General features: G+C 37.1%; 3 protein-coding genes and 2 long non-coding RNA genes across 6 annotated transcripts; 2 read left to right on the plus strand and 3 right to left on the minus strand.

Annotated features, from left to right (window-relative positions):
• Nucleotides 1-826: 826 nt before the first annotated feature.
• LOC136248350 (uncharacterized) lies at nt 827-3,705 on the minus strand. Its single transcript, XR_010697752.1, has 3 exons — nt 3,568-3,705; nt 1,619-1,699; nt 827-1,127 (listed from the first exon to the last, which is right to left on the minus strand). It is a non-coding gene; the product is annotated as an uncharacterized lncRNA (long non-coding RNA).
• A 16,491-nt stretch (nt 3,706-20,196) lies between these two features.
• On the plus strand, nt 20,197-42,446 carry LOC136248358 (gamma-aminobutyric acid type B receptor subunit 2-like). Its single transcript, XM_066040145.1, has 15 exons — nt 20,197-20,451; nt 20,509-20,652; nt 26,743-26,913; nt 26,972-27,079; nt 30,504-30,569; nt 31,252-31,452; nt 31,513-31,776; nt 33,248-33,311; nt 33,366-33,461; nt 33,845-33,977; nt 34,022-34,265; nt 34,317-34,448; nt 40,690-41,007; nt 41,061-41,219; nt 42,185-42,446. The coding sequence occupies exons 1-15, from the start codon at nt 20,209-20,211 to the stop codon at nt 42,209-42,211; spliced, it is 2,370 nt and encodes a 789-aa protein (XP_065896217.1). The 5' UTR covers nt 20,197-20,208; the 3' UTR covers nt 42,212-42,446.
• Nucleotides 42,447-44,872: 2,426 nt separating this feature from the next.
• On the minus strand, nt 44,873-71,094 carry LOC136251062 (gamma-aminobutyric acid type B receptor subunit 2-like). The gene is made up of 15 exons (XM_066043439.1): nt 70,351-71,094; nt 70,157-70,300; nt 60,652-60,822; nt 60,101-60,208; nt 59,219-59,284; nt 53,632-53,829; nt 51,745-52,005; nt 49,243-49,306; nt 49,094-49,195; nt 46,448-46,580; nt 46,151-46,394; nt 45,969-46,100; nt 45,598-45,915; nt 45,385-45,543; nt 44,873-45,056 (listed from the first exon to the last, which is right to left on the minus strand). The coding sequence occupies exons 1-15, from the start codon at nt 70,612-70,614 to the stop codon at nt 44,955-44,957; spliced, it is 2,466 nt and encodes an 821-aa protein (XP_065899511.1). The 5' UTR covers nt 70,615-71,094; the 3' UTR covers nt 44,873-44,954.
• Nucleotides 71,095-73,939: 2,845 nt separating this feature from the next.
• LOC136251063 (uncharacterized) lies at nt 73,940-123,061 on the minus strand. 2 transcript variants are annotated; one of them, XM_066043442.1, is made up of 8 exons: nt 122,816-123,061; nt 87,786-87,852; nt 85,160-85,257; nt 77,586-77,829; nt 76,286-76,521; nt 74,416-74,659; nt 74,155-74,357; nt 73,940-74,106 (listed from the first exon to the last, which is right to left on the minus strand). In XM_066043442.1, the coding sequence occupies exons 1-8, from the start codon at nt 122,887-122,889 to the stop codon at nt 74,085-74,087; spliced, it is 1,188 nt and encodes a 395-aa protein (XP_065899514.1). In that variant the 5' UTR covers nt 122,890-123,061; the 3' UTR covers nt 73,940-74,084. The 2 variants fall into 2 exon arrangements, with proteins under 2 accessions (XP_065899514.1, XP_065899513.1); XM_066043441.1 differs by lacking the exon at nt 122,816-123,061 and adding an exon at nt 92,571-93,545.
• LOC136251065 (uncharacterized) lies at nt 122,172-126,591 on the plus strand. The gene is made up of 2 exons (XR_010698897.1): nt 122,172-122,329; nt 123,927-126,591. It is a non-coding gene; the product is annotated as an uncharacterized lncRNA (long non-coding RNA).
• The last annotated feature ends 17,588 nt before the right edge of the window (nt 126,592-144,179 follow it).

Genomic DNA, 144,179 nt, shown 5'->3' on the forward strand with positions numbered 1-144,179 from the left:
CCTTTTTTTTTTTTTTTTTTTTTTTTTGGTCTTCACTACCAAAAATCCTGGAGCTGCACTTGAGTCTGGTCCACATTGCTGGTAGTGTTTGAGGTCTCACTCCTAAAATTGTTCAGAAGTTGGCATCTCTGTTTCGTTTTTTTTTTTTTCGCATGCGGTTAGACACAACCGCAGGTGCATGCATTGCGTTCCTTTGTGCATTCCGAACATTGATTGCCCTGCTATCGCTTCAGTACTATCTCGATCGCCTCAAGATTCACATCATTGATTTCACCAGACATCATTACCCTACAGTTGTAATTTCAGCACCAAACGAGGTTTCAGTCGTCCTCAGTCGACCTAGAGGCCAAATACAAGTCCCATATTGTTGTTTTCCGCAATACTCGCTTGGCATGTAGGACAATGTGTCTTTAAACTGTTCTAAAAATTTCGTTGAGATTGAAACATATGTTTTCGAGAATGGCTAGTTTGAAATTTGAATTTAGTCGCCCCCACGTAATCTGCTCTCTGTAAGAATTTAACTCGGAATTTAAAGAATGACGTAGAGCACAACTGCGGTCACTGGTTATTGATGAACTGGCGCTGTGTGTAGTTAATCAGTACATGTAGCCAGAAAGAGAAGTGTGCTGCCATAGATTATAGTCTATAACCTATGGTGCTGCATACCATCATTCGATTTTGAAATTAGTGGCCCCCACGTAATTTGCTCTCTAAGGGCGCGGCTTAAAGAATGGCACAGAGCACAACTGCGGTTACCAGTTGTTGACACAAGCTGTAAGTAATTAGCACATGTAGCTGAAGGAAGTATGCAAAACCACCTGAAAAATTTACAATTGTCACCATGCATTTTATAGCACCCCCACACAAAATTACACATGAAATTACAACATACAGAGGACACATGAATACCAAATAGTTTTCACAACAATAATGTAAGAATTGTACAACAATGACTGTGATATAACTGCTATGAAACTCTTCTCCAGTGGCCCACCATGGTAGCAAGTCTCACACGACGGCATGTATATTCATCCAAACACAGTGGGAGTAACGAGTAATAAGTGCAGTCACAAGTTGGTATGACTCCATTTGTAGAATCCAAATGCGTGGGTGTGGCTCCAGTATGTCTAAACAGTTAACAAACATTCCTGTTATAAATAAGTGCTATAGAGTTGCAATATAATAGTATAGTTTACAACAATACATAGTCTCCATTGTATCACTATCAAACGACACTAAGTGGAGGATACTGTTGCATCTCTAGTATGTCGCATCAGTACAACCTGTCTTAATGGGCCACCAGTATAGAAATACAACCTCTCTTGAAAAGCCAATTCCAAATTGAGAATTTATACACTGCTACCTGCTTATTGAGTGAAGGTGGTAATAAACAAGTTCCACCGTAATTTATGCAGTGATCTGATCTTGTATGGATGAGATCCACTTGGCCAGGACAAAATGTGACCCAAATGTCCTGGATGATCCATACTCAACCCATTTATGACCCAGTGGCACAATGGAACTGAGTATTTATAGAGAATACAGTTATAATTATTTCTAAGATGTGTGGACACATTACAACACATTACAACATGTGCATACAAGACATGCTACGTACCATTTTAGCATTTTAAGTCACCACATTAATGACATTATGTATGGACCAGTCAACAATGCTTCATAGTGCCCATCAGTAAACCTGAAGAAAAGTTACAAAAAATAAAAAAATGCACATATATACTGTGAAACCTCATTTATAGGGCCAGCTCTGGGACCAAAAAATTTGGCCTGAATAATAAGGTGGCCTTATTAATGAGGTCATAAACTACTGTTTATCTATATTTTGAACCTTCCATAGGTGGCCAATATAATGAGGTGGTCTTATTGAAGAGGTGGACACTAAGTGAGGTTTCACTATACATAATATGGTTAACAATGGTGAACAATATTAATGGTTAACAATAATACGCTGAAACCTTACTCAGGTCACTTCTTGTGGCAGATCACTCTGTACACAAAATGACACATTCAGGGATAGTATTTAGATGGATGATAAAGTAACGTATTATGACTTAAATACTCATGATGTGTCACTGCTAGGCAGTATCTGATATGGCTACCATATACACGGCACTGCCAAAGCACAACATCGCACTCGCTTGCACGCACAATTTTGCTCAAAATTTAAAAAATTTATAATTAAGGGTATGGAAACTGTTTCGCTCGCAAGACTGTGTGGCAGCTGTTCCTCTTCTGTACAGGTGGCCACCAAGACAGGTCCAATGTGGATGAAAGCCAGGCATTAGATAGTTGGTATTTCATGTGTTCAAGGCATTCCAGGGCTTCTGGTAGTCTCAAATCTCACCAGTTTAACTCAGGCAGTGTTGTGGTCACCACTAAACCACTGGAATGCTGTGTTATGTTCATCTTATGCTTGGCTACTATATAGTAGAACTGAAGGGATACTCTGAAAAATATAATATAATATCCTATGGATAATGACTTCATCACTTTCATTTATAAGGACCAAAAGTGAAAATTTTTACACGTTGGGCTGACAGCCAACTGCCTATGTCTGAAGCAGTGCCTTTGGTGCTCTAACAGATTGGCTGCCCCCTTGCTGCCGGTACTCACTGTCTCATACACTGTTCGCACTAAATCCATCTCTATAACCAGTTAGAACAGCATGCTTAAGGCTTCTTACCATTTTAAGGCCGCAAAATGCAGCCACCTCCTTAATAAGCTAGGTCAGAAAATTTTGTCTGTACCTGAATAATGACCAGTTTTCACTGTACTATTAGTGATTAGTGATCATGGAGGATTATTTATTAAGATACTAAGATATACAAAATGTTACAACCTCTAAATATAGCAGTAAAATTTTTACCCTGGTCCAATAGGGTGATAACTTTTACGTCACAAAATTACGTTAAAATGTGTAACCGCAACTTCCACAGGGCAAATTCAATGGCGGAGCACCTTCAAGAGGCTGCAACTTGGCTTCTGGTGCTCCATTCGGCATGAAACTTACTCAGGACATAGATGAGAAGTTGGGAAACATGATGAAAAACATCACTTGGGCATCAGGGTGGTTTAAAAGGTAGCTAGTAGCTTTGATAATAATATAAATCAATAATAAATGCTCACAGTGGGCACAGAGACAAACTCTGCCCAATCTTGTTGTTTTACCCAGGCTCGGGTTAAAAGGATAAAACGGCTTCCCACACAATTATCAGCCATAACTCGCCCAGCACGGATCAAACTAACCTGCACTACTTAAATATCTGTTATACTACTCTCTTCTTTGTTCCTGACAACGTGGTTTCATTTAGAAAGACACCCTCAACAAACCTCAGGCAAAGTAAACTCGTGCCCCAATGGTATGCGTACATTTTCTGCCCCGGGGAAGTGATTATGTAACGACTGTGACGTCAGGTGTTACTACTCTATCTCTAATAATCGTGAGAGACTCTACTGTACAAACACATGTTTTATCATGCCGGTATGCGCTAATCGCCTTTTTACAATTAAGTTTTACAACACAAATACATGTATAGTTAGACTCACCAATTGTGTCTCAGTAGCACTAGCTAAATTCCTTCCACACGAAAAGGCAAGCAATGAGACAACAGCCTCTCAAAGATCACAGCCTATTCTGGTCGCTTGTTTAGTAGTAATATAAATTTTAACAGCGTTTATTTACAACAGGACATAATTACGCGCCCCTCTATTAGTCTCGCGTGGCCAGACCGCTTTTTTCCGTGTATTGACCACCCAATACACGGAAAAAAAGCGGTCTGGCCACGCGAGACTACCCCTCTATTGTCTCTGTACATACTTGCCATTTCTCTACTATTCTTATTTCATTTCACAAGAGTTCCTATTGCAAAGGCGTGGTTTCTCCGCTTGAATTAGTCAATGCCTGACACATTCAATGAAAAACAGTAATAATAATCTAAAGACATTGTTTTTATACTCAAATTTGTGAGTTTTACAATCATAAATATATATATATATATATATATCTAATCCAAAACAGCCAAGCTGTAAAAAAAGAGTGCGGCCCTGAGAAAGGCTATGGTGAAAAAAGATGTGAAATCCAAGGTGGCGGCCAAGAAATGGCTGTGATGGTAGGTTAATGGTAAAAATTTTAATAACGACAATTCAGGTGAATTTTGTGCCAAGACCAAGCGGCACCAAATTTACCTGAATTGTTGTTATTAAAATTTTTACCATTAACCTACCATCACAGCCATTTCTTGGCCGCCACCTTGGATTTCACATCTTTTTTCACCATAGCCTTTCTCAGGGCCGCACTCTTTTTTTACAGCTTGGCTGTTTTGGATTAGATTTCACTTCTTTTTGTATTTGTATACCCAAAAGCCGGCCTATGGCCGGCTTTAGGGCTTTTAACCTGTCATTTTTTCTTTACTACAGGAAGAAGAAAAGATGAAGCAGGGTGATTTCTTTGTAGCTGACCTCTCTGCAAGGTGACCCTTCTAGCTGATCTCTCTACCGGATGACTTGTTTGTAGCTGAACTCTCTACAGGGTGGTTTGTTTGTAGCTGAACTCTCTACAAGGTAACTTCTTCTAGCTGATCTTTCTACAGGGTGATTTGTTTGTAGCTGAATTCTCTACAGGGCGATTTGTTTACAGCTAAACTGCTGAACTCTCTACAATGTAACTTCTTCTAGCTGAACTCTCTACGGGTGGCTTGTTTCTAGCTGATCTCTCTACAGGGTGACTTGTTTCTAGCTGAACTCTCTACAGGGTGATTTGTTTGTAGCTGAACTCTCTACAAGGTAACTTCTTCTAGCTGATCTTTCTACAGGGTAATTTGTTTGTAGCTGAATTCTCTACAGGGAAATTTGTTTGCAGCTGAACTCTGTACATGGTAGTTTCTTTGTAGCTGAACTTTCTACAATGTAATTTCTTCTAGCTGAACTCTCTACAGGGTGACTTGTTTCTAGCTGATCTCTCTACAGGGTGATTTCTTTGTAGCCGAACTCTCTACAATGTAACTTCTTCTAGCTGAACTCTCTACAGGGTGACTTGTTTCTAGCTGAACTCTCTACAGGGTGATTTGTTTGTAGCTGAACTCTCTACAAGGTAACTTCTTCTAGCTGATCTTTACACAAGGTGATTTGTCTGTAGCTGAATTCTCTACAGGGCAATTTGTTTGCTGCTGAACTCTCTACATGGTAGTTTCGTGTAGATGAACTGTCTACAATGTAACTTCTTCTAGCTGAACTCTCTACAGGGTGACTTGTTTGTAGCTGAACCCTCTACAGGGTGATTTGTTTGTAGCTGAACTCTCTACAAGGTAACTTCTTCTAGCTGATCTTTCTACAGGGTGATTTGTTTGTAGCTGAATTCTCTACAGGGCGATTTGTTTGCTGCTGAACTCTCTACATGGTAGTTTCTTTGTAGCTGAACTCTCTACAATGTAACTTCTTCTAGCTGAACTCTCTACGGGTGACTTGTTTCTAGCTGATCTCTGTACAGGGTGACTTGTTTCTAGCTGAACTATCTACAGGGTGATTTGTTTGTAGCTGAACTCTCTACAATGTAACTTCTTCTAGCTGAACTCTCTACAGGGTGACTTGTTTGTAGTTGCACCCTCTACAGGGTGATTTGTTTGTAGCTGAACTCTCTACAAGGCAACTTCTTCTAGCTGATCTTTCTACAGGATGATTTGTTTGTCTCTACTGGGCAATTTGTTTGCAGCTGAACTCTCTACATGGTAGTTTCTTTGTAGCTGAACTCTCTACAACGTAATTTCTTCTAGCTGAACTCTCTACAGGGTGACTTGTTTCTAACTAAACTCTCTACAGGGTGATTTGTTTGTAGCTGAACTCTCTACAAGATAACTACTTCTAGCTGATCTTTCTACAGGGTGATTTGTTTGTAGCTGAATTCTCTACAGGGAAATTTGTTTGCAGCTGAACTCTGTACATGGTAGTTTCTTTGTAGCTGAACTCTCTACAATGTAACTTCTTCTAGCTGAACTCTCTACAGGGTGACTTGCTTCTAGCTGATCTCTCTACAGGGTGACTTGTTTCTAGTTGAACTCTCTACAGGGTGATTTGTTTGTAGCTGAACTCTCTACAAGGTAACTTCTTCTAGCTGATCTTTCTACAGGGTGATTTGTTTGTAGCTGAATCCTCTACAGGGCGATTTGTTTGCTGCTGAACTCTCTACATGGTAGTTTCTTTGTAGCTGAACTCTCAACAATGTAACTTTTTCTAGCTGAACTCTCTACGGGTGACTGGTTTCTAGCTGATCTCTCTACAGGGTGACTTGTTTCTAGCTGAATTATCTACAGGGTGATTTGTTTGTAGCTGAACTCTCTACAATGTAACTTCTTCTAGCTGAACTCTCTACAGGATGACTTGTTTCTAGCTGATCTCTGTACAGGGTGACTTGTTCCTAGCTGAACTCTCTACAGGTGATTTGTTTGCAGCTGAACTCTCTTACATGGTGGTTTCTTTGTAGCTGAACTCTCTACAAAGTGACTTCTTCTAGCTGATCTATCTACAGGATGACTTGTTTCTAACTCAACTCTCTACAGTGTGATCTGTTCATAGCGGAATTTTTTACTGGGTGATTTGTTTGCAGCTAAACTCTTTGCATGATTGTTTCTTTGTAACTGAACTCTCTACAAGGTAACTTCTTTTAGCTGATCTCTCTACAAGATGACTTGTTTCTAACTGAACTCTCTACAGTGTGATCTGTTCATAGCGGAACTTTTTACTGGGTGATTTGTTTGCAGCTAAACTCTTTGCATGATTGTCTCTTTGTAACTGAACGCTCTACAATGTGACTTCTTCTAGCTGATCTCTCTACAAGATGACTTGTTTCTAACTGAACTCTCTATAGTGTGATCTGTTCATAGCGGAACTTCCTGAGTACTGGGTGATTTGTTTGCATCTAAACTCTGCATGATTGTTTCTTTGTAACTGAACTCTCTACAAGGTAACTTCTTCTAGTTGATCTCTCTACAGGGCAATATTTTTGTAGCTGAATTCTCTACAGGGTGATTTATTTCAGCTGAACTCTCTACATGATGGCTTCTTTGTAGCTGAACTCTCTATTAGGTACCTTCTTCTAGCTGATCTGACTACAGGGTGACTTGTTTGTAGCTGAATTCCCTACAGAATAACTTGCAATGTAATATAACTGAGTAAATTATACATGCAGCTGAATGCTTTATTAGGGTGACTGTTCTATTAGAGTATCTTGATCTCACATTTGCTGCACATAGTTGCCTTTCGAATCATAACTCAGTGATTTGTAATCCGATTCTTCTGTACTACTGCAAGAACTTTCCATGATGATTATTCCAGCTACATACTGATTTTCAGCTCGTTGCTCTAAGCGGTTTGCCTGGTAGACACGAAAACTAATAGTTTTTTTATTCATAAAAATCGATCGCGTAATTTTGACACAGGTTGGGTTTTGTGTCATATCTTCATGGTCTTTATTCCGATTCCTTTCAAACCACAAAAAGGCACTCCTACGATGGTTGCTCCATCTACATATCAATTTTCAACTGATTCCTCCAAGGGGTTTACCCTGTAGGCGTGACAGACCTTCGACCTTATTTTACGCAAATAATCGGTCATAACTCCGTGAATGTTCATCGGATTCCTACCAAAGTTGGTACAGAGATCCGCCTTAATGAGCCCTTTAAGTGTGCCAAATTTCAGCCTGATCCGAGCACGCATTCGTGTTTTATGGCGGATTTTGCGAAGTGTGCGAAATGAAGAAGAAGTAGAAGAAGAAGAAGAAAAAAACGAAGAAATTAAAACGAAATTTTGTTCGCTCGTATCTCGGAAATGGCTGGAGCGATTTTTCTTCAAATTTGGTATGTAGACTCCCCTAACTGGGCGGCACGTCTCTAGCAAATTTGGTTCCAATCGGATAAGGGATCACAGAGCTGCATAGGTGTGAAAATTGCGTTTTCTTTCTTCCTGTTAATATACTCACGGTGTGGCGCGCCGGCTTCTTGGGCCGCACGACACACTATCGTGTGTCTTGATACATAGATCGAGATACTCTAATAGAGCAGTCAATGACTCTAACAGAACAGTCACGTTTCTACAAGTGCTGTATTTTTATATTGTAAAGTCTGTAAGTAGCTAGTGATTTAAACTATACAATCCAGTGTTAGGCAGAAGTTGTAAATATGCTGTAATATTGATTGCTGTGTTACAGCTGTTTTGTGACTGCTCTATTAGAGTATCTTGATGCAGTACAAGATGAAAGGCAAAGTGTTACTAAGGGTTTACTAGTGTTAGTTGACTGCAGTTACATGCCACTAAAATTACAGTTGTATTTTAATATTCTATCACTGTAATCTGGAGTTTCTGTCAAAACCATGGAAACTCACCTATTGTTTTCAACAGTATATGCTTACTCTAACAAAAAGTATTGAAATCCCATCCAAAAACAGCTTGTAGCTGTAAAAAAGTGCGCGTCCAAGTAAAGCAGAGTTAACTGCGACAAAAAGTAATGATATCATAATGCGGCCATGTGTGAGGTGTGAAAGTTGTAAAATTAATATTAGCTAATCAGATAATACAATATTGTTGTTAAAGTGTTAATGAGAACTATGTGATGCTGCTAGTTTTTAAGTGTGTGAGCATCTTCATAAATGCCACATAAATTTGATTCTCAATAAAGCAATGTGTATAGATTCTCTGATAGCAATAAATAGTTTGAGTTTGGCCGCCTTTCCTGTGTACGGCAATGCTATATGAACAAAGGAAAGGCGGCCAAACTCAAACAATTTATTGCTATCAGAGAATCTATACACATTGCTTCATTGAGAATCAAATTTATGTGGCATTTATGAAGATGCTCACACACTTAAAAACTAGCAGCATCACATAGTTCTCATTAACACTTTAACAATAATATTGTATTATCTGATTAGCTAATATTAATTTTACAACTTTCACACCTCACACATGGCCGCATTATGATATCATTACTTTTTGTCGCAGTTAACTCTGCTTTACTTGGACGCGCACTTTTTTACAGCTACAAGCTGTTTTTGGATGGTTTATATATATATATTTAGCTATGATTGTAAAACTCACAAATTTGAGTATAAAAACAATGTCTTAATTACTGTTTTTCATTGAATGTGTCAGTGTTGATTGAAGAACACTATCAAAATCATTTAGGGAAAAAAATATCATTGATTGGTAGTCACGGTTGATTCCATAGGGTAATTGATCTTGGATAAAAACTAAATTTGTATGTATCAACAGTAGCAGATGGTTTGATGAACTTATCCTGGTTGACAATCTTGTAGAACATCAAGATACGAAGCCTTGTAAGGTGGTACACTATGGATTTTAACTTTAATGAATTTAGGATATGTGACATACTACTTAATCTGCAGTAATCTGACACAATAAAACGATCGGCACGTTTCTGAACAGCTTCTAGTTTATTGATGTAGTAGTATTGTGTGCGAGGGGACCAAACTGTTGCAGCATAGTTTAAAATTGGTAGAACAAATATCTTGTAGGTATCTAGCTTAACACTTGGTGACAGTGTTTCAGATTTCTTCATAAGAATGCTAAAGTGTTATTAGCTTTTAGCAAACAGTGTCCACATGATGGCTGAATGTAAGCTTGCTATCAAAATTGATACCCAAGTAGCTATTTAGCATTTGCAACAGGATTCAGTTTTTTGCCATGGAGGGTGTATTCCGCAATGTAAGGATAATGTGATTGTTAATATCATGGAAGCTTTTGTGGATTGCCACCATCCAAGATTTTGAGGGATGGAATTTTTACTTCTTCACCGGGATTTATTTATATTTAAATGTTTTTCAACACACAGAAATTACAACAGTATGTAGCATTACGTGATTATTATATAGGTTGCACTATTTACAGTGTGTTGAAGGTCCACCAGTATCCTGCACTGGTGGCCAAGTTAATTATAGTGTATAATAATAATTTATTATTGATTAGCTAAACTACAAATAATCAAAATTTGGTATATACATTGGGTGATTTGTTGCATCTGCTACATGGGCATAGGCCGAAAGAATACAGTACGTACATGGATTATTAGATATAAAATTTTGCTCAAAGTGCGAGTTATAAAAATAATTCTGAAGTTTATATTTGATTGTAGCAGGGCGTAACAGTTCATGATTTATAATTGGTAATGTATTCCAGAGGCGTGGTAGTCTATAAAAATAAAAATTGCGGCTGTGACTATCTGATTTTCTTATATGCTGTAATTTATTGCTAGTTGCTTGACAGGTGGATCCCATTGTGAAATGTACATAGTCTTTAATATTGAAAGAGCTGGTAGGAAATTTCAAGCTGGCAATAAAGAACATGATATCATTGATGTCAAGCTAGGATGTACATGAAGGGAAGTAACTTTAATTTTATTAGATGGGTTCTATAATCGCTAGTATAATCATTCAAGATGTACTTCGTTGCTCACCGTTGGATGTATTCTAATAATTGAATATGCTTGATTAGGTAAGGTTTCCATAAAAAGGATGAAATTGTGACCAGACAAGAGAAATATAAAGTTGCTTTTTACAGTAGATGTTAATGTTGTTACAAAAGGTACGATGAAGTGAACCTAGTATTTTATATGCTTTACCAAGACTATGATGATAATGTGGTTCCCATTATAAATTAGATGATATTATAACACCTAGATCTCGATGAATTTTTGTTTTAGGTATGCTGGTATTTCCAATAGAATGGTGGATTTAAATGACATGAATAGTAATTGTAATGGTGGTGGATCTTTTATTTATTTAAGTTATTTATTTTGGGATCAACGATAAAACACGATCCTGTCGGATTAAGTTAGGTGAGTTAGGTTAAGAGTTAGGAAATTGGGTTAGTAGGATTAGAATTAGGGTTAGGGTGTGGGCTAGGACTACTTTAAAACTCCCATGATTGTGTTTTATCGATGATCCTTATTTTGTTGATTAGCAAAACCCTTGATAACCTTTAAAGGAATCTAAATCACAATTACTGAAGTCCTGCAATGTTCAAGTTGTTACAGTCCAGGATTGTCCTTGGCAAAAAGAATAAAGGTATTGGTTTGTTCTGGCGAACAGTTGTATGAGCTTTTGATTGTGGTCTGCCCCGGTAGTTGTTAAGGGGGATGGCGCTGACAAATACTGGGTGGTTGTTTATGTGTTCAGACCACTCCAAATATAAATTCTGTTTCCGTCCACTGCACGCATTAGTCGTGTTTCATTATTCCATATTTCTCCATTATTTTCAGGTTATTCTTGCACACTGACCTACCTTAAATGGCCTACACTTCAAAAAGAACAATTGCTAGACTCACCTTACTTTACAAGATTGTCAAGAACTTAGCTACTAGTAATACCTGATCGCTGCCTACCATTACCAACTCCAGTGTTGTATACAGTATTCGTGCTCAACATCCCCTCAAGCTCACTCAATTACAATCAAGGGTTGACGTGTACAAGTATTCCTTTTTACCTAGAACAATTATTCAGTGTAACTCTCTACAAATTCCTGACATTGACACAATTGATCTTGAAACATTTAAGAAAACTGTAACCAATATAATATGTGATTATAATGCTCATTAGCGTGTTTCCCCTGGTGAACTTTGCTAATTAACAATAATGATAATAATTGTATCAGTTCACCGGCATCAGGGGCAGTTTTAAGGGGGTTTCTGGAAACCCTATTGGTTCAGCTTACTTCTATTTATTTGTTTATTTTTATTGGTTTGACCACAAGGTAATATATGGTGGGTACAGGAGGCAACAAAGCCTATAGGGGTAGCTACCACCTACAAAACAACAATACAAACACAATAGCTAAACATTACAATAGCACATTGGATACATAAATTAGTAATCTACTCTACATACAAGAAAAAAGTTAAGTAGAACAAAGAAAATTATACAAAAGCAGTTTAAAAGTGGCACGGCAGGAGATGGACAAAATGTTGAATGGAAAACTAAATAGAGTTCCACATAAAGATACAATTTACAAAAAAGGAATACCTAGCTATATGGGTTTATGGAGGATTGCTTACACAAGAGAGATACAGAGTGTGATCTTGTTGGAGCAGTGGAGAAGGTAAAGTGATCACTAAATGGTACAGAGATATGTTGATGGAACATATCATATACTGTTGCCAATGTCAAGTATTTCGTCGGGTAGATACATGTAGCAATGGCCAGGACAGCTATCCACAACATTCCTCAGAGGATTTAGACCATTGGTAGGTATGTGAACAAAATCTGCTTTCACAAACCCAGCGGGCACCACAATTTTGTATTTTCTCCAGTGCAGAAATGTTCTTTTGAGTATGGGAATTCCATACAATGCTTGCATAATCCAGAAGTGCTCTATAGGCCCTGCATTTTGATGGAGAATGGCAGGTGAACATATGAAAGTGTAAAAGGTTTAATACTTTGGTGGCTTTAGCTGAAACATGTGATATATGATTGTTCCATGAAAGCTTACAGTAGTGTCTACAACAACATCTATAGATGTAGCCCATTGGAGATTATGATTATTAAGGAAGTAAAAGGTTTAATGGAGGAGAGTTTATTTGAAATGCACAAAAATTCACATTTGGAAGGATTTAAATGTATTTTCCATTTGGAGCATCAAGCAGAAATCAGGTCTAGATCATGTTGGAAAGAGTTACAATCAGAGACAGATTTTACTGAGCAATACATAGCAACATCATCAGCAAAAATTTTCATAGTAGAGCAAACAGCAGATGGCAAATCATTGATGTAGAGAATGAAAAGCAAAGGTCCCAGGATGGAACCTTGTGGGACCCCTGATGGTACTGGGGACCAATCAGATGAACAACCATTAACCACAACTTGCTGTCTCCATGTAGTGAGAAATAAGTAAAACCATTTAAGCATGGATCCATTAATACCATATGTTTGAGCTTCAACAGTAAACATTGGTGAGCACAGAATCGAAGGCCTTAGCAAAGTCTATGAACACACAGTGAGTACTGAGTCGGTTATTTAGATTTGATGCCCAGTCATTTACAGCTAACTAAAGCAAAGATATCGTAGAGCGTTTTTTCCTAAAACCAAATTGAGAATCATTTATAACCTGGTGAGACTCCAACAGTGAATATAATTTGTTGAAAATATTTCTCTCCAAAACTTTAACAAGGATGCAGGTCAGGCTAATAGGACGATAATTACAGACACAATGTTTGTTACCCTTCTTAAATACGGGCGTAACATAGCACTAACCCAGTCAAGGAGAAGTGCACCATCTTTAAATGATTTATTAAATAGGGTTGCCAGAGATTCAGCCAATTGTTCCACAACTTCCTCCAGGAGTCAAGGACATATACCGTTGGGTCCATGCCACAAGCCTTGCTAGTCTTTAAATTACAAAGTTCAATAAACACTTCAGAAGGGGTATCAGACATTTCATCCAAACTATTTTAAGTTAGGACAGTAAGAAAGAATATCAGGTATTTTTGTGAGAGATCTTCATCAGTAAAAACAGACACAAAATAGTTGTTAAATAAATTGGCCTTGGTGGAATCATCTATAACAACCTTACTATCATGATGAATGGGATTATGACATGATCGAATCTTATTAATCCAAATCCAAAAAAAACAACTTTTTGTCCACTATGAAGATTTTTAGTTACCGAGTCTACATATGCCTTGAAGTCAAATCTAGAAGCAGATCAAACTTTGTTAAGTAGATGATTGTACTTTGCTTGATGAGAGGGTGTAAACAACCCTTTTAATTTCTTATAACACAAATGTTTTAATCTTATCAACTTAATGGTGGTAGATGACAACCAGCTCTTCATCTTCTATCTATGCCATTAACCGTAGAAACAGTATCATGTACAGCAGCAAAAAAGAGGTCTTTCCAATGTGACCACCACATATCAATGCCATCAGCTTCAGCAAGATCTCAGGGTACCAATTCAAGAGCCCTCCTATATGATTCAAAGTCAGGATTCTTATAATTATAGAGTGTATGATGTGTAGTAACTTGTTTTGGTGGAAGAATGTCTAGAATAATCATGATCAGCATTAGGCAAATTATCAGTTACTTCAACAGAGGGAACCATCTCATATCTATTGGTGAAAACTAAACCAAGTAGATTTGATCCTCTAGTAGGAGTAGACGCACACTGTTCTAAGGATAAATGGGATAAATCATCTATCACAGAAATAAAGTTGAAGTTTTGTCTGAACAGTTAACAGATGGTGTTCCCCAGTCAATTCCAGGTAAGTTGAAATCTCCACAAAGCAAAATCAGAGCTGTGGAAGGGAGTGAAGAAAGAGAATATTGAAGTTTGAGAAGGTGAGAGTAAGAGGAATTAGGTGGTCTACAGTACACTCTGAACGTTATGGGCTTGCCACTAATCATTAGATGAATCCATAACAACTCGATATCAGCCTTGTTGTATTCTGGATAGACAACAGAGGGAAAGGTATCCAATACAGCAATAAGGACACCACCACCATGATGATTCCTATCCAGTCTATACACAGTGTAATTTGGTGGAAATTTTCACTGCTAGCTATTGTGCTATCAAGATAAGTTTCAGTAATCATAACAACACCAGGAGTTAGTGTAGATAACTTGGGAAATAAATCAAGTCTCTTGTGTTAACAATACTATGAGCATTAAAACACCAGCAGGTAAGTGAGTGAACTTTCCCAGCTGGAAGTGGATTGGAGCTACAAGCTGAACTCATGTTTGTCAAGTGGAGTCTCTGAATATGAGCTGGAAACATTTACACAACACGTGGCTCGCCTCAAACTCACCCAAAAACTTACCTTCATACAGACAGTGAAAGTTGTGATTACGTTTAACAGGCAAACGTCAGGTTAGCATTAGGGTTAGGGTCGGGTTCAGCTTTGGTATCTTCTTCACTGGTATGGGTTAGACTATATAGTATTTTATATTGTAACATTTAAATAGTACAAAAACAAGAGGAGTAGCCAGCAAGCACCAGTGGTACAGTGGCAGAGTGTTGGTACTCCAAACCTGGATGTTAAGCTAACCATATAGCAAGAATTCAGTAGATAAATTGACCTATTTATAATCTATTCTAGACTAGCTGGCTGCAATTTATTTGTAGATTCAGTGAGTAGCTACAAGGGTAGCAAATGACTTCCATCAGTTATTTTATTGGAAGAAGGCTTTGACTCAGACGAAAAGAAGTTTTGAGCACTAAATTAAGTCCCATTGTATTTTACCTAGTGTTTTAAAGTTATATAGAATATGGAGGGAATTGATCTTTTAACTGAACATGGTTTAATGAGTGTGAATGGATTGCTTAAGTATTGTACCCTTTCTAAGATTCTGGTAGTATTGATTAGCTATATAGACCCTATAGTCAAGATACCATTGTAGTTCTGTATTGCAGAAGTTCCAAGAAACACTGACAAAGTGATGGCATGAGATGATAGTAGTGAAGATCAGTATATAGACCAAAACCAATGTGTATAGTAGTTTAAATGTCAAGCATTATAAAATTAAAACCTTGCTAGACCCCAGCATCCGAGTCCTACTACTCCTGTTAGAAATCCTAGATCCGCCCCTGACCTCGCATGCATGTTAGCGTGCAATCAGCAATCCTATTTTACTTTTGTGTTATTCCTACAATTGTTTAGTACAAGCTTTTATGTAGTTTTCCGTGATCATTCCAGACAAATAATGGCTTGAAAAGCTGCCAATCTCATAATGGAATAATAGTGGAAATGGACTGTTTGCTAGCATCATGGTTGCAGGATGGGAAACAGACTTATAATACTCAAACAATTGATTGAGTTAGCTAGTAGAGATGGTGCTATATGGTAGAGAGGAGCTAGATCACATCGGGCTGTCAGGTGGCTCTAGTTCATTGATTTATAAATTGATTCTTGTCTAGCATTATTATACCTAGGGGTGGTGGTACGTATACAAACCCCAGGAATAAAAATATCAATGAACGTTAAACCAAAAAAAGATTGAGCTACAAATTTCAGTTGGGGGGTTGATATTTTTATGAATATCTGTTAATCCATGAAAATTGTGAAAACTTCTCTCTAAAAACCTGTATGCACTCTATGCTAGGAAAATTTAACATGCTATAAGCCTAATGCGAAGAAATCATACTAGAAGATAAAGTAATGTTATGGTAAAGTAAGTTACTAGGTAGAAATAAACAAAATGTACTTGTGCCATAGTGACACCATGATTACTCTGCTTGGAGATGGCTTTTGCAATAGAATGATCAATACTTATTAGCTCAATAGCCAAAAAATTGAACGCTCAATACTTTTGCCTTCACTTTCCCCATAAAACATTGTGAAATCTGAAGCCATGGCAACTTTTTGTGGGGCCATGCCAAGATCACACATGGTCTATACAGGAACATTGCATACTTTTTCTATTGACTAAATCACATCAGACAATCAAGTCAAAACATAGTGCCATCATTTTTGATTCAAACCAATTAGCAAAACAATTAAAGAACTAAAGCCTCTACGACCTACAGCCCAGTGGCCAGGAAATTCCAGCAGACTGGACTGCAAACTAATTACATAATGTTCTGCTCATTGCACATCCCTACACTGTACGTACACATATGGTCACACACAGCCAGACCACTTTTTCTTCTTTTGTCATTAGATTCTTCCAAACCAGCTGACCCAATTAGCCAACCCAATGAAAAACGAAGAACAGTGGTCTAACTGTGCAAGACTACTAGAGCCATTCATGCATGAAGCTGTAGCTTGTACCCTTTCAACCAACTCGCTTGATGGATGCATGGCTCAAATTATTAACTTGAAGCCACAATTACTTGAATTGAAACCTTGCATTGTCAACAAAAAGAATGGTACACAAAGGCCAATAGGTCCATGATGCATGCTACTGCAGTGCCAAAAGGCATCTGTCAATGTCTAGATCTAACATTTAAAAAAAGAAGCCTGTAGTTATATAGCCTTAGCTGTTGTTTACAGTGTCTGAAGGCAATAGTTTAGACAGTCAATCAGTCAGCAGAAAGTTCCAATTAAAAACCATTAAAAACTTTGTAGCAACTTAGTGGAAGCGTTTTAGGTCACATTGAAGACACTTTATTTTCATTGTAAAAGGATGATGCAAAATTTATCTTTACGAAAATATGATAATGAAGCATTTCAGTACTGAAATGAAATGAATATTTTAGGAAGTGGTTACTTAACTGAAAGAATAAAGCTATGGGACTTTTAACCAGATGATGTAATTATTTCAAAAATAACTGGGCTGCTTTGTAATGTGATTCACTTTGTGCATGCATGCTCAGGCCTGGTAAGTCATATTACAGGTGTAAGGGCTTTGCCTGATATGTATGCCCAACAACCTGGCCCAATCAAGAGCATGCACATATATCAGGCAAAAGCTTGAATGCCCGTGTTACAACTAATACGTAACACTTCTGATCTGTAGCAGGCTAATAGCCCACGCCTGGTGATCAATCACCCAAGCCAATATGAGTGCAACCGCTGAATAATATTATATATACATGCCTGAAAGATTCGATCGTGGGTTAGCAGCTGGTATGTTCTGGCTATGATGAACAGACAAATCCTAGAGATATCAAGGAGAATTTCAGTTACACGAGTGTAATGTTTTAATCAGTGCTATTGAATTGTTCCTATGGCATAATTACTGAGTTTACTAAAGGTCTAGATGGGTAAGCTTACTTGTAGAGTGCTGATTTTGTGTAGAGGGGTAATTTTGTGTTATCGGTAGGAATGTGGGTATTCGAAAAACATGTGGAGATGATTGCTATAACAGCAGTTATCACCTTAGCCCGATGTTTTTCAACTCATAGGATATAGCATTGAGGATAACATAACGCTTTTCATCTGAGTGGTTTTTATGGTCAAATCCAAGTCATGCATACTAGAACTGTTTAAATATCATTCAAGATTAAACTGTAGATCATAATACTTTTTTAGGTTAATTAATGATTGGAACACTTTTGTCTGCATTTGTATCAGCACATAACAGTACAAATTAACTATAATTACTTACTTGATTCTAGATTTACTTTGTTATATAATTTTGTGCTGTTATGTGCTGATCTGGTATGCAGGCTGTGCCTTTACAGGTACTTTAATCATAATCATAATAATCATAATCACATGAGATTTAACCAATCCCCACAACTGATTTTGCCTTAATGTCTACAATTGCCACTTCTGGCCCAGGATGTAGCCCAGGCGCATGTACAGTCACCAACTGGACTACATTGCAAATGTAGCCCACTCCTTTGATCCAAGGTACAAAAGTGTTATACATTCTATAGGTATTTGTCTTGTTTCACTTAAAGATTTTTGCTTAGGTTCCTTGGCTAGTGGTAAGTACCTTGTACAGGCTTTGCCTCCATTGTTTCCCTGGTAAACAAAAACAAAACAAAGACTGTTTGATAAATTTGAGGCTCCTTCCTTTAATGTACATAGCTATTTGAATTACAGGACTGTTTGTATCAAATCTATCAAGTTACAAACTAATCAATTCAACGTATCAATAACCATATCACTTTCAACTCTGCTAATACTAGATCAGGTGCCAACAACATGTTACTTCAACATCTTAACAAATCATGACGTTCTTATTTTCACCATTTGCCATCCCTGTGGAATGCAATACCAATTCTAGACTTAAACATGTCAGTTTGTTGAAATCTAAACTGAAATTGTATTTGTCCTGAGAAACTTTGATGAGAATATAATAACTGCGCTCTACATTACTTAGCTAGCTATGTCCATGTTCTAGATGTTAGCAAGCAAAACATCAATGCAACTACCTATTTGAAACACTTAGCTATAATTTAACTGTGTAGCTAACTTCTTTATACAGTTATGGTTGTTGGTTGCTACCAACAGACCTTCGGTATTATCTTTCACACCTATGGCCCAAATATTTATTTATTTATTATCATTATGCACTTGTCAATTTCATGCCCCACCCCCCACCCCCGGGGGTGGTGGGGGAATACAGGGGATTTGACAAATCGTGGTTTCAAATTCCCCACTACTGGGGCAAAATCGGCTGTCGAATCCCCACTATGTCCCCACCCCCTAGTAAGGGATTTGACAACACCTCAAGGATAAACGCATATTTCATGCATGCGACTAATAACTAACCTGGTATACACCTGTAGCTAGTAAAATTATAGTGAGTACGATTTTATTTATTTATTTTATTTATTTATTTAATTCTTTATGGTGAAAAGTGACACCAAAGGTCTGATGGTAACTTGCACCATCAGCCTGCCTAAGTACAAAATTATCTACAATTATACAATGTTATGTTGATTAATTATAAATGTTTGAAGTTTGTGACTGGAGGTCTGGATTGATGACAGGTTCTGCAAGGACAAAGGAAGTGAAAGGTACAGTTGTTGCTCTCGTCAAAATTCGTTAGAAAGTGATTCCATAAGAATGATTTAAGCTTAGATTTGAGAGTAAAATATGATGTGTTTATATCCATTATCGGCATGGCATTCCACAAAGATGGTAACCGATGGAAATAAGAATGTCGAGCTGTGTTGTTAAGGTGATGAGGCATCAAGAGTTTATTGCTTGCTCCAGCCCTAGTAGTAGAAGAGTTAATTGTTTAGAAATGCAACTACTGAAAATCGGTCAGTGAATTGGAGAACTGTTAATTGCCCCAGGGGTGGGGACAAGAAGCAATGTCAAATCCCCACTTGGGGTGTGGGGAAGTCCGGGGGTGGGGCATGAAATTGACAAGTGCATTATGCACCTATCAATGTCACGCCCCACCTACCCCAGGTTGGGCAGCAGGTGGGGATTTGTCACCCAAACTCGTCCCCAGGGTAGGGGAATTTGCAACACGAATATCCGTACTTTTCCATAGTGTTGTGATTCGCGGGATAATTAGTAGGGATTCGTAACTCAAAGTTGTCCCCAGGGGTGGGGAATTTGCATTCTCGCATTTGCAAATCCCCAACAGTACCCACCTCTGCCCGACCTGGGGTAGGTGGGGCTTGACATTGATAGGTGCATTACTGTACAAGCTCAAAATTGTCGTATAATTGTACAAAAAGAAGAAGGGAAATACCAAACATTGAATAACTATAAATTAGCGCGGGCCCTATGGTTATATTATAAACTAAAAGAGAGTAGCAGCAGTAGTAGTAACTTGTAGCGGAGAGATGGCAACAACACGGATCATACCCGCCATGATTTATCTTGGCGTTAGTCTAATATTTTCAGTGTCAACTGTGCCGAGACACGCCAACGCTGTAAGAGAAACGCTTCGTCTTGGAGCAATGATCCCTCAAAAGGGCGAGGTAGATTACTCAGGACAGCTGCTTTCTTTTAATCTAGCGTTACGGACAGTCAACCGGGATCCATCCCTTCAGTTTTCCTTTGAACAGTCACTCAACGACTCGATGGTTAGTATAGCTACTTCGTAATCCAATTCAGTTGAGTACATCATTGTGTGATTTCAGTGCCTACCAGCAACTAGCTTGCGTAGTTTCATCGACCAAATCTTTCTATCATCTGCTCAAAACCACATAATGTTGATCGGACCAAGCTGCTCGATAGCTACGGAGCCCGTTGCAGAGCTTGCTCCAAACTGGAATCTCGTGCAGGTCAGAAGTGTTTAGCTATGGCTATATCAGTTCTGAGTCAGAACATAGATATAGCTATACAGCTATGTGCATAGATAAGCAAGCAACTTAATGTACAGTTAATTAGCTAATAAGTGTTGCACAACTATAGACGTTTACAAGTACAGTTTCTTTCCTGCTACAATTCGATTATGGAACAATTTAGCTACCTAGTCACATTATAAGCTAGATACTTTTAAGGACTATTTAAATCTGATTACTCCTACTTTTCAAACATACTTAGTGCAGTTAATATAAACATCTTAGGCCTTCTGGTATACAGGCCGGCTCTGCCTTTACCAGGTACTTTAATCATCATAATAACATATATAAACCCCTCTCCCATTGTAACATACTCACTGATGTGAGTTGTACAATTATAACATTATTAATAATGGTGTAGTCTTGTGTGGCATGTCATGTGAAAACTTGACCCCCTACTTTTGTTTTCCCCAGTCCGACTATTTCAAAATATCTGGACCCCTGGATAAATCATCTCAAATTGTTGAAATATTTGGACCCTCTAGTTAATATTTATTTATTTTATTTATTCATGCTTTGTAGTACACACACACACACAAGCATGAGCTCAGGTACACGCACAGATACAAGAATGACAATGCATATGGTGTATACTAAAGGTCTGTAGGCTTGTGCCTAAAAAAAAGATCATAGAATAAATTGTCTAAAACAGTGTGTAGTTAGTCGAGAAATAATCAGTAACACACCGACTACAGGGACAGAGGTAGTGCAGTGTATGAGAATTGAGGGGTCAAAGTTATGAATGAAATGATATTTGGACCCTTTCTGAAATATTTGGATCTATGGAGGAACTGATGTGTTTCCTGAGGCTATGTTTCTGAATCATTCGGATGCCTCCTGAACCATGAGAAGAACTGATATTTTATGCAGAATCTATAGCTAGCTACGAACTAGCTATACTGAAATATTTGGACCGAAATTTTATCCTACGTACCATACATTCAGGGGAATCATATCTCAGAGTATTATCAAGAGTTATTTACTCTTGGTACAATTTTATTTTTTACACCAGTCCCTTCTGAAATATTTAGACCTCTTCTAAATAATTATGGAACCATAATTTCAGAGTATTATACTAAAATATTTGCACCCCAGTACAGAAATAGCTAAATTTTATTTTACCATGTATGCATAAATATGTCTAGTGCAATCCCTATACTAATCCTTTAGCCATCACAAAAGAAAACTTTTTGAATCAAAGGAAATATTTGGACCCCATTCAGCTTACATGGTGGATTTTAACCCTGGTTTTGTCACATGAGAATTGTACCATAAACATCATGAGGCTCCTCCAGACCTTTGGTGACTGATTCCAAATTTCCTGCTGCTTGCAGAATAGCTAAATGTAGAACATGCTCTCCCAGGAACTGTTTGAAGTCTGCATTTGAACCAATTTTCACAAAAACGTCTTTAAGGCCACCTATTGTAGATTCCTTTTTTCCTGTCACCCGCCCACACGACAATTTTAGAGCTGCATGCAAATTTATGAATGCATTTTATAGTCATGTGATCTAATGTATATTTTTTGTTTATACGTAAGTACTAGTGTGAGCGCATGGTGTATTATTGGATAGGCAGTGAGTTGCTGATGTTGTTTTATAAAATAGTGCCAAAAAGCATGGATAGCTACGTAGTTTGAATCCATTCCAACCTCGGGCCGGATTACAAGCAGCGGATCTCTTCAAGTCGCTTCAAGTAGCCATTGATGAATGAGATACATTAATGAACAGGAGTCCCACTCATCTGACAATGAATCTGTTATTAACATGCGTGGAACATAATAAATTCGTAAGATGGCTAAATTAGTGTTATGACCACAAGCATGAGACACCCAGCCAGCAAACTCTATAAAAGCCTTCAAGATTTGGTGGCATGCATGCTCAGAGAAAATGAGGGGTCTGCAACACTTCGAATCTAACAGAAATTTGAATCTTGTGAAATCACAACAAATCTTACATCTCTGCTAAATCAGGCAATTAGGAGTTAATGGGTTCCCTTTAATATCCTTGATATTAAATAACAGATTTTAACAATATAATACATAATAACCGCCCGCCTGCATGGTATCTTTTGTCTGACTGGGATGGGAAACAAGCAACTTACAACTGTTGGCCTAAAAGCTGTCTTTTTCTCAGTATCATAGTATTCTGTTATAGGAACGGGCTACTGTATTTGTCTGGCTCCATATGTAATAAAAATACTTGGACAAAAAATGGAGAGAAAAAAACATAACTTCTGGGACTTGAACCAGCATTAAGTGCCAGTGTGGAACCAGCTGTGCTTTTGCTACTAGCTACCCCTCTCACTTTTCTATCTTATATATGTGTGATTCAATAAGTAGCCTATATACGTATAGTAAGAAGACTGGGTGAAGAAGAAACCAAGGCTGAACCCGACCTTAACCCTAATGTTAACCGTAAGTTTGCCTGTTAAGCATAATAATGTCCTTCACAGTCTGTAAGTTTTTGGTGAGTTCAAGGTAAGTTAGGGTTGGTCCAGGATGCTCACTTCACTTGTTCCAACCCTAGCTCGTCTCGCATTCACCAAAAACTTACCTTTATGCAACTAGTGTACTTGATACTAGAGTTATGATGGGTGAGTGCTGGATGAATAGACTGTATAAGTTGGTGTTCGGAACCGGATGAATAGCCACTATGTATGCTATTGACAGTTCTACTACTGACCAGGGGCAATTAGTGGAGCAGGCAATAGAGTAAGAGGTGGAATGGTATGAATTTAAAGTTTGCAAAAAATTATCAGATTTTAAGCACTCTTATATCTAGACAAGTACATCAACTAGAATAGGGACCATAGCACATCAATAAAAAGTACTGAAACAAGCTGGAGTAGTGCACGATATTACATCACGGTAAAACAATATGTATATCCCTACTGTGCTCAAGATACTATAATGGAAATGCACAGTAGGGATATAGCACTTCTTATTGTTTACTGTGGTTTAATATTGTGCACTACTCCAGCTTGTTTCAGTACTTTTTATCAATGTGCTATGGTCCCTACTCTAGTTGAAAATTCCAAAATTTCTGTACTTGTTTGTTAGTAAAGTAAAATTATTATAACCCACACATATACCACATCAAAAGAAAGAAATTGTGTTGCGCACCCCAACTACTAATTATAATCTGAAAAGTGAAGTATCCATTATGCTTCGATGTCAACTATCGTTACACAGCATTGCAAATCAAGTACTGTTCAAAAAACACCTCTGCAATCAAAACAGCCACTATGAAAAATATGGATGATTTGTGTTACGAATCATGCACTACCGACACCTTTTGCTGTCAGTGAAGATGAATGGGACACAAAGGAGGACACTGGTAAGTCCATGAAGAATGCATTGTATGTTGTATGTATTGCAGTATGCCAAAAGGCACATGTCTGGCAATGTCAAATAGTGAAAAATTCAAGCCCATAGCCTTAGCCATTATAGAGGATTACACAGCATTAGTCAGTCAGTCAGTCAGCCAGTCAGTCAGTCAGTCAGTCACTAGAAAATTCCGTTTAATAATTTCTGTAGCAACTTGTTGAAAGCATTTTGGGTCGATCTGAACGCTTGTTTGGGGTTAGTTTTACCTAACCAACACTGCCTCATCATTGTCAGGAACGGTGAGGCTGGTTTTGGGTGATGTTTTTTTCATAGGCATGCCCAAACCTTTGTGCATGGTCCCTACTATACAGTGCTATGGTACCATATGATAAAATTTAGACTATTTAGTTTCACTGGGTTGTTAGAGGTAACTATACTTACTTGTAGGCACTAGATTTATGATAAAATATTATGTCTGTTGTGCTGTAGCTATAGCTCCCTTTTGAATCAAATCACCTCCACCTTGCCTTCAAATCACCTTCAACCTGCTCTTTCAACTTACAACTTTCTACTTTTGTTTCCTAACAAACAAGTACCTGCATCGCTAATGAACTACTGCCATACTCAGTTCTTTTACAACAAATTGCTGTTCGTATAACCAGCTTACAAGCAACCAACTCTATCACTATCAGAATGCACATAACAATTCTCATAAGGAAGCCGCATATGTAGAGACAACATGCATGTGATTGCACACAATTAATGGTGCATGAATTAGCTAGTTATTGTGTGTCAGTATGATTGCATTAATTAACCGGCCACATGCACACATGGGAAGATGTCTGGTTATTTGGTATAAGCCATTCTATACTTATTCACTACTTGGTTAGGAGGGAAAATTTTATGTGACAAAACACATACAGTACTTAATTATTACAATAAACATGCATGCCATCCTCTAAGTTGACAGTTGTTTAAAACCACAACTGTTTCATATTTCAAATTTTAAAGTACATAGTCAATAGTGTACATGAAGAAGCAACAATACCACAGTGTATACCATATCATAGTTATTTGCACCAGGGACAATCCATCTGATTGCAGTTATAGTGAAATTTGATAGCCTATTAACTTCATACCAACCAAATTGCAGAAGACAACAATGTACACATCAATTCATATGGTGTAACCTGACACACATTTTTTTCTTACTCAAATGCAGAACTGTCATGTTTTCCCCTACATGTATAACTGCTATGTTGTGTAACTGCTATTTTTGAGGTTGTATGTGAGACCACTGGAAACTGTTATCAAATGTATACCTACAATGCAGTACCCTTTGTAGTTATACCATCACTATAATTATGAAATGTGTTCAAAGTCAACTAGTAGAAAATCATGGTATCCTCTTAGTCATTGTCACTGGAAGCAAAACAACTTTGTTTAATTTCCACCCACAAACGTGTAGCTAATGCATGACATATTAAGAGCTTTTGGGATAGAAATAATTGTGTCCTTGATGTCCATCTAACACTATATGCTTGTGTTATCATGTTTCAACACACCACTAGCTGCTATCCCAAAGCCACAGAACTGTATCAACTATGGTATATTGTAAACAAATACACAAGAAAAATACTTATGTTAAAGATTTGTGGATATGTAGCAATCTATAGTTATCACCATCTAATTACTTGTTTACACTCATCTTGTGATATTAACAATGGAAACAAAAACATTGAGTGTTTTGACTATGAAAAGTCTCCTTTGCAAAACCAGAAAGCATTAAGAGACCAGCATTGGGATATCAGTTGGTATTTATTTTTATAATAACACATAGTTTGGATATTCTTTTAAAACTGATATTCAGCTAGAGTATTTCTCAAGCAAAATGCAAAACTTTCAGATGAGCAGTGAGACTTTTTCATGTGTTAAGAAATAGTGTTGCACCGATAATCGGATTATTGGAAAAACCATATATCGGCTGTGTTTTTTGTATTCGGTATCGGATTGGCACCACAATGGAAAAAGCAGCAGATACAGATATATGTATGTATTTAGAAATACATACTCATGTGCTCCAAATGATGTTTACAAATGCATCAGGTTGAATTTTTCTGTGTTATTACCACTTCAGTGTACTGTCAGCTGTTGTAGCAATGCTACCACTATAAACAACTAAATTGATCCTTCACAATCAAATTTCTAGTAAAAATTGCTACAAAATAGGCATGTTGTGCTATATTGGATTGGCTATGTTTATCAGCTTGAAAATGTTATTCAATATCAGTTATCAGAATATCGGCAAAATCTCATATTGGTGCAACACTATTAAGAAATATCAGTCATGCCTAGGACATAAGGCAATCAATGCCTATGACTGCTTATATACACACTGTAAATTTGAAACTATGAAGCTCATACTGAATTATGGTATGACTCCTGTGGTCACTTTGTGTAATGTACATGCTTAGAGCATATTAAGGAGGGATACCTATATTCAGTATGAACTTCATATTTCCAGTATATGCTTACAAGCTTTGAAGCAATGTTGAGAACTGTAGACTATGATATGCACAACCCATTCTGCTGACTTGATTGCTAATTTCACACTAGATTTAACCTAAGAGATTGCTAGGATGACAAATTTATTATTCAGATATTGCAATGTGCTCTATTAATATACTTTTGTTTTTCTCTAGATTTCACCAGCATCTACCTCACCCCGTCTTTCCAATAATAAAACATTTCCATTGTTCCTCAGATCAATACCAAATGAAGCTGAAATTGCTGTAGCAATGGAAAAAGCAATGAAGAGATTCGGATGGTCCAGAATTGCCATGATAACACAATCAGAAAACCTTTTCACTTTTGTAAGTTTTCCCATATAAACTCATAATATTAACTTATCATATTTTTGTTGTTCCTCAGTTATCAGCATTTCTAAGACTCCATTTCTCAAGTACCAACATACAGATATTAAAAGAGTACACACTTAACAGAAGAAAGAATGCACCTAGCATAATCAGAGAACTAAAAGTAAGTGCCAAAAAACACAAACCAATAACTTGCTAGTTATTTATTTATTTATTTATTAGTTTTACAACCACACCATACATGTACAAATATAGTTGATTACAAGACTGACAGTGATGATTGGTGATTAGAGTAGGGTGGCTGATAGCTAAAGGCACGAACTGCCAGTAGCTAATCACAAATACTAACTACCTAATTAAAATATACTACTTAGTTACATATAGAGTAAAAAGGGGTGCTGTGTGTGTTGTTGGTACAGAAAGAACAGGGACAGCAAAAATGAAATGTACAAGTATTATGGAGTTAAAATTGTTTTAAAAGTGATGCCATAAAAATTTGGTGAGTTGCTTTTTAAACCAGGCGCACGCCCACAGCCGGCCAAAGGCCGGCTGTGGGCGTAAAATTGTGTGTGTGTACCTATCTACCTATCTATGTTTGTCCGTACGCACCCACGTGAGCAAAATCGTTTAATAACGGAAAAGCAGCTTTTACGTAAGAAGTAAAAGTGAAATGAAGTCTGTATTAAACTTCTGCACAGGTGAACTTTGCTCTGAGGTGGTTTCTTTTCAGCGGACTGAAATACGGGTGTGGTGACTTTCCTCAGACTACCTTCCCCTTGAGGTTTTCAGGCATTTAGTAACTGAAAAACAACAGTGCAGGCCTCGTACACTGCTAGGAATAGCCTATCGCTTCGAGTTGAAAGGGGGAGTATCCCTTACGTACGCAAACGAAAATGAAGAGCAGCTTTGAGGCTTTGTCGAGAGAATTTATTTATTTATTTTATTAGTTTAACTATATGAGTACCACCTACAAAAACAATACAATACAAAACCAAACAACTATAAAACAATTTGTGGGAAAAAACACGTTAGTCACACTATAAAACAGTTTAGAAGATGATTTTGTGCGTAATATGTTGGTAAAAGCGGTTTGTTTAACAGACGCTTCCTTAGCAGTGCATAGCAACGTAATTGAACGAATTACGAATATTTCATAAATTACAAAATACGAGAATTAGCTAATATTATTATTGCACAACCCAAAACTACCCTATTGTAAAGTAGTAATACATAGTTGGTTAATTCATAGTAGTATATACTGTCTATAGTTAATTCCAGATGAGTTAGCTAGATGCATGGCGCCTGGTTTTTAGAAGTAGCACAACATCAACTTGTTTATTGTTACATAAGGTAGATTCAGATCAATTGAGGGTAGAGAGTTCCATAATCTTGGTAGCCGGCAAAAATAAAAATGACGGTTCAAATTGGTTGTGGAAATACGATGGACTAACCTGCCTGATGATCTTGTGGATACTGATGCTTTCATTGATATGTAGTTGTTAATGTCAAAGTGGGGGTAGGGAGTTTTGTAGGATTTTATGAAAAAAAGTAAATCACTCAGTTCGTATTGGTACATTAAAGGGAGTAAATCGAGTTGCATTAGTCTAGTTTTATAGGGTGAGTGGTAGTCATTTAATATGTACTTCATTGCCCTCCTTTGAACTCTTTCTTTTAGTTAGCTAGATATAGTAGCAGTATTAGAAAATAACATTGCGGCTATGTAGATAATTATGCCTATATGCACTGAAAATTTGCACACATATGTACATAAGTCTTAAATGAAGTCCAAAGGCAAGATTCAGTACCAATCGTTGTGCTAATCCGGTAAATATTGATGGAGTTATTCTTCATAAAAGACTGATTTCTGTCATGCCTATAGGTAGCTGTATATCACTGAAAGGAACAAGTCAAAAATCAGTCTGTATATACATGGAGTGACAATGCAAACCTCTTCTGGTTTGAAATAAATTGGGATAATGACCATTGAGTTGTAACGTGATAACTAAACATGTGCAACAGGCATTTTACAAATAATATATAAAACAATTAAGTATTGTTGTCACACCTATCAAGTTACCATATTTCCTCATATAAAAGCCACATTTGATTAAACTCCTGTCTTGATTATAAGCCAGGGGATTTTCAGCACCTTTGGAAAACAAATACCTGGTCTCAAATAGAGGCCAGGGCTATTACTTGAGTGGCTTTAATTGTTCCTCTTGTTGCTGTTGCTTCTTTGTACTTGAGTTTAGAGCCTTCTGAGGGATGAAGGTACTACAAGTAATCACGTAAGTAGTCTGGGCGAGTCCATGTGCATACAGATATGTATGATACAACTATTGTTAAGCCTTGGTTACACTTGTTTATATAGTCAGCACACTGTACCTATGCTTACCATCACAGTAATCCCATTCTACCAATTAAATGCTGGGCGTTGGTCGTACCAATCCAAAATAAATTCCCGGTCTCAAATAAAGGCCATATTCATTTACAGGCCAGGTCAAAAATGCTGGGAAGGGCATAAAAGCCTGGGCTTACTATGAGGAAATACGGTAACCACTTATGAGGAAGAGTTGAAAATTGGATTTTAGTTGGTTTGGCAATCATAGAGTAGCTAAATAGTTGCTGAGAAGACCAAACATGTGTATAACGTAAGTGATAAAGATCTTCTAATACCATAGACTCTGGTTATTAGGCGCATGCGCTTATAATTTTCGGAGGGATTATTGTGAAATTTACTATGCTTGCTAAACGCATGCGCTTATAAGGAATTTCTGCTAGGAGGGCATTAGTTGTGCCCACTACAGTTTTCAAGCAATATGAACACCAGTTAATAGTTTGCTTCAGTCGTGAAATTTAAATTCTTAGAAGTCAGGTAGCTATAGCTATCGTTATTACAGATGGCAGTATCTGCTAGATACGGGCCTGGCAAGGCGTCGAGTGTGCTGTGACATGTCTGAATCGTTCTGACAATTTCTGCTGCAGTACGAGGTTGCAGAGGCAATTTCAACCATATATGCTTAACAAACAGGTGTCTAGCACAAGTCTACCATATGCGCTTAACAGACAATATGCGCTTAATAACCATGTGCGCCTAATAACCGGATTCTACGGTAGTGCAGGCATCCTAATAGGGCTATGCAATCACAGTGCAATCATCAGTAACAAATGAATGTGATGAATACAAACATATTGATGATCTTTCTGTTCTTCCTATAGAAAAACAGGTAAAGGCAAACCTGATAGCCAGCCATATAGGCTGACTTTGGGGAAATGTAAATATACAAGAAGTGATATCTATACACAACTGCTACAAAACTGTAAAAATAGGATATGACTCTCTTAAAAAGCCAAGCAAAAAGTGAAATCAAAGGTGGCAACCAAGAAGTCACTGCAACAACGTCAATGTCAATGGATTTTAACAATGACATGGTAATGCTGTCATTATTAAAACTGAACATCATTGCAGCCATTTCCTGGTAGCCACTTTGATTTTGCAACGTTTTTCACTCTGGCTCTTTAGAGGGCTGCATCCTTTTTCACAGCTGTTTTGGTATAGATTTTAATTAGAAAATTCTCCATTATAGAAATCTCCAGCTCGAATAATTTACGTAAACATGTATGAGCATAATGGAGCAGAACTAGTATGTGAGGTAAGCAAGTGTTTGTTGCATCACTTTTGCTTAGGGAAAATTTTGATACATCAATGGATTCATCATTTGAGTTCAGTATACTAACATACCAAATAAATACAGTCATTAAAAATAACTCTCATAAATAAAATTGTAACAGAAAGTTTCAGAAAGTGCTTGTATCATTTTTGAAAGTGTCTTAACATGTTTTTATACTGATACAGTAGTCTCTCACTTATCCATGCAAACACCTTTGTTGCTATAGTTAGACAAACGTTTTCAGTGGTGTTGTTTTAGAATTGAAGATTAATTTTAGTTTTAGCTTTTTAAATTCAAAATATTTTTAGTTAATAAAAGTAAATATGCTGAACCGCTACTGTAAAAGTATTTTAGTTAGCTATATAGTACTCAGTATGGAAATGACTTTAGTTTTAATTTTGATTAGTTTCTTAAATTTACAAAGCTGAACTAAAAGTATTTTATATACAGTGTTTAGATAAGTGAATTTGGTGGAGCAGAGCCCCATTTAATCACTCTCAAACACCAAACATCTACTCTAATAGAACACACACCATTGATGAAAATTCTCTAATAAAACAGTCTCTTTTTGTGTTCAGATAATCAAGGTGTTTGAAGGTTTGGATAACTGAAGGTGTACTGTATGGTGTCATATGCTTAGAGTGTAGCATGTGTTTTACTTTAGGCAGCTAAAAATGGATTAACCCATCCTGAGTATCAGTGGATGTTTCCTAATTGGTATACTGATAGTTTTTGGATGGCAAACAACACCAATTGTTCAGTTGGTGATGTAGCTTTACAAAATGTAGTACAAAATTCACTACTCTTTGACTATTTTCCTCAACTTACTGAAGAAGAAAAAGCTCGACCAAATGTGGGAAACATAGTATGTGACCTGTGATCCATGTTTGCATTTTAAAACTTAATTTTGTTTTGTTTCCCTTAGACTTGGAATTTCTTCAGTTCCTATTATGATGAAAACATTGAGCAATATAGAATAAGTAGTACATCTCGACTGGCAAATAAAGAAGATGTCGTTTTTATGTTTGATGCAGTCTGGACTGCTGCACTGGCTATTAACAGTGTTGCATCTAAGCTACCCAATGGTGTGACGTTACTGAGGAATTTCACTTACAATGGTGAGAAATCTAAAAATATCTCCAGACTCATATATGAAGAAGCACTGAAAGTGAAGTTTTTTGGACTAAGCGTAAGTGAAAATTGCACTATATTTGTAATATACCACTTTTTGTTTGGAATGCTCTTGTATACCATGTTTTTACCTTGTGGTAATAGTATTGAATAGTGCTGGTAAAATCTCCATGTATTTACATCCTTGCATAAACAGCCAAGCTGTGAAAAAGGGTGCGGCCTTCATGCATTATTAGCATTAACATCATTGCAGCCATTTCTTGGCTGCCACTTTTAATTTCACAACTTTTTTCACCCAGTCTATAGGAGGTTATTGAAGGTCACACCTTTTTTCACAGCTTGGCTGTTTTGAGTGGATATTATTTGTTTTTGTTCTCTGTATGGCCTCTTTATTGTTAATTGTTTTTACCCACATTTCTTATCTACAGACACAATGATTATTGAAGACAGAAGAAGTTATAATTGTATTGTATTACATCTTTTTGGTAATATTTTTGTAAGACTCTAATAGAGCACACTTTCTTGAGGAATTCTAATAGAGCACTCATAGAATGTTCTGGAATTTCCAATGGTAGATCTACGAAATTATAAATCTTAAAGTAGATTTTAGCTAGAACTTTTATTTATAAAGTAGAAAATAAGTGAGGTGAACAGCTGTGATGGAAGTGGCTCAGTGGCTAAGGATTTAGGTGTTTAGTATGAAGGTACCTGGCTCAAATTATGGAACTTTTTTGACATTTTTCATGCTTTACCCAACAGTGACTGTTCTATTAGAGTATTTCAACTTACAGTTGTTTAGATTTCACTTTGTAACTCTGGAGCTGAGTAAATAGCTTTTACATTTCAAACCATCTATAGGCATGCACACTGCTACAATGATTATAGCTTATGTACACACCAAACTTCAAGTTATTCCCTTAAGTGTTTACCCTCCTATTATATATAGCCATGACAAAAGTTTATTCTTTTTTTACATAAACATTCATACATACTACAATAGATTTTTATCAGATTCCTTGCAAACTTAGTACATGATTTCATCCCTATATATGCTCTTTATCTGTACCAAGTTTCAAGGTTATATAACAATTTTTGCTAAGTGTGCAAAAAGAATAATCTAGGCCCCTGTAGGCACTATAAGTAGAAACAAATGGAGAAAATATTAAAACTTTGGTTGCTGACATCTCAAGAGTGGCCTGAGCGAATTTAATCAAATTTGCTGTGTCGCCAACCCTACCTGGCAGACATGTACAGCTATAATGCAAAAATGGTGTGGGACCATCAAGTTATGCAGGTGTGAAAATTGCAGTTTCTTTTCTCCTATCAATATACATATGGTGTGACAAGCCGGCATTCTTGGCCACACGATACACTACCATGTGTCTTGAACCTTGCAATAGCACAATTGCATGTGCATTGAAAATTGAAATATTCTTTTAGAGCATCAAATATTTAGACTTGCTGGTTTGATGAATCAATATTGGTAGGAATAAGTTTTACATTGTGTCACAGTTGTTGTATGCTTACAGGGAGACGTTAGTTACCATGAAAATGGTGATAGGCCGGGTGAATTAACATTTCTCCAATTCAGACGTTAGTTCTTAAAAGTTTACAATGTAATAAGAAGTCATGTTACTAATATAACAGGTAATGGTAATGGCTTGACTAGAGTGAGATATGCATCACTAATAAATGACAGTATTATGTACAATAATGGAGAGAATGATGGTACAGTCTTTCGAGGTACTATACATGAATGTTGGAATACTATTGTTGTATATATGTAGAATGAATGATGACAAATGGTAACCACATGCGTGCTCATGCACACGTGGATCAAGCTAAAACTTTGATAATCCCTATGCGACTAAGTGATTCTTCTATTAGAATGGTTATTTTCTGGCTGTGTTATTAGGTGTTTTAACTATTTTTGTGCTTAGATCTTCTGTCTAACTATGTATCATAGTAGAACATATAGCCCGAAATGAAGTCTTAAAATATGCATCCATTTTTTCATTGATGCATCTAGGCATAAAGTTTCAATTGTTCAACCAATGTGTGGGTATTGTTTTCAGAAATTAATTACCATTAAGAAAGTTGTGATTTTCTCTTTTGATCTTGTATAGATGGTAGAACAGAGGATGAAGAATTTATTCACATTGCTCTGGCATTGTTTATCATTTATACCATACTTTCTGTTCTTGGAATATGCTTTGCGATCATCTGTTTGGTGGTCAACTTATGGTTCAGAGATCAAAAGTAAGAGAATTATATCATTTGATTTGTAGATTGTATTTTTTTAGGCTAATGAAACGTACCAGTCCATATGTCAATGTGATGATTGTAGCTGGAGCAGTTATATTTTACATAACAGTGATTTTGTTTGGAGTGGATGAAAATGTGGCATCATTTTCAACAGTAGATCATCTATGTCAGACAAGAATTTGGTTGGTAGCAATTGGATTTAGTTTATTGTATGGCACAATATTTGCTAAAACTTGGAGAGTGTATTATATCTTCAATATTGTTAAACCCAATCCTAAATTTGTGAGTTATCAATGCAATATCTGCCAAAAATGAGTTTGTATATATTTGTAGGCAGCCAAAGACAGATACTTATTTGCAATTGTCACAATACTTGTTGTAGCAGATGTTGTTTTAATGATTCCACCAACACTGATCCCAGGTGCTATTTTAAGAAGGGAAGAAGATGAAATTGAAGGAAATGAAGTGTGTATACATTATGTGATGTAAATTATATCTAATCAAAAACAGCCAAGCTGTAAAAAAAGGTGCGGCCCCCAAAAAGGCCATGGTGAAAAAAGATGTGAAATCCAAGGTGGCGGCCAAGAAATGGCTGTGATGGTAGGTTAATGGTAAAAATTTTAATAACGACAATTCAGGTGAATTTGATGCCAAGACCAAGTGGCACAAAATTCACCTGTATTGTCGTTATTAAAATTTTTACCATTAACCTACCATCACAGCCATTTCTTGGCCGCCACCTTGGATTTCACATCTTTTTTCACCATGGCCTTTTTGGGGGCCGCACCTTTTTTTACAGCTTGGCTGTTTTTGATTAGATATCACTTCTTTTTGTATTTGTATACTGCAAAGCCAGCCTATGGCTGGCTTTGGGGCTTTTTTAACCCATGTGTTTTTTTATTTACCACAGGAAGAAGAAAAGAACTTATAGAAGATTTTTAATACTTCAGTTATTTTTGATTTTATTAGTAATTATACAAATTATATACATATATTTATTACATGCCCATTATTCCCCACAGGATATTTTTTAGCAGCTGATTTCTCTACTGGGTGACTTAAAATATAGCTGAACTATATACAGGATGGTTTCTTTGTAGCTGAACTCTCTACAAGATAAATTCTTCTAGCTGATTTCTCTACTGGGTGATTTGTTTCTAGCTGAACTCTCTACAGGTTATTTGTTTGCAGCTAAACTCTCTACATCCATGGTGGTTTCTTTGTAGCTGAACTCTCTACATGATGGTTTCTTTGTAGCTGAACTCTCTACAAGGTGACTTCTTCTAGCTAAACTCTCTACAGGGTGATTTCTTTGTAGCTGAACTCTCCACATGATGGTTTCTTTGTAGCTGAACTCTCTACAAGGTGACCTCTTCTAGCTGATCTCTCTACAGGGTGATTTGTTTCTAGCTGAACTCTCTACAGGTGATTTGTTTGCAGCTAAACTCTCTACATGGTGCTTTCTTTGTAGCTGAACTCTCTACATGATGGTTTATTTGTAGCTGAACTCTCTACAAAGTGACTTCTTCTAGCTGAACTCTCTACAGGTGATTTGTTTGCAGCTGAACTCTCTACATGATGGTTTCTTTGTAGCTGAACTCTCTACATGACGGTTTCTTTGTAGCTGAACTCTCTACAAAAGGTGACTTCTTCTAGCTGAACTCTTTACAGGGTGATTTCTTTGTAGCTGAACTCTCTACATGATGGTTCTTTGTAGCTGAACTCTCTACAACGTGACTTCTTTTAGCTGATCCCTCTACAGAGTGATTTGTTTGCAGCTGAACTCTTTAGGTGGTGATTTCTTTGTAGCTGAACTCTCTACAAGGTTACCTCTTCTAACTGATCTCTCTACAGGGTGATTTGTTTCTAGCTGAACTCTCTACAGGTGATTTGTTTGCAGCTAAACTCTCTACATGGTGCTTTCTTTGTAGCTGAACTCTCTACACGATGGTTTCTTTGTAGCTGAACTCTCTACAAGGTAACTTCTTCTAGCTGATCCCTCTACAGGGTGATTTGTTTGTTGTTGAATTCTCTACATGGTAATTTGTTTGAGGCTGAACTCTCTACATGGCGGTTTCTTTGTAGCTGAACTCTCTACAAGGTGACTTTTTCTGGCTGAACTCTATACAGAGTGATTAGTTTGCAGCTGAACTCTCTACATGATGGTTTCTTTGTAGCTGAATTCTCTACAAGGTGACTTCTTCTAGCTGAACTCTCTACAGGGTGATTTCTTTGTAGCTGAACTCTTTTGGTGGTGATTTCTTTGTAGCTGAACTCTCTCCAAGGTGACCTCTTCTAGCTGATCTCTCTACAGGGTGATTTGTTTCTAGCTGAACTCTCTACAGGTGATTTGTTTGTAGCTAAACTCTCTACATGGTGCTTTCTTTGTAGCTGAACTCTCTACATGATGGTTTCTTTGTAGCTGAATTCTCTACAAGGTAACTTCTTCTAGCTGATCCCTCTACAGGGCGATTTGTTTGTTGTTGAATTCTCTACATGGTAATTTGTTTGATGCTGAACTCTCTACATGGCAGTTTCTTTGTAGCTGAACTCTCTACAAGGTGACTTTTTCTAGCTGAACTCTATACAGAGTGATTTGTTTGCAGCTGAACTCTCTACATGATGGTTTCTTTGTAGCTGAATTCTCTATAAGGTGACCTCTTCTATAGCTGAACTCTTTACATGGTGTCTAGTTTCTAGCTGATCTCTCTACAGGGTGATTTGTTTGCAGCTGAAATTTCTACAGGGTGATTTGCTTGTAGCTGAACTCCTTACATTGTGTCTAGTTTCTAGCTGATCTCCACAGTGTGATTTGTTTGTAGCTGATCTCTCTACAAGTTGATTTGTGTGTAGCTGATCTCTCTGCAGGTTGATTTGTTTGTAACTGATCTCTCTACAGGGCAATTTGTTTGTAGCTGAACTCTCTATAAGGTGATTTGATCTCTCTGCAGGTTGATTTGTTTGTAGCTGAACTCTCTAAAGGGTGATTTGCTTGTAGCTGAACTCCTTACATTGTGTCTAGTCTCTAGCTGATCTCTCTGCAGGTTGATTTATTTGTAGCTGAAGTCTCTACAGGGTGATTTGTTTCTAGCTGATCTCTCTACAGGGTGATATTTTGTATCTGATCTCTCTGCAAGTTGATTTGTTTGTAGTCGATCTCTCTACAGGGTAATCTGTTTGTAGCTGAACTGTCTATCAGGTGATTTGTTTGTAGCTGATCTCTCTGCAGGTTGATTTGTTTTAGCTGAACTCTCTACAGGGTGATTTGTTTGTAGCTGATCTCTCTACAGGTTGATTTGTTTGTAGCTGAAGTCTCTACAGGGTGATTTGTTTCTAGCTGATCTCTCTACAGGGTGATTTTTTGTAGCTGACCTCTCTTCAGGGTGATTTGTTTCTAGCTGATCACTCTACAGGTTGATTTGTTTGTAGCTGAAATCTCAACAGGGTGATTTGTTTCTAGCTGATCACTCTACAGGTTGATTTGTTTGTAGCTGAAATCTCAACAGGGTGTATTGCTTGTAGCTGAACTCCTTACATTGTGTCTAGTTCCTAGATGATCTCTCTACAGGGTGATTTGTTTGTAGTTTATCTCTCTGCACATTGATTTGTTTGTAGCTGAACTCTCTACAGGGTGATTTGTTTCTAGCTGATCTCTCTACAAGTTGATTTGTGTGTAGCTGATCTCTCTGCAAGTTGGTTTGTTTGTAGTCGATCTCTCTACAGGGTAATTTGTTTGTAGCTGAACTGTCTATAAGGTGATATGTTTGTAGCTGATCTCTCTGCAGGTTGATTTGTTTTAACTGAACTCTCTACAGGGTGATTTGCTTCTAGCTTATCTCTCTACAGGTTGATTTGTGTGTAACTGATCTCTCTACAAGCTGATTTGTTTGTAGCTGATCTCTCTGCAGGTTGATTTGTTTCTAGCTGATCTCTCTACAAGTTGATTTGTTTGTTGTTGATCACTCTAAAGATTGATTTGTTTGTAGCTGAACTCTCTGCAAAGTGTTTTGTTTGTAGCTGATCTCTCTACAGGATAATTTGTTTGTAGCTGAACTCTCTGCACAGTGATTTGTGTGTAGCTGAATTCTCTAGAGAGTGATTTAATTGTAGGTGAACTCTCTACAGGGTGCATGACTTGTTTATAGCTGAACTCTCTTCAGTGTGACTTGTAATGTTCTGAATCTCTACAGTGATATAATTGTAGCTTAATTCTCCACAGGGTGACTTGCTTCTTGCTGAACTGTCTATAAGATTAACTGTTTGCAGCTGAAGTCCCTACAGAATAACTTGTAATGTAATAGAATTCTATAATGGAGTAAATAAATTAGCTGAATGCTCTATTAGGGTGACTGTTCTATTAGAGTATCTCGATCTCGCATTTGCTACACAGAGTTGGCTTTCGAATCATAACTCAGTGGTTTGTAATCCAATTCTTCTATACTACTGCAAGGACTTTCTATGAAGATTATTCCAGCTATACACCGATTTTCAGCTCATTGCTCTGAGCGGTTTGCCTAGTAGGCGTAAAAACTAATACTTTTTTTATTACTAAAAATCGATCGCGTAATTGTGACACTGGTTGGGTTTTGTGTCATATCTCCGTGGTCTTAATCTCGATTCCTTTCAAACTACCAAAAGGCACTCCTACGATGGTTACTCCATCTACATAGCAATTTTCAGCTCATTCCATGAAGCGGTTTACCCTGTAGGCGTGACAACAAATCGATCTTGTTTTACGCGAATAATCGGTCATAACGCCTGAACCATTCATCGGATTTGCACCAAATTTGATGCTAGGATGCGCCTTTGGACTCCCTTTCTGTGTGCCAAATTTCAAGGCGATCGGAGTACGCGTTTGCGTTTTATAGCAATTTTTGCAAGTGTGCGAAAAGACGAAGAAGAAGAAAAAAAAAACGAAACTTTGGCCGCTCATATCTCGGAAATGGCTTGAGTGATTTCCTTCAAATTTGGAATGTAGACTCCCCTAGCTGGCGGGCAACTCTGCAGCAAATTTGGTTTCAAGTGGATTAGCTATCACCGAGATACAAAAGTGTGAAAATGACGTTTTCTGTCTTCCTGTCAATATACTCACGGTGAGGCGCGCCGGATTCTTGGGCCGCACAACACACTATCGTGTGTCTTGATCTGCAAAAAACAGCCAAGCTGTAAAAATAATGGTGTGGCCTTAAACCTTGGTGAAAAAAAGTTGTGAAATCAAAAGTGGCGGCCAAGAAATGGCCGCAATGATGTTAATGTTAACAAGTTTGTGCGGATTTCACTTCTTTTTGTACTTTGGTCCCAAAACCAGCCTATGGCTGGAATTTATTGTTACTCACATTTCTTCTTACTTATTTATGCAGATACAATAATGATCAATGAAGACAGACTTATAAATGTATTGCATTGCATGATTTACTTTATGATTATTGTAATACTCTAATAGAACACACACTTTTTGAGGACTTCCAATAGAACATACATAGAATGTTCTAGAACAATCTAGAACTACCATTGGTAGATCTATTGCATGGTATATTTGATTTTACTCTACTACTCTAATAGAGTGCACATTTTTTGAGAGAACACACATTGAATGTTCTAGTACTTCTGTTGGTAGGTCTATGAAACTTTAGTGGGATTTTCATTTATAAAGCAGAAATTAAGTGAGGTGATCATCCAAGACAGCAGTGGTTCAGTGGTTAAGGATATGGGTGTTAGGTATGGAGGTCCCTGGTTCAATCTCTGTTAAGTTTTGTGACATTTTTGTGCACCATTTTAACCCCCGTGGTGACTGTTCTATTCGAGGCTCTATTAGAGTATCTCGATCCTGAGATTATGCAGTTATTTGGTTTTTGCTTTATAACTTTGTAGCTGTAACTCTTGCTTTTCAAGCATTCAAAAGGCACTGCTAGCTGTGACAGATGTTTGATCTTTTTAGTGTGAATAAATGCTCATAACTCCTTGGATATTCATCAGATTCATAGCAAACTTCATACACGAATTCACCTTTATACACTCTTCATATGTGCCAAAGATCGAGGCAATCGAGTTATACATTTGAATTTTATAGCAATTTTTGCAAAGTGTGCAAAAGCCCCTGTAGCACCCCTACACTTGAAAAGAAGACAAAAAAATGAAGATATTAAATGAAAACTTTGAGTGCCAATATCTCACAAATGGCTGGTGCAATTTGCTGTGTGACCTACCCTACCTGGCGGACAGCTATTATGCAAAAATGGTGTGCTTAAGAGAAGGGGCCATGGAGCTATGCACGTGTGAAAATACTGTTTATTTCTACCTGTCAATATTCTCATGGTGGCTTTATTGTCCGCACGACACACTACGTATACCATGTGTCTTGATGTATAACTGTATACATTAAGAGCAGGTTCATGTAGTGTTTGTTTAATCAGTTGTGTATGATATGCAACCTCTGGTGTAGCATATGAAAAAGACTTTAGACTCCTGTAAGCGTTAGAGCATTAATCGGATGGCTTCAGGTTTGAGGCTGCCTAGGCCCAGTCATGGGTTTTTCTCCTTTCTCCACCTTTTCAAATACACTTTCTGTAACAACTTTAAAAAGGCTGTAGGATCAGGTGTCACCTGGTCCTACAGACCGTCAGCACTTGTGCTGTAAAGCCTTAATAAAAAAATTATATTAGCTGTCCTGTGTATATGTATGCTATTGAGACATTTTTCTCTACAGGATAACGATGTACCTCAAATAATTGGTGTATGTAAATCTGATGACTCACTGATCTGGTTGTCCATTCTATTTAGCTACAAAGCATTTGTCTTGATGGCTGGGGTATTTCTAGCCTTTGAGACGCGTAAAGTGAAGCATACAGCATTGAATGAATCTCGCTTTGTTGGAATGTTAGTTTATGGAACAGTGATAGTATCTGCGGCTCTTTCTCCAATTGGATTATTACTACACAACCATCCAAGTCTGCAGTATGGAATATTGGGAATGATGATACTGTTAAATATAACTTTAATATTGGCACTGGTGTTTGTGTCAAAGGTAACCCATTTTGTTTGTGATAACAGATGATACTTTGACATGAACACTTGTAGATGTACAGAGTTTATCATGATCCAGAAGGAACAGAACTGGAAAAGAACAGTGAAAGTACCGGCACAAAACGCAAGGAGAGTGCCACTAATTTTGTTGAGGAAGATTACAAAAAGAAAATACAAAGTCTTAATGTAGAAATCAAAGATCTTAGTGACACAGTAAGAACATTAACAATACTCACTTCTGTGAAACAGTTTATCTTATAAATTGCAATTGGCTCTTATTTTTATGAAAGTAATATTAATCTTATTTTTGAAATAGTGCTAGAAGTAGTTTAATGTGGCTGCCTGGCTGAAGCTCATGTCAATCAGTAGAGCCTCTATACCGTGTATGTACAAATTTTCAAGGGACGTCATTTTCACAGATTTCATGGTTGCTTGGCTGTCCATGAAATTTTCATCCTTGAAAATTAACAATTATCAGGGTTAGCTCTATGCTTTCTAATAGATAACCTCAGTGAAAAATGAGCGATCCTAAACAAAACCACAAAACTCCTGAAATTTGTCAATCCACAAAAACTACATCCCTCGAAAATTTGTACACATATGGTACTTAGTTTACAAATACACAATATTTTATTTTGTCTTAGCTCTAGGTATATATTTCAGCTAGTACTGCTTTTTGTAAAGGATTCTGCACTTTAACTAATTATTGCTACATACATTTCTAGTCTATACATGATTTACCTTTATTTATAAGCCAACTTACCGACCCTATGCTATCACAGTTTTCGCCCATGAAACAACTAATCAAGTGTAAGTGGCATAATTACTACTAATTACTACAGTACTACTAATATCAAGGATACATGTGACATTTAGCTAGTAGATAGACTGCTTATCATGTGAATGCTAAATCTAGTATCCGTAATTTATGATTTACTCCTAATGTTTATAATATATTTGACATACCATACGCAAGGAAATTTGACATAAATGAATTAGGTTTAATTAATTAATTCATCAAATTTAAATGTCAAATGTTCACAAGCGCCTTTAAAAGTACAGGTTTTCTCTATATACATTTGTTATTTTGTTCTTGATACATACTTTACTTGTGTATCTAATGTACTGTTGTTGCAGTTATGGTATTGTCACATTCAGAAGCATATTTTTCCTTGCAGTTGAGAAGTCATCTGAAACAGCACTGATAGCTTGGAACATCAGACAATCACAAATTAAACAAACTACATAATTATTGTACTTACCCTACCATTTTTGATGTGAACTGCAAAACATAGTGAGTATGCGATACTTCGTGTAGTTTATAAACTTGTAATTGATGTGTCCAAATTACATTGTCTTTACTTTTGTTGTTATAAAAGTTTTGCTTTCAGTAACATTTGTTTAATCTGCTTGACATATTTTGGCTGGACCAGATGACATGTAGAGTCAATTTTTAAATTTACTTCCAGATGGCGAACAACTCTGTTTCTTGCTGTACATGAATCAACAGGTAGAACAAAGTATTCTATGAATGATTTCTACTTGACTTACATTGTAACACTAAATTGATTAGTCACTTTAACCAACTGACTTCATCGGAAGTATGTTCAACTATGAGTGCATATTAAATTAGTTTTTATCTTACAAAAATAAAAAGCAAATTTTATGATTTCTCACAGTAAATTTGTATAAGAAATTAAAATTCTTGGAATCTGGAAACCAACTCTCTCCAAACAGTATTGCTTGAGCAACTAATGCTTCCCCATCAGATTGTCCAACATACTATGTAAGACCAACCATAATTTTAAAGTTTTAGGCTTCTTTTGGTGCATTTCACAAAAACTGCAACTGCTATGAAATGCAAAGGCATCAGGCACAAGTTGATCACCTTGAAATTTGATGCAGTAAATGGGCTACTAAGTACCAAAAATTGGTTCAATGGGGTAACCATTCAGAGTTATGAAACACAAAAGTCCAATTGTTTGTCATCCTTACGTTTGTCATGCAGGGATAGATCACTTATGGCAATAAGTTGAAAAGCAGTCTGCAGATGGGATCCATTACAGGGGTGGATCTAGACTGTTTAAAAAGGGGTTCCATTCTGGAACATGGTATAAATTGCAACTTCAGTCAAGCTACCTAGCAGTAATATTTCATAGCAAATAACTATTTTCCAGCAACGTTTCACCGTTACATATTACCGTTACTAAAATACTCTTAATAGTCACTAAAATACTCTAATACAACAGTCACTCAAATGCTCTAATAAAACAATCACTCAATACTCTAATCATGCATGGTTAAAGCTTTCAAACAAGATTGAAGAAATCAAGTTGAACCTCTTCAACTCTTCAATAGCTATTTATTTATAATGCTTATCTGAGCACTGTGCTATGCCTATTGTTCAGATATGTAGTCTGCTAAGATCATGAGATTACTATACATACTATTAGTAAAGTGTAGACAATCCAAATATTAATCTGTGACTCCTTGTACTGCATGGTGTAGCTGAAGAGGTCTGTCTTTTATATAACTGCTAGGCAACAAATAGTAAGGCAGACAGGTATTGATTATATAGTATACTTGAGAAATGCTTTGTCTAATGCTCTTGATGTTTAGTTAAATGTCTAGTTATTGGGCTAGTGCTGGCCATCTAACTATATATCAAGGAAGTTCACAATAAAAAACTTTCTGCATGAGTATATTTGCAAACTCCTAGCTCTTTCACTGGTGCACAGGGGTGTATATGGGCAGGCTTCCTGGGGTTCTGGAAACTACTCCCCTTTGAAAATTCAAGCTAAAAAAGCTGTAATCCTAGATAGTTCATGACACTTAAGTGTGACACAAAGGAATAATAGCTATTTATTGAGTAGAGGAGTACTGAGCAAAACACTGATAAGTATAGATAATAAATGGATAACTGTGTTGATTATTTCAATGTATTTCAATGTGTCTATAGCTACTAAAATTAACCTATGCAGTTGCTGCACATACTGAAGTTGCAAATTATGTGTTAACTTTCAAGGGATTAGTCAGAATTATACACTTACAGCTGCTCTTTGGTGTCATTAGTGTGTACTATCAATTTTAGGCCAGTTAGGAGAAGTGAAATATTAAGGTGTTGTCAGCGGCTGGGGGCTGTGCCTCAAGACCCCCACTGCCATCATCACCTTTTGTGTCAAAGTTGAACCCTCCTTTCAGAAATCCTGGTTACAGGCCTGCTGTAAGCTACAGTTGTTTTTGTAAGCACCTGTAATTTATTTTCCTAATACTTGCTGTACAAATCGATCTTTCTGTTGCTGCTACTTTGTAGGGCTGTAACTCCAAAAGCTGTTGGCATACAAGGCTGAAACTTAGCCAGAGCATGCACTCAGCTAAGTAGACTCTAAATATTCAATAATAAAGAATTTGAAAAATGCACAGGTTTTTGCAGATCTGGTCACATATAGTAAAGAAAAAGCACGCATGTAACTCTAAGCAGACCTTTGGCCAGCTTTTGGGCTTGCAGACACAAAAGGATATTCATGCCAAACAGTGAAGCTATGGCATGGGTGTAACTTTCAAAGGCGTACCCAGGGGGTTTGATTGTACACACTGTTTGAGACATTAAGAAATTGAAACTTCAGGTTTCTAGACTCTGGAATCTATCATGAACAGGACACATTTTAAGCCTTTATCTTAGTTAAGTAATAGTTTCTCACACAATTGCAACACTTATCGCATTGATATGAATAATAATTTTGTTGAAAAGATCGAGATACTCTAATAAAGCAGGCAGGCTATATAAACTACTACTCTAATATAATTAGCTGTAGTGGAAACCCCTTTTCAAAATTCCTGCTGGGTATCTTGAAGTGTAGTACACATTTTCTTAAATGGGCTGAATGATTTATTTAAAAACCAAACATTTAAACACAGTCTGTGTTTTGATTAACTTTGCACAATACATCATGCTGTTTTGTCCTTTGATAAGATCTCATCCATCTCTATCATATCTTCAGATGTTATCAAGTGACTTGTACTTTTCAGCATACAACTGCCATTCTTTAACTGCAATTAAGAAAACAGACCAAAATAATATATTTTGAGCAAAATGAGTACATAACAAAACAGATAATCATGCGCATAGCATATGCATTGACGAGTTTTCTTGCAACAAGTTCATGCATAAATAAGACAGGCAAATTGCATATAAAATTGCATGAGAATTCAGTAGTGAGAAATATATTCCTAACAGCATATACAAAAGGTGTTCTTTTGTCAATAGGTTTAGATGAGCAGACCACTTGTCATCATGAAGTTGATGCAGCACTGCATGTTAATCAGTAGGGTTCATAATTATAAGGGAATGTAGTTATAGTTAGCTTGTTACCCATACCTTTTTTAATTCTACATTAAGATCATTGATTTCCAAATTCAGACTCTCAATTTTTTTCTTATTTTCATCATCAGAATAAGCAACATTAGTTCTTTTAGGAATGCTATCAGTAGCGTGCAAGCTGTGTTCACCATTGGGATCAATGTAGACTTGATACACCTGAGTACAAATGCATGACAAATAATGTACATGCAGTCAATGGGTGATATATACCTTTGACATAAAGACCAATACCAATATTAAAGTTATACTTAACAGTATCATCATTCCCACTATACCATACTGTATGCTTGGAAAAGTTTGCAACAGAAATCCAATTGGAGTTAGAGCTATAGATACAATTACTGCTCCATAAACAGACATTGCAATAAACTGAGACTCGTTCAATGCTGAGTACTTCACTTTACTTGTCCCAATAGCCAGAAATAGCCCACCCAGTAAGACACATCCTTTGTAGCCAAATAGAATAAGTAACCACACTATGGAGTGATCAGATGAACACACTCTAATAATTTGAGGCAAGTCATCATCCTAGAATGAGAAAGAAATTATTAATAGATATAAAGATTAATTGTGGCACCAACATTGTCTCCTTCCATTTCTTCATCTTCCCTTCTCAACACAGCACTTGAGATTGCTGTCGATGGTATCATTATTGTAGTGTCTATTAGAATGAGCACTGCAACAATTGCAAACAGGTATATGTCTTTGACTGCCTATAAGTATTAAATTATGTAAACAGCTATAGGTATTATACCACACTTACAAATTTAGAATTTGGTTTAGCCACATTGAAGATATAATATATTCTCCACGTCTTGGCAAAAATCGATCCAAACAATAAACTAAATCCAATTGCCACCAACCAAATTTTTGTCTGACACAGATGATCTACTGTCGAAAATGACGCCACATTTTCATCCACTCCAAACAAAATCACTGTTATGTAAAATATAACTGCTCCAGCTATAATCATCACATTGACATATGGACTGGTAAGCTTCACTAGCCTAAATGTGTGCAGATGATTACAGCATGTATACCTGCAGTATAAGTAACGTACTTTTGATTTCTGAACCACAAGTTGAATATTAAACATACTACTGCAAAACATATTCCAAGAAAAGACAATACAGTATAAATGATGAATAATGCTAAAACAATATGAACAAACTCTTCATCCTCTGCAGCACCACCTGAACACCATCAGAAACACATGTAATATTTATATGTTTTATTGTTTCACAACACAAGAAGGTTTCTGCCTACACTGTATGGCAGTGTCCAAAATATGATGAAAGTATAGCTATGTGTAATTATTCTAGTTATCACTTGATTGGCATGCACATAACACGCAGTTACAGGTGAACTACATATTGATGGTGTAGCATATTGCAATAATTTAACAACTGTGACCATGAAAATACGCTTAACACCCTTACAAGAGAGATTTGTATGATTGAAAATGCACAATACCCAAGGGCGCACAGCGCCTAAAGTTAGAGTATGCTATATATTTCAGTCACATTCCAGTAATTGTAATATAGCTACACAATACACATGTAGATACATCAATAAAACTGTTAGTGCAGCGCCTATGACCCTCTAATTGAGATAATCATTCAAATTTTGATAAAAGCACCAAATTTCTTATGGAGTTTGTAGCACATGTACTAAGTGATTTTAGAAGGGGAGGCATGTAAAAAGTTCTTTGGAACATTTTGGATCTTAACAATAAAGCTATTTGTTTATATGGAAAACAACCAATATTCTATTAGTTTACAGGCTAGATCTAGTATTAGACTGGTACAAAGCCTGCAGCTGCAACATGATGGCCCATTAAAATGCCACATGAAACAAATTGTTTTCTCAGCCTGGCAGTAAACAAAATGACTGAAAATGCTATTTTCAAGGGGTTTTATTAAAGTTTTGCATTTCCAGTGCACACAGTTTTGTAGCGTAGTGTACAAGAATCATCCTGATGTGTATCGTTTAATATTGAAGGTGCATAATAAAAGTTATCAAATAATGAAGTTTTAATTTGTTACAGGTGGATATAAAATCATTGGAATATCAGAGTATTATGCCAAACAACAAGGTATCTCACAATAATAATTTGATTTGATCAAGATTGTAAGGATAATTACTTGATTTATGTATATGTGACCTAATTTTAGAAAACCGTCGATATACACACATTTATCAAAATTCGTTTTATTGGTTCTTTGTTGTCTACAGGGACAGAGGAATGGACTGGCTAAGTTTCAGCTTCATAAGTTAAGCAGTGTGGGAAAAGCAGCAGTAGACAGCCGGATGAGTGAATAAATCAATATGTACAGAAGACACCAAGAAACTAATTTACAGGTGCTTACATAAACCATCATAATTTACTGATACAATGGTGTACGGAGTTGAAGCTTTGCTCATTGTATTTGCCATGAATTTGTGAATCCACCAAGGTATACATTTTGCTAAAGGTATTCTTCTGTGATCTAGAAGAAGGTAAATTCATTGAAGAAAGATCGTTGTAAATTCTTTTGTCACTGCAACATAAACAATCGTCTGTGACTCAGAAACCCACCTGTGTATCAAGATGAAACAAGGATTTTTGAACTCCCTATGAATAGGGGAACATGATGATGCCTAGGATTTATCCACTGGAGTGTCATTCACCGACCAGCAAGGTGATAAAAACTTATGTAATTTTTCTGGAGCTTGTATTTTTTACTTATTGTTTTTAAGTGCGTTTTATTACAAAAGTACTATTGTGCATAGATTGATTGATTTCTAAAATTGAGTCGCATATACAGAGGGATTTCAAAAATTTTATGCCCACCTGTAACCAATTAAAACTTCATCATTCAATAGCTGTTATTATACACCTTCAATATAAAACAATACACATCACCTTCAATATAAAACGATACACATCGATCCTTGTATATGATACTACAGAACTGTATACATTGGAAATGTAAAACTTTAATAAAACCCCTTTGAAAATAGCATTTTCAGTCAATTTGAGGCTGAGAAAACAATTTCCATTTTTAAATGGGCCATCATGTTTGTTAACACTGACAGTATTAGCTAACTACTTAACATCTAATGTAGAAGATGACTGACTTGATACTGAGTAATATCCAGCATCATCAGCACCTCTTATTATCATGTTAGCTATCCATAAATGGATTTATAAAAGTAAACAAACTAGTGTAAAAGTAATATAAAAATTTAAAACATGGGAATAGAGGTCGCTGAAAAAAGTAAAGAAACAAGAGTCAAACAAGCCAGCATGTTAAACACACAGAGATCTCTATTTAGACTCAATGGATGGTAGTTAGAGACTTAGGAAAAAGCAGTAGCTTTAAGGGCAGATAAGTACTGAAAATGCTTCTGTATAAATGTTTATTCGAGATCTCTGTATGTTTAACATGCTGGCTTGTTTGGCTCTTGTTTCTTTACTTTTTTCAGCGACCTCTATTTCCATGTTTTAATTTTTTTAAATTACTTTTATACTATAAATGTATGGGCTCCATTTATCTTAACTTTTCCATTATCTGAGCACACCTAGGGCCCAAAAAGTTTGGATAATGGAGGGACTACTGTAGCTGCTTTTTTTGGCAATCTGTAATTCTCATAATTCAAATATGTCCGTAGAATTGTACCGAATAGTAAAACTTGTCTATACACAAACACGTGGGCAAAGAACCTGGAAACACTGTACTACTGCTTTCTCCATCTTCAAATACAAAGCTGTCATTTATTACTCTTCCACAGCATACTTTAATCAAATTTCCAGTGGTTTTATCACCTGTGATAATAATAAATATAATACATTCAAAATTTGATTTTACATACGCCTGTATTGAAGCAGTGTTACTCTTCCTGGCCTATCACCATTTTCATCAAACGAAACATCTCCCTGTACAGGTAATACACATACACTCCAGCTATATCCATATTAATTAAACTAGTGCAAAAGCAAACATTGAAAAATAGGATCAAATGTTTCCATATTCCTTTGAAGAATTGACCTAACCTATATAGCTATGTGCTATTAACAGTTTGCTATATATTTGTAATTGTTACAACCTATAGTTACCTTACTTTAACCCATGTAAATATCAATATATATATATATAAACCAGCATAACTAAAGTAAGGATTAAATATGCACATCAGGTACTGATCTCCCTTGTTTCATGCTATGTGTATTATTCTAATTCTCAACAGCTATTACTTGATTGGCATGTAACTAGTTACAGGTAAAATTACATATTGACTGCAGTAGATAACTGGATCAATCATTAGTACAAGCACTTGTAGAGGAGTATCAAGATAACGTTCCAATATCATCACATCTACCAATTTGATATTCAGCACTTCTGGGCTCACCGTTTTCCTGTTCAGAGCTCTATACTATAAACTGCCATTATTTCCTTTTCACATTGCAATAGCATTCCAGGAAAGTGCATGTGTATTCTACAATAAGTTGCTAGGTCAACTCACATGTGACTTCCAGCTATGATTTATATATGTTGTCATGGTTGTAATTTTAGCTATGATACTGTTCCTTAACAGGCTTGGAATGAAGTAAATCTTATGCAGCTTTGTGTATCATACAGTACAGCAGTACTGTATATTAGGGATCACAGAGGTTTGGGTTTTTCTGGCCAAAAAAATCATCCTAAAACTAGCTTCACAATACCATTCTGGTGTCTTGGCAGTATTGCTTAGGCCCAAAAGTGCCTTCAGTATGACCCTAAATGCTTCCAATAGATTGTTATGAAATTTTAAAAACTTTTTATTCACTGCAATTTTCTACTGCCTACCTGCCTGCCTGCCTGCAATGTAACTTGATAATGGCTAAGGATACGGGCTTGATTTTTTCACTGTTCAACGTTGCTTCGTCCCGAGACGTGCCTTTTGGCATACCACAGTACATACAACGCACACATCATGGACTTACCTTTGTGTCGCATTTCTTTATGCTGACAACCCAAGGTGTTGATTTGTGGTAGTGCGATGCATGGCTTCCGTACATTTGTAAATTGGAATTGTCTGTATTTTCTGTGGTGACTGGATTGATTGCAGAGGCGCTCACTGTTTTTCATTTGCAATGCTGTGTGACGGGCTGAAAGTGAAGTGTAATGGCCATCACTTTTGAGTCAGTAATTGATAGTTGGGAGAACGCGAATCGTCCGTATTCTTCTCTGGTGACTGGATTGGTTGCAGAGGCGCTTCTCCTATTGTTCTTCAGTTGTAGTGCTGTGTAATGGGCTGAACATAGCTGAAAGCAAAGCATAACGGCCACTTCACCTTCAAGTCAGTAATTGAAAGTTGGGGCGCGTGTTCAGATGAAAACATTAACTCTGGTGCCATCCTTTCTTTGATACGGTATGCATGGGTTCACCAGTCATAATAATTAATGTTACAAAAAAGTAAACAAACAAGTATGAAGAAAAAAGAAAAATTAGGAATTTTAAGGTCAATAGTAGGGAACAAGGGAGGTCGCCTACACCTGCAAATATACTAGTGAACATTTAATCCCTAATTCAGTCATGGGTATGGACTGAAGTAGGAAATAAATGTTCACTGTAGGTGTGGGTGACCTCCCTTGTTTCCCTACTTTATTTCTATGATCCCAAATCGAACTTAAAATTCCTAATTTTTCCTCATACTTGTATAGATACAGTTAAGTAGTTGGAGTTATTAGTAAATGAATTGGGTATTATGTCTCATACAGCAGTAAATCATGATAATATAGCAGAGCTTTGAAGAAGACATTGATGCTCAGTTCATAAAACGACTGCGACCATGAAAATTTTGTATTAAATTATTTGATTGTTCTATTAGAGTGTTTGCTTGACTGTTCTACTAAAGTATATCGATCTATTGTCAGATCTTAAGTGCTTAGGAGACTAGGAGTGAGGCTTAAGTTAGCCAAACAAGGGTATCCTTTAGCACCCTACCTTTCTAAAAATGAGTGTGGCCAAGATGAGTCCACACTTTGCCTAATCTTTCATCTTTTGTATCTTTTAAACTTTTGTACTCAAGTGGTAAAGAGGGGGTAGTTCAAACCCTTGAACCTCCTGGGTATGGGCCTAGTATTGCATTGGTCAATAAAAAGTGTATCACTATAGTAAGAAACACATGTATTAATCAAGCAACTGTACAGATTGATAGACAAAACACATTCAAAATCTGAATCTGTCTTGGAAACTTATTATCACAAAATATAAAGCTTAGAATTTCTCTTTATCTGCCAAAATTTACCAAAGCATTGTTCGTAAAATAGGATAACTATTTATGTGATGATTTGGTTCACAGAGATACATTGACTACAATAAATTCACTCACAGTTAAACCAAAAAAATTAACTTTTAGTGCTTCCTCATATAATGTCCTTGAGATGTTTCTAGAATATTGACCATCATAAGTAAAATTTTCCAATGCTATACCACTACTGGATAGTCTTGATGCAGTTCTGTTAATAGCCAGTGCTGCAGTCCAAGCTGCATCAAACATGAAGGAACTATCTCTTATGCCTACCAGATTATTCTGATTTCTGGCAAGTAGCTTTGGATTACTTTCATAATGTGCTTCAAATTGTCTCCAAGTCTATGATATGAAAATAGAAAGTTCAGTTGATTAACATGCATAACTACATTATTATATACACATGTAGATACAACAAATATGAATAAAAAGGTTAATGGCTAACATGTTGACTTTGGCAGTCAGAGATACACGCTTGATTTCTTCAACTAATTTGCATATATGAATGTCTGTACAAACGTATGTGTGTATGGGCATCCTGTTGTTTCCTTTTTTTGTTCAAAGCTTCCAAGCATTGCCTGCTTTTAATACTATAGCTATTAACTTTCAACTAAGACACATCAACAAGCTTAGCATCAAAGAACATGGTGAAACATATTGAAAAAGAATGACATTCTCTAATAGGGTAGTCACATGCTATAGCTACCCTATGCCTCACCTACATACGTATATACTGTTTTAAGGTTTGCTCTACGTATAGAAATTTATTGTTAAATCAGCTTATATAATTATTTTCTATCTTTTGCTGTCACGATAATAGTGATGCAAAAATAAGCATGTGGCCAGCAAGTGCTAAAATGTTCAATGTAATTACATTATATGAAAATATTCTTACACTAAAAATTAATCCTGAAAAGTTGGTGTGTGTCGCGTGCGCACGTACATCAGCTTGTCTGCTAGTAACAAAGTTGTTTGTTCAAGTTTCATATCTCTACTGGAAATCTGACCTAATTAAAAAGGGAAGTAGGGATCCAAGCAATAAAAATTAGTGAAACAAGAGATAAATGATGGTATTACAGTATACCTCTGTGAGAATTGGCATATCATAACAATTATTTTGTTGAATGCCAAAGTAGGGATTTTCTCCCGTAATACCATCATCACCCATCCCTTGTTTAACTTTTTATCACTTGGACCCCTACCTCATTTTAAAATTTAGTTTGCTCAGCTTTTTTTTGAGGTGTGACTGTTCTATTAGGGTAACTGCATCTCAAGTCAGCCTCTAGCCTACCAGGTCACTATTCCTTTTTTCACTGTGCCAGGTGTGGTCATCATGTTCACATAAATAGATTGTTAAGAGGTGTGGTCTTTGAGCTCAATTGTTATTGATCAACCAAGATCTCTAATGGGTAAGGTCTCAAACCTATGGTAAAGTTACTGGCATCTACCAGGTGTCCAGTATCTTTTACAGTGTGAGCACTTTAAATAATTTGTGGCATGTAAATATGCTGCTCAAGGAAAGTGTTAATACAGAAAATTAATGCCTCGACATGGTTTTGTTGCATGAAGTAAACAACGACCAGCCTGATTGAATAACAGGGTGCAGAAAACACACACTTATCGGAACCCCTTGGTGAGTTTGTTATTGTGGTATAAAATGGTGGCCATACACTGTTTCATTTGGCCTCCAGCCTTGTGACCGTGGTCAGGCATACAGGTGAAAATTCAAGTTTGGCATTTTTTTGTAAAAATAAAAAATCTATATCTAAGTGTTTTTTTGTTTTTAATGTTGTATTTGATGGTTTCTAGGATGAATTTTATAGGCAGAATTTTATAGGCAGAATTTTAGGTGGCATGCATCATTTTGGGGGGGGGGGATCCCTACTTAAGCAGTACTACCGCACTGTTTGATACCATGCACACATAGTAAATTTAATGAAATGATGTTATTACACAATTTTAACATACTATGTTTCCCACATTCAACACATCTTCTTGTTCTTCAGAAACTACAGGAAAATGGCTATATGTAAATGAGCCCAGCACAAAGTTTTGCAAATCTGGTTCATCAATTGTACAACTTTCACTAGCATTCCACCAGCGTTGTATGTACCAGTCAGGAAACATCCACTGATAAGTTGGATATCTCAACCCATATTTAAATGCCTGAAACATACAATACAGTGTAAAACATACAACAGGTTATTGTTAGAGATTATCTTTACAAACACAAGTATAAGATAAGCTTGAATGATACAATTTGATTACAATCTGTGCAAATGCAATCACAATATATGATTCATTAACAGGACAGGCAAACTAAATCCCTTGTCTCTCATTCAGCCAATTCCTAAATTTTATGTAGGTGGCAGTCATTATGTGGTGATGAGGAACAAGGGATCAAGCTCACTAGTACAGTTGCTATGAAAATCAATTTTTGTTGTCCCTTGTGTCTATAGTGCTATAATATCAAGAGTACCAAGCACATTGAAATGTTGCCAATTCACCTCTTTATTGCTCTACATAACAGATAAATTCAAGAAAGGTGGGAACATGGTGATATTTTGCTCAGCTAGACACATGATGATGAACATATTCCACAGATAGCTTATTACATACACATATACAAATGCAAATATACACTGTGTGTGTGTATATAATTATTTGTATATGCATGTGTGTGTGTGTATGTGTGTGTGCGTGCATGGATGCAGAGACGGAAGAGACATCTCTGTTTAAGGGGGCTGAGAGTCTAGCTTGGTGATGAAGCTTGGTGATGATGTGGCCTAGCTATAAGTTGAAGCCCCGCCAAAAAAAGTAACTACCTGCTGACAATCACTACCCTCCACCAACCAACTATATCTCCTTATTTATAACTACATATGTAGTTTGCTACACTGCTTCTCTGAAGAATACTGTGACTGCTCTATTAGAGTATCTCGATCTTGACTGCTCTATTAGAGTATCTCGAATTAGTGATGCTATTGAGCTAGGCTCTCAATGACAACTACAGATAATTTTAAGGGAGATTAACCCCTCCATTATCTTTTTCACAGGGGCTACAGCTCCACTTGCCCCCCTTTTCCACCGCCCCTGCATGGATGTATGTGTGTGTGTGTGTGTGTGTGTGTGTGTGTGTGTGTGTGTGTGTGTGTGTGTGTGTGTGTGTGTGTGTGTGTGTGTGTGTGTGTGTGTGTGTGCAGTGTTGGGAGTAACGCGTTACATAAGTAACGCGTTACGTAATATTATTACTTTTGTGGTAACAAAGTAATATAACGAAATACGCCATGAAAACAGGTAATATAACGCAAGATACTTTACTTACAAACGTAACGCGTTACCTAATTACTGTAACGAGTCTAATATGACATAATATTATTACTAAAAGTAACGAAGTTACTAATCTCGTTAGTAATCCTCTGAGTAACGCCTAACCACAATGGAGTAACGAGGCCTATTGAATGAAGTTTATTCACTAGCTTCTTACTTATAACCAAGATTTGTACATTGTCCAACAACGCAATCATGTCACGTGATAAGGTGGTAGTTTCACACGTGACAGCTTAAGGCTGTGGACACAAAGTAATATAATGTGTGACTGGATCTACGAAAACCGTTCTTATCGCCCAAGACAGGAAGCTTGATTTTTTTTACACAAACACAAAGCTTAATGAATGCACTATCAAGTTTCACTGCCACAGTCCACCAGAGTAAAGTGGTCTGCTTTTGCTGGCTGCTTTTCTAGAGCACAGTGGCGAGCCGTACGAGTGGTCTGGGGTCTTGATGGAGCCCTGGCCAACCAGGAGATGGCTGTGTGTGGCTGTACAGCTCTGTGGTGTTGGACAATGACCTGTACTGTAAATTTCCTTTCATTTTAGCCAGTTCTGAGCCCTGAATGGCCTATAACTTGGCCTAATTCATCCCAGCACGTCTCTTTTCAATTTTTGAACACCATCTTGCCCGCCTTCCAGGGCCCCCGCCTCCCACCCTTCTGGAGCTCGCCTACCCTTCTGGAGCTCGCCTGATACAGACAACCTCGGTTTAAAAACTATCTAAAATGGCGGGAAACTTAGCTGTTGGCTACTTCTTCAGTGGATGATCAGGAAGGTAAGAAATTGTTGTGAAACGTGTGAAAATTTGGTATGCGTAGCTACCACCATTGGCCAGCTACAACACACAGAATATTTAAAACCGACGTTTCTCGATACTTTTAAATGGGCGATAAGACCGGTTTTCCCAGAGACAGTCACATATGTAATATTATTACAGTTACTTTATTTTATGGGTAATATGTAACTGTAACTAAATAGTTCTGTTGCAAGTAATATGTAATATGTAACTAGTTACTTTTACAAAGTAACTTGTCCAACACTGTGTGTGTGTGTGTGTTGGACAGTTAACAAATGCCAACTGTCCATGTCTCACACAGTGAGTGAAGGTGCAGGTGGGACTTTGAGTACCCACAATTTCAACTGTGGGGCATGGTACAGCAGGTTACTAGTACTGCACCAAGAGGACTTAACTGTGCCAACTCATAGCACCTGAGTAGCACACAGGTGTCCCAGTGCATGATTGTTCACTGACCATGCCAGCACACAGGGGCGGATCCAGGGGGGGGGGGGGCTTTGGGGGCTGAAGCCACCCCCCTTCATATTTAGGCTTTACTTGATCAATATGCTGAGTATTATAATGAAATTTTGTCTTAGCATAATTATATGATCACTAATAATACAAATACTCATAAAACCACCTTATAAACATCTTTCCAAGGTATTATCAGTGGATTTATGCTAAAGTTTATGCAAAAAGGACCTGGGTCAGCATTGGAGGTGTACAAGATCGAGATACTCTAATAGAGCAATCTGCTAACTACTCTAATAGAACATTCACTGGAAACATGTAGTTGGTTCTGTTATGGAATTTTTCCAAATCTGCCTGCACCTATATATACAATGAAGTGCGTTGGTCTGTTTAAAGGGCTCCATTCATCTACTTGTGTAGTTAATATGTATGGCAATACTTAATTTAGGTACACAATTTCCATTGAAAATGCTCTCAGATTCAATCTTGTATTGTTCAAATTTCAAAATTTTCCACTTTCAACATTATTATTCTAACATGTACCTATTCAGTGTTGTGCAATTGTGAGAGGGATGCATCGTGTACTTGGTTGTCTGTACCTACCCAAACTTTTTCATTAACAAAATGCTTCAGAGAGCCATACCTATACAGTATATAAAATATTTACAGGCAGAAAATATTATGAATTTTATGTGGAAATGTCTCCAAATTGCAGTATTTTAGCATCTATTTTTCAAAATTTTCCTGGGGGGGGGGGGCATGCCTCCAGACCCCCCTAGTTCCAGCATGCTTCGCATACTGGGAAGTGTGCTTCACACACCGCTACCCAAGAGATTAGTACCTTGAGTTAGCCCCCCCCTTTTATAAATCCTAGATCCGCCCCTGGCGCATTGCTTTTGCTTGTGTGTGTGTGTGTGTATGTTATGTGTGTGTGTGTGTACAATAGCGAATCCAGCATCCCCCCCCCCCCTCCTTTATCTGCCCTTTCCTTTTAGGTACAGCTATATCTTGTAAGACTGCCAGTAAGGGAAAAATCAGTTTACTACTTCAGTAATAACATCTCAAGTAATATAACACATTAAATACTTAAAAGCACCTCCTTTTACTGCAGATTCACCTGAAACCAAACTCAAACTATCATCAGCACCTCCGTGCATACTAAGTTCCTCTAAAAATAATTATTATCGTGTGGCAGATGTTTAAGCCATTAATAGTTTTCGTAACAGTTTTTAAGACTTTACAATCTTCTGCAATGGCCTAAATGGTAAAATTAAACAGTATTATTTGCTGCTCTGTGTATGCACCAACTGCTAGCTATACACTAGCTGCTCAGAGTGAATCCCCTTTATAATGGTGTGGATCTGAACTTGTTTGTACCCCTCCCCTTGCCAGCTCCTAGATCTGCCCCTGGTGTATGTAGCAGTGGTGGAGACAGTAGTTGAAGTGGGAAGGGGGCTGACTAAAGTATAAAATCTCTGGCAACAGGAGGTTTGGGATGTTGTGTAGCCATTTTAGCTTTCATGATATCTCAAAGTTCACCAGAATTAATTTATAGATACAATTTGAAATATTCAACTAAAACACAAACTTGTTTAGTCATAAGTATTTAAAACAGGCTATTTACAGTTGATAAAAAGTAAAATTTCTAAGGCCAGTATTATCAACTACCCTAATAGAACAGTCACTACTATAATAGAGTAGTCATTTCCGTAGTTCAGTTAACCGAGAATCTGGATAAGTGGGGTCCAGATAACTGAGGTTCCACTGTAGTTACCCCCAACTCTGACTACATCTCTCTTATAAAGTAGAAATCCCTGATTCGAACCTTGGTAAATCTTTTTTCAACAGTTATTGTGCACTTTAAACCTCATGGTGACTGCTCTATTAGAGTATGCAATTTTACATTTATTTAGTTTTTCCTTTATAACTCTGCAGATATGACTCCATTGTTTTTCAAACCACCAAACACTGCCACGATGATTAGCCTATGTACACACTGATTTTCAAGTTATTCTCATGTTCAGTTTACGTGACTTCATGGATATTTATCAGATTCATAGGAAACTTGGAACATTAATTCATCTTGATACACTCTTCATTTTCTCATGGCAATTGAGCTGCTTGTTTGATTTTATAACAAAGCTTTGAAGCTTCAGTAACATTTTCAAAAAAAGCTTTGGAGCAACATTTGTTCCAGCTCTAACACACATATACGTGCACGCACACACGCACGCACACACACAGACATACACACAAACACATATGCGCACATGCACACAGACACATACATCAAGACACACGGTAGTGTGTTGTGTGGCCAAGAAAGCCAGCACGCCACACTGTGGGTATTGACAGCAAGAAAGAAAACAGCATTTTCATGCATGCATAGCTCCATGGCTCCTTCTCCAAAGCACACCATTTTTACATTATGACTATCTTCCAGGTAGTGTAGGATGCACAGATTAAATTTGCACCAACCATTTGTGAGATATGGACATGCAAAATGTATACATTATTATCTTCTTAAGCTGTAGGGGATCTACGGGGGCTTTGATTTCTTTTCGCACACTTTTCAATAATTGTGATGTCAACAATTATGAGCACAATTGATGGCTATTAGGGTGTACACTGTAGTACAAACTCTTACACTTTGTTATAGCTCCAGCCTCCAGTATAACCATTGTTTAAACTATAACCATACCAAAAAATACGTAAGTGGCAGCTTCCACAAGGAGTGACAATACTACTTGTTAGTATCTATGGTAATGAAGCTTTGGTGGGATAAAGCAGCATCCGAATGTTATGAAACTGAACAAAGCTTTGAAGCTTCAAAATATTTTTCACAACCCTAGTTTGTGTGTGTGGCACATACATGAACACAATCCAGTAACTACAAACATTACATAATGGGTCAAATTTAAGCAATATCTACTTATGTACATTCTGTGACTTGAACAATATAGTATTTGCTTACTTTACATATTACTGCTGCTGCATTTCTTTCATACATGTTTACAAAAATTATTCGAGCAGGAGAGTTCTGAAACAAAAATACAATCAACATATGTCTGTACAATAAATACAATGATAACAATGGCTATTCTGATTAGAAAAATTGTTGCTTAAATTACAAAGTAAAAACCTAAAAAGAAAACAAAGTTTGTCTATATTTCGCTGTTAGGGTGAGACTGTTGTATTGGTTTATAGTTGCTCTTCCTATAACAGGAACAACCTATTATGCCCCAAGTTATTTGGTGACAACTGGTGCAACCTTACTGAACAATTTGCAACTAACACTCTGACACAAATAATATATATATATATCTGGCTGAATAATTTATCCACTAATAGAGTATCCTTTAGCTTAAAACAAGTGCAACTATTCCATGACAGGAAAGAAATGGCTATAGTGATGTTAATGTCATTTTATTAACGAGTTCTAATAAATTTCCTTATTTCCTTTGATTGACATCAACATTATCTTCAGAAAATGTCAATTCTTTGCCATCACCTTAAGTTGTAAATCCTAGATGAAGATTAGATAGATCGATATAATCATGTTTTACCTCTAAACTATCTTGCATCCTACGAGTACTTTGCTACTGACTAATACTCTGACAATGTTCCTTCATGTCAGATAACAATCCTTGTAACATTGATTGGCTTATACTACAGTTATATTACAAATAACTTAAGTTTGGATAGTGTGAACAGTGAAGACATGTACAAGTAATGCCTGAACTACATGATAGATGCATGTTTTAACCAATAGACCTATCAGACCTTATGATTAACTGACGAATCAGAACATCCCAATTACACATCAGTATATATCACGTTAACAATACATACTCACTCTCAACTCCATAACTATGTTACGTGCATCACGACCACTGTTTAGGGTAAACTCCTTTATTATCCTCAAGTTGGCTTGAGAGAGTTCATTTCTAATTTGTGTGGTAGTCTATAAAAAACCAAAAGTATAAAAGATGTTAAAAACAGAACATTATGAAGACACATGAATGGTCTAATGTTAATAATATTTATTCCACACTGTAATACAATACATGAAACAGACACAGAGAAATGACTATACAACAATTTATACATGTTGCAATCATCTACATTTTCAAACCACTTGCAAATTCAATGAATTTGACTGTCATTACACAAAAAAATTCATCTTAATTTTGTCTCCATTTCTTCCCAATATATTAGTAAGGTCAAGACAAACATTAAAAAATTATTCAATTCAGCATTTAAAATGCTTCACAGTACTACAAAATGATTTAGATACTAACAAGAGATAATAGAGGAACAAGTGCTAAGGTGAATGAAAACAGACTATATATATTCTGTGCTCATAAAACATACATACTTATAATTTGAGACACTACAGAAGCTTACAAAAGTAAAAAGATTTTCTGATTGTGTTATAGTTGCAATTCTGGACCATCCAAATTCCTTCATGGCCGCCTTTATGCCAACAGCAACTTCTCCTTCACTGGACACTGTTCTCAGAAAGAGTGGAAAAGTGGCAACATCAGATAGATAGGGTGAAGAAGCTGATGCTGAAATCTGTAACAATACCATAATTGTGTTTTACAGTACAATTAATTATAATCTACATATGCAGCACTATGTATATCAACGTTGAAACTGGGTCACTACTGCTGACCCGGATGACCCACTGACCCGGATTTGACCCGGATGTGACCCGGATTAATTAAAGCCGAGACGTGTTTCGGCTAGTCTCGAGCGAGCGAACGATCCTACATTTTGAGCGTTCGATTCGTGTTGAGTAAATATTGCAACTTCAGCCTAGCTGTAGGTTGAAGACCAAAAAAAAAAAGGTCTTCACCTACTGATAATAGCTACCCCTCACCATAGATACCCTCAGTTTCGTGCTACATACTGCACTTACTAACAAATGGGCGTGGCTGAGCGTATGTTGGTAATGCGACAAGTGGGCGTGGCTCACGAAAGAGCTACGCGATAGCGTTTATAAGTTTCCACGTCGTCAAACTAACAATTTCGTTTCTCACGTGATTCAATCCGAGTCAGACCAAGATAAATTGTAAACCGGGTCAGACCTGGATGACCTGGAGAAAATGTGACCCGGATGACCCGACCCGGTTTCAACGCTGATGTATATATACTCAATCCTAGCCTCAATCACTTAGTATGGAAGTACTACTAAGGCTTGCATTTTAGGTACAGACAAAAGGGGGTCCACTCTGAGGCATACTAATGGCCATAGTATACAGTATATATGTGGTAACAAAAAATTCACTCCTTATATAGCATTATGTCTTATGGTTAGAAAGCAAATACAAACCTTTAAAATCAACAAATGATTTATCCCTTTTCTTTCTCCACTACCATGCATGAGGTGTTGATTCATGGTGACACATGACACATGGCTTAAGTCTTTTATTTTCCAAAATGTGGCTTGATTGATTGTAGAAGCGCTTTCTCGTATTGTTCTTTGTTTGTAACACTGTGTAATGAGTGGAACTAAAGATGAATGGCCACATCATCTTTCAGTAATAATTGATGGTTGGGGGTATGACCAGTTACATAGTGATAGTGACTGGATTGATAGCAGAGGTGCTTCTTGTACTGTTTATTATTAGGCAGTGGTTACTAAACCGAAAGTCAGTTCAATAAGGCATACTGGCTATTGAACCGACAGTAAAACTTAGACAAAAAAGGTTACTAAATGAAAAAAAAATTGTAGCATCCAGAGTTCAAACGTTGGACCATCGGTGTGATAGCTCTGTGTACTACCGGCTGTGCTACTGCTGCTAGCTCCCCAACTCCCTTACTTTCTATCTTATAAATGTGACTCAAGAAGTGTATAGTAAGAAGAACGTAACTTAAAGGTGAAGAAGGAACCAAAGCTGAACCCGACCGTATCCCTAATGCTGATACTACTTGCCACATGCCCTAAAGTTGAATACTTGGGGAAAAACTACTGGACACGTGCCCTAAAGTTGAAGATGGGTGCCACAAGTTGCCAATGTTTAGATTGTATATAAAAATGAAGATGTGTAGCTAAAGGCAGTTACTTTTAAAAAGTGATATTGCTCAATACTGCCACTATTGCAATTGGTGGATTTTTATAATTAAGTGTATTTAGTAATTGTGACTGGATCTGCGAAAACCCAACATGATGGCACAAGCCTAAATTTTCAGTATAAGCCATTGATTACAATGGGTAAAATATTTGCGTAATTGAAATTTTTTTTGTAAACATTTAAATGCTTTGTTCTTTGTGAAGAAAGGGTCCAGTGATAAAAATCTGGATATCATCTTATTCGCCTACTAAATCTTTGGTTCGTTGCAGTAGACTAAAGTATACGTGAGTTATGGGCATTTGCTTACATTATGTCAAAGTGATTGTACATGATTGATCTTTGTATTCCCTAAATAAATCGAAAAAATTGATCTTTCTTCACTGATTTCGTCTCTGTATGTAGTGAAGAAAGGTGATAGAATGAAAAACATACCCAAGTAATGGACTCCCCTATTCATGGCGAACACAATAGTGCAAGTTGAAACTCTGTACTGCATTGTGTTTGTAAGTTACAGCAGTTTTTGTAAGTGCCTGTAATTTAACTTCCCAATACTTGCTGTACAAATCGATCTTTCTGTTGTTGCTACTTTGTAGGGCTGTAACTCCAAAAGTTGTTGGCATACAAGTGAATAAAATTTGGCCAGAGCATACACTTGGCTAAGTAGATTATAAATATTCAATAACAAAGAATTTGAAAAATGTGCCATTACGTCGGGTTTTCGCTAGAGCTCGGCGGTACTGAAATTTGAATACACGGTATTAGTAACAGGAAAATATCATGGTATATCGGTATATGGTTGCTTGTTATTGTAACTATTGCATCATTTCTTGGGCCTAGTATGCATCCCCAAAACCAAAAATATATAGTTCAGTACAAGTAGGCAAGTGTTGTAATGTGACTACCTCAAGTTTTTATTTAGGACGTGTCTGCTAAACCATCAACAAATTGGATAATTAAACACCAAAGGCTGGGTTAAAAGCAATCCTATACCGGTATTCATCGATATACCGGTATTTCGACATATTGGTTATCAAAGGCAGTCACGGTATGATAATCAGTTATAATAATTTATCACGATAAACAGTATCTAATCCAAAACAGCCAAGCCGTAAAAAAAGAGTGCGGCCCTCAAAAAGGCTATTGTGAAAAAAGATGTGAAATCCAAGGTGGCGGCCAAGTAATGGCTGTGATGATAGGTTAATGGTAAAAATTTTAATTACGACAATTCAGATGAATTTGGTGCCAAATCCTAGTGGAGGAGGCAACACAAATTCACCTGAATTGTCGTTATTAAAATTTTTACCATTAACCTACCATCACAGCCATTTCTTTGGATTTCACATCTTTTTTCACCATAACCTTTTCAAGGGCCGCACTCCTTTTTTACAGCTTGGCTGTTTTTGATTAGATTTCACTTCTTTTTGTATTTGTATACCCCAAAGCCGGCCTATGGCCAGCTTTGGGGCTTTTTAACATACATTTTTTTCTTTACCACAGGAAAAAGATGAAGCAGATTTTATAAATACTTTAACTCATTTTGATTTTATGAGTAAATGTACAAATTATATATATAATGCATATATTTATTACATGTCAATTAATTCCCACAGGATAATTTGCAGCTGATCTCTCTACTGGATGACTTGAAATGTAGTTGAACTCTCTACAGGGTGATTTGCTTGTATGTAGATGAACTCTTTACAGGATTCTCTCTACAGGGTGACTTGACTCTACCTGAACTCTCTACAGGGTTATCTGTTTGTAGTTGAACTCTTTACAGGGTGATTTGTTTGCAGTTGAACTCTCTACATGATGATTTCTTTGTAGCTGAACTCTCTACAGGGTGAATTGCTTGTAGCTGAACTCTCTATAGGGTGATCTATTCATAGCTGAACTCTCTACAGAGTAATTTGTTTGTAGCTGAACTTTCTACAAGGTACAGTATCTTCTTCTAGCTGATCTCTCTACAGCGTGAATTGTTTATATCTGAACTCTCTACAGGGTGATCTGTCCGTAGCTGACCTCTCTACAGGGTGATTTGTTTACAGCTGAACTCTCTACATGATGGTTTCTTTGTAGCTGAATTCTCTACATGGTAACTTCTTCTAGCTGATCTCTCTACAGGATGACTTGTTTGTAGCTGAACTATTTGCAGGGTGATTCTTTGTAGCTGAACTCTCTACAAGATGATCCTTCTAGCTAATCTCTCTACAGGATGACTTGTTTCTAGCTGAACTCTCTAAAGGGTGATTTATTTGCAGCTGAACTCTCTACATGATGGTTTCTTTGTAGCTGAACTCTCTACAAGGTAACTTCTTCTAGCTGATCTCTGTACAGGGTGACTTGTTTCTAACTGAACTCTCTACAGGGTGATCTGTTCGTAGCTGCACTCTCTACAGGGTGATTTGTTTGCAGCTGAATTCTCTACATGATGGTTTCTTTGTAGCTGGACTCTCTACAAGGTAACTTCTTCTAGCTGATCTGTCTACAGGGTGACTTGTTTCTAGCTGATCTCTCTCCAGGGTGATTTGTTTGTAGCTGAACTCTATACATGGTGGTTTCTTTGTAGCTGAATTCTCTACAAGGTGACTTCTTCTAGCTGAACTCTCTACAGGGTAATCTTTTCGTAGCTGAACTCTCTGCAGCTGAACTCTCTACATTTGTAGCTGAACTCTATACAAGGTGACTTCTTCTAGCTGATCTCTCTACAGGGTGACTTGTTTCTAGCTGAATTGTCTATAAGATTAACTGTTTCTAGCTGAACTTCATACAGAATAACTTGCAATGTAATATAATTCTTTAATGGAGTAAGTTATAAACGTAGCCGAATGCTCTATTAGAGTGACTGTTCTATTAGAGTATCTCAATGTCGCATTTGCTACACGTAGTTGGGTTTCGAATCATAACTCAGTGGTTTGTAATCTGATTCTTCTGTACTACTGCAAGGGCTTTCTATGATGATTACTCCAGCTACACACCGATTTTCAGCTCATTGCTCTGAGCGGTTTTCCTGGAAGGCGTGAAAACTAATAGTTATTTTATTCGTAAAAATCGATTGCGTAATTGTGACACAGGTTGGGTTTTGTGTCATATCTCCATGGTTTTTATCCCGATTCCTTTCAAACCACAAAAAGGCACTCCTACGATGGTTACTCCATCTACATTGCAATTTTCAGCTCATTCCTTCGAGGAGTTTACCCTGTAGGTGTGACAGACCTTCGACCTTATTTTACGCGAATAATCGATCATAACTCCGTGAATGTTCATCGGATTCCTACCAAAGTTGGTACTGAGATCTGCCTTAATGAGACCTTCAAGTGTGCCACAGTTCATCCCGATTGGAGCACGCATTCGTGTTTTATGGCGGATTTTGCGAAATGAAGAACTAGAAGAAAAAAACGAAGAAATTAAAACAAACTTTTGTTCACTCGTATCTCAGAAATGGCTGGAGCGATTGTCTTCCAATTTGGTATGTAGACTCCCCTAACTGGCCGGCACTTCTTTAGCAACTTTGGTTCCAATCGGATTAGGGATCACAGAGCTACATAGGTGTGAAAATTGCATTTTCTTTCTTCCTGCTAATATACTCACGGTGTGGCGCGCCGGCTTCTTGGGCCGCACGACACACTATCATGTGTCTTGATTACCGATATATCGCAGAGTACTAGTTTTTGCAGATCCGGTCACTTATTTTGCGACTTATCAATTGCTTCGTTGCTAAGGAAGCGTGTGACCATAAACTATGTACCAAAGCATCTTCTCTACTGTTCTTTGTTTGTCTACCCTGTTTTATCTCAACAAAGCCTTCTTCATATTTGTATGCGTACATAATTTTCGTATGCGTATAAGCTGGACACACTTCTTTAAGCTAAAAGGGATACAAAATTTATGAGGCCCACTCTGTAGTTTTTCAGTTGTTATCTAATGTAAAATTCCCACAGAGCGTAATAGGAAAGGAGTGCACAATGTGCCAAAAATTGTATTTTAAAAACTAACTACCTTAGAGGAAAATTTACCTCTCTAAAGTTTAATACAGCGCTTATGCAGCCTTCATTTCAGCTGTTTTTAATATAAAACTGTGTGTACAAACAGACACAGACACAGACACACACACAATTAACAGTGCATACCCCACAGGGTGAGTGCCTAGCAAAACTTGCGGCGTTGACCATCGTCAGTCTAGAAGTAGTTGCAGCAGCAGAGATAAGTGCTATGATGTTTTCTTAGTGAACCAGGCTGCTGATTTCTGAATTTCAGCATACTATAAACATCCAATCCATAAGTATGGAACAGCGTTGAAACCGGGTCGGGTCATCTGAGTCACATTTTCTCTGGGTCATCTGGGTCCAACCCGGTTTACAGATTATCCGGGTCTGATCTGGATTGGATCACGCGAGAAATGAAATTGTTAGTTTGATGATGAGGAAACTTATTAACGCTAGTCGCGCAGCTCTTTCGTGAGCCACGCCCACTTATCGCATTACAAACATACGCTCAGCCACAACCATTTATTAGTAAGTGCAGTCTGTAGCACAAAACCGTGTCCATTGCTGTCTACAAGCTTATGTGGAGCCACGCCCACTAATCAATTATTGAACGGGTTGTAGATAGTCTAGTCTTGCAGCATGATAAGTACTTTTGTGAGCCACACCCACTTTAATATATTGGGAAATTGTAATGCTAGGTGTGCACAAAGCCACATCCAATAGCTGTCTGTAAACTCACAGTAGCTACGTGGAACCAAACTCACCAACTGATTTTAAATTATAAACCATATATTATTGAGAGAGTCTATGTATAAACTTACCGGCTTAGTTATTATATAACTACTCGGTTAGTCAACACGAATCGAACCATAGGATCGAACGCTCAAAATGTAGTCTCGCTCGCTCGAGACTACCCGAAATATAGCTCTTATCGCATGCCTCGGCTTTAAATAATCCGGGTCACATCCGGGTCAGTGGGTCATCCGGGTCAGCAGTAGTGACCCAGGTTTCAACAATGAGCTGGTATGGAACTGTACGAGTGTGAACGTTTTAAATGCAATTTTGTACTTACAAGCTGCTGGTGTTTGTAAGCGTTTAAACGTGGAACTGTTTTATTAAATGTCAAGCTTTAGAACAGTGTTGTGGCCTTTCAGGTTCACATTTCATACACTAGCCTGTATTGTACAAAGTAGGTGTTTGCCTCTGCCCATTTCATAACAAGAGACATTTGGCTGACTGCTTCATGCATGCTAATGCTTATAAGCATGCAGGTGATTAATCCCTACTTCAGTCTACTGCTATGACTGAATTAGGGATCAAATCTCCTCTAGTATATCAGCAGGTATAGGCAACCCACTTGTTTAACTATTTTTTCTATGTTCCTAATATTTCCTTCTATTTATTTGTTTACTTTTTGTAACGCTATTATGAATGGTGAACCCACGCATACTACATCAAAAAGAAAGAATGGCACCAGCCTTAATATTTTCATCTAAATGTGTGATTACGTAAAGTGCCATTACGCTTATTTTCAGCTATGCTCAGCCTGCTACACAGCATTACAAATGAAGAGCAATACAAGAAGTGACTCTGTAATCAATTCAGTTCAACATGGAAAATTTCCATTGCAAACATAGGGAAGCCATCACGTGCTACTGTGAATCAACACCTTGGGTTGTCAGCAAAGGTAAATGGAGCACAAAGGAGGACAAAAGTAAGTCCATAATGTATGCATTGTATGTACTGCAGTATGTCAAAAGGCACCTTTCAGGCTGAAGTGATGTCTAACAGTGAAAAAATCAAGTCCATGGCCTTGGCCATTATTGGGTTATGCTTATCTGAATGTATTGGTAAATAAGTCAGTAGTCAGTTACCAGAAAATTCCAATGAATAAATAAATTTCTTTTACAATTTCATAGCAGCCTATTGGAAGTGTTTTGGGTTGTAGTGAAGGCACTTTTGGGCTTGGTTATACCTAACCAATATGCCAAGGTGCCATGAAGGTATTGCTAGAAAGTGCAAACCTCCACGATCCCTAATATACAGTACTACTGTACTTTATGCGTGATAACTACCAAAGGTATGCCTACAACCATATAAGTAATACATACCAATATCATTGTAATAGGGAAGGCCAAACTAGGGAATCAGAATCATTACAATTTGAATGTAAACTTCCCCTGCATTCTACCTAAACTAAACAACATTGATTTCATGCCACAGAAGGACGTGCTAAGGATGATGTGGCCACTACAATGCACACACTGTGGGGCTTTAATTTAACTTAATATGGAAAGTGAAATAAATTCAATCTCCCATGCAGTTTGGTCAGTGGGGGGTACCATAAGCATTATTAGTCACAACTTTTAACAACATGACATTTACTGACACAATTGTTAAGTCTATCATAAAGTTTTGCTTATTTGTTGAAAAATATGTTTAGTATAATGCACCTATTAACCCCATCCGGAGTTGAAAACAGGTCAGGTAATTCAGGCCAAGTCAACCTGCTTTATAGAATACCCTGGTGTAATTCAAAATGGATCACACATGTGAATGAATAAATAATGGGGAAGTGTACGTACGCATCATAGTGCAGCTTTTTGTGTGGGCCACTCCCATTTATTAGGAATGTGCATAGGTATACATGAAGCTATGCCCAAGTATTGGTAAGTTTGTTGCTGTCCGTGTCCACGTCTACTAATTGATTTAGATTATAAAACTTTGTGTAAGTGTTTGGTTATTATCCGTTTACTTAAGAAAAAAAAAGTCATAATATACAGACGTAGTACATGATGCAAGCCTTATAAATATCATATCCAGGTCTGACTCAGTGGGTTCTGTGTCAGCAGTACTGACCCAGTTTCAACACTGTCCCCATCTCTCATCCAAGGTTAACTAGCTAGCTATACAAGACAATTGACAAACTCTGGTGTAAAATTTTCCTGCATATCTTCCCACTATGTCACCACCTCCAAATACGGGATTCTATAAGGGATTTAATCAACCAATAATCTTAGCAATTGTAGTGGTCAATAGCCCAAGAGGTAACATAGGGTAAGATGTGAATTTCTAGTCTCGCGTGGCCAGACCGCTTTTTCTCCACACGGCACTTATTGATTGGAAATGATAATCGCCTGCTCCGAGAAAGGGTCTGGAACAGTTGGCATAGACAACTCATTTCTAATACCCCCAACCACCATGGAGGGTGTTAATGAATTCCAACAAGCCTTCTCCCACAACTTGGCCCACAAACATTGAATATTCGAGTTCTAAGAGTTTTCAACAAAAAGATTTTGTACTGTGAGACTAGTAGCTTTACTGCAAACACTGTGAGAAGATTTGACTGTGCTGTAGAAGAAACCGGTACGGTTTACAACACGAGATATACATTGTATTTACCGGTTAAATTAGGAATAGTGTCAGTCGCTTTTGTCCCAAATCCACGCCTCTGACTTTGAGTGACCGGCACACAAAGCAAGTGCTGAAAAAGATTTAAAACTTGAATATTGAATGTTTGTGGGCCGAGTTGTGGGCGAAGGCTTGTTGGAATACATTAACATCCTTCATGGTGGTTGGGGTGTTAGAAAGGAGTTGCCTATGCTAACCATTCCAGACCCTTTTTCGGAGCAGGTGCTTATCATTTCCAATTGATAAGCGCCATGCGGAGAAAAAGTGGTCTGGCCACGCGCGACTAGTGAATTTCAAATCCCATTTATACAATAGAGGAGCCAGAGTGTGGAACATGGCATGGATATGTAGCAGATGTAAGTGCATAACCTAGCTAAGTACTGCATGGGACAAGCTTTCAACTTTTACTAATTAGAATTATGTTAGTGTACTGACCTGCACAAGGTTCCAGTTAGGAGCAATTTCAGCAACTGGCTCTGCAGCAACAGAACAGCCTGGTCCAAGTAACATTATTTGATTTTCAGCAGATGACAAAAATATTTGGTCGATAAAGCTGCGTAAAGTAGGAGCGGGTTGACACTGCATCAGAGAACCATACATTATGTCGCCTTTCAGTTATAGACACTTACCATGGAGTCATTCAAATTATAGGAGAGGTAGTATTGAAGCGAAGAGTCATTATTGATTGTGTCTAGGGCTAGGTCTAAGGCAACTCCAAACCCTGTAAAATCTGACTGGCCTTCTTGAGCAATAAACGCTCCAAGACGAAGTGTTTCTTTCCCATTAGTCATAACAATCGCAGACAAACATATTAAAACAAAGGCAGGATGTATAACGCTTGTCGCTGTCATCCCTGAAGGTCTTATGAGTATATATCCATTCTCCATTCGCATCGATCAGTCTGCATTGCCTATCAAGATGTGGGTGACGTGATGAAGTCACATGACAGTAGTTTGGGCGTCTCAATCATCTCCTTAATTACATTCAAGCAGGGGAATATCCCCTAAACGCCACAGGCAAGTACAGGCACTGATCCAGAAATAAATCAAGGTGGGTGCCAAGTAGTCTCGCGTGGCCAGACCGCTTTTTTCCGTATATTGGGTGGGGAAAAAGGGTCTGGTGCAACTCCAATAGCTGTTTACTTCTGAGCCGTCCCCACATTCCGGGGACGCTAATTGAATAACATTGGTCACAAAGGAGGTGCCATGACGTCAGTAAAACTATGAAGTATTCCTACACTCCTGCTCCGGTTGTGAGTCTTGTTACACGATGAGGATTAACTTTCAAGACGCTATAAAAGAGACATCGGAGCAAATTAAGATTCGTTTAAAGGATAAACAGATCTCTAGTTAACTTACTGACGTCATGGCACCTCCTTTGTGACCAATGTTATTCAATTAGCGTCCCCGGAATGTGGGGACGGCTCAGAAGTAAACAGCTATTGGAGTTGCACCAGACCCTTTTTTCCCCACCCAATATACGGAAAAAAGCGGTCTGGCCACGCGAGACTAGGTGCCAAGTGGCTGACCCAGATTTTAAGTTGAGAGTCCTGAATGTCTTAATATTTACATCAGGGAAGAGCTGACACTGTTATTGTTTAGCTTGTACAGTGAAACACACAGTAGCATGAAATAGCGCTTGTACATATATAATGTATGCATGATCATGAGTTAACACCAGTGGTTAGAACAATACGCCTGTAACACCTGCATGTACACATACTGCACATTCTTCTCTTTTGTATGTGATATGTTGGAGATGATAGCTAGTAGGTTTGCTCCATTAAATTATAAATTAAATGTGAACTATCATCTCCTACTGATCGCATGTATGTCCCCACAGGAAAATAAACATTGCCTTAAAGGTTATAGCTATAATCCCTGTATGCTTTTCACTACTTAACCAACTTTAAAACTTTACTAATTTCCACCTGTGCACATACTACACATTCCTCTCTGCTCTTTGTGATGTGTACGAGATGATAGTTTAGGTTTGCTCCATTACATAAGTAAAATCTACTGATCACATGCCCCACAGGAATTAACATTACCTAAAAGGTTATAGCTATAATTCCCTGTATGTCTACTTAGCCAACTTAAAATTTACAAAGTTTTATGTGGTCACATTAATCTTATGCCACAGCCCTATGGGGGGTGACTTGCCAGCAATTATGAAAGATGCAAATGTAAACGTGAAGCAGACCCCATTTGAGAATTACTCTGCCTGGTGATAGCTAACACTGCTCATTATCTTAGATAAATTCATCATTGCATGCTGTAAGGTGATAGACTGGTATAGTATTGGAATCTGATTGGCATGAAATGCAGGGACTTAGTTCATATTGACATATGCAAATAATTTGGTAATAACAAAAGAGTGTTCATGATTCAGTAGTATTAGTATTTTAGTAAATATTGCATGTCTGTGTGGCTGCAAGGCCATGCATGGTGGGTGGCTAGCCACCCCATCCACCCCCCTCTGGATCAGTCTCTAAAGTAGACGGCTAATTAATAATTATCCGCACGGTGTATGCAATGTATAAAGTGTATGCATAGTGAGGCTGTGTTGTTGGGTTGCAAAGCCAACAACTCCATGGCACCCGACCCTGCCTAGTCTCCACCAGGACACACACACACACACACACACACACACACACACACACACACACACACACACACACACACACACACACACACACACACACTTCTTCAAATGCCACTTGCATCAAGATAGAACAAGTTAAGAAGCTGAGACTAGGCTTGCAATGAGGCCCACCCACCTCATCCACCCACCTAGACTTCGCCATGAGGCCCACGTTCAAGGCTTGCAATACTAGTTTACTCAGAGTCCCTTAACTAGATGGGATGGGAGCCAGGATGAAGAGGATCCTGGGACAGGTAGTGAAGAAGTGTGTGTGTGTGTGTGTGTGTGTGTGTGTGTGTGTGTGTGTGTGTGTGTGTGTGTGTGTGTGTGTGTGTGTGTGTGTGTGTGTGTGTGTGAATTTACAATAGGTGTAACGTACGTATATAGCTAGCTATAATTTCTTATAATGAGGATGGAGTTAATGATAACTGATGAGATGGGACTAGTGGGAAGACCATACAATGTTGATGAATGCTCTCCAGGCCGCTGCATGGTCCATCAGACAATGTTACTGGCTAAGAAATAATCCATGCTTTCCAGTCTGTGGACATTGACATCACTCCAAGGACTAAACTCTGGTAATGGCAGCTATATAGCCTAGTCTCAGCTTGTCCACAGTCATGCATTCAACTGTGACACCACTGATAACCCACTGAATTTTTACTGGCTAGCTACAACATAGCAAATTATTAACTCTGTAGCACAACAAATAACTATAGGCATAAATAGTCATTTATAAACTTCAGTAGGAATTGTATTAATGGATCCATGCAAAGGAAGTGTAAATTATCAGGGATTGTGCTTACACTGACAATGTGAACTCACAAATAATTCTTATGGTTTTGACACTATAACTAGCGAGTGATCGTCAATTCGTGCAAATTTCTGTATTTCACTAGGGGCAGTGCTTTTAATAGCTAGTAAATGCGGGGAGTCATCTTGATGATGTAACCCTTGTTAATTTTAATTTCACTGATCTCCTTCTTGTCTCATAGCAATCCCTATAGCTATATATATAAATTTTTAAACTCTTTTGTTGTACTGTGATTTGCTTGTAATACTACTAATGATGAAAATACACACAAGACACTAGCTATAGCTACCTTTCACTACAGATATGCAGTGAGTGATCATAAAATGTCATGATCAAGCAGGCAGTGGTGGTGCATGGTGATTGTGTGTATCTCAGTTAATTTACTAATGCTACACTGACTAACTATATAAGCGTAAGTAATATTTATCATCCCAGAAAGGACTTTACACTCTATAAAGGATTACTAGTTCTGCCACAGTTGGGGAAAGAGGTGGAGTAGTCAGGCCTAAGAGTAACATATGTTATATATGTTTTAGACAATGTTTGGTTCACATGTGTACAATAGTGATAAAATATAAAATAATGTCATGATTTGGTGGTCAATTTTGATGTTTTATACTAAAGCACCTGTGATATCACACTAAATTAAAGAAATCTATGCTGCACATGGTCATTAGCTGATAGTGTGACTCCAGGAAATGTCTAAAAAGATAATGTGGCACCTGCTGATATTCAATGCATGCATAGCCCATATAGACAACTGTCTTTAGATCCAACTTGTATAAATACACTTATATATACCTGGCCTAGAATTTCAAAATCAAACACTACATACACCCTATATATGTGTGTGTGTGTGTGTGTGTGTGTTAGTTACAGTATAGCTTGTCAATATGCCCGTCAACTTTATTCGTTATCAGACAGCATCCTGCATGCAGTATTATGACAAAATGATAATGTCACATTTCCAACTTACTTGTAGTGCATAAAGTGTGCATCAGAGCTATCAGAATCTAAAGCATGTTTTTGACGTGTGTGGAAGTAGTGTTGATAGATGTGTAGGGTAGCCAACTCTTTGAACACTTGCTTGGGAGTGTACTGTTTTCCCTTTTCCAACAATCCTTGACTTTCCAGCTTAGCTTTATTGTGATGCTTGCTATACTGTGATATTTCACTTGCCTGTACAAACATGCATATATAAATTAATATATCAATGGTACTGTAATATATCATGTACCTCTGTCATGTCTTGATAAGAATCTGGAAAACGAGAACAGTTAGGATCACCACTTAATTCAGCTTTTTGTGTAATCAACTTGTACTTTTTGAAATAACTATGCTTGTATCCAATACCAGCCATGATGTAAAACATTTCAGTGCCAATAAGGTGGGGCCATGAAAACCAAGCAACCGCCACTGATGTGAATGGAAAGCAAGCAAGAGCTAAGACCTTCCAACAACATGCTTTTGCACCTTTTTGTCTGCAAAAAATAACACAAATAAGCAGGATTGACACTTTGGCATCATGTATGTGCACAGTTTTTTCAGTATAGTTAAAATCATATGTGACTGGGCCTGCAAAACTAGGGTATGTGGGCACACAAAATGTGTCTACTTTTTCAAACTTTCATGATTTAGAACCTTTTACATGATTATTTTATGGCCATGTAATTTTGAGCACTTTTTAAACATTTAGTTGGCTATTTAATACAAGCTCTAGAATGCAAAGATATGACCTGCCCACATGCATGCCCAGTTTCATAGGACTGGTCGCATGTGCAGATTTCATGACTATTATTATTTGCTTAGGTATAGAAGCATGTTTGTTCTTATTATATGAAACTATTTTCAATCCTTTACAGTAAGATAAATTTTCACTAGCAAAAATTTTCTAGTGTGTCTACTAATGAGATTCTATATGGTGGTGGACAGCATGCAGGGGATTCACATATAGCTAACAATATAGTCTGGCACCTAAGCCATAGAATCAGTAACTCTTTGATAAAAGTGCCAAATTTCTTATGCTGTTGGTAGGATGTGTTCTGAATGTTTTGAGAAGGGCAAACACATAAAGAACCCTTGAGAACTGAGGTTATTTGATCTTGTAAGCAAAGATATTTACCTTTTTTGCACAAAGCCTATACAGCTGCATCTAACACATATCACAATGATACTTACACATGTTACTACAGAACTGTGACTGTGCATTTGATAACCAAAACTTATCAGAATCCCTTGAACTTTCTAAAATGGTTTTGTCAAGCTGAGCCGGTAAGCAGTAAATAGTTTTATGTATACCTGGAGCTTTGTAATGGGCCATTATGTCGCAGCTGTATAGGAATTATAGCATGTTAAAATTTAAATACTAGATCCAGATGTACTTAAACTAATAGGTTGTTGATAAGCATGCACCCTGTGGTGCTTATAGGCCGCTGGTTCTACCAGTATTAACTTCATAAATATTCATGTTAGTGCTCTTATCAAAGTGAACAATTATACGGTTTGCACAAAGAGAATTGTGCAGCTTTTTGATTTTAATAATGACAATTATATAATCATTGCCATCATGTTGCTTGTTAAACTGTCACCTGCATAGTTAAGAGTCGGACAGTTAGTAGAATCACTATTAGTATTTGATTAATTGTGCATAGCTCGCCAAGCTTACTGAAATAGCCGCCAAATTTCATCACATGTAATTGTGTTCTTATTCACATTATGTATATGTTACAACTTGTGGAATATCTATTGCTATAATATGGGGCGAAAAATTAGTGGTTATATTAACATAATGCTAAATTAGACCGGTCTATGTGCACTTTTAAAACTGATGTGCTGTGGTAGCACCTCATTTTGACTGCTGAAGTCAAAAATAGCACCTTTAACTGCTACAATAGCACTTGTGCTTAACAGTGTATAAACAGTTATCAACTACACAGAACCTCTATTATCTCATTATCATGAATTGGTGCATGAATTAGTAAGGATGTTGAATTGTAAAGGTGATGGAATTACAAAGTGATATATAGTCTGATTGGTGCAGCAAACACTGTCAGACTATAGAGGGGTTGGATTATATAGAGGTCACGGACTAGATGAGTTCACTGTACCTGCAAAGAAACACAGACACAGCTTCCCAGTGAGTTACTCCAGTGATGAAAGGTGGTAGTTGAGGTACAAGCATGTGAGATGATGCTTGCATAAAAGAAATAATGTATGACCACATTATTGGGTTGTATGGAGTAAGAACTGGATTGTACCACTTTGGACCAGTATCTAGTTCACTGCTGTTATGATCATAGCACTCCTTTGTCTCATAGCTGAATTTTGTGTACATGCAATTTCCCTGCAAAAATCACAAAGCAAAGGAATTATTTCAATTACACACTTCAAAAAATGCTTTGTTAATCCATACAAACCAACAAGAAGACTGTGAAAGGAAAATATTTAATGAAATTCTACTATTCTATTTAGCTACCAACTGCCAAAATTCCTTTTACGTAGTTAGCTAATTAATCAGCTTTTAGTATTTCTAAAAGTACAAGATAAGCACAGCTTAGTTTGCACTATACTGAGCCTCAAATTACAAAGGTATAATTGTAATAGACAAGCAACAGCAGTATTTGCCATAAGTTTTGTTGCAATAATTGGCAAAGGCAGTTGGCATAATATTTTTATACAAAGATTCCCATCATTCCAAATCTCTTATATACACAGATTATAACCAGCTTTGGGGCTAAAAAAATAGTGGTGAAAATGACAATTTTACTATCCATGCAGATATCCTGAAAAAATCCTTCCACGGATAATGACATCATCACATGCTATAAAAATGCTGTATAATATATTTTATTGTGAACATGCTTGTTTTACTAGTATTTTAGAATAAAAACAAAAAAAACATTCATATGATTAAGTTTGTAATAATATTAATGTGAAAGTTATGTATCAAGGAAATTTACCAAATTTACCTTTTAAATTATTGGAAACTATCCTAATGGCTTCAATTACTATCCGGATAATATGGATATTTGTTTCAGCCATAGTGAAAATACCAGCTTAAACAACTGACACTTTATTAAAGAGGTTATAAAATAGTAATGGTGACCTTGCAGAACATGGCAATAATGGTTCTGCAGTATGTACATACTCACATGTATACAAATGATGCCGGTGGCTGCATCACAGGCCCAAATATTATTGCTTACTCTTGATTTAAATTAACAGTATGTGGTGGTTTAAAGCCTTAAGGTGACACCTGTTTCAATAAGATGTGGCCCCATGACAAACCATGTGGAAATGTATATTGTTGATGGCCCTGGCCACCACTGTACATTACTTTAACCCATCATTCATTTTCCAAGTCCCACTTTCTATGTATCAGTTGTTTTGGTCCAGATGTTAACTTACAGCTCCCCATAGAAGAAATACAAAAAGTGATGTAGCAAGTCCCCAAACTGCACATTTGCGAATCAGCCCCATGGTGGTATATAACAGCACAAGAATCAACATCAAAATAAGACTTGCATTGATATCAAACACAAACTCTGAAGCATATGTCACGCTTTCATCCAAACCCAATTTAAACTGAGCCAGGAACATCATTGAAAGAGCAACATTTATTGGGATTGCAAAGAAGTGGACAAGCTTACATCTAAAATATAAGACAACAATATAACCATACAATACATTGTTAGGAATTATTCACAACTACATCGAGACAAATGGTAGCATGTCATGTGACCAAGAAAACTGGCATATCACACCAGTGCATTATTGACAGCATTATTTTTGTGAATAAATAGTTCTGGAAATTCTCCAAAATTGGACCTTTTTGCAGTAGAGTTACCTGTCAGGTAGGACAAGCCATATGCCTGAAATCACCACAGTCATCCTTGCTGGCTCATGAGAAATGTGTAGTTTTCTGTCATATATCATCATAATGAATGAATAAAAATTCCCAACCTAACTTGATATACAGTGTAACCAGCTATGATTTAAATCAGGTTGTTGCTAAAGCAGTATCAATTCAGTTTTAGTTACACTTACAGGGTAAAGTGCTTGTCAAGAATTAGTCTTTAGACTACAACAAGTTTGATACTGAAATTTGATTGGCTGAAAACGTGGTCTCTAAATCTCGTAGAGCCACGGTCATGTCCAATAGAGACCACGCTCTGAGGCGATACGAAACACGATAATTACGCGCCTGTAACATTGGCAACGCATGGGCGTTTAAATGGCTAGTAACAGCCCTACTGAATTAGAGGGAGGTATTATGGGCTTGTTTGTACTAATCAACACTACATTACTTGCTTACAAGCAGCTGTCGGGGCACAACAACAGCAACAATGAGTTGTAGTCCAGTCGCTGAGTCCAGTACTTCGATACATAGCACGCGCCTGTAACATTGGCAACGCATGGGCGTTTAAACGGGTAGCAACAGCCACGCTGAGGTCCCGCCATGTAGGGTGTAGAGGGCTTGTTTCTAGTAATTAGCCATACATTTCCCATTTACAAGCAGCTGTCAATTCAAGGTACAATAACGAGTTGTAGTCTAAATAAGTTAGACGTCAAGAACCACTGTGTTCTACGGGATTTAGAAAACCCTCAGGCCCTTAGTAGCGCCCTCGCTGCGCTCGGGCGCTACAGCCCAGGGCCTTCGAGTTTTCTAAATCCCGTAGAACCCTGGTTCTTGACGTCTAACTATTATATAGACACATTCATTACTGTAGGAGTTCCTTTTGGCAGTTTAAAACAAATTGGAGCAAAGAATGTTAAAAAGTTGTTCTGAGTTTCAACCAGGGATGTCCACCTAAATACCCCAAGCATTAACCACTGAGCTACTGCTTCACTTCTTGTTTTCTATATATCTAATAAATTTTCAATCCATATATGTATGTTATAAACAAAAGACAACAATGGTAGTTTGAAAAACGATATTTCTATAATAAAAAAATTCTATGTGATTGTGTTGCATTATAGAACGCATATTAACCATTCTGTTAAAGTGTTACCAAATTATCAAATAAAATAGCCTACGGTACAATATAGCTGCAACTGTACATTCTCCATTAATTCAATAATCGCTATTGAAGAAATTAAGCAAGTCTACATGTAAATACAAAAAAAAGTGATATTCCATTTCAAAACAGCCAAGCTGTGATAAGGGTGTGACCATGGCTTTAAAATGTTGATTAGGTAATGGCCAATAAATGGCTTTAAAAAAATGAAGAAAAAACATACGCATTATATTGTTGTACAAAATCGTCAATGACACAAGCACAGTTTATACCAAGTAGTACTACAACTGGAGGACACCAGTACAGATTCTTACAGTTACCAACAAAAATTGATGCGTATAAAACTCCTTAGCTTCTTTCCGTTCACAATTAGATTATGGAACCAACTTGATGAGTGATCACATTGTTCAAACATCATCTCTTGACTTACTTAAGGATAATTTTTAAATTTGTAATTAAGTAAATAATCTATGTACGATTATACTCACTATACTCACTAATTGAGGGGGTTTTGTACATTAAACAATATAATTACACAACCAAGTACTAAGAATAATAAGAAACGCGGTTAAATTATGTCATAAATAATGAATAAATAATTAATTGGTGTTCTCGAAAACTACGAGGCCTACAGACATGTACCTACTAACTGGGGATAGATTCACCTGTGAACAAAATCTTTATAGCAATGGGGTACTACAATGGACATTCCACAGTTGTATACATAGGGGAATCGATTTGTAAAAGTTGATTTTTCGGATTGTGGACTCTAGCTAAGTCTCAAGTTGCTATGCCAGCTGCCAGTGGATGCACTCCATAAAAAAACAACAACAAAAAACAAGATTAAGGGTATGTTATCATGGTAACAATATTGTTTCAGTGTTTGTTTATTTGCATAATTTGTTTGTTCTGTATTAATGCTTCATCCTTCACCTGGCATGCTATATAGCTGAATTACCATTGCCAATAATGCCTTGCTTCATACACTAGCACTACTAACTACAATAATGTGAAGCTGTCTGTTGCAATTCTGTTTTTTTTCCTGGGAATTGACACCAGCTGTGCTGTTTTCCCAAATAAATAAACATCTCCCGTATGTTGCGAATTAGTCTCAAACCCAGATCACAAGTCTGGGTTCGAGACTAGTTGTGAATACATAATTACAGACCTTATTGCCACTGGTAGCCAAGACTGGTACATCAGTGGAGTGGCACTGATGGCATTAATGGAGTTTCTGATACACTTGTTGCTGATCTATGCATTTGTGGAGTTTGGCAGCCACAAACCAAGGCATTGTTTGGCATAAGAGTGGTAGACACTGATGAATATCAACCAGACGATTTCCGGGAAAATAATAACCTTTTCCATAAACATGTACATGTGTAATGAACCAGCAGAAGCAGCTGTGTAAAGTTAGTCGAAGTTTAAGAGGAGTATGGGCAAAAAAAAGCTTAAGGACTAGTAGTTTTTGTTCTTGTTTCAATGATAAAGTTGATATTTTGTGTGTTAAACTGGTCACAAATTGTATATATTATTCTTGCAAATAATATGGATCTTGGTGGGTGTGGTCTTTATTACACACATTACATCCTCCATGGCAGAATGAGGCAGAGTTATCTGGTAGCCGGATATCGATATTATTAGTATTTGTACAATGTACATGTGGTCGATAACACATGTCAGTGGTCGATAATACGTGTTTTGTATGGTTTCAGTCAAACGCGCAGAGTGTTTAAACAAACTAGTCTATGAAAATCACACCATCGCCATTGAATTTTAATTTCAATTCAATAAAAATTCGTTAGAAAGTGATAGGTCAACAATGGATCAGTTTGTTGCCACAAATATTTTAACTTAGCACTTCAAGAAGTCAAGCAAGACACAATAAAGCATGGGAGAGAGAATTTTATTTACATTGTGGTAGACTTTGCTAAAGTCACAGTACACAAGGGATACTTTTATTTTTGTGCAATACGATAATTGGTTTATAGTATCTGTCTGTCCACATGTCCATGTAACAGCTATTTTAATTACTTCTATCTTTTTTAGTGTTGATCATGATATGCAAGCCACAGTTACTAATTCATTGAAGCCACAGAGTTAGTCATTTTGTTGACTTCTGTTATCAACACTAAAGAGATCAGGTAAATTTTGATTTGAAATGCAAACTTGAAGTGTATTATTTACAGTACGATCAGTCAATCACTATGACTTTTACATAAACTGATATGTGACCATCTTACGTAGCAAAAACCCACTTAGTTCATACAGCTCATATCACACACTTGTTCCCACCATCCCCTCATGCTTATTCACCTACAAACAAGAATCGATGTTTACAAGTATATACTCTTACTTACCACAAACAGATTATTCAATGGAATCAACTACATACCTATTCCTGACATTGACAAGATTGACATTGATACTTTAAGAATAATTGGATTACAACCATGTGTAATTGTAATGTATATTAGTATGTTTCCCCTCATGGACTTTGCTAAAAATGGATGTGGCGACTATTCGAATTTCATCACTGCTTAGTGCTTGAAAACAATGTTGCAGCCTTTATTTTCAAAAACAATCATTGCACAGCTACTATTAAAGGTGCAACATTTAACTGAGTAAGCATGGTATACTGAGATTACATTATAGGTGCTTACATTCGCAGCCATAACTTCATTCGCAGCCATAACTTCATTCGCAGCCATAACTTCATTCGCAGCCATAACTTCATTCGCAGTGCTGGAATTTTGCTTAAAATGCTCACTATGTATGGCAAATGAACCAAAGTATACTTTTAACCCTGTAGTCACTTGTGGATGTACATATGAAGGTAGTTTTATTGAAGAAATGACAACAATCTTGTTTACATCTACTGCATCTAAATAAACATATACTATTGGGGCTACAGAAACGAAGCAAAGATTTTGAGCTCTCTGTGAGCAAGCAGATAAGATGGTATATACTTTTAATTCAATTCAAATAGGCAATAAGACCAGTTTTCTCAGACAGGATCACAATTGACAATTATATATTTCTCTTAGGACATTAAATTTGTTGCTAACACGATACAGGGAATTAAAGAATCATATGGCAATGCTTTTGTAGCATATCATTCAAATGACTTTAGATCTTGGTGCAAGACCAATTTGAATATATAGAGACATGATCAAGTGTAGAAAGACTGAATATTATTTGACGCCAAGCTTTACTATATGTACACAAACTATGTTCAAAAATTATTTGGTAGAACTTATCATACAGTAAAGCAGATTAAGGATCACAGAGGTTTGGGTCTTTCTGGCCAAAAAAATCACCCAAAAACCAGCTTCACAATACCATCCTGGTAGCTTGGCAGTATTGGTTAGGTATAACCAACCCCAAAAGTGCCTTCAGTATGACCCTAAATGCTTCTAATAGATTGTTATGAATTGTTTTAAAAATTTATTCAATGGAATTTTCTGCCTGCCCTGCCCTGTCTGTCTGCCTGCTTGTCTTCAGGCATGCGTAACTTGATAATAGCTAAGGCTAAGGGCTTAATTTTTTCCTGTTCAATGTCACTTCGTCCTGCATGAGACATGCCTTTTGGAATATCCGCAGTACGTACAATGCATGCATCATGGACTTACCTTTGTCCTCCTTTGTGTCCCATTTCTTTTTGCTAACTTCCCAAGATGTCAATTCAAGGTAGCACGATGCATGGCTTCCCAACGTTTGTAAATGGGAATTGTCCATATTTTCTGAAGTGACTGGATTGATTGCAGAGGCGCTTCTGATGCTGCGTAATGGGCTAAAAATAAATGAAAGCGAGTCAGTAATTGATAGTTGAAATCATCCATATTTTTCGTGGTGACTAGATTGATTGCATAGGTGCTTCTCCTACTGTTCTTTGTTTGTAGCACTGTGTAACAGGCTGTACATAGCTGAAAGTGTAGCATAATGACCACTTCATTTTCGAGTCAATAATTGATAGCTGGGGCACACATTCAGACAAAAATGTTAACTCTGGTGCCATCCTTTTCTTTGATGCAGTATGCGTGGGTTCACCAGTCATAATAATGTTACAAAAGAGTAAACTGGCAAACAAGCATAAGGAAAAATTAGGAATTTCAAATATTCGATTAGGGATCATAGAAAAAAGTAGGGAAACAAGGGAGCTTGCCTACACCTGCAGATATACTAGTGGACATTTAATTAATCTCTACTTCAGTCTACCCGTTAGTAATACATGTAGTTGTAACATGGGCACGAGTAGTTTGCTTTATACATATGCAAAAACACGAGGGCTGCAGCTGAGTCTGCATGTGTATATGCTGTATTAGGCAAATCACAAGTGCCTATATTCCACTTGGGTAACTCACCTGCAAATGTGGGAAACTGCAGGCTGCTATGCAAGTGTATTTATATTGGAACATGTGAATTTTGATTGTGGATAAACAATGACCATGCTTTGCTGAGGCCAAACATAATTGTATTTACATGGGCATGCAGGTAGCTTCAATTGTGGATACATAATTAAGCACAGAAAGCTGAAATGCAAGCTCATGTTGATGATTTAAGTACACTAAAGTACTTACTTTACTAGCCACGAATAAGTGAATATGTTTACAATGCTAATGGCCAAATCAATTAAGCACCATGCCCAGTGGCCAGTGCTATATGGCACATCAAGCCAGGTGTTTATTATAAAGCTGAAACACAAACTCCTATAGTCCTAGCAATGTTTTAAGTGCACTATTATTACTAGCCATGAAACTAAAGTAGTGAACGATAATGGCCAAATCAATTTAAAAGCCATGCCCAATGCTATACATATCATCAATCAAAACAGCAATGTAAACTAACCCTACCTTCTTCATGCAAGTCCACAGGTTTCAACTATACAAAACTAAAAGCCACAATCAACCCTGTCATCAAAGAAATCTGAAACTTCCTGGAATGCATTAATAAGAAATGGACGTAGTATATCAAAAATATACTCTCCTAGGAGGACTATGTGATACGTAGTTATACCACAGCTGTGAGGGATTTTGCTGATACAAAAGCCCAATAGGCTGCAGGCCTGAGGACAATAGCTATATCAGCAAAACCCAACACAGACATGATATATATCACTCTATAAGCGCACTCATCTGATAGGTGAAAGAACTAACACTCTGTTTCTTTTATACCAGATGATCGATAGTGGTTTTAATAGTGTGGGCTAATCAGAACATTATTAATACATCATTTGTTTCTACACACAATGCCAGAAAAATGTTTTTTTCTTTCCATTTCGTACTACATTAAGTCTACCAACTTTGCTAATGGGACGGTAAGTTAATACATTTAAGTTAAGTGCATAGGACTATAAGTTACTTAAATCCAGTTGTACCCTTTGTGCTGTTCCATGGTCTACTTAGTGGCTGACATGTGGTGGGTAGAAATACATATGCTTCCATGCATTGCCCAAATAACTATATTGCTGCTTATTAGTAACTATCAACTAGTCAAAACATAGCAACTAGCCTAACCTGTAACTAAACCAACAACTTAACACTCAATGTCGCTCAATATAACGAATCAAAGCATATCATATCTTTAAACTGGTTGGGCATCAAAGCCATGAGCAAACCACGTTCCATGATATTGGCCAGGCAACATGTGAGTTAAACCCTGAATGGCACCTTTGAATGTCCATGTTAAAGTGGTATATATTTTTGATATACTACCTTCATTTCTCGTTAGTGCATCCCTGAGCACTGATAGCAGTGCTATAATTTACACACCCAATTTTCCCTTTGAAGTGAGGTATGAAAGTGGTCTATCATAAATTGTTCTAGTTGCTTCTCTTATCTGTAAGCATGTGCACCCCAATTTATGGCAGTGTATGAAGCATGACGTCAACACATTTTGAGTGAGGCATACAATGTACATCTACATGTATATACACATAACACTGATTGTGGTATGACAACTTACATAAATCCCTGGTGACAAATATCAAAAGCATACATCTGATAGAGTAGGGCAAAAAAGTCCCATTGTACTCGTGGAACAATAAGCCACCAATTGATACACTGTAAAAGAACAAAGCAAATCATGCCACTGCATTGATATCTATCATACATTTCTGAAATGTTAATTCAGTTTGACTGTTTGGCTATAGACTGTAATAAGCTAGAAAGAATGGCAGTATGCACTTTTCCAAAAGGCACAGCCAAGAAACCAGGATGTAAAAAGAGATAATAAAATCAAAGAGGGCAGCCAAAAAAATGGCTGAAGTAATGTTAATGACATTATACTTAATGCTGTTCAGTGCCACTTTGTAACATTGTAGCTTCGAAAGTTCTTGGATTCAAAGAGCTGAAACTTTGATTGGCCATTCTTTTGGTTATCTGGATAAAGAAAATGTAATAAAATGGAATTCGAAAAATGTGTTAACACATGGGGTCCTTGCAGATCCAGTCATCATTATTAATTTTATTGTCTATCGATCAAAAAAAGACAAAAGACTTACAAAAACCAATCACACCTATATATGCATAACCAAAGCAGAGGTTATACTTTTAAAATAAGTACGTATGTTAGCAGCATATATAACAACATCGTGGAGTAACAATTCCCTTTGTGATCATAAATTTTAGCAGTGAAATAATTCTTGTAAAGTTTTAGTCCATTTCTTGTAGGATTTGTGTTAATTGTAAAAGAATGCTCCATGTCTAATCCCTGCTACAAGTTTGTTGAGAATTTTTGGTCATAATTAGACCCTTTCTACTCTAGCAAAAAGTTACTGAAGTATTTTAACATATGGTAGATCACACAGAGTATAACCAAGAGTTAATAGTAGAGGAGAAGTGAGTATCCAATACAGTGCAGGGTCTCTACAAATGATTATGTGCAAGTCAAAGCTCTGCAACATTCTTTATAGTATACTTCATAGGGGAAGATTGTTTTAACCATCACATTTCCTAGTTATTCCAGTGAGCACATGTTAACACATCTCATGGAATACCTTTGACTTACACATCCTGCACTGCGTTAGATACTCTCCTCTCCTCTATTATTAACCCTTGGTTTAACTGTTTTTTAGCTTACGAATATGGGGAATCCAAATGGTAGAACTGTTGACAAGATGAGGGTGCATGGTATAAAGCATTCTTATAGGTTATGCATCTCTGCAAGTACAAGTATATCTAGTACATTGCTTGAGTTTTGCATAATTTGGTAGATACGATATTTATCTGTAAACTTTAGGACTTTGTCAAATGTAACACCCAAATCTTTTATTGGAAACAAAGTGATAGGATATGTGTCATCATCAGTATATAGACACCACAGTGGGGGCTCAGGAAGGCCTAAGAGATTCATAAACCCCTCTTATAATTGTGATGAATTGCTGCAAATTTGGTGCAAGTTTATCACTAAATGGAGCACTTGTTTTAGTTACAAAAGAATTTGTTTTACTATACTTCACTGAGAAATCAGCTGTAAAACTGTCAACCCAACAGTTTCAAGTGTGTTAAGCATGTCTAAAATAATTATTATAAAGGGGTGGTCCAAGGAGGTCCCTGAGGTTTCCAGAAACTGGTCAAACAAGACCATCTGCGATACCCTAATAGAGCAGTCACTTCAATACAACAGTCAAGCATTATTAGTCATTGATAAACTGCTGAAATGCACTCAAATTCAACTTTACATGCCTTGTAATTTCAAAAATTTCCCTGGGAGCATTCCCCCAGACCTGAAGATTGGCATTCTTCTCACACTATGTACAAATGTATTCCTTCCTTTCTACATAGGTGGTTAGGCCCTGATATCACAACAGATCTGGATTGGAAACCAGTCACCAAACTTCCTAGAGCTGCCTATGCTATAGCTTTTTGTAATTGTTTGAGACTTCAAATCCTTCTGCAAAGGCCTAAATGATTCAAAACTAACAGAGGGGTGTTTACGTCACATAGCTACTAGTAAGACAGAGATTATAGCTGAGCCATGCATGCCTCAGGCCCTCAATAACAGTCTGGATCCACAATTACACCATTGCAGTCAAGAGAGAATGCAGCAAACCTAAGTTGCCAAAATGATCGTGACAATGTAACTAATCATGAGTAAAAACATTTGATTGAAATACTCTAATAGAACAAATTAGAAAAGCCTGCAAAAGACAGGATTCAAAAAGTTGTGAACTTAAATGTAGTGGCTGTAATGATGTTAATGTCAATGAATTTAATATGGTATGGTTGTCATAACTAAAAGTATTTAGCATTAGCTATTTCTTGCCTGCCACCTTTGATTTCTGTGAATACTATATATCCTGCTAGAGATCTGTGAGAAGGCTTAAAGCATGCGAATTTCACAACTTTTAAATCCTGTCTTTTAAGGCCGAAGTTAAATTTGTATGTCATGTGATGATCTCCCCTTTTAAAGCATTTTTATATTGTAATGATCGTTCTTGTTCTTTATGTGTGATCAACTCCATAGATCCGTTTACATGTGAAATTTTTATATTGTGACAAGTCATGCTATACTTTAAAATTTTAATGATTCACAATATGGTCAGAGTATTTTTTGTTGACACAACTCATCAGTTAGTTACCACACTCACCTTCCAGCAACAATTCTCTGGCAGAGTACAACAATCTACTGGATTGTCTGGGTAGTCTTGATTTTTACTAGGTGGGTATAGAACAAATAATGATAACTGGAAATTTAAAAAATTGAAACAATATACCTAACCACAAAATCTATGCTATGTACACTGCAGTTAGTACTGTAGGCTATCAAACTATGATCATTAGCTAGTTGCTCAAGTGTCTGAAACAATGCTCATGGTATGGTACTACTAAAAATCCTAGCATCCAGTTAATACTATGCCTTATAGCAATAGGAATTAATCAACTATAATTTAGTTATTGACAAATACCATGCAATTAGTGATTTTGACTAACTTGGTTTGATTTGTAATAATAGCTACATGTAGTTTTCACTCATTGCTATGCATTGCTAAGGAAGCGTAACATGGACAAGCCACTTAAAACTACAAATTATGCACAGAAGTGTCTCTCTCTGCACAAAATCTTTAGACAAAGCTGCTCTTCATTTCAGATCAAATACATAAATTATATAAAGGAGATATTCCCCTTTCAACTTGAAGAGATACAATATGCAATCTCTAATAGCCTACCAGGTCTGCTATGTTGTTTTTCAGTTGTTAAATTCCTGTAAAACCCGATGGGAAGATATTGCATTTACCCGAGCTCCACCAGTCCAATTACGAGTGACTGAGTTTGACCTACTACCTCACACCCAACATGCAGTATGACACTGGATCAATTCTACATTAGACATATCTTTTCTGGAACTATGATGTTAAAGCGCTAAACTGGGGAAGAATACGTTAGAATTGGTCTAGCTTTGTATGCAGTTGTTGTAACTGATGGAAAACATGACGATAGTGTGTGATGCAGGTATATACAGCTCAGTAAACAGGATGCTTTGCCTGCAATGCTTTAGCTACATGATTAACCCATTTAAGCTGAGAATTGATGTCAAATCTCAAGTTTTCCATTTCAATTGGATATGTATTTGGATCATTACAATACCTGACCATGTGGCCATAAACCACAATTGAAATTAGGACTTAAAAGTATAACCACTACCATAGAATAGATTATAATCTATGATTCAAGTAGTGACATTAAGAGAAACATCCCAACTTGTACATCATACTTTTATGATTCACCTTCTACAGGGGTATATGCATGGAAGTAGGACACTCTTTTCCATAGAAATCTTGCTTTAACATGTTTTAGCTGATTAAAGATTTGAAGGTCAAGGTTATGCATGCATGTGGACTGCGTTATGACAATGCCCTATAATTTAAAGCTTGTCGTGTACTAAAATTGAGTGTGGTGCATTCCTGAGGTCATTGTTTGAAGAATGGGTGTGGGACATTGGAAACAGTGGAAATTGAAAACTGAAACTGAAATGGAAATGGAAAACTGAAATTGTTCAAAACTTGTGAAATAGCTAATAGTACTCACCTCTTTACAAAGACCACCTCAGTGATAAGACCACCTTTATGATAAGACCACCTCATAATAGTGACCGCATATTTTATACTTCTACGTATCAGGTAAGGCTAACTTCATATTCTCATTATTCAGTGACCATTTCAAAGCAATTTCAAAAAAGCTGTGGTGTATTTCATGAATTTGTGTACAAGATCATCTATCAAGATCATATTTTGACTCATTTTACTTTAGTGTAATTTGATTAATCAAAATACCTATGAGACTAACAAAATTATGATTTAGTATTAATGAGATGTTAACTCAAAAAGTAGCTACACCATATAGCTCGACCTAGCTTTTTGGGGCCAAAGTTTGTATAATGAAGGTTAGCTAGCATTATTTTATTTTATGGTCTTGTATTGGAAACAATAGACATCTTGTGCATTCCTCTTCTCAATGAAAAGAAAATCAGTCTGGACCATAAAATAAAATAGTGGTAGCTATATAGCTAGCCTTGTTAATAAGGCCACTTCATGTATACAAAGTTTGGCCCCACAATGGCCAAAAAGCTAGCGCTATAGCTACTTTTGAGTTAACATCTCATTAATACTAAATCGTATTTTTGTTAGTCTCTTACACTAAGACAAAAATATGATCTCGATAGATGACCTTGTACACAAATTCATAAAATACACCACAGCTTTTTTGAAATTGCTTGAAATGGTCACTAAGTAACGAGAATATGAAGTTATAGTCTTACCTGATACTTAAAGTGGTCATGAAGTATAAATAAAGTGGTCACTTTAATGAGGTGGTCTTATCTTAAAGGCGGTCTTATCATAGAGGTGGTATTTGTAAAGAGGTGAGTACTATTAGCTATTTCACATGTTTTGAACAGCTTCAGTGTTTCATTTTTCCACTATTTCCCTATTTCCTCATTCTTGATCACCTATTTCCTATATAGTTGTGGTTTAAGAGTTGATATAGAGTAAGCCACCAATGTTTGACCACCATAGGTTCGGACGTGATTTTTTTTTAAACCTGCAAAGAAAATTTCTGCTCTTGCTATGCCTTTGGAGAGGTCTAGGCCATAAACTCTTGCATGTAAAATTTCAAACCTGCAGCTTTCTTAGTCTGGCTGCAGGAACTGCAAAAGTGACCTGTCCGAATGTTCTCAATTCTTGGACAAAAATATGTATTATCGGTCGAGTGGCACTGCACGTAATGCTTGAAGCTGATCAAGTCTTTCTGTGCTTGATATGAAAGAGCAACTCTTATCCTCTCCAAATATATGCAAATATTTGGCTTAGTCATTATTGGCTGTGAATTACAAAGCTCCAAAGTCACCTCTGTCGTGCAATCTTAAATTCGGCCACATGTGAAGCTCGTGCAAATCAAATAGTTACTTATATCGAATTCAAAGTATTTTTATGAACATTGAGAGCATCAGCTACCATTCAGTAGTAAATAGACACTTGCACAATGACCGCACCTTGATTTATTCCCAAATAGCTACATTGCATTTATGCTTCTTTGGCAGTAGCAGCTTAGCTACTGCACCCAGCACGCATATACACAATCCAAATCCACTTAAATGGGTTTTTGACTAACCCTGTCTTAAAATTATCATAAATTTCTCTCCAAACTGTCCAGGACATTAGTCAGATAAAACACTCTAATAGAACAGTCACCTATTTTACAATTGGAGCAGTCAGAAAATCTGAGGGCCACGCCCAGGCATATTCACTTCCATAAGACGATTACATGTGAATTTTGTTGATTACAACGCTTAAAACCTGATTACTATTATTATTTTATTATTTGGGGGAAAAGGGCAGACAGCAAAGCTGATTAAGCCCAAACAATCACAAATTATAAGTGCTGTTCAATTAAGTTTGAAAATGTAGCTAGAGTGTTCAGTTCAATTAGGTGCGGTGGCAGTGAATTCCATTCCTGGATGGTTCTTGGAAACTAGCTTGTCATGTAGGTGGTGGTGTTTGTTGGTGGTACAATCAAGTGAAACGGATGATGATGTCTAGTGTGTCTGGTGGTGAAATGAATGTATTCTGGTAAAGATAAGCCAATTCCTCCATGCATTATTTGATAGAACAAATTAAGCCTCTGTTGTTTCCTTCTCTTCACTAGGGGTAACCAGTTGAGCTGTTCCAGCATGGCACTAACACTATTGTGATAACTATAGTCAGATAGAACCCATCTAGCTGCACGCCTCTGAACCTTTTCTAAGATTGATATCTGAGTCTGATAGTATGGGTCCCATACAACGCTTGCATACTCCATTACTGGTCGAACCATAAGTAGATATTACACGAGATAATAAATTCGCTGATCGTTATATTAGAGTATTTGACTGCTCTATTAGAGTATTTCGATCTGGCTAATGTCTTGGACATTTTGAAGAGAAACTTTTGACATTGTTAAGACAGGGGATAGTCAAAACCCCATTTAAGTGGATTTGGATTTTGTATATGTGTGCTGGGTGCAGTAGCTAAGCTGCTACTGTCAGAGAAACATAGTGCAATGTAGCTGCTATTCGGACAAAAATCAAGGTGTGGTCATCGTGCATGTGTCTATTTACTACTGAACGGTAGCTGATGCTCTCAATGTTCATAAAAATAGCTTTGAATTCGATATAGGTAACTATTTGATTTGCACGAGCTTCACATGTGGCCGAATTTAAGATTGCACGACAGAGGTGACTTTGGAGCTTTGTAATTCACAGCCAATAAGGACTAAGCCAACTGTCTGCATATATTTGGAGAGTGTAAGAGTTGCTCTTTCATATCAAGCACAGAAAGACTTGATCAGCTTCAAGTATTACGTGCAGTGCCACTTGACCGATAATACATATTTTTGTCCGAGAATTGAGAACATTCGGACAGGTCACTTTTGCAGCTCCTGCAGCCAGACTAAGAAAGCTGCAGGTCTGAAATTTTGTATGCAAGAGTTTACGGCCTAGACCTCTCCAAAGGCATAGCAAAAGCAGAAATTTTCTTTGCGAGTTTAAAGAAAAATCGCATCCGAACCTGTGGTGGTCGAACATTGGTGGCTTACTCTATAGTGCAATTCATTAATATGTTCTCCAGAAAAGGGGTGTGGACCACTAATTTCATCATAGTAAAGTGATTGTTTAAGTGAAAGTTACTGGTAATAAGAAGTAACTATTTATGTAAGCAAGTGCTTAAATGTTAGCTTTATAGCTATATGAATGCTATCAAGAGTTAATAATATTATTAACTCTTGATGCTATCTTAATTAGTAATGTGCCGTATACCCTTAATGTAGAGTAATTTTACTGCATGGAGGCTAAACAGTTTTTTTGCTGTGTGCACATGTATTGCTATAGCCATTTTACATACATGTAGACTGGTTTCCTCAACACTGTATCCTTACGAATCAAAACTTCAGATGAAGATAACTGAGCTGTTTGAAAATCTTCCAAGAAAGCTTGCACGCTTTGGTTTATTTTCACTTTATTCTTCTCATTTTCATAACCTTCAATGCAAAACAAGTGGAAACTGATAACACAGCCAGCCATTTCCCCATCATCATCATCTGGTGGGTAGTACAACTGCGCTTTGAAGAAGATATCAAGCTTATCCACCATTGGGGTGATATAATCCTTGCAAACTTTGCTCTTGAACTGAGCTGTTTCTGATGGTGCAAAGACAAACTTCTGCGAGTATATGTAATCCAAAGACAGTTCGTTATCTTTAATGGTTTCCCGTCGTTTTGGTTCCTTATGAATGGACAGAATGGTCTCCGACTTTAGTGATCTGTTCTGTTCCTCTACTTTTAATTGCTCTAACGGAATAGCGCTTTCCACATCTGCATCAGTGGCCATTTTTTGTATCAATAATAGACAACAAGTGGCGTATAGGTTGTTAATCACCGGCTATCTAACTTATAGACGGGTTGCCTATTTAGGGCGTGTCCCTTGTGTAACGCGAGAAAACGCGACTTTCCGTTTTACGCATGATTACAATGTTGGTCAAGAAGTCAACAAAAAACCCATTTTTAAAAATAGTTTGACAAACGTTTTTGATTCTTCAAAGGTACAAGGTGAGTTAAAATCATCCAGTCTATCATTCTAAGTAGTAACAAAGTCTTACAAAGAATGTTTTCAGCGAGTTTTATCGCTTTCCAAAAACCCGAGATTGAGAGAAAATCATCTTCTCGTTCAGCTTTCACCTTACACGCTGGATATGTTATAGCTCGAACCTTTCTCTATAATATACTTTCTGTTCTGAAGGCTGGCTAACTCTTGCTTGCTAAAGTTAACCGAAACGTTCATTTTCTCCATTAGCCGTAATACATTTTTGACTTAGCGAACTCGGAAAGTATGTGGAAAATTTACGGTAAAACGACCACGCCTTAAAAAGGCAACCCGTCTATACGATCCAGCTACTGAGGTACAAATCACGCTTTCTTTTATCTATTCGCCAAGAGGCGCGGCAATGCCAACTCACGTGAAAATTGCGTACTAGCTCTAGGGCGCTTGCAGGAATCTGCTTTTCCCTGTGCGTTTCTCAATCCCAAAGAGTGCACTGTAAGGCTAACAATTGTAAATTCCTTGTTTCCCGTCCTAGTCAGACAAAAAACACCTTGTGGGCTGGGGATAATTAGCTAGTTAAAATCTATCAAGTTATTTTAATACTGATCACGATCAAGGATATTAAAGAGATCGGGAGCCCATTAACTCCTAATTGTTTCTTTCTTTCAGATTCAGGAGAGCTAGATTCAATATTAGTTGTAATTTGAAAGATTTTGCTATATAGTTTTCATGAGTGTACTAGGCCACTATCTACCAATTTCATTGTCATGCATCTTTTACGAACTGTGTGAATTTCATTCAAAATGAGTTTACGATGACTAAATCTAGAAGTAAAAGGATTATTATTATTATTATTATTATCAAATTTACCACAATGGAAGGCATACACAAAAGGCAAAGCCTGTACAAAGTGTTAGCCACAAAAAAGAACACTACAACTACAAAAATATACAACAAACAAATAATTACAAAACTGCACAACAATACAAAAACATCAATTAACACACACATAATGGTGTAATGAATGCCGGAAGGATTTTGGATTTGGATCATTGCAGATGAGGATGGTTAATGGTACAGAATTCCACAGAAAGAGTGTTAACAAAGAACGAATAACGACGAGAGTTGATGGTTGACTGTGGTGGGTTTATTGACAAGTGATGACTTCTAGTAGATGAAATTGAATTAAATTTACAGTGACAATTAAACTTGATGGATGTACGTTGGTGATAAATATTATGGAGGAAAGAAATAGAAAGGTACTGACGTCTTGATTCAAGGGTAGGGAGATTAAGCTGAGAGCAGCAATCACTTGAAGATACAGTCCATGAATTGGTCTGTGGACTCCAGCAACTGCCACAAATCCAGCGTGCTGCCCTATTTTGCAAAGATTCAAGCAATTTAATATCTCCCTTGGTATGTGGAGACCACACAACAGCAGCGTACTCCAGAGTCGGGCGTACAACTGCTTTGTACGCCGCACACTTGGCCACATGGCTGCATCCAAACATTGAGCGCCGTAAACAGTTTAAGGACTTGGTGGCCTTATTAATCACATACCTGCAGTGCTTGGACCAACTCAATTTACCATCAACTAGCACACGTGCACCAAGGTATTTGACAGGATTGTTCCACAAAATTGATTGACCATTAATACAATAAGTGAAATTAACAGGTTTCCGTTTGTTTGTGATGGCCAGTGCTTCACATTTCACAATATTTAATTTCAGCTGCCAACAATTCGTCCAGTTGGAAATTGCAGTCATTCCTATTGGGTATTAGCTGGCGCATAAAGCAATACATCATCAGCAAAAAGTTTAATTTTAGAGCTCTTTACGACAGAGTCTAGATCATTAACATACAACAGGGACAAGAGAGGGCCTAACACAGTTCCCTGGGGAACCCCAGAAGTAACATTGGCCCAATCAGAATACGCACCATTGATCACCACTCTTTGTTTTCTGTATATGAGAAAAGATCTTAGCCATGACAGCACCTTTCCATTTATTCCCAAAGAACTCAGCTTTAGAAGAAGGCGTTCGTGCGGCACTGAATCAAGGATCTTTGATTCAGTGGCAGCGATATCAATCTCTTCCTCTAGGAGGATATTTATGGCGAAGGACTAGCTATCAAGAATGGTGTGTGGAGACTTGAACGTTGTATTTGTATAATATAATTAATTTTTCTTTTTAATTGAGTGTATATATGTAATGCTGTTTTTTTTTTTTTGTTACCCTTGCCATGCCCACTTGTGGGGCTTATATTGCCCTATTTGTGGTAGCATGTGTCCAAGGATATAGTTATACTGTTACTGTGTTTTTCATCAATAAAACTGATGGTTTTCTCTCACATTCGGTGCATGCCAGCTTTGGTTCATGACATCCCTGCTCTCATTGGTACTCAAGCTCCCCACAATCAGTGTTCAAACAGTATTGTTTTATCAGGTTCATGACATCCTTACAGCAAATATACAAAGCCGAAGTAGCTGATTTTCTAATTTATGTAAATGATTTACCATCAGAAGTCATTTCATCGAAAGATTCAAACCTTTTCTCTTTGCTGATGATACGAATTATTAAAAATCACCTTTCATCCCTCTGATTTTACAAAAGGATTTGAACTTATTCTACAACTGGTAATGAACTTTACTTTGGAATTCCCAAATGAGTCAGAGTATTCCTAACACCACATTGAGTCCAACATGCTACAACACCTAAGTAAGTAAACATCTCGGTGTACAAATTAATGTCAATAGATCTATCCTGAATGGAATAATCACTACAGTATGATCTGCTCCATGGCATATAAATCACTTGCATTATTATTTCTATTGTTCACAATTATGAAATCCACACCTAATAAAATGCACTACTACACTTGTGAGGGTTCAGAGGCATGTAACTAAGTTTATTTTGAATGATCACACTTCTGATTATAAAATATGTTTATGTGATTTGAAACTCCTTCCATTGATGTATACTAGTATGCTCTTTTTTTTAAGCAGCCAAGTGATCACTTGAACATTTAAAATTATTAATCTTTTGGACAAGATCATCTATACTGTTCACAAATTGCTTCACAATTATTCTCTGAACAACAAAATTTGTTCAATCAACTCTTGATCACGAGGCTGTGGAATGCCCTTCCCCCTATTAACATTGATTTCAACACCTCAACACAATCAAGGCAGTGATCTCTATGAACACCTTTGGAATCATTTTACAGAACACCTTAACCCAAATAATTCATATACTTATCACCCTAGTTAATTAATGTAATTATCTTCTTTAATTTGGCTGTTAGCACAGGTTGCTATAACAGGCCCTCAGTGCAACATAAGTATAGCTATAATCCCATTATCTTTTGTAATTGTGTTCTATTCGTGCTGTACTGTTAAATGTCTGTTACTACACTACTTGCACAAACTAAATGAAATTTGTGAACATACATTAGAACTCTACAGTTCAAGCAGCATTGTGTTTGGTGATATTCCTATAGTAAATGCAATAAACATGAACTAAATGAAATCTGTTTAATGCACATTGTAGCTGTCCACACAGTCGGTGTTTAAGCGGGATTGGTTGTCATGTTTGGTGACATCCTTATAGGAAATCTATACAGTATAGGAAATACAGGATATAATAAACACAAACTAAATAAAGTTTGTAAACATGTTGCTATTGGGACTCCACATAATTCAAGCAGCATTGGTTATCATAACCGAGAAGTCAGAAACATTATTGAAAATCAATGTCTGATATAATTTCCTCTGTTTAGCTATGTATGTTTTGACCCATTCATTATCAAAATATCACAACTGCAAAGTGTGACACATGTGATTCATGAATTAATGAAGACAATTGAACTATGTATTTTTGTATGATTTACTTCATTGTTTTTCTGATACATGTGATGTCTTTGACAGGCTGAAAATCAACATCACATGAATATTGTTAGCTGTATATACATAGGTTCACATGGTTTCACTGATTGTTACAGTCATGCATGTCTGGTATAATTTGATATAGCTATATAGTTGTAGACAATACAGTGAAAACTTAAATATCTTGGTCTCCAAATGTTGTACAGCTGTGACTGAATACTCTTGGTTTACACATAGCATGCAAAAGCATATAAGGTAAACAACTGTTAAACTGATAAATGACTGCAAATAAATTTAAATGCCTTACCATACACATTGAATTTATTACCTAACCATGCAGGTAATTATTGTGCAGCAGATACTAATACATGGATATGTTACATTGTATGTATATGGGTATCTAAAGTGATCAAGGGATGGGGAGTTAGCTATATAAAGTGTTCCAAATTTTAGTATATACAGTGGGGGGAAATGAAAACTTAAAAGAGCTAGTGAATTCTTGGGATCAGTTGGGTAAAATATCCTCTTCTCAATGAATGACATGCAGTTTATTTTCAATCAAGGAAAGAAGCAGAAGCATAAAGATGTACAAAATATTAAAGAACTTTATTGATATACCCACCTGTTCACATGGTAGTAACACTACTTGTTCGAGAATAGTTATTGAAACAAAATCTTGCTGCAGATCTCTGAATACTCTCTAGTCTGTGTATATTTAAAATAGTGTAAGTATCCTAAAGGTGATGCAAATTCAGAGTATAGATTTGTACAGGTTACATTTTACATGAGGAAGACACTCAGTGGATAAAAGTTTCAATGTATAAGTAGGCAATAATTTGTCTAGCTTTGTTAGTGAGCAGGGCCGTAGCCAGACTTTTATCTGGGTAGGTTCTTTTAGAAGAAAAGTGGACCTTTTTATATGACAAGATTCAAATTATATTGTAGTGTGCGCACCCAGCATGCTGAAACTAGTGGGGTCTGGGGGCATGCCCCCCCAGGAAATTTTTTGAAATAGATACTAAAAGGTTGGATTTAGTGGCATTTAAGTCAATAAAAATAACAATTTTGTTAGGTAAGCTGAAGACCAGCTGTATGGATGATATCTGGAAAAATATCTCTACTGCTACTATAATAATTATACCATCTGCACACGCATGTGTCTAAATATAATATATTGAAATGTCACAGTGAATAAGAATGGGAAAGATTGAGCACTCTGCCATGATCAACAGGGGCAGTGGAGCAGAACAAAGGGTGTCTTAAACAATGAAATTTACACATTGCATGGAGTTGAAGCATGGATGCTATTCGTGGGCTCTGCATGGAGGGATTTTTCCACCAAAATCTTATATTTTAATGAAAGCCCGGTTTAGACAATCCACATGTAACTTAAGTAGCTTTTAAAAGAAAATGTAATTGTGACTGTTCTATTAGAGTAATTGTTCTATTAGAGCGGTTGACTGCTCTATTAGAGTATCTCGATCTTGCAATGCATTTAATACAAGCACTGAATGAGTTACTCGGAGCACTTAATTTAGCTTTTTATTAGTGGTATCTAGTAAACTGTAGCTAATGGACTTTTCCTCCTGAAAATTTGGACTTGTATACTAAAATTGTGAACTTTTTTGGTTAAATTATGGACCTTTTAACTGAAATTGTGGACCTTTTTCCCAAGAGGACGGTTCTTTAGAACCCCCCGAACCCCACCTGGCTACGAGCCTGTTGAGGCAAAGATATGTTCATTCCACATCAGCCTTTCATCAATAGTCATTCCTAGGTACTTACTGTGAGTTTCCTGCTTAATGATGGAGTTGTCATTGTGGTAGTGGTAGTGAAATGGGTCCTTTTTATTTGTGATATGTAAGAATTACGTATACACACTTTATATGACATCTTTAAACAGGCTGTAGGACCAGGTATCCTACAGACCTTCAGCACTTGTGCTGTAAAGCCTTAATGAAAAAATAAATATAACTTTATCCTGTTATGAACACAGTCAGGGAGATCATTTCCATATAATAAAAACAGTAAAGGTGTCAAAACGCAGTGCCTTGCGGTATACCAGATAGTACGGTGGTACAATAGCTCTACTTATAATCTAAAATAACCTGTTGTGATCAATTTGTTAGAAATCCTTTAATCTATAGTAAGAGAAGACCTCTAATACCATAATGATGGAGCTAATAAAATAATCAAGAGTGAGGCACCTTACCTAAATGCTTTCTTGAATTCCAAGAATAGGACATCACATTTACCTCATATTAAGTGTGACTATGTGAGCCTCAGCTGCACAGTGTGGCAAACTACCGTCTAATCCAAAACAGCCAAGCTATGAATTTTTGGCTTTATGGTGAAAATTGTCAAAGATCTATAGGTGTCTATACATATCTTTTCCACCCACACACACTGTGCTGGCTATATACACTGTGTGTACATGCCCTAGCTAGCTATACTAAAGAATAAGTACTGAATACTGTGGAAAATAGTGAATGTCACTACAAATTCTTATAGTGATGGTCACTATAAAATGTCCAGTGACATTCACTATTTGCCACAGTATTCACTACATATTTTACTGTGTAGATTGTCCTGTTGGTGATTGTACTTGGTTGTATGTGCCTAGTAATAATAACAATAATGGTAATAATACATTCGATTTAATTGACCACTAACTTTATTAACATTCAAGCTTAATGACAGGTACATGTAGTTTATCATTGACAACCCCCAGGACACTGGGTATACTACCAACACAATTATGTAATCAACAACAATATATAAGTCAACAGAAATTACTAAAATTTATGAATACTGCATGCAGTAATCAAAGTGTGAATATTCAATTTTGTCAGGTCTAAAACATACTGTCAAATAGATCGAGTTATGCAGTACCTATATATCAATACAATAGTTCAAAACCTATCCTTGTCCACAAGATGCAGAGGAATGAGATCATCTATAATGCAGTCATGATCTAGCTAAGAAAAGTCTATGATCTAACTAGGAAAAGTCTCTTTCAGGGTCACAGCAGACTGGATTAAATGTCAGAGTTATTTGTAGCCCTGCAAAATATACAAAATCACTTGAGATCGTGCATTGATGCAGAAATAAGACCAGCACCATCATCAGTATATATTGTCTGATCATTTAAAGGGCGTGACCCATTGCAATTGTTTTATAAGTCCAGCTTAGCTGCCACCCAATACTATCAGGGATGGATACTACACTATTGCAGTCCATTAAGCACCTCAAATAGTTCAGTGGCGTACTTAATGCTCCTTCAAGGAAAAGTGTAGATCGATGGAACATAAATCTATGTCTTTGATGAAAAATTAATGCCTTGGCATGGTTTCCTGGCATGATGAAGAAGATGAATAGCAAAGTGCCGGACATTAGTCAGAACCACAAAAGGCACATCTCACCTGTGAGTTTGTTGCTGTGACGTTAAATGCCATACGCCGCTTCATTTGACTTTTAGCCTTGCGACTGTGGTGAGACAAAAAGACGGGTTTTGACAATTTCTATATCTGGATGCCTGTCTTGTTTTTAACGCTGCATGCATTTGATGCTGAATGCAGTAAGCCTCGTCGTGTATGATTTTTCTGATAGTAGATGCGGCATTTTAGTGTCACGTGTCACATTAGGGGAAACTGTACTGTTTGATGAACTAATGCCTTGCATGCATAGTTTCAGCCATAAACAGCTGTACAATTATCGTAATCAAAATATCACACAATGAAATATTACATAATTCAGTGTAGGTCATAAACATGACAATGATTCCTAATACACATGGTAAACACTGCAGCACAAAATTAATTTTCTAAGTTGCATAAATACATTTACTGTTAGTTCATACACTGATGTGTACAGTTTGCTGTTTGGTCAATGTATTAGCTACAGTTCTTTATCCTTTGACAATACATTGCTCACATTTGTAATATCTTCAGCTGGATCACACCAAGCCATCCATACTCTTCATTGTACAACTGCTGGATAGTTGCTGGCTGATCTTTAACTGTGAAGAATACAAAATAATTATAGTAAAACTACTGGATTGAGTAAGCAGTATCTATCACTAGCTAGTGTATTTAAAAGTGATCAGTAAAAAGATCCAATGCGCTGAAGCAAGAGGCTATAAATAAATTTGTGACCGAATTTTGGAAAACCGTCGATATACGCACAACAGTACTTTTGTAATAAAACGCATTTAAAAACTATGGGTAAAAAACACAAGCTCCAGAAAAAAAAATTATGCAAGTTTTTATCGCCTTGCTGGTTGGCGAATTAAGCCACCAATGAATAAATCCTGGTCATCATCGTGTTCGCCTGTCCATAGGGAGTACAAGAATCTTTGTTTCATCTCCATACACGAAAAGATTCCAAAGTTACAGACGTTTGTTTACGTTGCGGTGACGAAAGAATTTACCGACGATCGCTTTTCAGTGAATTTGCCTTCCTTCTCGAACAAAGAAGCATGCCTGGGGGTAAAACTATACCTTGATGGATGTACAAATTCATGGCGAACACAATGAGTCAAGATTCAATTTTGTAAGTCGTTGTATCAGTAAGTTATGATGGTTTATGTAAGCGCCTGTAGATTCTTTTCTCGATAGCTCCTGTACATATCAAATTATTTGCTCGTCCGGCTGTCTAGTGCTGTATTTCCAACGCTGCTTAACGTAGGAAGCTGAAACTTGGCTAGTCCATTCCTCTATCCCTGTAGAAAACGATGAACAAATAAAATGCATTTTGAAAAATGTGTGGATATCGACGGTTTTCTAAAATTGGGTCACATTTGTATGCAGATTATTACTATTATATATAATATTCCTATGTTGGTAGTGTAAGCAACCAATTGTTGACCAGCACCTGTATCAAGCATTAAGCTTATAAAAGTATAGTAACCATTAGAATAATAATCAGACTGATAATTTTATGATCACTTTCTTTCAACATGCAGTGACTCATATGCATGCATAATTAGCTATTCTACAAGTGTAAAGAAAAATTAGATAATTTACATTTGAGTAGGGACGGTAGCAATAAAAGGAATGAAACAAATAAGGTCACTTACACCTGCAGGTATACTAGTGAACATTTAATTAATCCCTACTTCAGTCATGGGTATCAAGACAAATGGTAGTGTGTCATGTGGCCCAAGAAGATGGCGTGCCACACCATGGATATATTTGACAGAAAGAAAGAAAACGCAATTCTCACACATATGTATATGTAGCACTGTGATTCGCTAACCAATTGGAACCAATTTCACTGTAAAGTTTTCCACTAGGTAGGGGAGTCCACATACCAGATTTGACGGAAATCGCCTAGCCATTTCCAAGATACGAGCAGTCAAAGTTTTGCAGTTTTTTCTTCTTAGCTTTACTTCTTTTTGCACACTTTGCAAAATCTTCACTAGCACAAAACGCAATGCGTACTTCTGAAATTTGGCACACTTCAAAGCATTATTAAAGTGAATCTTTGGTGGGAATCTGATCAACATTCACAGAGTTTGCGACCAATTACTCACATAACATAAGATCAAACTTCCGTGATGCCTACAGGGTAAATCACTTTGAGTTGAAGATTAGTGACCATCGTAGGAGTACCTTTTGGTGGTGATTTGAAAGAAACATTGGGTCCACAATCCAAAAAATCAGCCTTTACAGATCAATCCTCCTACCATTGTGGGACGTTCATTGTAGTATCCCATTGCTAGATCCACCATGAAACCAGAGGCACAATTGTTGTTTTCACAGATATATCGCTTTTAATATCTCACAAGATGCAAAAATAATTTTTTAAATTTCATGCTCCACACAAAGGATCAGAATAAACTTGCTACTTATACCCAGATCTTGTCTAGAGTTGCTGTAGTTAATAAGTACGTACAAATAATTAGCTGAGTTCCTGCAGGCACAGGGTTGCTTTCTTTAAAAAATTAGAAAACAAAACACTAATTTCTGCCCAACCAGTCAAGGCAAGTAAAGCCAACTCTTCCTCATAGTAATGTGATAAGCATAGTCTGTCTATGCTGATAGTCTGGAAGCATCAGAGACTTCTCCCCATCTGGGTGAAGAGCAATTTTTGTGCTTCATTCCTTGGGGTTCTCTCAATGGCGTTAAAAGTCCTTACCAGTGCTTCTGATATCACATTGTTCACCTAATTTTGTTTAGAATGATGATAAATGATGGTCCAAAATGTTTGGCAGTAGTGGCAGTTGGTGTTTGTGTGATTTCATATGATGCAGTATACCAGAAGTTTTCCGGGTGCTCCTTCTACATAGCTTGAATTAAAAATGAAAGATTTTGTGCTTTTTCCGTTTGGTTTTGGATATTTTTCAACATGATTGTGTTGTAGGGTGACCTAGTAAAGATCTGAAGCTGCTGTGGAGCATGAGAGGTGAAGTCAAATTTGGATGATGAGTGGGCTATGGATGAAATAAAAATTGATTAGCACTTGTACTAAATGTCCAGGGATATGTTTTCCATTGTTGTATGATGGCTGTTGTATGATGGCTGTTGTGGCTGCAGAAGCACTGGAAATGGCTAGAAAGTGCAATAAAAATCTTTAATGCTGCAGAATCATCACCCAGATGGTGAGAAGTCTCAGATCGTTTCCAGACTAAAAAGCATAGACAGACTATGCATCCAACCATACCACAACACTATGAGGAAGAAATGGCTTTTCGTGTCCTTGTCCTTGGTGGTAGGGCAGTTTGAAGATGGATTTTCAGGCATCCAGCAAATCACTGTTATTACTGTGTGTACTTTTAACTACTAGATAAGATCTGGCTAAGAAGCAAGTTTCAATTTTATTTATTATACAGTACGATAGTACTGTATAGTAGGGACATCGAAGGTCTGGGGGCAATCCGTGATATAATATAACCCAAAAACCTGCCACTATTTTTCCTCACAACGACATGACAGTATTGGTTGGGTAAAACCAAGCCCAAAAGTATTTTCAGATCAACCTGAAATGTTTCCGTCAACTTGCTACAGAATTTTAAAAAAATTTATTCAACGGAATTTTCTACTGCCTGCCTGCCTGATGCCTTCAGTCAAGCATAGCGGAAAACTGGCTACAGTTACAGCCCTAATTCTTTCGCAGAAACGTTTCTAGTTCGCTTAAGAAAAAACCTTTGGTATATTGATAAACATACAATGCTTGTGCTATTGTTTTACCTTTTATCCTTCTTTACCACGGCCATCAGTCAAGGTTCCACTACTGAGTGTTACACGTGGTCGCCGGATGCTCCAAAAACACATGCGTACGTGACTCGCTGTTGATATCGATCAGAGAGAGCAACTCAAGGCGAACTATATAGCAATGTGTAAGTCAGTAAATATAGGTTATTTAGTAACAATGTTGAACCGAGTCGGGTCATCCAGGTCCTGCTTTACAGATTATTCAGGTCTGACTCCATGTGCTAAATTAAATGTGGACGTGTTGCTACACACCATAGTGTAGCTCTGCTTCTTTCATGAGCCACGCCCACTTACGTAAATTACTGTCTGTAGACATATGGTAGCCATGCCCATTCATCAGTGTGTAGTTATGTACAAATCCACGCCCAATTACTAGTCTGGCGGCACCCGCCCCTTCGCATAGTGTAAGGGTCTGGTACACTTAGTATCACCGAGTTGTTCTGGAGGAATAATGTAATGACGTAACGAAAATGGTCTTAACGGAAGTGCCTCAACCAAAACTGTGGCAGTGATATTGAACTTTCTTTGCCTTTACACAGGCGAAAGTGGATTGGTCTACTTTTATAGAATACACATGTCTTCCTACCTAGGAAATCAGAGCGTAACCCGGTTTTTTTGCATATCAAACAAGGCAAAAAGCCCTTCCCGAAATAACACTTTCCTCTCGTTGTTCTTTATTAGCTAACTCCTTCTGTTTCTTTCAGTACTGTTCGGCATTTGATTCACTCTTTTGACGTAACATAAACAAAAATGCGCTGATTAAACATGGAGCGTTCTGGTTGGTTGCACCACTTTTTGGTAATCCGGTACAACTCCACGAAACTAAGCATACCAGACCCTAACTCTATGCGATGGGGTGGGCGCCGCCAGACTACCCACTTACGTAAATAGGGTTTCCAATGTAAAAATTCAACTTCTTCAAAATAATTTGCTAACTGCTGTTACATATTAGACTAACTCTCACTTGAATACAGCTGCAGTCGCAATAGATTCCAATGCCTTCTTTGGGTAGAAATCGATCAAAATATCTGCAAAATCTGACATTACGTGCTGTAACTCTCAGAAGCCTTGATCCTTTATCGAAATACTGGAGTTCAACCTTCCTCTGTGAGTAAACCTTCACCTAAAAGCATTGGTAGTTTGATTGGTGAGGTAGGTTTCCTGTCGCTGCATCATTTGAGCACCATTTTGGACTCCAAAAATGGGTTTTCGTCTGCGGACACCAAACGATTGATAGTCCAAACTTCCTCACACCACAATAGTAATCATCCATCGATAAAGAAGTCACATACGAAGTTTGGTTAAGTTGTGACATCTCTAACCATCTGGGTGAACGTGATATAGGGCAAAATTTGCCGGAAATCACACCTTGACTACATAACTTGTCCACTCAATTGCTTCAAAATAGAAATCTTGACGCAAAACAACTGTATGATCCCTAAAGTACAGCTACAAGTGAGGTTATCTCAGTCAGGAATTGTAAAATAAAATTTAATGGCGCTAAGAAAATTCTGAGGGGTAGCCAACACCTTGGGACTCTCGTACACTATCTAGGAAATCCAATTAGAAATCCATTAAATATTTAGAAATCCCAAACTACATGCAAAATAGGTTATTCTCGTTTTCATCCGTTCATGAGTTCAATTACGGTCGCCGCTCTATATAACGGTTCAAATTGACAGTGCAAAGTACATCTGTGTCTCCTGAAGTGTGATCCCTGTCAGCTACTCTCTCAGGTGTTCCTGTACTAGTATTAGCAATAACTCGAGGTAAAAGCATCACGATAAAAATCGTTAGATTGTATTTACAAATATATTTATATACAGAAATATTTTTGAAATACTAAAATATTGGGACTCTTGTACACCATGTTGGGTTTTTGTGTGGGCGCTGGCTACCCCCCCGGGAAATTCAGTACAATTAAGCTCGCATGATTTCTGCCATTTCAACACTTGATGTCTTATGCAGTGCTATGACAACTGTGATTTTATCCCTCAATACAAATATTGCCTGCCCAGTAATAATAAATATAGGCAGTGTATCATTACTGACCACACCCAAGCCTATCACATGAGCCTGTATTAAATGAGGCTAAGTGGGTTTGTAGCTGAATTGCAGCGACGATAACTTTGCTATTGGTTATACTTTATGGATCATACAGTTGTTTTACACCGAGATATCTATTTTTAAACAGTTGAGTGGACAAGTTATGTAGTGAAGGTGTGATTACCGGCAAATTTTACCCTATATCATGCTCACCCAGATGGTTAGAAAGGTCATAACTTAACCAAACTTCGTATGTGACTTCTTTGTCAATGGATGGTTACTACTGTGGTGTGAGGAAGTTTTGCTATCAATTGTTTAGTTGTTTAGTGTCCGTAGATGAAAACCCGTTTTTGGAGTCCAAAATGGTGCTCAAATGATGCAGTGACAGGAAACCTACCTCACCAATCAAACTACCAATGCTTTTAGGTGAAGGTTTACTCACAGAGGAAGGTTGAACTCCAGTATTTTGATAAAGGATCAAGCCTTCTGAGAGTTACAGCCCGTAATGTCGGATTTTGCAAATATTTCAATCGATTTCTACCCCAAGGAAGGCAATGGAATTTATTGCCACTGCAGCTGTATTCAAGCGAGAGTTAGTCCAACATGTAACAGCAGTCAGCAAATTATTTTGAAGAAGCCGAATTTTTACATTGGAAACCCTAACGTAAATTACTGTCTGTAAACATAAGGTAGCCACGCCCATTCATCAGTCCGTAGGTATGCACGAATCCACATCCATTATTGTCTGCAGGCCTCGCTGCAGGCATATGTAGAGCCACACCCACTAATCAGTTGTTATTGTATAAGTCATAATCTAGTATAACAGTGCTGTGATTAACTCAGCACGCTATTTAGTGGTCATGAGCTTGCAAAAAAAAAACTTCACAAACAAGTATAAGAAAAATTAGGAATTTTAAATTAGAGTAGGGACAGTGTACAATGCTGCAATAAAAAGTACTGAAACAAGCTGGATTGGAGTAGTACGTAATGTCCAAATACTGTAAGAAGTGAATATCCCTACTGTGCATTGAGTGTAGCACAGTAGAGATATTCACTTCTTATTGTTTTACAGTATTTGGACATTACGTACTACTCCAATCCAGCCTGTTTCAGTACTTTTTATTGCAGCATTATACACTGTCCCTACTCTAATTTAAAATTCCTAATTTTTTCTTATACTTGTTTTATATATTCATCCAGTCCTTTGTGTGGAGCAGAAAATTTAAAAAATAAACTTTGCATCTTGTAAGATACTAAAAGCAATATTTTTGTGAAGACAACAATTGTTCCTGTGGTTTCATGGTCAGGGGCGTACCCAGGGGGTTTCAGGAAACCCATTTGGATTGTACACTCTACTTGAAATATGAAAAAGTGGTATTTTAGGTTTCCAGAATTTTGGATTCATCATGAAACAGGACACTTCACAAAACGTTTATCATAGTTAAGCAATAGTGTGTCACATAATAGCAATATCAATTTTTAGTATTATTATGGTAGTATTATAAAAACAAATTTAGTGAAAAAGATCGATATACTTTAATAAAGCGGTCAGGCAATATAACTTAACTACTCTAATAGAACAGTCACTTAGCTGCAATGGAAACCCTTCTCAAAATTCCTGTATATGTCTCTGAGGCCATTCAATGAGTATACCAGTTTCTGGTCCCCACCTGAACCAAAATTTCTAGCACATATTGGCCCATGTTACAATGCTTATTGATTACATCCTGGTAAGTGTCATTGTTGCTAATTGTAAGTGATAACCTTATAAGTACATGTAGTTGTTATGGTTTTGTAAAGTTTGTTTTTAGAAGTCGTTCTGTTTGTATTTGTGATTTATGTTTTTAATTACTCTGTCCCTTATTTTATCAGGGGTGTCAAAAAGTAAAAGTCAAAATGGTAAAGATCAGTCCTAATGTTGCCAAGGGCAGCTAGTCTAGGGGACATGCTCCCCAAGGAAAATAAGTATATACTGCATGTTCACTAGTTTTGGCTTTAACATTTTTTATTAATCTCAGCCAAAAAGGGTTGAGGCTCTGGCCTCACTGGCCATACCACTCTGACATCTTTGATATACACCTGCATAAAATTCATCCTGTATTAGCTGTATCTGGTAGCTTAAATTATTTTAACAATGCAATAGTAATAATGACATTATGACGAAATTTGCCTGCCCTCATGCCCCTCTCAGAGTGAACAGGACCAAAATTTGTCCAGAAACTGGTGTACCAATTGGAGTGAGCATCATTGCAGCCATTTCTTGGCTATCACCACACCACCTTTGATTTCACAACTTTTTTCACCCTAGTCTTTTTGGAGGGCCGCACCCTTTTTTCACAGTTTGCCTGTTTTGGTATAGATATACTACATATTTCCTGGCTGTATATAACTTAACCAGGCATTCACTAGTATAGTTTCAGGTTTAAGTGACCTCCCTTGTTTCGTTGCTTTTATTTTATCATCCCTATTCAAATGTAAAATATATCTATTTTTTTCAACACACTTGTTTGTTTTCTTCAGAACATAATTTAATACAATAATTATGGTGATTGGTAACCAGCACATATATTATGGTGCATCAAAGGAAAGAATGGCACCAGACACATTATAAAAATTATAGCAACTGAAAACACAAATCCCAACTATCAATTACTGAAAAATGAAGTGGCCATTCAACTTAGTTTTCAGCTATGTTTCATCCGCTATTTATAAACTTTACAGTGCTACTAGGAGCAGTACTGATGGTCTACTGGTACTAGTAGCCAGAAGTTACACTTGTTAATATACTCTACCAGTGGCGGAAGAAGTAGTTGGTTTGAGAGGGGGCTGACCAGGGGCAGAAATGAATTGAGGCACTACATTGTCTCTGGTTTGGTAAGGAGACCAAAAAAAAAAAGTCATAACCAGCTGACAATAGCTGCCCACCTCACCAGCTACGAATTTATACTGATAAACTACATTAAAATCCTTACATAGCTCGCTACACACTGCTCTAATACTGTGATTGCTTTATTAGAGTGACTGCTCTATTAGAGTATCTCGATCTTGATCATGGTTTTCAGCCCCGCTCCAAGAATGATAATTTCACGTGATATCATTCTGAGGGGGGCTAAGCCCCCCCTTCCACCACCTATGTACTCTACTAAATACAAGTGAGAATTACATTGATTATAGTCACAGTTAGGAGTTCTCAGGTGCTTGTTACAATTAACACAAGGACACAAGAAGGAGTAAGTACATTTGGTAATGATACCTGATTCCAAAGGTAAGTACGTAGGTTGTGAGAATATTAAGATCCAAATCAATGACAGCTAGGGAGGTGATTCCAATTGCAAATTCTTGGCAGTCTGTTGAAATAGAAATTTTTAGAATGCTATACAGCGTTATAAATGAAGAACAGTACAAGAAGTGTCTTTGAAACCAATTTGGTTGCTACAGAAATTATGACTAAATGTGCACCACTATTATCAATGACTGAAAAGCAAAGTAGCTATGATTCTGCATCATTTTCAGCTAAGTTGCACCCTTTATACAGTGCTACAAATGAAGAACAAGCCAAAAAGTGCCACTGTAAAATCAATCCCAGCCACTTTGGAAATTACAGACAATTCTCATGATAACATGTACTGAAGCCATGATGCGTTACTGTGAATCAACACCTTATGGTGAAATGGAAAAAGAAATATGACACAAAAGTAACTAGTCCATGGTAGAGTTATGGAGTTGTTCTAAAGGCATTTCAGGTTTAATTCTACCTAATCAATACTGCCAAGCTGTCAGGAAAGATACGTGAAACTGATTTTTGGACAATTTTTTGAACATTGTAAAGCTAAACCTTTATCATCCTACTATACAGAAGTACACAGAAAAATTTGGAATTTTCAACTAGAGTAGGGACCATAGCACATCGATAAAAAGTACTGAAACAAGCTGGAGTAGTGCACGATATTAAATCACAGTAAAACAATAAGAAGTGTTATATCCCTACTGTGCATTTTCATTATGGTATCTTGAGCACAGTAGGGATATAACACTTCTTATTGTTTTACTGTGATTCAATATCGTGCACTACTTCACAGTGGCGGATCTAGGTTTTTTAAAAGGGGGTTTCTGAAAGTTTGTATAGCTGAATAAGGCATCTGATGACATTTCTCCAGAGTTTATTTTTTGTTTTGAGATTTTAGAAGTTCTGAGATTGGATTTTAGGCTACTTTTACAATAAATGCAATGCTTTAAACTGTAAATACTATAACTAACTATAGGCAGATGGTGAGTATAAGCTGTAGCTTTGATTGCTGTATTAGAGTAGTTACTTGACTGCTCTATTAGAGTATCTCGATCGTTTTTAATGTAGTGGGAGATGAAAAGTGAAGTGTTGCTGAGGGTTTAATAGCTATAAATGGTGTCAGTTAAGTGCAGCTGCATGCATGCATGCTACTGAAACACAGTGGTATATACGTAGTTGTTTGATATGACAAATTGTCAATACAACAATGTTTCACAGTATGCATTTAGAATGCCAGAGCTAACTTTAAAAGGGGGTTTCCAGGGGCGGTTTTAGGGGGGGGGGGGTTCTAGAACCCCCTCTGAAATAGCGCGCGTCCCTACGATTCGTCTTGGTGATAAAAATTACAAAGATTTATACATACTGCATTATATTATGGCTTTTTCTATTGGCTAAACTTCATACTTTTGCCTTTGAAATAACCTTCATAGCGTTCAAAAACCACGTAGTGACCTTTTTTTTTCAGTCTTCAACTTGCAGCTAGGCTGAAGTTGCAATTCCAGAGAACCAGAATCCCCCTCTGAAAATTTCTAGATCTGCCCTGGGTTTCTGTTGAAACCCCAGAAACCCATCTAGATCCGCCATTGACTCCAGCTTGTTTCAATACTTTTTATCAATGTGTTATGGTAGTTGAAAATTCCAAAATTTTCATGTACTTGTAGTTTTTTTTGTAATAATTATTATGACTGGTGAACCCACGTGTACCGCGAAAAGAAATGGCGCCGCACGCCCCAGCTATATCAATTATCGTCTGAAAAGTGAAGTATCCATTACGCTTTGTTGTCAGCTATGCATTACACAGCAATGACAGCATTTCGGATCAAGAACTGTTCGTTAAGTAAGTTATTGTTTCAAGACACACAGGTGGTGTGTCATGCGGCCTAAAAAGCAAGCTTGCCACCACCGTACGATATTTAACAGGAATAAAGTTGTTTTTCATGCATATGTAGCTCCACACTCCTTTGCACTAACACCTCCCAGAGATGAGACATACAGTTTTGGGAAAGTATTTGGAGGTCTCCTCGCTCATACAACAATAATGCGGTGTGGCTACATTTGGCGTTCTCTAATTCTGAACACATGACTGAGTTTGTATGAATTTACTGTGGTACTTAAAAAGCTGCCAAATTGGAAATCCCCTGGTCTGGATAGTGTGTATGGCTATTGGTTAAAGCATTTGAATTTGGTTCACTTGTGGCTACACTACTACTTCAATCAGCTGTTGTCTGAGCTAACACAGCAGCTGCTGTTTCCATCTTTGCTAGCTGGAAGAATTAACTGTTTTAATAATGAAAAACAAGGCCAAGAGTAACGTTCCTAGTAACTACCGCTCAATTACTTGCCTGTCTAATGTGTGGAAATTATTGTCCAGTATTGTTCGAAGGATGATGCAGAATCATTTACAGAGTCATAACCTAATACCATTTGAACAGAAAGGATGCATGAGTCATAGTAGAGCTACCAAGGATCAGCTTCTTATTGATAAGATGGTTTTGCAAAGAAGAGACATAAGAATCTGTCAATGGCCTGGATAGATTTCCATAAGGCATTTGATTCTGTGCCTCATGATTGGCTGCTATTATGTTTGAAGTCATTACTGAGGCATACATTATAATATCTGTTCATTTATTTTAAGTTTCCATGCAATATTGGTCTACTAAGTAAGTCTGAGTTGACTGTTACAAATGATTGATATGGTATGATAGATAGTGTAGAATCTTTCAAGGAGACAGTTTGTCTCCTTCATTCCTTTATCATTTGTTACAAGAGTCTGGTAAAGATTATCAGATATCACCTGATGTGACAATTAATCACCTCTTATATATGGATGACAAGTTGTATAGTCGGAATGATAGTGAGTTGCAAAGTCTTTATTCTGTTGTTTACACCTATGCTGATGATATCTGTATGTCATTTGGACTAGATAATTGCAATTGTGTTACTGGGACCATTTGTTGAGTGGCTGTGAGGTGTTAGCAAAATCTGAATACATCACTAATGTTGCCAGGTATATCCATTGGTGTATTTGTCATGCTTCTAATTTTGAGTGTTCCAGTGTATGGTGGAACCATCAACCACCATCAGTACTAGATTCTGAGCAATACATGATTATGTGGGATAAGGCAATTCTTACAGATTTAACTGTTGCTGCTAATAGACCTGATATTGTTTTCATTGATAAGAGAAATAAATGTGCATTGCTGATTGATGTTTCCTGTACAGTAATGTTGCTTTGAAACAAACAAAAAAGTTGACGAAGTACTGGTCATTGAAAGACGAAGTACATAGAATGTGGGGTACTACTGTGTTTATTGTGCCTGTCGTGGTTGGTGTTTTAGGAATAGTGAAACAGGGCCAGGCTGACATTGTGGAGAGTTTGCCTGGTAACTGTTCCCTGTATGAAATTCAGAAGACAGTGTTACTTGGATCTATAGCCATTTTAAGAAAAATCTTAAACATTGATAAACATCAATTAGTTTAGTAGCACCTTATAGAATGTTTATTTGTGTGCATTAGAGACTTGTGCTCTTGTGTACAATGTTTTTGCCACATAATAATTATACAACCAAGTACTAAAGAAACAAAGATAATAAGAAATGCAGGTAAAATTACGTCATAAATAAATAATAACTAAATAAAACTATGTCCTCGAAAACTACAAGGCCTAGAGACGTAAACTAACCGGGGATACAATCTCCTGTGAACGAAGGCACAACCGTATAATAATTACACCTGTTCGTGCTGATGACTTAAACGTATGTATAACACCCAGTACCACACCCATGCTTTAATTTCAGATTGCGCAAAGGAGAAGATTAGTGAATGGCTGCGGGTGATTGCAGGAGAGCCAGAGGCCACTTTACACGTAAACAACAAGATTACAAGTATGTTTTAATGTTTCTAAGCTGTTTTCAGGTAGCACAGTCAGTTCCAAGCAAGACTTACCCATAAAATATCAAAATAAAGAAACAAACTAAAAAAAACCGCACACACACACACACACCCACGCACGCACGCACGCACGCACGCACGCACGCACGCACGCACGCACGCACGCACGCATGCACGCACGCACACACACACACACACACACAAAACCTCCTCTTTGATTTTGGTAATCTCACAGTCGACATGGATTTGCTTCACTGTTTTTCGTAGCTAGTTACTAGTGACTCGATGAGTTTAAGTCTAGAGCTTCATGCAGAGCTAGTAAATGACAGGTGAGTTACAGGCAGGCTGAATTTGTACAACATTCGTTCCTGTAAAATCCTCACGTGTAGTGGTCGTGTCACTATTGTCTGCGTGCAGCACGCATTTCTGCTTTACTGGTCGTGCAACTCACTATCGTGAGTCTTGATACATGCATGTATGTGGTTAGTTATTCATTATTATAGGGTAACATGCCAGCAAGACCAGAAAAAACACAGGAATGGATTATACATGAACTGTCTGCTCTCGTATTTTATTAATACTAGAATTGTCACCATGGCAACACCCCGTACTAAGAGGAAACAACTACCAATGAATTCTCCAGGTGATAATTCAACAATTTGTCCAAGAATCCTATTATTGATGCTACTGAAGACACAGAGGGGCAAGAGGTAATGTACTGTGAAAGTACTTGTAAATACTTGGATCCACCGGCAATGTTCCGGACTCTCATAAACTCTCAATAAAATGTTGCAAGAAGGAGAAGATCCTTTTTACTGCTCACACTGTCGTCTAAGCAGTCAAGAAAATAAATCACAAGAATTAAAGTCTACCAAAAAGATGGAAATAAAGAGTTGGGAGTACTATAGCATTAGTATTTAAACCCATTGTGAAGGCTGTATAGTAAAAATCACTTAGGGATTATCACTACTTCCACCTCCATCCCAGTGAAGCTATCGGTGGCCTAGTAATGGTCATGCACTAAGCTGTTTTTATAGTGCAAAATCTGAATATATTCAAGGGCTGCCCCAGGAATTTTGGTGACTGGTTTCCAAACTTTTGCTACACGCAAATTTAAATCTAGGGGGTATGGTTGCAAGATTTTCCAGAAAATTGTGTAATTTGAAATTGAATCTGGTAGCAATATTGACAGTTTAAAAATATAATTATGTTAGGTATAATGTAGGCTGCTTAATTGTGCTTGCTTCTGGTACAGTATCAGGTGCAGACTGAAGAGTCAAGGGACAGAGCAAATTAGACATTTGAAGCATACAACAGACATGGATGTTGTTTTGGGGATCTTGCGAGACTTGGGGCATGCCTCCAGGAAGATTTTAACACACGATCAGTTTCTAGAAACCTCAGAAATCCCCTAGATCCGCCCCTGTAATAATTAATAAACTCAAAGTGATTGCACATAATGTGATACACACAAGTATGCTGCTGTTGCATATCAACATAATTACATTACTCAACTGGCCATACACATTTGGGAAGATGTCTGGTTGACATAGCTTCAGTGGGCTAGATAGATAACCAGATATATTTCCCAAATTTGTTACAGGCTATGGATATTAAAAATCCCTGGCTTCCTGTGGCTTCTTATAGTATGAAAACACTTCTTCTCTTTCCCCATGAAGAACTATGAATTAACCTTTCAGTTGCTTCCTCATGTCTAGTTCACATAATTACATTACCCAAATGGCCATACACATTTGGGAAAATGTCTGGTTGACATAGCTTCAGTGGGCTAGATAGATAACCAGATATATTCTAAAACAATTCCCAAATTTGTTACAGGCTATGGATATTAAATATCCCTGGCTTCCTATAGTATGAAAACAACTTTTCCCTTTCCTCATGAAGAACTATGAATTAACCTTTAAGTTGCTTCCTGTGTACTTATAGTTCAAAACTGAGAGGAGCAAATTTTAAAGCAACAGTTACTATCATCTTTATCATGATGGTTATACATTTGTGGTTTTATATGTCACTACCACATATAGTTCCATCTATGTATATAGATGCTTATTATACAAAACATTTTTATTTATTTATTAAGGCTTTATAGCACAAGTGCTGAAGGTCTGTAGGACACCTGGTCCTACAGCCTGTTTAAAGTGGCTACAGAAAGTATATTTGAAAAGGTGGAGAAAGGAGAAAAAATGCGTAGTACATGCATGAGTTTTTGGGTGGCAAACTGAACAAACAAAACTAAATACAATTTCTATCTGCTTTTGTGCCATCATGTTTTGCCAAGCCACTGTTGGTGTTCTAAAGTCATATACATAGACTATTATGTAAATGGAAGTGCCAAAATGCAACTACAGTAGTTTATAATTGTTGTTGTGGTGATAAAGTTCCTGTTTTCAAACAGAAGTAGAGTTGCAGCAGTATTTCTAACATTAAACCATAAGGTTACAGACAATTATATGCATTGAAAAAAGACAACAAGGTATTTTTACAGCATTCAATGAATTCCACGTGTAGTTTAGGGAATTTTGTTATAGATGTTTATATAGTCTGGAGAATACATATGTAAACAATTTTTGATAAATGGTAATCACGTTTCAGCTTGCTACACATATTTTACAGCCACCGTCAGACTTAACACCAACATACAGATATTAAGTGAGTACACACTTAATACAGGAAAAGATGCACCTAGCATAGTCAGAGAATTAAAAGTAAGTGTCAAAATATGCAAACTAATATTCTAGAAATACCTGTACATGTAATTCAAAGAGCTTCATGGGTAGTATAAAAATAATCTTGTATGCCAAGCCTGGCTTTTCCAAATGTAATGTGCATTTGAGATTACATAAAGGTGTGACATATATGCTATTTTCAAATTTGTAAATAAGTTCATTGAATTTAAATATTTCACAGAAATCTCCAGCTCAGATTACTTTTCTAAACATATATAGCCAAGGCATGTACTTGGGAAAATAAAATGTTTTTACGTAATTACACCAAAAATGCATGAATATAATTAAGATTTCCCCTAAAAACCACATTACAAAATTTAATTTATTGTTAAGGCTTCCTAATGGTGTTTTGTGGGTTAAAAATGCTTTAAATGTGTTTAAGCTTACCAGAAGCCATGAAATGTTAACTGGATAGTATTAGCTATTGAGTAATCACTGGAGTATTGTGGTGGATGGATTGCCTTCTTGAAAAAATACTACTATTTGGCCTATGCTTTGCCACAAGTCTATGAAACTAGTTTCATTAATGCAGTTATGGTCTAGGGATAACTGATAAAGTCAATCATAGCCTTGCGTATTACTTGTGTGGGTGCACTCAATTTGTAGCATGGTAATACACACTCCTTTATCACCCTGTTATTAGAATAAGCCGAAACATTTTAATTGGTCTGTTAATTGCTGTTGTGCAACCACTGGATGCTGTGGTTAGCCATAAAAATGTACAGAAACCATTGGGAAACGGATGACCACGGACACTACAACCTTTGTTATCCGGAAACAAAAGGAGATATGCCAGTCTTGTAAACAGCACCCGAAACTATGTACATTGATTTCTACACGTTTTGGTGGTTGTCTGCTCATCATAGGGTATGTGGTTAGCTAGTTACAAGCTGCTGAAGTTGAAAACGGCTGGCGAAAAAGTGTTCTAGTATCGAGGAAAGCAAACAGATGCTTGTTTCTATGTTTTGATTGAAGAACACAAAAACAAGCAATAGGATCACCTGGATAGTGTTTACAGGCGTGCTAAACTTTATGTTTGCTTGTCGCCTGTCTGGTCGATTGTATAGTGTTTATATTCCATGGAATTGGCAAAATGATCTATTACCAAGCTTTGTCAAGCAGTTCTGAGTGGTTTTCCAGTAGAAACTCAGAAGTATCAGCCTTGGAAAGCGTTGTGTTGTAAAATCTTTAACTTTACGGCTCCATAACTCGCTAAGCCTTTATCCTATTAACAGCAGACAACCACGAAAGAAAGGGAAATCAACAGAAAATTGGAACATACTGTATACTTTGTAAGCAACAGAGATTTTATTGTCGGTTACCATCGTTTTCCCAATGGCTTCAATACATTTTTATGTACATCCAGAGCATCCAGTAGTTGCGCAATATGCAATTAACGCTAATTGCATTCCCAGACGCTTATACTAAACTCCCCTGCAAATGCTGTTTTAAATTAGTAAGGGAAAACCATTGAACACACAACAGCAGTGTAGTCATCAAGGGGTATCCAATGTCTTGGGACTCTCGTACACTATCTGAGAAATCCAATTAGAAATCCATTAAATATTTAGAAATCCCAAATCCCGATTCACGTACAGAATAGGTTTTCGTCCGTTCATGAGTTCAATTAGGGTTGCCACTCTATATAACATTTCAAATTGACAGTGCAAAGTACACCTGTGTCTCATCTGAAGTTCCCAGCTACTCTCTCAGGTGTTTCTTTGCAAAAACTCGAGGAAAAAACGTCACCGTAAAAATTGAAAATAGAATTATATTGTATTAACAAATATATTTTAAATATAGAAATATTTTTGAAATACTTAAATATTGGGACGCTCGTACACCATGTTGGGTTTTTGCTTGGGTGCTGGCTACCCCTTGGTAGTCATAATGCTTGCTGCACTGTGATCATTTACATGAAAACTATAGTCATCAAGTACCTGTAGTTCATCTTATACTATGACTTTTGATAAAATTCAACCTTTATTACTACTGACACTCACATTAGCATTGCCACAGACCACACAGAATAGCAAAATCAATTATAATAGTAAGTTACAGACCCGGTAGTAACAGGGCACTGAAAGTACGTATCTAGCAGCAGGGAAAAGTATCTATTAACAGGATGGGAGTACAGCATTACTGCACTGTCATAAAGGATTGATTATGGCTTGTAGGACTGGATACTGATACATTAGCAAGTGTTTCTGTGACTAGCAGGCTTATTCGTCACCAAAACATATACTGCCTTCTTGAAGCAATATCTTCACCTATGAACATGCTATTTTCACTCTGTTTGTGCCAATTGGTAGTTCTATAGGTGGTAAACCCTGTGTTCAAGTTTCATTTCAATCCAAGGAACTGTAAGTCTGTGAGACACTTTGAAAAACATACAAATTTGTATGGGAAACAATGTGTGGTTTAGAAATATGTACTCCAGACATTGCCAATCCTGAATTAAATTCCTTATACCTTTAAATAAAGTGGTCTATTGTCAACTTTTGCTACCTGTGGTTGAAGTTGGCAAATATTAGGCATATTTCATTACCAAAGATTAATTAAAATTCTTTAACTTTACACTGATTGCTGGTGTGTAACTGTATATTAATTATAATTTGGGTATATTGTTCATGTTTTCAAATTTCAGAATCACTTCTGCTTCCTATCCTAAAAAGGATATTTGCAGTGTAAGAAAGGCTTTAAGGCTTTACTGTTGCTGTTTTTCACTTATGTAGGTTTTGAGACATTTCTGCTTAAAGGAGTCGTCAAAGGCTGTCTGTGCTGTGCATAATGTATTCAGGACAGATGTACTGGATCCAGGCTGGAACATTACAACTTTAGTATGCATACAGAAGTTCTTTAATAAAACCATTCTAAAGCTCTGTATTAATTCTAAGAAGTGATTTATGGTTAAAGCCTTGCTGTGCGTTACTAGTCAGACCTAGCCAGACAGAGTCCACGCCAAATCAAAGTAATAATCTCGCTCAGAATCACGCACATATTTAACCTCCAACTTTGCCATCGTTTTGACGAGTGATAGTGTATGCTATAAGTGCTCACTATGGCTTGTTGGAATCGCTCAAGAATAAGCTAAACGAATCTAGCAGCGAATCCGGGATAATCCAAACATGTCACGAGATATGAATGAATCTATTAGAATTATCAAAATGCCCATTTGAAATGTATCGCAGATGATTGTGTTCCTTTATTGTGAAAATGATGAGCAGAATTTTTGTGTACTGAGCTTCATTTGGTACTTACCATCCTGTTTGCCAAGAGTTGCTCTTTCTTATGGTACTTGCGAATCTGAAATTCATCTTTTGAGCAAAAATATATGTGAGTACAAAGTGTCAGTACAATAGAAACTATGCAACTTATAGTGAACAAATCGGTGCAGCTGGATCAAATCTCCGCAAACTTCTTGATATGACTAGTTACATATTACTTGCAACTGAACTATTTAGTTACAGTTACATATTACCCATAAAATAAAGTAACTATAATAATATTACATATTATATTACTTTGTGTTCACAGCCTTAAGCTGTCACGTGTGAAACTATCACCTTATCATGTGACATGATTGCATTGTTGGACAATGTGCAAATCTTGGTTAAGAAGCTGGTGAATAAGCTTCATCCAGTAGGCTTCATTACTTCGTTGTGGCTAGGATTACTCAGTGGATTACTAATGAGATTAGTAACTTCATTACTTGTAGTAATAATATTATGTAATATTAGATTTGTTACATTTGTAAGTAAAGTAACTTGAGTTATATTACCTGTTTTTATAGCGTATTTCGTTATATTACTTAGTTATCACAAAAGTAATGATATTATGTAACGCGTTACATAAGTAACACGTTATTCCCAACACTGCCTATAGTGCATACATTAGTATCAATCAAATCTTTATTATGCAATTATTTGTGAGAGAAGATACATTTTTATGAAATTAGACATTTTCTGAGTGTGTTGAGGTTTTGACAAGTTAACCATAGTTATCAAAACTTTAAAGATTTGTAGTGGTACCCAAAAACTAGATACAAAAAAATTCCATAATGCAGCAAATTACAATTAGCATCCAAGTCTCCTTAGCAACCAACACTTCAGAGGATAGAATTACTTGAGGTACTTGCAGTAGAACTTGTAGATGAAATGCTCAATTGACTACATTGTTGCAGCACAAAATGTATAAAAAGTCATATTTACCAAGTGCACATTCCTTGGTGCATAATGGAGCAGAAATAATATGAGAGGTAAACAAACATCATGTTGCTTAGGGAAATAGTACACCAATGAATTTACCATATATTATGCTAATAAGCCCAAAACATCTGTCAAAACAACACCTATATAAGCATGAAACTGCACCAAAAATTTTCATGAAGCGATTTGATACAAAACTGAGTTTATTATTGATATATAAATGTCAATGTTATTGATGTGTAACTCTTATTGCTCTTCAGGCAGCTAAAAATGGATTAACCCATCTTGAGTATCAGTGTGGATGTTTATTATTTGATATACTGATAATTTTTGGATGGCAAGTAATGCCAATTTTCCAGCTGGTGATGCAACTTTACAAAATGTAGTACAAAACTCACTACTCTTAACTTACTACTACTCTTACTCACTACTCTTAACTTACTACTTTAAACTCACTACTCTTGACTATTTTCCTTAACTTACTGAAGAAGAAAAGGCTCAGCTAAACATGGTCTACTTTTATTTTTAATTGTTGGACCATAAAAATGAGTATATTTACAGTATCAGGTACTTAACTAACAATGCAAATACAAATCCAGTGAATATGTAAAAGTATCTAAATCACTAGAATTTACAATATCTGGAAGTAGGCTGTTCCAGGGTTTGATCACATTGGGGAAAAAACTATCGGATCAATATATGTGGTGGGTTGAGTAAATTTGCAGGAATTTCCTTGAGTGATTCTTGGGGCTGGAGTAATGTAATTGGTAAAGGGAGTTTGACAAATTTGTGAATAATCTTATAGTATTCAAATGATAGTGGGTTCTTTTTTAAAGTTACTGATAATGCCATACACTTATCAATGTTAAATTTTATTTTCATATGCCATAAATCTTCCCATTTTTATACTTGGAAGCAAGTCCTCTTGCACTGTGTTAGGACTGCAAATTCATGTCAGCTGTTTGCAGATGATTGCATTATTTACAAAACAATAAAATACTACAGCCTTGGGGGAGTATTCTATTGGGTCAGAGACACATCAGTATATGCATCCACCACACAAATTACTCGTTGTGTTTGATCTGAAAGGAATGAAGATATCCTGTGCCCTCTGATGCTATAGTATTCCAATTTTAATGTGAGATTATGGTGCGAAACTTTATCAAAGGCTTTACTAAAGTCTAATAGGATTGCATGAGTTCACAGATAAGTCATGACAAACTTTGATAAGCTGCAGCTCTGCTGAATGATGTTTATGAAAGCTGAACTGAATTTCAGAAAGAATACCAAGTGTGGCATAACATTTGTATGAAAATATGTTCTAACATATATATGTATATATATATATATTAGATAAAGCTCTGCCGCGAGTCCTATACGGGAAATATAGCACGAAAAGAGTGGGCGAGAGACAAATATAGCACGAGGCGAAGCTGAGTGCTATATTTCGTCTCGAGACCACTCTTTGAGTACTATATTTCCCGTATAGCACGAGTGAAAGGCAGTGTTTTATCTGGTACGGGTACTGATAAAAGCCGAGATGGAAAGGAATCAATCGGGGCGCGCGCCAAGCTTAAAATCGTTTGAAACAGATTGTGCACTATTTCCAACTGTCACACAATAAACTAGAATTATGCTAGAATTAGTTTGTTTTTGTTTATAGGCATGCTAGTAATCGTTCGCTCGAAAGTTCTAATAAATGCCCACCACGTGGCAAGGTGTGTGTAAATAAAATCCATCCAGTTTAGTTTAATCCTGATGTAGAAGTACTTCCTTATCATTCCAAAAGGTAAACTACTGTAGTATTTTCATGTTGTAGCGGTATTCAAGTCTTTTTGTACAAGTGTCGCTGGTTTTCTGAAGCGACTATAATTCTACCATTATTGGCAGCGATTTACGAGAGTTAGCAAACTGCAGTATGTTATATTAACAGTGCTTACAAGAAATAGGTTAACAGCTTAGCTAAATGATCGTTGTTCAGCTTAGACGATTGTACAACGCATTATTGCAGTGGGCATTAAATAGACCCGTTGAGCAAATGTTTTCTAGCATGTCTATAGCAGAAGCGAACTAATTCTAGAACAATTCTAGTTATTGCGTGAAAGTTGAAAACAGTGCACAATCTGTTTTAAAAGATTTTAACTTGGCGCACGCCCCCTATTGGTTCTTTTTTTTATTGGTTCCGTTCCATTCCGGCTTTCATCAGTACCCATCTGGTATTGAGAACTATCAACTTGAGGTACACACAAGACACACGAAACGATTAGAAACTCACGGAGGAGTGTTATCATTGGTAGAATAGGCATTGCGCCTGTGTTTAGCCTGCGTTGCACTGTGCTGCGCCTTCATTAGTCGTTTTGTGAGTCTAGTCCGTCTTCTCAATACGTAAAGGTTTTGATTGTGGTATATTAATAAGCATATTTCCTTGATATTCCTAGGACTCGTCCATTTATGTGAGCAAAACGTACTAAGAACGTTCACTGCTGCTGACCACAAGAAACCATCATCGAAATCTTCAAGTGTGTCTATAAATACAATCCAGTGGTTTGGCTCTCACTGGTTGGGTTGATTGGTCAGCCAGCACAGTCTCTACACTGGCTTTGTACTGACCAGAATGAGTGATTACTCACTATCAGCCTACAAAGTAGACCTGGCAGTTCTTTAAATACCTGGTACCTGATATAGAACTGTGCCCAATATAGAACACTTGCACCTTTATGGCGAATATAGAGCACTTTGATACTCCCATGCAAAGTTCTTTATATACATGTGACCAAATTTGACAAAAACCAGGCTTCCACGCACATCCAATTCTTTGACTGACCAACTGTAACATGGCCTACCAGCATGTTATTGACCTGAAGGTTTCACACAATACTTTCATAACATCACAACACTACAGGTGAAAGTTTGATGCTGATGGCATATTCCTACTTTATGTTATGAGCTCTCAAAGTCATAAAACCGAATGTTTGTGAAAGCCTGGTTTTGTCAATTCAGTCACACACACACACATACACAAGTATGGTCTATGGGTCTTTTCGATTTCCTTTTTTTGAACAATGGAGTAACTAGCACTTGTTTCCAGTCCCTTGGTAGTATGTGGCATGTGATTCATGTTTGCATTCTACTTTAAAGAGGTGATCTTTCTATACAGGAGGCCATTAGACTGTTGCACTGTTAAAAGCTTGATTATACTGATGGAAGGAAACTGTGCTCATATTATTAGAAATGTGTATTATATCCACTTGTCTGGACTTTGTTACTGTCTGCAAATGGAGCCACACCCATTCATAGAGTTGTGTGTTGTGTACTGTATTAAAGTATACATACCGTTTTACAGTTACTACTGGTTACAATTAATGCCATTTCTTTTTTGTGCTCAGATATGACAAGAATTTTGTTCTTTGATGGAGAAAACTTAATTTTTAGGTACTCATGCCATGTCCCATGTTGTAACGGTATATTTGTGTTCTGTACATGTACTGGAATGTTTTGCATGTACACGTCTTGTGACAACCGCTAACCTAATTATTGTATAATGACATAGTTTTATTTACTTAATGTTGGCTATACACTGACCATTTTCAGTCACACACCTTGACTGGTTTTCTACACTGCTCCGTGATATTCTTCAAGCTGCGCAAGTTATGTTAGAGACAGTAAATGCACCGGCTCCCTCTATCATATCTGGTAATGTGGGGGCAGTGTATAATATTATAGTTAGCAAGCTTTGCCTAATATAGCTACACTACATACTATTTCAGTAACATACCACCACAGCCTTCTACATATAGCTATAGTGTGCTCTGTACCTTTCTTCAAGTTATCCCCCTGTAGAGCAAATCATGTGGGGATGGTTAGTTCTAATTTCAAGCTAGAGCAATACTAGTACATGCCCTCTGGGGTACACAAACTAGCTAAATGGTATAATTGTAAATAATAGTACAAATAGTATACATAGTTGACAGTTGGTTCATGATTTGTATTGCAGAATAGCTACCAAAATGCCAGAACTACGTACTTGAGGAGCTAGCAAGTTACTATTGAATGATCATGAGCTAGCTGGTTACCTGAACTAGCTAGTTAGACTACTTCTGTGGAGAAGCGAAGCTTTAGCTATGTACTATACTACATTCATTGTAAACCTGTTAGACAAGCTGGTGAGAAGCCATACAAGACAGGTGGATATGAAATCATTAATAAGATTATACAATTTCCAAAGGCTAGTGCCGGTTGTCATAGGTACTGATGCACCTTTCAGATAACACACATTTCTCTGTAACTATAGCTAGCCTAGCTCACAATCATGTGCTGTTATACATGCTAGTAGTATGCATTGCTTTTCTATAGCTACATATTGCTTTAGCTTGATTGGTCTTTGATTGCATACACACATACACACGAAAACAAGTTTACAATACAGCTTTTCAAATGAATAAACAAAAGAAAGAAAAAGGAAGTCTTAATGCTGAAACTGTAGGAAGAGAAGTAAACTCTGCCCAATCCTGTGCCGATGGAATCGTTAGCTATAATTATGCAGAGTGCTACTAATAGCTACATTTTTGAAAACAAAGTGGATATAGTGCCAGCACCGGTTATGAACATGAACAGCCATTTTACCGGCACAAGTCCATCATTTACTGGACTATCAAACACTACAGTTGTATCTAGGCGAGCTAGGGTTGGTACGAGTCCAATATTACAGTAATTTGTAAAATAATGGAGCATATCATAGCAAGTCAAATTATGAAGCATTTGGAGGACCAGAATATCCTTTCAGACAACCAGTTTGGATTTAGATCAAAATATTACTGTGAGACTCAACTACTCATTACTATTAATGACATTGCAAAAGATATTGACAGGAACCTGCAAGTTGATGCTGCTATACCAGACTTTTTTAAAGCATTCAACAAAGTAGCTCATTCTAGACTTCCGAGTCTCTACAAATTGAATTACTATGGTAGCTATAAGAGGAACTGTCTTACAATGGTTAGAGTCCTTCCTTCATGGTCGTACCCAACAGGTTGTAGTAGAAGGCTCTAGCTCTTCTACATGTCAAGTTACATCCAGTGTTCCACAAGTTTCCGTACTTGATCCTGTGTTGTTTTTAATTTACATTAACAATATTGTAACAAACATCAAGAGTGAAATTAGATTATTTGCAGACGACATTCTACTCTACTACGCCCAACAATCACAGAATACTGCAAAATGACTTAGATTCCCTAACACAATGGGCTAGCAACTGCATGGCTGATAGAATTTAACATTCCCAAATGCTATATTTTACAATTTACAAGCCACCACAATAAAAAAACTTTTACGTATAAAATGTCTAATATTCCATTGAATATTGTATCAGAGCACACCTATCTTGGTATCCGCCTTCATCATACACTACCTTGGGAACCTCACGTTAACTACATTTGCGGAAAGGAAAACCGTCTTCTTGAATTTTTGAAGAGGAATTTATATAATGCCCCTATACAAATCAAAGAACACTTATACAAACAATTATTGTTACCTTCTATTGAATACTGCTCATCCATCTGGGATCCTTATCACCAAACAACAGTCAGCAAATTAGAAATGATCCAACACCGAGCTGCAAGATTTCAGTGTTCTTAATAAACCATGACACAGATCCAGTCAACAACACAGTAGCTATTACACATAGCGATGCTCAATTACCTTCAATGGCCAAGTGTAAAAAGTAGGGGAAGGAATGCTAGACTTATCTTATTATTCAAGATTGTGAGAAACTTACTGGTGCTACCAAATTGTTTACCTCAGCCAACCCCTGTATCATATACTCGTGCCAATAATCCCCTCAAAGTTGCACAGCTGCAATCCAGAATTGATTTATACAAGTATTCTTTTCTGCCAAGAAAAATTATTGATTGGAATAACTTGAAAATTGATACAATTAACCTTGACACTTTTAAGAACATTATAGATAAGCTAAATAATTTGTGATCATGATTTGTAATTCACATTAGCATGTTTCCCCTGGTGGGCTTTGCTAATTAATTAATAAAATGTAAATGTTCGTCATAATGGCGCATGTATAGAAGTAAGTGTAACGTTGCAAGTTCATTAAAGTATCTATCTTGAAAGTATAAGACTATAGTAGCTACAAGGATCTGTATAGATACTATACAGCAATCCAATTGTTATAGTTAGCTAATTAAATCTAGCCGGTAAAACAATAAGCAACTGTAGTAAAAAAAATGGTTTAGCAAGCTAATATCGCCTTGATTCTGGCGGCCCTGAGTGAATGCTGGTCTTTCCAGCTGTCCAGCACTTTAACAGCTATACTGTTAAAATTCAGCTGTAACCAAAGCACCTTTAGGGGTGTCCAGTTGCATGTTTAAAAACAACTCCCTTCAGGTGTTAGAAAAGGTGCTGTAGTGATACTTGGAGGGTATGAAAGAAGAGTGCTAAAAGTGCTGCAAAATATAACACCAGAATGTAAAAGTGCTACAAGAAGTATAAATTCAGGGTGTGTGCATGGTGGGGTACACTGCCTTCATTTTAATTTCCAACACTTGTGGGGGGTGGAGCTCCTCTTATCCCTTCATTGTCATAAATGGTTTATTCAGGAAACACATAATATTATGACCTGTGAAATACAGCAATTCAACAGGATTACAAATACATGTACTTGCTTGTCTTTCTACACTTTATATGTAAGTTGCAATTTGTACTTATAACGAAACTACCAAAGAAACTTTTAAATGTGGAATTTCATTCACAGAAACATCCTTGTAGATGCAAAGAGTGTTCCATTACACCTCATCAATGAAATGTAGTTGCATTGATTATCAATGCCGCCTACATGCAGAAGTGCAGCACTTCATGCATATAGTAAACAAGTTTCCTTTAGCACAATGGAAAAGCATTTATGCAACTATTGTTGTAAACTTCATATGCGTGCCTTGGCAAGTTACAATAGTTTTAAATCTAAACCATTTATCTCTGTGATTTTGATCAGTTTTCCAAACAGAAATGCATCAATTTATTACCTTTCAGGTACTTGTAGAGTTCCTCCAAATAAGAATGAAAATCTGATGAATTTAATGAGCAAGCTAGCTCACTACAATAAAATGCATAATATTTGCACATATGTGATGAGCTCTAAATGTGATATACATAAAATGTGTTAGGGGGTATATAAGGTGTAAGAGATGATAGTTCGCATTTGCTATTTAATGATGCAAATGTGAACTATCATCTCCACACAACACATACACCACAGGAATACATGCTAACACATTAGAGCATATCACGTACACACAAATACACTTTTATTGTAGCAGAGGTAGTATCATGGCTCCTCACAAAGGGGTGGAAGGTAGGACATAGAGGAGTGGGAAAAATATAGACCACAATTGAAACCCAGACATGCATGAGGTTACAGAGCTGTGCTGGCTCCTTAGTTCCCAGTATATATGCAGCAAAATCAACACAGAATATTAAAATAGGCCATCCACCATTTCTTGTCAACCCAAGACAATCAGTCTTACTAAGGCCAGAAATTGCCATTAAGCTTTTAACACCACCTGCACCATTAAAACCAGCCTCAAGTAGTTTGAGCTCAAAACCATGCACTACTATGGTAGTGTGGCTACCCCCTGGTGGCATCTGATTTTGCCTGATATGCAATTTGTATCAGTTTTGTAAAATCTGACATGGTTGTAACTGTTATGTTCACTTTAAATGCAGGTGTTTATCTTGCATAATAGTTCAGGACAGGTACTGTTGTCATGGGGGCCGATAAATCACTTGGCCCATACATTCAAGTGTTTCTGCCACACTTCTAAGAGTGTTAGTAATTGCATGCAATTACAGTCATAATATTACACCCTATCATGAGGTGTAAGGCCTCTGTTTAGGGTGTTCCAATGAACAAATAAGGGTGTTTACAAAATAGTAACACCCAATGGGTGTGACTATAAACCTCTTAAGGTTGTTATTATTTTCAAGGGTGTTGCAACAACAACCCCTTGATTTTAGAAAATTATAGGTGTTATGGTAGCACTTAAATTTTAACAGTGATATATAGTGTAAGGGCAGTTCATCTAGCCTGGGAAAAAAAATAGAGCTAATATTGCCGATTGCTTTTGAGCTGGTCTGGGCCGGTGGCTGGCTATAACTTGTGTGTGGTTGCATTTTGCAACGGATGTCCGTCTGGTAACCGGCTGGGCCCGGTTACATAACCTCCCCCCCTACGCTAGTCGAGTGTGCATGACGCCGGTATAATATTATAGGCAGTGGTTATGCATCTATCAATATTACTGGTAATCCCCACTACCCCACTTACTAGGGGATTAGTGGGGGATTTTGGCCTGATTTGATCTGAAAATTCTGCCCCAATAGTGGGGAATTTTAACCATTAAGTATTTGTTTAACTTTTAACTTGCAAGAACTAGCCCGTTTCCTAAAGTGTACAGCAGCCATACTACATATAATAATATTAGGGTTTCCACTCAAAATAGGAAGGTGCTTCATTTTGTTGTTTTTGGAGATTTTCAAACAGAATTGCCTCTAAGATAAAGCAAACAAGTGCTAATTTGTTATTGGAATGTTTGCAGCAGTTGCTATCAGCACAATTTTAACATATGTAAATATCCAAAAAGTGGTCGCATGACCAAAATCCCTTCATATAGAATTTCTACTGTGATATATACTTCAGTCTTTTTCATTGTTTCTGATGATTTTCATGCAGGCTGACCTTAAGTAAACCAAACAAGTGCTAATATATTATTAGACTGTCTATTACTTTCAATATCAGCGCAGTTTTAACTGTAAATACCTAAAAAGTGGTCACATGGCCAAAAATTCCACTACAGTTATAAAAGTGTGGTATAGCACTACAAGATGTAGAAGTCCTCATTATAAGGCAAGGAAATACACTAATTGTGGCTTCGGTCATCCCAAAATGCAATGATTTTCTAATAAGCTGCCTAATTTAACTACTATGATTTGTTTGGTCATGTAACCGCTTTTTGTATGTTTTTGTGTGTTAAACGTATGCTGATACCCAATGCTACAAGCATTCTAATATTAAATTAGCACTTAATTGTTTGCTTTATCTTAAAGGTCAGTCTGTGTGAAAATCAACAGAAATAACAAAAGGAAGCACCTTACTATTTTGAGTTGGAAACCCTACATATATGGAGATTTCTAGTCGTTCCCCCATGTGTGGAGAATTTGATTTTTAAAAAGTCAAATCCCCACCACTTCCCCTATTATGCCTGGGAGGGGGGAGGTGGGGAATAACATTGATAGGTACATTACTGAACCGAAAGTCGGTTCAATAAGCCGAACTCGCTATTGAACTGACAGTACAACTTAGACAAAAAAAGGGTCACTAAATGAGAAAAAAAAAACAACAAAACACATAACTCAAACTGCAGGACTTGAACCCTGGCCTGGACTACTGGAACTGTAGGCAGTGTGCTACCACTGCTAGCTACCCACTACCCCTACTTTTCTACCTTATAAATGCTACTCACATAGTAGTCTCTCTATACAGTAAGAACGCAACCTAAAGGTGAAGAAGAAACCAAAGCTGAACCCTAGCCTAACCCTAATGCTAATACTACTTTTCTCATCCCCTAAAGTTGAATGCTCAGGGAAACTACTAAACACGTCCCCTAAAGTCAGGAACTGAAATGGAACTCACTAGCTACAAGACAGAAGAATTCAGTCCAGATTTATTTATATATTTATTTATTAAGGCTTTACAGCACAAGTGCTGAAGGTCTGTAGGACACCTGGTCCTACAGCCTGTTTAAAGCAAGATTGATCATGTTCTACAAATCTTTAATAATTTAGTGGAAGTTGACTTCAACTCTGATTTGTTCCATTCTGAAACACTGGCTAGAGGCCACCAATTAAAATTTAGACAACTACAAACAAGAATTAATTCATTTTAACACTCATTTTTGCCGGCCAGCCACAATCTGTGATTGGAATTCTCTGTCAACTGATGTAGTTATCTCTTCTAGTTTAGATAAATGTAGCTACTGACAAACTGAACAATTTGTAGCTACATACACACACACGCACACATTTATGAGGTTCTGTGCATAATTAATAAAGTCGAATACTCTAGGAAACTACTAGACGCGAAAATAAAAACCTTTCAGTTCAGTAACCACTTATATTCATGAAGTATAATTATATAAATAGTAGTAGCTCCTCGAGCAGCTCAGTAGTATTAGTAGTTGAGTAGCTTGTAAGAGATGGTAGCAACACGGATAGCCACAATTTTTCTAGTCAGTGTTGGTCTGATATTTTCAGCGTCAAGCATGCGCCACGCCGCCAATAAAACCAAACTTCGTCTAGGGGTAATGATCGCTCGAGAGGGCGAGTTGGATTACTCAGGAGAGCTACTTTCATTTGATCTAGCGTTACAGACAATCAACAGTGATCCATCCCTTCAGTATTCCTTTGAGAACATACTCAACGATTCGATGGTTAGTGCATCGTATGAAATTCAACTTGGCTGACATCATTGTGTGATTTTAGTGTCGACCAGCAGCTAGCTTGCGTAGTTTCATCGACCAAATCTTTCTGTCATCTCCTCAAAACCACATAATGTTGATCGGACCAACTTGCTCGATAGCTACGGAGCCCGTTGCAGAACTTGCTCCAAACTGGAACCTCGTGCAGGTCAGAAGTGCTTATAGCTACATGATGTTAAATATTGTCATAGATAGATGCAATGGCCAATGTACGTGCTCACTTGTGGGGTGTAGCTAGTCTCGTGTGTCCAGCCGCTTTCCGCTCCCTTTGTGTTTAGTGTGGGTGGGGATCATAGTCTCTCGTAGCCACTGAGATAGGGTCCGCAATCCGAAAAATCAACTTCTACAAATCAATCCCCCTACCATTGTGGGATGTTCATTGTAGTATCCCATTGCTTGATCCACCATGAAACCGGAGGCACGATTGTTGTCTTCACAGAAATATCATTTTCAGTATCTCACAAGATGCAAGATTTATTTTTAAAATTTCGTGCTCCACACAAAGGACCGGATGAAACTTGCTACTTAGCCACATTGTATCCAGAGTTGTTGTAGTTGAAAACTACGCACAGAAATAAGTAAATGATTTGCTGGGTGCCCGGCACAGGGTTGCTTTCTTTGAAAAAACAGACAAAGAAATACGAAGTTTCGAATTCAAACTGCCCTACCACCCAGGGCAAGAGAAGCCAACTATTCCTCATAGTGTTTCGATACGGTTGGGTGCATAGTCCGTCTATGCTGTTAGTTTGGAAAAGATCTGAGACTTCTCACCATCTGGGTGACGAGCGTCAAAATTTTCTGCAGCATCAAAGAATTGTGTCGCGCTTTCTAGCCATTTCCAGCGCTTCTGCAGCCTCAACAATCATCAATTATAGACTAAAACTATGGCAAAAGATGTCCCTGAACGTCTGATAATAGCGGTTGTCTATTATTGCTTCATCCACAGCTTCCACGTCTCGCTCTAAGGCCAATGAAATTTGATTACCAGTTTCGCGTCATCGCCCGCATGCTTTTGATACACCCGCATGGAATTTCATTATTGGTATTTCAGATTGAAATACTCTAATAGAGCAGTCACTTTTACTCTAATGGAGCAATGAGCTATACTCTAACAGAAAAATCACTTGTTATACGGATTAGTAACGTATTTTAGTTATTTAATGCAGGAGTATTCAATGTAGACTCACTTTTTAGCAGAAATCTTCACGTTTGAGATGTGCGTTGTGCTTTTAGAAAATAATGAATAATGAATAATAACCGCCCGCCCGCATCAAATTTTCAAAAATCTGAGCGAGAAACTGGTAATCAAGTTTCATTGGCCTAAGCTATGCATCAAGGGAGGCAGCAAAATCGTCCAAAATTGACTTCACCTCTCAAGCTCCACAGCAGCTTCAAATCTTCACTAGATCACCCTACATCACCATTATGCTGCAAAACATCCCAAAACAAACCAAAAAATGCACAAAATCTTTCATTTTTGATTCGAGCTGGGTGGAGCTCCTGGTGAGCTGCTGCTATACTGCATCATATGAAATCACAGAAATACCAACTACTACACTACCAAACGTTTTGAACCATCTTTTATCATCATTCTAATCAAAATTAAGTGATCAGTGTGGCATCAGAAGTACTGGAAAGCACTTTGGTACCATTGAGAGAATCCCTTGAAATGATGCACGAAAATTTTGACGTCCTTCACCCAGATGGTGAGAAGTCTCAGATCCTTTCCAGACTAACAGCATAGACAGACTATGCATCCAACCTTATCACATCACTATGAGGAAGAGTTGGCTTTTCTTATCTTGGCTGGTAGGGTAGTTTGAATTTGAAAATTCGTATTTTGTTTTCTGCTTTTTGAGAGAAAGCAACCCTGTGCCGGTAACCCAGTGAATCATTTGCGTATTACTGTGCGTACCTTTTAACTACATTAACTCTAGATAATACCTAGCTTAACAGCAGGCTCTATCCTGTTGTTTGTGTGGAGCACGAAATTTTAAAAATAATTTTTGCATCTCACGAAATACTAAAATCGATAGTTCTGTGAAGACAACAATCGTGCCTCCGGTTTCATGGTGGATCTAGCAATGGGATACTACAATGAACATCCCACAATGGTAGGGGGATTGATTTGTGAAAGTTGATTTTTCGGATTGCGGACCCTAACTGAGACTACGCGAAAATAACTTGTGGGCCTACTGTCACAGTGTCACGTACATGCATGGCCGAGTAGTCCGTTTCCACGCAAGCTATATAAAGTATGCGGGTCATTCCATGCCAAATCAAATTGACATGACCTCTTCCGATTTTTATATAATTTGGTACACACAAAGACTCAATTGAGGAACTACTCCACACAAAATTTCAGACCATTTGACTAATTACCTTTAGAGATATGACCGCTCAAAGTTTGAGGAAAATACTTGATCTGATTTACAGGTAACCATAAAAACCATCATAACTTGTGTTTGGCTTGACCTATGAACTTGTGGTTTGCTTTATGGGAAAGGATATTAAATTCTCTTCGGAATGATATATAAGCGTTGCTATTTACTTCAAAGGTAAGGTCTAACCACAAAAAAAGTAAATTTTTCTTTGATCTTAATTTCCAAAGAAAAGGTAGTTTTAATTAACTTCATATTTTGAATACAAACTCTTTACATGTATACCTTTCACTACTGTAAGTTTCAAGTTGGGACATTATTGACAACATTGGTTTTTAAAATACATTTTAAGTGTTATGTAGTAGCAATATGATTAAAATTAATAAATTACTATTATAATTTCAATATCTGAAGAAGCATGGTAATTTAACTTGTAGTTTTTAACATGTACTTGAATTGCTCTGTGGCTGCTTTAGTTTCTTCTTTTGAGATAGTATAAATTCGTCCGTAACTGGTTCTTGGGTCAATTTTTGTGAGGATATCATCAATAGAAACTAAAATAACTGTTTCTCTGGCTGGATACTTGTATCTAATCCAAAACAGCCAAGCTGTAAAAAAAGAGTGCGGCCCTGAGAAAGGCTATGGTGAAAAAAGATGTGAAATCCAAGGTGGCGGCCAAGAAATGGCTGTGATGGTAGGTTAATGGTAAAAATTTTAATAACGACAATTCAGGTGAATTTTGTGCCAAGACCAAGCAGCACCAAATTCACCTGAATTATTGTTATTAAAATTTTTACCATTAACCTACCATCACAGCCATTTCTTGGCTGCCACCTTGGATTTCACATCTTTTTTCACCATAGCCTTTCTCAGGGCCGCACTCTTTTTTTACAGCTTGGCTGTTTTGGATTAGATTTCACTTCTTTTTGTATTTGTATACCCCAAAGCCGGCCATAGGCCGGCTTTAGGGCTTTTTAACCTGTCATTTTTTCTTTACTACAGGAAGAAGAAAAGATGAAGCAGGGTGATTTCTTTGTAGCTGACCTCTCTGCAAGGTGACCCTTCTAGTTGATCTCTCTACCGGATGACTTGTTTGTAGCTGAACTCTCTACAGGGTGGTTTGTTTGTAGCTGAACTCTCTACAAGGTAACTTCTTCTAGCTGATCTTTCTACAGGTTGATTTGTTTGTAGCTGAATTCTCTACAGGGCGATTTGTTTGCAGCTAAACTGCTGAACTCTCTACAATGTAACTTCTTCTAGCTGAACTCTCTACGGCTGGCTTGTTTCTAGCTGATCTCTCTACAGGGTGACTTGTTTCTAGCTGAACTCTCTACAGGGTGATTTGTTTGTAGCTGAACTCTCTACAAGGTAACTTCTTCTAGCTGATCTTTCTACAGGGTGGTTTGTTTGTAGCTGAATCTCTACAAGGCAATTTGTTTGCAGCTGAACTCTCTACATGGTAGTTTCTTTGTAGCTGAACTCTCTACAATGTGACTTCTTCTAGCTGAACTCTCTACAGGGTGACTTGTTTCTAGCTGATCTCTCTACAGTGTAACTTGTTTCTAGCTGAACTCTCTACAGGGTGATTTGTTTGTAGCTGAATTCTCTACAAGGTAACTTATTCTTCTAGCTGATCTTTCTACAGGGTGATTTGTTTGTAGCTGAATTCTCTACAGGGCAATTTGTTTGCAGCTGAACTCTCTACATGGTAGTTTCTTGTAGCTGAACTCTCTACAATGTAACTTCTTCTAGCTGAACTCTCTACAGGGTGACTTATTTGTAGTTGAACCCTCTACAGGGTGATTTGTTTGTAGCTGAACTCTCTACAAGGTAACTTCTTCTAGCTGATCTTTCTACAGGATGATTTGTTTGTCTCTACAGGGCAATTTGTTTGCAGCTGAACTCTCTACATGGTAGTTTCTTTGTAGCTGAACTCTCTACAACGTAATTTCTTCTAGCTGAACTCTCTACAGGGTGACTTGTTTCTAACTGAACTCTCTACAGGGTGATTTGTTTGTAGCTGAACTCTCTACAAGGTAACTTCTTCTAGCTGATCTTTCTACAGGGTGATTTGTTTGTAGCTGAATTCTCTACAGGGCAATTTGTTTGCAGCTGAACTCTCTACATGGTAGTTTCTTTGTAGCTGAACTCTCTACAATGTAACTTCTTCTAGCTGAACTCTCTACAGGGTGACTTGCTTCTAGCTGATCTCTCTACAGGGTGACTTGTTTCTAGCTGAACTCTCTACAGGGTGATTTGTTTGTAGCTGAATTCTCTACAGGGCAATTTGTTTGCAGTTGAACTCTGTACATGGTAGTTTCTTTGTAGCTGAACTCTCTACAATGTAACTTCTTCTAGCTGAACTCTCTACAGGGTGACTTGTTTCTAGCTGATCTCTCTACAGGGTGACTTGTTTCTAGCTGAACTATCTACAGGGTGATTTGTTTGTAGCTGAACTCTCTACAATGTAACTTCTTCTAGCTGAACTCTCTACAGGATGACTTGTTTCTAGCTGATCTCTGTACAGGGTGACTTGTTCCTAGCTGAACTCTCTACAGGTTATTTGTTTGCAGCTGAACTCTCTTACATGGTGGTTTCTTTGTAGCTGAACTCTCTACAAAGTGATTTCTTCTAGCTGATCTATCTACAGGATGACTTGTTTCTAACTCAACTCTCTACAGTGTGATCTGTTCATAGCGGAACTTTTTACTGGGTGATTTGTTTGCAGCTAAACTCTTTGCATGATTGTTTCTTTGTAACTGAATTCTCTACAAGGTAACTTCTTCTAGCTGATCTCTCTACAAGATGACTTGTTTCTAACTGAACTCTCTACAGTGTGATCTGTTCATAGCGGAGCTTTTTACTCGGTGATTTGTTTGCAGCTAAACTCTTTGCATGATTGTTTCTTTGTAACTGAACTCTCTACAATGTGACTTCTTCTAGCTGATCTCTCTACAGGATGACTTGTTTCTAACTGAACTATCTATAGTGTGATCTGTTCATAGCGGAACTTTCTGAGTACCGGGTGATTTGTTTGCATCTAAACTCTTTGCATGATTGTTTCTTTGTAACTGAACCCTCTACAAGGTAACTTCTTCTAGCTGATCTCTCTACAGGGCAATTTGTTTGTAGCTGAATTCTCTACAGGGTGATTTATTTGAGCTGAACTCTCTACATGATGGCTTCTTTGTAGCTGAACTCTCTATTAGGTACCTTCTTCTAGCTGATCTGACTACAGGGTGACTTGTTTGTAGCTGAATTCCCTACAGAATAACTTGCAATGTAATATAACTGAGTAAATTATACATGCAGCTGAATGCTTTATTAGGGTGACTGTTCTATTAGAGTATCTCGATCTCGCATTTGCTGCACATAGTTGCCTTTCGAATCATAACTCAGTGATTTGTAATCCGATTCTTCTGTACTACTGCAAGAACTTTCCATGATGATTATGCCAGCTACATACTGATTTTCAGCTCGTTGCTCTAAGTGGTTTGCCTGGTAGACACGAAAACTAATAGTTTTTTTATTCATAAAAATCGATCGCGTAATTTTGACACAGGTTGGGTTTTGTGTCATATCTCCATGGTCTTTATTCCGATTCCTTTCAAACCACAAAAAGGCACTCCTACGATGGTTGCTCCATCTACATATCAAGTTTCAACTGATTCCTCCAAGGGGTTTACCCTGTAGGCGTGACAGACCTTCGACCTTATTTTACGCAAATAATCGGTAATAACTCCGTGAATGTTCATCGGATTCTTACCAAAGTTGGTACAGAGATCCGCCTTAATGAGCCCTTTAAGCGTGCCAAATTTCAGCCCAATCCGAGCACGCATTCGTGTTTTATGGCGGATTTTGCGAAGTGTGCGAAATGAAGTAGAAGAAGAAAAAAACGATGAAATTAAAACGAAATTTTGTTCGCTCGTATCTCGGAAATGGCTGGAGTGAGTTTCTTCAAATTTGGTATGTAGACTCCCCTAACTGGGCGGCACGTCTCTAGCAAATTTGGTTCCAATCGGATAAGGGATCACAGAGCTACATAGGTGTGAAAATTGCGTTTTCTTTCTTCCTGTTAATATACTCACGGTGTGGCGCGCCGGCTTCTTGGGCCGCACGACACACTATCGTGTGTCTTGATTAAAATATTAATACTAACTTTTCTGTCATCCTGATGTACTTGGAAAACACAACCCAACCACTATTTCTTTTTATACACAGCTGTGACAAATCCTGTAATTTCATCAACTGGAATTTAATCCTTACTCACAAGGATAACTTTTTCCTCTTTACCAACGCTTGAATTTGAAAACTTCTTTGTTAGAACGATAGAATTGCTTAATGGGATAAAGCAGTTGTGTTTTTGTGTACCAGGAATATATAGTTCTACTTACTTTTAGCCTTTCCCCTAAGTACGTTTCTTCTTCACTGTAGTCATTTGTTGTACAGTATTTAAAATGCAAGCTTTTTAAATTTTCAGCTGCCCATTCAAAGAGTTGATGTGGAGTCATGATTTGCGAATTATATGGTCTCTGTAAACTTGTTTTAGCAGCTAGTCATTTTACGGTGCCACCAATTCCATCACTTGGTCCTTTCCCATGTGATGTAGCATAAAAATGTCATTCAGCATGTACTCCAAAATCTGATTTGTGATAACACAGATTCAAGATTTTTTTTCTGTTTTTGTACTGGGCAGTTGATCCATCTGAAAAATAAAATATCTTGTCTACTTTCAAAAACTTTTCTTGAAGGAATTGCAATGTACAGCAATAGTGTCATGATGCAAGCAATCAGATATTATAACAAAGCTGATGTGTTGCAACTCTCCTGATTCTTTGTAGTATGCCACAAATGGGTGCAATGTTGCTTGTGAATTATTCCAATGAAATCCTTGGGCTGCATCTTGCAATACAAAGGAATAGTTGTCTGAAAAGTCACATATTACTAGGAAACGACCAGGCATCAGGTTTGACATGGTATCTGTCTGATATAGGGACTGCTGTTTGGCAATGAATGAATGAGGTATTAAAAGTTTAATCTGGTCGCAAAATGAGTCTACAAAGTCATCTGCAGAATCACCAGTTGTAAAAAGTAAGTTACTACCAGGTGCACGGTATCCTAAGAAAAAGCTAGATAAAATCAAGTGCTTTTCATGAATCTATACTTGGAGGTAAGGTTAACAATGATGACAATGATGAAAGTGAAATGGTTAAGCAGCTGAAGATAAAATTCCATGAAACGGAAGAGAAAAGTGTAAAGGTACAAATTTTGACTCTACTTCCAATGAGCCAGAGCATCAAAAGAATAGAAAACGAGTTTAAGGCCTCCAATTACATGGTTCATAAAGCAAAAGGCTTAGTTAAATCAGGAGGGATTTCATCCATGCCTAACCCAATTCAATGCCATGGCTTAAATGATGACACAAAAATTTTAGTTTAAACTTTTTACGAGTCTGATGATATCAGTCAAGTGATACCCGGCAAGAAAGATTGTGTATCGATTAAAGTTGGTGGCCAGGGAATTTCAATTCAAAAACGATTACTTTTAGGAAATCTAAAAATCAATTTTCCACTGAAAAGGTTGGATTTTCTAAATTTGCTGAATTGCGTCTTAAGAACTGTGTTCTAGCTGGAGGTAGTGGGGCACATGCTGTGTGTGTCTGCACCATCCATCAAAACACAAAATTGATGTTGATTGCTGGTAAACACTCACTGCTAAATCAGAAATTCACTTACAGCATTATGCTCACTGTGTTGCACTTGTCATATGTAATCCACCACAGCCTGCTAGTTATTTAAAAACTTGTGAATATTGCCCAGGAATCTCAAACCTCAAAGATTACTTAAATGAAATATTTGATGACAACTTTATTGATAATATCCAGTATAAGCAGTGGGTGTCTGTAGACAGGTCAACATCGGAGACAATCACCAAACCTCCATTTAAAGCTAAGCCTTTGTTAACGCTCTTCAGATCCTGATGTTGAAAATCATCATCACTTGATTCATACTGAGCTATTTCCATTTCTGACAGTTTTTTTCTGCAGTTATCACATATCTTCTCTTCAAGAGTAAGATTAGGAATTTTTTTACCCATCCAAGGTAAAACTGGTCTTAAGCTAGATTTCTTGTGCCTTTGATTGTTAAAAGGATTACAACAACTATTAGCCCACTGCTTTTGTGCCATGCTTCAAAAAAATAGTAAAGGATAACTGATAGCTATAGAGCACTTTCCCATCTGTTTTATATGTGACAGACTATTGCTTACATCATCTATTGCTTACATTGGCCTACATCACTATGATAGCAAATAAATAAAGTCTTCATACTTCCACTGAAGCACTTTCATTCTTAATCACAAAAGGGACTTGTAAGGCATGTGTAGTCTGTGCAAGAGGTAAGTAAACTTTTGGATGATTTGCAAAAAAGCAAAAAAAAAATTATAGTTTTAATTAATTAGTTTTATGAAAATTGATTTTTTTTGGTAATGTAGAACAGTAATGTGTTTACATCAGAATTCTTTTGTTAAATGACAAGTTCTGTGTTATCAGTTGCCAATGTACTCATAAAGATTGTAATGAAAATATGCTTACCAGCATAACTGTTTACGTAATTTTCCTACAGTTTTTTGCAAAACTTTTATTAGTCGATTTGTCCCTTCCTGGTTTGCTCTGTTTGTGTTGTTATATACATATCAGGATGGAGTACAAAACTTGTACAAATAACTACTTGGAAAATTGTGATCTACAAAAATTTCAATATTGCATGCTATATTGCTCCACATAAGAATTTGGTACTGTATTGTGATTGTGGTCCCAACTTGAAACTTACAGTAGTGAAAGGTATACATGTAAAGAGTTTGTATTCAAAATATGAAGTTATTTAAAACTACCTTTTCTTTGGAAATTAAGATCAAAGAAAAAATTACTTTTTTCTGGTTAGACCTTACCTTTGAAGTAAATAGCAACGCGTATATATCATTCCGAAGAGAATTTAACATCCTTTCCCATGAAGCAAACCACAAGTTCATAGGTCAAGCCAAACACAAGTTATGATGGTTTTTATGGTTACCTGTAAATCAGATCAAGTATTTTCCTCAAACTTTGAGCAGTCATATCTCTAAAGGTAATTAGTCAAATGGTCTGAAATTTGGTGTGGAGTAGTTCCTCAATTGAGTCTTTGTGTGTACCAAATTATATAAAAATCGGAAGAGGTCAAGTCATTTCATGTTGATTTGGCATGGAATGACCCATGCACGGTATGGTAATGAATACTGTTGATTTCATTTTCGTTTGAACATTCCGTGCGAACTGTGAATTATTCCACGGCAGTTTTTTAGCCACCAGCAACCTACGGATTGGTCACAACCACTCATAAGAAATCACTGTGGCAATACAGTGGCAAACCTAAGCTGAAGAAAGGTTTGAACTTCACTTTATACATAACGCGGAACTTGTATCATGGATGAAACTCAGGGGCGGATCTAGGATTTATAAAAGGGGGGGGAGGGGCTAACTCAAGGTACTAATCTCTTGGGTGGAGGTGTGCTCCTTGCATGCTGAAACTAGGGGGTCTGGGGGCATGCCCCCCCTAGGAAATTTTTTGAAAAATAGACACAGAATGCATTTCTGCCTGCAGATATTTTATATACTGCCTTTAGATATATGGCTCTCTGCAGCATTTGCTAATGGAAAGGTTTGTGTAGGTTCAGACAACCAAGCATATGATGCACCCTCTCACAATTGCATGCATGATAGAATAATAATGTTAAAACTAGAAAATTTTGAAATTTGAATGATACGAGATTGAATCTGAGAGCATTTTCAATGGAAATTGTGTACAATTAAGTATACCACTACCGGTAATAACTACACAAGTAGATGAACAAGCCTTTTAAACAGGTCAACTTCATTGTATGTATAGGCACAGGCAGATTTGGAAAAATTCCATAACAGAACCAACTTTTATGCTTACACGGAATGTTCTATTAGAGTAGTTAGGTGACTGTTCTATTAGAGTATCTCGATCTTGTACACCTCCAATGCTGATCCGGGTCCTTGTTGCATAGCCTTTAGCATAAATCCACTAATAATGCCTTGGAAAGATGTTTATAAGGTGGGTTTATGAGTATTTGTATCATATAAATATGCTAAGACAAAATTTCATTATAATCCTCAGCATATTGATCAAGTAAAGCCTAAAAGTGAAGGGGGGGGGGGGCTTCAGCCCCCAAAGCCCACCCCCTAGATCCGTTCCTGGAACTGTTCAAATGAAAATGAAATCAACAGTACTAATTTTTTACACGTTGTGCAACATCCAGTGTCCTTTGGGAGGCCTTAAAACGTATCGAAACCTATGGGACTAAGACCTTTACACTTCACGGGAGCCCAAACCAAACCGTTTATTCTTATTATATGAAAGTACTTTTATAGCAGCCACTATACTACAACAATGACATGAAAATTGGAAAGATATGCTGTGTTGTAATCGAGAAATCAGCGATCTTGTGTCAAATGGTAGTGATATCTTACATTTAAAAGGCTGCATCTTTCTTAAAGCAAGGTAATTTTACTCTTATAAGTATAGAGGATCGTTAGGCAACAAAACATGGCCACTAAACCTACTGTAACGGTGCCTAATATTGATAGAATCACAGCGATGAAAGATTGTCTTAAATTTTGCATAGCGTTATTCCCAGTCTTGCATGTAGAAATGTAGTAACAAAGTTGATCTCATTAAGTACTGAGACTTTCTAGATGCTGAAAACAAAGTCACTATAGTCTTCTGCCATGCTATAGTCGCTTCTTTCCACTTTACAACACAGTGAATTTCACAAACCGGCTATATCAGAGCTTCCAAGTGGAAAGGATCAAAATGCTGGAGGTCCAACTCTTCTGGGCCATCAAGCCTATATACCTCACTGCTAAAACGCACAACAGTGAGCCCAAATTCATGAGGGCTTGAAATTGCCCAATGTATTTGGGCAACCGTAATTGTAAAGTGCAAGCGTGGATCCCTGTAAACTAGCTAGCTAGTCACTACGCACACGGCTGTTTATGCAGTTTTATGCTATGTTAGCTATGTAGTGTGATGTAGCTAATTATATTCATTTGCCTTAGTCTTGTGATCCACTTCACCAAACAGAAAACTAACTTATCAGGAATTTGTGCAGGACACTTCAATGTAATACTCTTCTCATTCACTGTAACTGGCTACGTATGGCATAATCTTGGCTGATTCTGACCAGAACAACCTTGCTTTCAACTGTGCTGAGATTCACACTCTAGTTTAGTAGCTAGTTACTGTAAATACTTCACACCATATGATGATCATCTGGCTACCACACTTTCTTCCACATCCACTGTAACAACTTTGGGGGAACAATTCACATCCTATCTGATCTATCATCACATGTCATTCTAACGCCCTTCTACCACTGGAGGACAAAGTTCAAATAAACTGAGTAGTGTGTGATCACGTGCCTACCAACTTTATGCCATTTATGGAAAAGGTGTGCCAAGTGGTTAACGTACCACCATTTGTATGGCTTACCTTGTGTAAATAGGCACTCATATGGGTTGTTTACACTCTTGCAAATCTATGATGTGTCCATTTATAAGCTACAAGATTCGATTGTGGGTTTGACTTATCAGTTAACTGGAAATGCTGGAGATTTAGGTGAGCATGCGTGTGAGCTGGAGACATGCGTGTGTCACACACCTACTGCATGTGACTTGGTAGGTCTGCTATATACCATCGTGATGCTAACAACCTGAAGATTACGATTTCGTTCTCATAATAAGAATAAATGGTACAGTTTAGGCTCCCGTGAAGATTTTTTATGGGGATTTCACTACTATATAATAGACTTGGCATCATAATGTATACAAGCTTGATAAGGCGTAAATTACTTGAGTATATGTATTTAAGTATAAGCATTTACTGGTTTTTCTTACAAAACATAAACAAATTAACTTTACTTACAAACCAACGATGTATGAAATGATTGTGACAGTATTATACACAGTTACTTGCAATTACTGTAGTATTGCATCTATATACAAACAGCAGCGATTACAAGGCTACACATTATCACTTATAACTCATGATCTACTATTGGTCCCAACTTTAAACTCACTCTTATGAATGGTGGGTATGTAAACCAAAAAATAAATTTAATAATGATTATTAAAGAATTTTTTTTTGAAAATTAAGATCAAAGGAAAAAGCTACATTTTGTGGTTTGATCTTTTCCTTTGAGCAATTATAAAACATTATATATCATTTGAAAGAGAATTTAATAAGCATTTCAACTATCTAATCCAGAGGTGTCTATGTCAATCACTAACAAAGTTACGGCCATTTTATTGAAGACATGGAAGCAAAACGAAATTTTCAATAGAAACTTTGAGTGGTCATACTGTAACTTAAAGGAAGACGGATGTAATGAGCCAAATTTTGGTGTCAGAAAATTTCTTGATAGGGTTCATGTTTGTGCCAAATTTCATGAAAATCAGATTTTTTTTGTTGTTGATTTGGTATGGAATGACCCCTGTGTTAAGAAAGCTTGCTTGAGACAGGCTGCATGGCTAAAGACATCTGGTTCTCCTGGATTAGAAGATGAAACTTCAGGTCTGGACTCAAGAGAAGATCCTGTTCCATGTGGAGTAGAACTTGATTCCTCACTAACATCCTCAGCACTTAGGAGTACCACTGAGTTG

Source organism: Dysidea avara, chromosome 3 (genome assembly GCF_963678975.1).
Source record: "Dysidea avara chromosome 3, odDysAvar1.4, whole genome shotgun sequence".
NCBI lineage: Eukaryota > Metazoa > Porifera > Demospongiae > Dictyoceratida > Dysideidae > Dysidea > Dysidea avara.

Coding starts and splice junctions, on each gene's coding strand:
- LOC136248358 (XM_066040145.1), top strand. CDS start 20,209: ATGGCAACAACACGGATCATACCCGCCATGATTTATCTTGGCGTTAGT. Junction 34,449..40,689: donor ATGAAATTGAAGGAAATGAA/GTGTGTATACAT, acceptor TTTTCTCTACAG/GATAACGATGTACCTCAAAT. Junction 41,220..42,184: donor TCAAAGATCTTAGTGACACA/GTAAGAACATTA, acceptor TTTTCCTTGCAG/TTGAGAAGTCATCTGAAACA.
- LOC136251063 (XM_066043441.1), bottom strand. CDS start 93,055: ATGGCCACTGATGCAGATGTGGAAAGCGCTATTCCGTTAGAGCAATTA. Junction 87,853..92,570: donor TTGAGGAAACCAGTCTACAT/GTATGTAAAATG, acceptor ATACCCACCTAG/TAAAAATCAAGACTACCCAG. Junction 74,358..74,415: donor CTTATCAAGACATGACAGAG/GTACATGATATA, acceptor ATGTTTGTACAG/GCAAGTGAAATATCACAGTA.
- LOC136251062 (XM_066043439.1), bottom strand. CDS start 70,614: ATGCGAATGGAGAATGGATATATACTCATAAGACCTTCAGGGATGACA. Junction 53,830..59,218: donor CAGCAGCAGTAATATGTAAA/GTAAGCAAATAC, acceptor TGTATGTTTCAG/GCATTTAAATATGGGTTGAG. Junction 45,544..45,597: donor TATTGGTCTTTATGTCAAAG/GTATATATCACC, acceptor ATTTGTACTCAG/GTGTATCAAGTCTACATTGA.